This window comes from Hibiscus syriacus, unplaced genomic scaffold (assembly GCF_006381635.1).
Source record: "Hibiscus syriacus cultivar Baekdansim isolate YM2019G1 unplaced genomic scaffold, ASM638163v2 tig00014213_pilon, whole genome shotgun sequence".
NCBI lineage: Eukaryota > Viridiplantae > Streptophyta > Magnoliopsida > Malvales > Malvaceae > Hibiscus > Hibiscus syriacus.
The window spans coordinates 187,574-331,752 of record NW_024062320.1 but is presented as its reverse complement, the minus strand read 5'-3'; the positions used below and the strand labels follow the sequence as shown (position 1 = coordinate 331,752).

The following is a 144,179-nucleotide window of genomic DNA, read 5'->3' as shown; positions in this document are numbered from 1 at the left end:
AGGCGTAATGCTATCGGCGGATGTCTCCTGCTGCTGCAGTCTTGGGCATGGTATCGATTGCCCTTTTTATGTCCCGTTGTAAAGAACCCATTCGTATTTCCACTACTTCTGAGGTAATTATAAAACTGATTTTGTATATTAATAATTTTATACAGCGTATAACAAATTTTTGTCATTGAATAGGTGGTCTACTGATAGGAAAAATCATCAGGAGCTACCTGATGATTTAGAAAAGATTAGGGTGCTAATCGATCAGAAGGCTGGCACACAGGTATGAATTTTAATGTTTAAAAATCGATTTTAAATTATAGTTATATAATTAGATTATTATTTTGATAAAAATCATATATTATTTGTTTTAGTTTGAATGGGTGCAATATTCTACTGATGATGTGAGGGCGGTGATCCCACCTGAGTTGAGGGGTCCATTAGATGTTTGGATGGCGATGGTCCCTCTGATCTGTTATGCGACCGTCGAGTGGCACTCCACTGATCGCGTGCTCCGATAGTTTGGCTATTTTCAACCAATTCCGGAAGCACCTCGTAATATGAACAAGTTGCATAGCTTAGATAGACGCGGCAAGACAGATACAGATTGGCTAGTGAGGCATCATGGGTGGGTCGTGTTGTGGGAGGATCGACATCGGTGCCTTCCACGTAGAGAGCCCATTTTTACTGACTTCTTGATGTATGCTGAGGATTATTATGAGTGGTTCAACAGTAATGGGAAACTGTTTCTACTTCCCGAGGATGCACGAGGACAGACATTTCCACGACGTCGACAGAGACATTCACCGACACAGCACCATCGTCCCTCGACTCGTGGACGGAGAGCAGGTGCTTCCGGTTCATCCTCAGCTGCACAAGCAGGACCTTCCCAGCAGCCACCGCAGCCATATATGATGCCGCCATCGCCTTTCCATTACCATATGATGCCGCCGCTGCCTTCACCTGGTTTTATGACCCCGCTACCACCACCGTCACAGATGACCCCTCCTGGAGGCTATTATGGGTCTATGTTTGCAGATCTGACATAGGGTTTATATGTTGGATATTTGGCAGGTTCAGCCTCATCACTCATAGCCGCAGCACAGACACCGCCTCCTGTACAGTTTTCACACTCAGCGATGTCTGGGTTTTATGAGTTTTCACAGTTTTCGCAGGCCGGTGGGATAGTCAATCATACACCTCCAGGGTCCTTATTCTACGGAGGTGCTTCATCGTCATCAGCTCCTCATCAACCTAATGTACCTGCGTAAGACGACGACGACGACGATGGTGATGATGATGACAGCGATGAGTCAGAACCAGTGATACGAAGAAATCCTCCTCGAGACCGACAGCCACCGCCCTACAGAACACATTCGCGTCACAGGCATCGATAGATTTTGTTTTTTATTATATTTGTATTTACTCTATTTTATTAAATTGTAATTTTATTATTATTTCTCATTTAATACTTACTTTATTTTGTTAAATTTATTGGACTTTTTTAATGTATTTCAGTTCGTTTTGTTTATTACCATTTAATATCAATTATTGTAATTTGGTTATCATTTACCATTTAATACTTATTGTTATTAGTTCGTTAAAATTTAATGATTGTGTTTGTTTTTTTAATCTTCATCGGTGATTATCAAATGACATTAACTTGAAGTAAATGTAAATTAAAGTACAAGAAATTATTTGATAATAAAATACATCATTTCCTCATCAATTGTTACTTGATGACAACAGAAGTGGACATGTTTTTCTAGTGTGTCCTGGGTTTCTACAATGCCCACATCTTCTGTCTTGTCTAGATCTTTCTATAATATCCATATCACAATGAATTCGATTAGATTTTGGACGACCACGCCCCCTCAATAAACTCGGATTTGGTACAATCGGAAGCCAATCTTGAACCTCATCAGGGTCTTTGTCATTACCTATGGGGGAAACTCAAATTTGTATACCTTAAAAACTTCATATAGTAGGTATACGAGATCCACAAAATGGTTATAGTCTTGACGTGTATGCGAGCAAGTTGCTATCACATGAGAGCATGGATACTTCAGAGCTTGAAAAAACTCGCAGTCGCACATTATGTCCCTTAGATTTACTCTTAACGACACAGCTTCAATCCCTTGAAGAGGTCGCGGAAACTCTGTGACACGAAACATTTCATGCCTTCTAGAGAAGCTTGTTACAGACATTCCATTTGATGCAGCAATTTTTTTCTGTAGATCTGCAACTAATCTAGGGTGATAGACATGACCGCCTTGCATCCAGGTTTGAGCTTGTCCCCCGAGCTTCGCAAAAAGCGCCCTCAAACAAAAATATATAGTCTTTACCAAAGCCGCTACTGGTAAGTGACGTGCACCCTTTAAGGTTGAATTGATTGCCTCTGCCAAGTTGGTCGTCATGTGTCCATATCGATATCCACCATCATATGCGTTCGTCCATATTTCTTTATCAATGAGACTGATGTAATCATATCCTTCCTCGTTCTTCGCCTGTAACTCTTGAAACATTGATTCAAACGTTCGAGGAAGTAGTTCGTAACCTGATCAAAAAAATGTATAACTTACTAACTTGCTGTCTTTGCAAAATTAAAACGATCGAAAGAAAATAAACTTGCTAAGTTTCACTTACCCATGCGCACAATTAATTGACGCTCATCATTCTTATTGTACCTTCCATGGTAGTTCGCGGCAATGTGTCGAAGACAATACCTATGTTGTACAAAGGGTGGTTGCCACATTGGACCCAAAGACTCCATTGCTGCTTTGATCCCAGCTCCGCGATCTAAAATGACACATATGTTTTCCCTCGTGATAACATGTGCCCGTAAATTTCGGAGGAAAAAAGCCCAAGAAGTTGTATCTTCTCCTTCGACAAGAGCAAAAGCAACTGGAAGAATATTGCGATTATCATCTTGGACAACTGCCAATAATAAAACTTGCTTGTATTTTCCATACAAGAAAGTCCCGTCGATCTGGACCACAGGCTTGCAGTATTTGACAGCATTAACGCACTGTGGGTAACTCCAAAAAACCCGGTAGAATTGGCATCGATCGCGAAGAACTTGATCATTATGGTATGCATAGGAGGTTTCGAAGTCCACAATTGTCCCAGGATTCAACGTCTGTACCAGCCTAAACTAACCTGGAAGTTCGTTGTAAGATGCATCACATTCACCATGAAGTTTGACAATGGCATTTTGTTTTGCCAACCAAGCTTTTTTATAGGAGACAGTGTACCCATACTGCAATTGTATAGCTGAAATCAACACTGCAACAGCTATATGAGAGCTTGCTTTGACCATGGGTATGATGGCTTGGCATATCACTTCAAAGTCCAAGTTGGGACGATCTTGGTTGACCCCTCCAGCACAATATGTGTGAGGACCGTTGTATATTGTTAGTTCACATCTGTTGTTTTTCCTCTTCCTCTTCGATACGCGAACCATCCAATTGCATCTGTTTTCACGCTGGGCACAGTAGCATACATATTTTTCGGTCGTGGAGCGGTCTACTCTGGACTGAACAGAATTACGGATATTGTAATTTTTGATAGCCATAATCGCTTCTTCTTTGCTTGAAAACTCCATGCCTAAAGATAACTCACCATTATTTATTGATGAGTAATACCCATAGTCACTGAGATGAGGCATATCTGCAAATTCTGGCCCGTACATTGCACCATAATCAGCTTCATACATGTGTTCAGGAGGGTCAGTTTGTGCCACATTTCCTGGAACTTCATCATCATCGGAGTTGAATTGTGGTGATTCTGGATGAATAAATAGTCCAGTCTCAGCACCATCCGCACCAGGCTCACGAAGCGGTTCTTCTGGTGGAGATGATGATTCCTCCATGCTCTCCACATTTAGGTCGTAGAACCTACTACTTGCACGCCTTCCCCTTGAAATAGAAGGCATATCGACATTGAGATCAAAAAAGCTCGCAGTCGAATGCCTCCCCCTAGAGCTTGAAGTCATCGCGTCAAATGGAAACTACACATATGGTTGCGTCGATGGCATCTCCATATTAAGGTCAAAGGGATTTGCAGATGAATGCTTTCCCCTTGAACTAGATGCGATGTTGTCATACGGATTGTTCATCGACCTACCTCGGTACATATCGTAAGGAGTTGCGGATGAATGTCTCCCCATTATGGCATTAAAATCATTACACATTACTGTCGTTGGGCTGTCAACTTGATCAACTTGTTCAGTCAGCCCATAGTGGGAGCTTAATGATTGACACCGAACAACACGCACTTGAACAAAATGTGCATACATCTCAATAGCGGCGTCTGAATAATTACTTTGAGCTTCAACCATCATTTCAACATCATCATTGTTCGAAAGTTCGAACGCTGTATAAGTTAATGGCAACAATGATGTTGGAAATCTATATTGCAACGACGCCACTCTTCTACTACTTCCAACATGAATCTTCCTCGAAATCTTCGTTATCAGCTCCTCAAGAGTTATGTTTCTCTTGAATGATATTTTAACACGCTCATTTGATACGAAAGCAACGCCGGTTTCATCTTCTCGAATTTTACCATCATAATAAACAATAGCTGAAAGTCGCGCCATTATTTGAGTTTAAAAGTGCGGCACTATTATATCTGCAAAAAAAATAAATGAAACAAACCTGATTTAATAAATTATATATGAACGAACATATAACACAATAAAATTTTTACACATCAACGTAAATAAATTAAATAATATAATTTAATATTATTACCTGCACCGCAAAACTATTTCGACGTATGCTCCCGCTTTCCAATTTTGCATACACAAAAATTAATTGAAAATAATTAGTATAATATTTTTTCAAATAATCATAATAAACAATAAATATAATAAAAAATTATAACAAAAATACCTTATAACGAAAAATCGCACGAACTTCTAAATAAAATATGAGAAGATTGCCAGAATTATTGACTCGTTGACGGAATTGTTGTATTAATTTATAAGTTGAGAGGAGAGATGTGAGAAACTTAACCGGCGGAGAATGGTATTTATAGCGAGGAAAGTATACAAAACGCGGTACCTGCCCCGCGCTATATAAAATTATGTCAGGAGTAAAGGTATCTCGCAGTACCTGCCCCGCGCTATATAAAATTAAAGGTATGTCGCGGTACATGCCCCGCGCTATACCCCTATATGGCGTATAGCGTGCTGCAGGGGCCGCGCTATACCCACGTGTATGCCAGATCACCGTATAGTGCGGTTCACGGGGCACGCTATACCCCACGTGGCGTCAAATCATCGTATAGCGCGGTGCAGGGGGCGCGCTTTACTGCTAAGGGTGTTAGATCGGGAAATATAATATGACCGGTGTTAGATCGGGAAATATATTATTCACCAGTGATATATCGGGAAAATCGCCAATATATGTTCAAAGAATACTCTCAACCATTTGCATTGAACACTCGTACCTCTAGCATTCCTGGTGCTTAAACCCGAGTCTTCAAACAATAATAACAATTTATTTACCACTGAAGTCACTGGAATTCGTGCATTTTACAACCAATTTTAAAATCTTTCATTTACAACCAATTAGATAATGTCACGTTTTATAGTATGATTGGTTGTGGTTATCAATGTGAACATGTTTAGTCAACAAGATACGTTGACTGTAATTTTCTTCCACGTAAAAGTTATTTTGACCTAAAATGAAACTTTGAGTTTAAATTATTTTTAAAAATATAAGGATTACAAGTGTTACTAAATTAAATGTTAGGGGAATTTTTTAATATGATCTCGAATTTAAAATCTAAAATTTAATATTTAAAAAAATAAAAAAAATATTTTGAAATAATTTAAGGGTAAATTGCACATTTAGACCTAAACTATCAATTTTGTTATATTTTAGTACCTAAACTTTTAATTTTTTAAAAGCATACCTAAAGTTTAATTTTTGTTTTATTTTAGTACACTGTCGTTAAGTTTTAAAAGAAATGAAAGTTTAGGTTCAAAAACACATTTAGTACCTAAATCATACTTAAGTTTTGTTAAAAATTTAGGTACTAAAACGGATCAAAATTAATAGTTTAAGTACTAAATGCGTTAAGTTTTTAAAGAGGAGTATTAAAATGAAACAAAAAGTAAACTCTATATATGGTTTTAAAAAAAATTAAAAGTTAAATACTTAAACAGACTAAAATGGATAATTTATGTAATAAAATATAACAAAACTGATAATTTACTTACTACATACGTAGTTTACGCATAATTTAATGATGATATTTTTAAAACTTTACCCTTGATGAAATAGAGCTTTCAGAATCTGGCCCAAATACTAGTCTGATCCATGACCTTCACAGGCTCAAAATATAAAATAAAGATCGAGAGGGGAGGGGGGAAAGCATAAATATTTTTAGAAAATAGGAAACCACTTTCTACGTTAAAGCGAGTTAAAAAAGAAGAAAAAATGGGGAGAGAAGTATCAGAAAGCTGCATTGATAGCCTACTAATCGAAATGGTTTCCACATATTGCAACCGCTTTTATGCCAATAAGCCTGAGCTCGCTGCTCGTCGCATCGAAGCCATCGGATATCAGGTCGGCCACCAGCTCTCTGAACGGTGGACCCTTCTACATCTGATCAAATATCCAAATTGCTTACACTTTTAGTTGTTTGCTAGATTTATGAAGCTGAAAATTCCATTTGAATTATTTTTTGTTAAATTTGTTGTCCATAGCGTGAATTTTAGTTTAAGTAACTATGTTTTAATGTCTCAATTTTGGATCTGAGGTCGTGAAAAAAAAACCCATTGATTGAATTAATTTGAGTGGAATTTCTAAAGCCCAATACCGTTATAGATATTATGATGCTGGGAAATGAAGGGTATTGGTCTTCTTTGGTATAATATTGGTGATTGGAATAAGTTTATCTCATCAGCCATTGGTGGTTCACCCTTCTGGTTTGGGTAGAGAGTCGCTATCGGTGAGATAATGGCTACCGGTGTTTATATGTGAGAGAGATGAAGACATAATGAAGAATATGTGCTTGTAAGAGGAAATAGAGGAGGGCCCTTTCGGTTATAAACCATAATATCATTATGGTTATTTGTAGGTTCACGGGCTAAATAGATCTAGTAGCTAGATCTTGAATTTCATTATGGTAGATCACATTTCCATATTATAGGTCTTGTCTATTGTAGATAGCTCGGTGGTTATGTTACTCCTGTGTCCGGAGGATATGGGTCCTTCAGGTGCTCTTGTAAGCAGAAGGGCTCTTCTGGAGGTTTTGGTTAGCAGAGAGCTAGGATTCTTCGAAGGTGACCACCTAGAGTATAACAAATATAATAAAACTTTTATGATTGAGTAGTGCTCTATGCGTGTGAGGATTTGAAGTTTTGATTGTCGATCTGATGCTCTGATTTGGCTTTTATAGTTATCGATAGTGCTTGGAACCGTTGCTATGTTTATCTTAGTAATTTAGTTTCACCTTGATTATTATGTAATGCAAGGTAAATACTATGGCAAAAAGAAACTGAAATGATTTGATTTGTAATATTGATGAATCTTTTTAACATGCATGCATTTGCTTCTACTAGACTTAAAAGACATTAGCATGTAAGGGACCAAGAATTAGGGTATTGGTTAATGTTCTGTTCTGGATTTATTTTTCAACTTTTTATCTAATTTGCTTTTTATGTTCGTCACTATTCATTGCTCCTGACATTGACATTTGATATAGAATGAGGCCTTTAAGAATTGTGATAGTTTTAGAACTTAATATATTTGGTGAACTGCATTTTGATTTCTTAGGGATTGATTAATTACATAAGTTATTCATTAATTAGTGAAGTTAATATGCTAGTTGTTGTAATAACAAAGCTTAGTTATTTACAGGTACACGATGGAGAGGCCACGTTTTAGTGATCATTTAGAGGCAATCAAGTTCATCTGCAAGGATTTTTGGTCTGAGCTTTTTAAGAAGCAGATAGACAACTTGAAGACAAATCATAGAGTATGTTTAGTAAATGAAACTGACCGGAAACTGGTTTCGATGATGAAGTTTTATGAACTGGTTTAAATTTGTCTTGTAGGGTACCTTTGTATTGCAAGATAATCGTTTCCGTTGGCTTACACGAATGTCAATTGATCAATCACCTGAAAATGGAACATCCGGAGAGCCTTCCATCATAGCTGATGAAAAGGCTTTAGAAAGCATGCATCTATATTTTCCATGTGGAATCATCAGGGGAGCTCTTTCAAACCTGGGAATACCTTGTGCAGTTTCCGCCGACATATCCAACCTTCCTGCATGTGAGTAACCTGTTTGATGAATGCTATGTATTTTTTTATATTGTAAACATTTACTTTTTTTTAATAGTCTATAAGGTAGTATCTGTTCAGAATTTTTTTTAGCCATTGACAATGCACACACCCTGCAGACTTAGTTGCTCAACCTAAGACCTCTATTGAGAACAACATTGCCTTTACTTGTTTCTAGATACCCTTAGTCTGTTAAGGATAACATAACAAACCATTTTAGGATCTTAGCCCATATCTTTTAAGCTAAGTTACTCTGACACCCAAAACTCATTCAAATACATGAGAATAAAATTCAACGTACTTGTATCAGACACACACCCATATTTGACACTTTATCTAAATCTAAGTAAATAGATGTTATATTGTAGAAATTTGAAAAAGGGTTGATGTATGGTGTTAGATATAACGTTATGCACTTCATTTGATGGTGCTTTTTCGACTTTCCACCCTTGTCTGTTGATACTTAATCGATAATGATAACATGTTTCCAGAAGAAACTTAAACATAATGTCAGATATTTGAACAGATTTAACCGGTCCATTTTATTTTAGTTTCAATTCATGTGACATATAAGCTTGTTGAGACCTCTAATCTTCCTTCAGGTTCATTTGTGGTCCGGATAAAGGCTTGAAGAGTGCGTTAAATGAAATGTGATGCCGTTGTTCGTTTCTGCATGATAACTGAACTACTACGGTCCGGTTCAGAATATCAGAAGTTATTGATACTTTTGAAGAATATTATGTGTGAAAAAGACACTTGGAATGTTCGTATATGGATGTTGTTGATGACATTGCTTTATTGCATTCTTTTCTGTGTATTTAACTGGGACTATGATCAAATATTCTCATGTCCTGTCCAAAGTTGATTCTAAATGTCTCAAATGATTTTTTTTCTTATATTTAAGAAGTTTATTTGCATGAATCCATTAAGCGACGTTAAGGGTAAAAATGAGCGTTGTTCTCATGGTTAGGATCTACCGAAGAGCGATATGGAGACTCTCACCTTAAGAACATAATAACAAAAAGTGAGTCTAAAACCTTATAATTTACTTAACATAATTAAGAATTTTAGTAATAAATTGTGGAAAATATGGCTTTTGGGTCAGAATTTGACAAAATGGATTGTGGAAACGGACTCAGAACGTCGAAAAACATAAAAGTAGGGGTCTTTGTATAAAAAAGTCAATAGTTAACTGGTCCAGTCCTATCAACGGTTTGGTTTGATTAATGGGTCAGGTTAAACCGATTTAGGGTTAAACCAATTCAGTCAAATCAATTCAGTGTTTGAACCGCAAGGACGAAGCCCATGGTGGCACATGAGGCTCCTCCGGTGGCCAAAAAATTATGAAAAAAATGTAGAATATTATTTTAGACTACGGGGAATCATTTACATGTTTTAGTTTTTCGAACAGATCGACGAAGATTGGGTTTTAAAGAAATCCGAATATTCAAACCTTTACCTGTTGCAAAAGACGATGACGAATAACAATCTAAGAACACCAAATGAACGGGATCAACGAGACGAATGCAATGACGCCGGATATGAGAATCACGATGGTCTAGACAATGACGAATTGATAAAAGACCGAATTTGAAACCAAAATTGTGGGGGATAGAAAGAGAGTGACTGCGGCGGGAATGGGAAAAATGCGAAAAGGAAGGGGAATGGGTTTCAAGATATCCTAATAAAACTTCCGATTTAGTCCTAAAATCTAGATATGACATATCGTTTATTAAAGTCATCATACTCTTTTTTTTTAGTATTTCAACCTCTAAAGTTTTATTTTAGGATATAAAAACCCTAACGTTCAATCGAATAATCACTTCAACTCTAATTGTTGTTGCAAGCTCGTAAATCAATCCATTTGAAAATGGAAATATTGTAATTTATTCCCGCCCATGCATGTATCAATTCGACATTCATAAATCAATAAAGTTAGTCAGGATTGTAAACAAATATAAGTTAGACGAATTATTTTTTGTATATTTTTATTTAAATTTGTTAATAAAATTAAATAAATGAGTATATACAAAAAAAATTATTATTTATTAATTAAATAAATGAGTTTGACAAACAATCAGTTAGTCTAGTAGGATGAGACACTAGATCCCTTAAGTAAGGTCAGGGGTTCGAATCATGATGTTTGAAAATAGAGCAAATTAGGTTGGGAGGGTTGTCATTCTTTATGTAGTACATGATGTGGATTAGTCAATTAATAAATCGAAAACTAGTGATTATACCAAAAACAAATGGATTTGAATACTCGAATTATTTATATTCACAAACAAATTTATTTATAAATCTATTTATTTAATTGATGTTTTTCTTCCAAAAGATACCCAAAATAGGTTAAAATACCTTGAATCAAAGGAGAAGAAACTCGTGAAATGGTATAAATAATTTAAAGAGAAGAGTCTTGCTATTTTGATTAAAAATTAAAACGATAGGTCGAAATATTTTAAAAGGGAAAATAGAAGACAAAATGATATTTTTCACAAACGTTAAAGAAATTTTATTATTATATCTAAAATTTATTTGTCTCATGTTCATATCTCAATAATGATTTTCATTTTTTATATAAAATATAAATAATATTGTAATAATATTTAGAGTTAATTGCATCATATGTCCCTAAACCATAACTCTCACTTATATTGATCCTTAAACTTTTGAATATTCTAATGCCATCCCTAAATTGTGACTCTCATTTTAAATTAGTCCTTAAAATTTTGAACATTCTAATTTCATCCATAAACTATGACCCTCTTTCTAAATCAGTCCCCAAACTTTTGAATATTTCATTTTCATCCCCAGAGTCATCTTAATATGTAATTTGTTTCAACCATAGTTTAACCTAAGTTTTGTTTTCTTTCAAACATATAATCATATAATTTGGTCTATCGATTTTATTAACAAGAGATGTGATTAATTTATTCATATAGTTTGGGATGAAATTGAAATGTACAAAAAAACTTGCAGACCAATTTAGAATGAACGTTATAGTTTTGGATAAAACATTATAAGCCTTTTTTAGACTTTTTTACATTATATTCTTTTCATTGATAAATACAAAAGTTGTAGACAACTAATCACTTTTGTTTTTCTTTTTAAATCCAATACAAAGGTGTTCCTTTCAAAAAGGGACTAGATTTGAAGACCTAAAAACGCTAAGAAAATCGTCGCTAATTGCTTTAGGCATAATGTTAAAAATAACCCTCAATATTATTAGAATAGTTATTTTAACTTATATTCTTTCTTTTAGCATTTTTTTTCAACATTTTATTTTGAGGTAAAATGCTCATGCTATAGATAATAACTATTAGATAACACACGATTAAAACTTTAAATTAGGAGCTATTTTTAATCTAAAATTAATCGTTGATAGCTAAAATATTCTCAAAAAAATGATAAAATAATAATTTTATCGAGTCAGTATTTTTTTTTTACACTCTTTTACATTATATTTTTCATTGATAAATACAAAAGTTGTAGACAACCAGCCACTTTTGTTTTTCTTTCTAAATCCTGTACAAAAGTGTTCCTTTCAAAAAGTGACTAGATTTGAAGACCTAAACACACTAAGGAGATTGTCGTTAATTGCTTTAGGTATAATATCAAAAATAATCCCCAATATTTATTAAAATTATCATTTTGGTCCATATTCTTTTTTAAGAGCATTTTGGCCTCCAATATTTTATTTTGGGGTAAAAAGCTCACTCTATAGATAAAAACTATTAGATAACACATGATTAATGCTTTAAAATATGAGATTTTTTTAACCTAAAATGAAACTGTGATGACCAAAATGCCTTAGAAAAAAAGAATAAGGAAAAAAGTAATTGTTTTATCAAATGTTGAGGGCTTATTTCTTTAAAATGAAATGTTAGAAATTAAAATGCTTTAAAAAAATAAAATATGAGGTAAATTATCATTTTGATAAACCTTACGGATAAATTTGGCATTAGACCATTGATTTATTTCAGTAGCTTTCATGAATTGTGGGGTTGCATGACAGAAGCACTACATAGGGTACCCCTTTTTTCAACGCGTATATCTTCACTCGAGGCAGTTCTTTTTTCTTTTCTGAGAGCAATTTTCACTACCAAATCTCAAAACATTACCCACATAGGTGTTTCAGAGGGAAAAAGAGAATGGCATTAAGCAACAATGTCATCGGCGCAATCAACTTCATTGCTGTGCTGCTCTCGATTCCGAGCATCGGTGCTGGAATCTGGCTTGCAAATCAACCAGACAACTCATGTGTCAAGATTTTACAGTGGCCTGTCATAGTTTTGGGGGTCTTAATCTTGGCTGTAGCTCTTGCAGGCTTCATTGGAGGGTTCTGGCGCATTCCTTGGCTCCTTATTGCTTACCTTGTCGGCATGTTGATCCTCATCATCTTGCTTGCATGCTTGGTTGTTTTCGTCTACATGGTCACCGTGAGAGGCTCCGGCCACCTCGAGCCGAGTCGGGCGTACTTGGAATATCATCTGGAAGATTTCTCCGGTTGGCTTCAACGGAGAGTTAGAAGTTCTTACAAGTGGGAAAGGATTAAACTGTGTCTCAGCTCAACAGATATGTGTTCCCAGCTGAACCAAAGCTATGCTATGGCTATAGATTTCTTTAACTCTCATTTAACACCCATAGAGGTAAATCTCACTTCATCTGCTCAAGTTTCAGATTATTCCATTAATATGAATCTTACTGCTTTGTTAAAACAAATACTTACATATAGGGGTTTAATGAAGTATGTTAAAGCATAAATCCTAGTTCCCTAAGCATAAAAATTAGGTAAACTATACCCATCACCATTCGAGTTCTATTTTGAACGTATAATTATCATTTAATTATTTAATTATTATAAATCAAGTCACCAGTACCACCGTTAACTATTTAAGCATGTGATTCCCTTGTCAAGACTCAAGTTCGATTCCCCTAAATTACTTCTTTTTTCAGTTTGTTTTCCTTGAGTGGTGGAACACAGTGAGAAATAGTGGGGGCTACGGTCCCTCAAAAAATTTAAAAATTATAATTTAGACTTTTAAAAATTCAAAAATAAATTAATTTGTCCCACAATTTTAAAAAAAAAAATCAGATTAAGCTTTAAAACTTTTGAATGTTCTTAATTAAACCCTTCCCATAATTTTTAATAATTCTTATTAAGTCTCTAAAATTTTCAAAAATTTTAGTTAGACCCTAATTCTTTTTAAAAAAAATGTAAATTAAACCCTTCAATTTTTTTTTGAATATTTCAATTTAAACCTCTAAACTTTTTAAAGTATTAAATTGTCCTCCAAACTTTATCCTAAGGTTCCACTATTTTCCTACCATCGGATTGTGACACATGTCACCATCTAATTAAAAGAAAAATTATTAAATTAAAAATAATTAAAATTTAAGAAAATGTCTTTCAGTCATTTTGTGACACGTGTCATGAAAAATGTCACTATCTGAATGGAGAAAAAAATATAAAATTAAATATAATTAAAATTAAGAAAAAGTCTTCCAATCATGTCATAACATGTGTCACCATATGAATGGAAGATTAAATTTATTGAATTGATTTAAAATTATGACTGTATAAGTAATGAAGACTAAATATGTAATTATATCAATTTTGTTAATTGTTACGTCAGTTATTCTGTCTAACCTTAACGTAAGGTGACTTGATTAATAACACCTAAATAATTCAGTGCGTCTATTTGACAAAATTAAAAGATATGTAGTCAAAATAGAATCCGCTCATAGTTAATCATGAGTGTAGTTCACCCAAATGATTAGATTATCTAATTTTTTCTTTTTTGGGTTACACTAAATCTTTACAATTTATACTTTTTTTTCTTTATAGTCTGGATGCTGTAAGCCACCAACAGCATGTGGATACACATTTGTGAATCCAACAAACTGGATCAGCCCCATCAACAACATAGCAGACCCGGATTGCATACAGTGGAGCAATGACCAAACGCAGCTCTGCTACAGCTGCAACTCCTGCAAAGCAGGATTACTTGCGAATATAAAAGAGGAATGGAGAAAAGCCGACATAATACTGCTCATAACTCTTGTTGCTTTGATATGTGTGTATCTGGTAGGTTGCTGTGCGTTTAGGAATGCCACAACGGAGGACATATTTAGAAAGTACAAGCAAGGTTATACGTGAGAATTAGGTCCAGTTTAAGCTGGTAGTGGTGCGATTGGGGTTGGTTTCAATGGTTTTTGTGACTTTGTTAAACTAAGCAGATACTTTCCTTGGTTGAAAATTTGTGTTGGCATTGATTGTTTTCATTTTTGAACCTTTTAGAGTTTCTGTATAGACATCTTTACTTACTGGAGTCTCCGATAATCTTATATCCTCCGAACATAAACTCTTAAATGAATCACAATAGATAAACAAGATTTGTAGAAGACGATCCAAGATCTAATAATCAAATATATTTAGTATGCTTATCTACGAACAGTCATGATGACTTATATAAGACATAATCAAATATAGCCACTATAAATTTTCGGGGTTCTAGTCCTATTCTTCTTCAACTAAATCGAATTAAAAGGAATAATTTAATAACGGTCGACGAGACAAATTTATTCTTATGAACTGGATGTATCCAAACATATTTAGTGCATGGTAATATTGACTTTTAAGGGTAGGGTTCAGAAATATTGTCTGAGGGTGGTATCATATCTACTCTAAAATTCGAATTTTTTTCTATTAGTTATTTATTTTATTAATAATGTTAATCGTGAAATTTTATTTGTGTCCACCTGATTAAAAAAATTGTATTATTAAAATAATTATACCCACTCTCAAAAATATTTTTAGTTCTGTCACTTAATATTGTCAGATAATATGCAGAAAATGCATGCATATCATTGACAAAACTATGAAATGGATCATTGGACACGAATGTTCATAATGAACACTCAAATTATGTTAATTAGTAGCTGATTTTGAAAATTAACAAGATAGTTTTTTTTTTCAGGAAAATATAACTCCATGGTCGTCAACATTTTCTTCACTTTTCATCCCTACTCTAAGCTATTCCATTTCCTTTTTCGCCATTATCATTAGATTTATTGCGGTACCCCATAAAACAAGACAAACTAGTCCCAGAGATGGCAGCAAACAACGCCATTGTTGGTATAATCAACTTCATCACCTTGCTTCTCTCGATTCCGATCATCGGTGCAGGAATCTGGCTCGCAAATGAAATAAACAACGCTTGCGTGAAGATACTGCAATGACCATTACTTGGCTCCTTATCTTTTACCTCGTTGCAGTGTTCATCTTGATGGTAGTGTTAGCATGTTTGGTTGTTTTCGCTTCTTCAATCACCAACAAGGGTTCAGGCGGCCACCCTGCAGCAGGCCGCACGTGTATATACGGAACACGACCTCGATGATTATTCCGATTGGCTTCGTCTAAAGGTGACGGAATCTTATGAGTGGGACCGAGTTAGATCATGCCTTAACAGATATGTGTTCCGAGTTAAACCAGAGATATCGTATAGCTCAGGATTTCTTCACTGCTCGGTTAACCTCTATACAGGTAAACTTTATTCTAAACTTGCAATGCATAGTAAAAGCAGATGATGATTTTTTTTCTTCCAAATTATCCCCTCTCTCTCTCTTTGTTTAACATATTCCGGAGAGAAAGAGAAACCACTGTTAGGAGATAGGGTTCATTGTCGGGTGTGTTTGCGTGATTTGTGGATGCACCGAAAGCTGGCTGTTGGTCCTTTTTACTTTTCAGACCCACACTTTCCTTTTTGACAAACTTACTCAAATAATGTTTTAAAAAGAAATATATTATATATATATATATATATATATATATGTCTTATTAGAAAAATTATTTTTTATATAGGATGATTACTATAGTAACTCATGGAAGTCGTTCGAATGACTTGACGTTATCTGAAAGACGCATAGACTATTAGATATCATTGAGAATCTAATGGATCACCTGGTAACTTGTCAAAATTACATGTATGTCCGCAAGTTACCAAACGCTTAGGATGTTTTTGGTTGGAGAAATGTGAGATTTTTATGGGAATGAAATCTATATTCTCCCGTTTGGTTAGTCGGGAATATCATTCTCGGTAATCTTACATTATTAATAGTGGATTTTTTGGGGTATATTACCGGAAATGTCATTACCTCCATTTTCTTATGTATTGTTGGATTACCGACGTTTTGGACTAAAATGCCCTTAAAAAATTTTATTTCAAAAATATTCTTATTCTGTCATTGAATAATAAAAATTCTACGAATGTTAAATTACAAATTTATCCTTAAACTATTTTAGATTTACAAAAAAAATCCTATAATTAAAATTTTATATGAAGTTCAGGGGTTAAAATAAAATTTTACCCTTTCATTAAACCTTTTTATATTTTCAATTTTGTAAAAAAATTATATAAGTTTTAGGAATTAATTTTTTTTAAAGAAAATATATAAATATTTTCTAACTTGTTAAAAAAACAAATATATAATAAGGACAATTTGGTCAAATATACATTCCAATAATCTTTTATTCCTTTAACCAAACACGGTAATCTTAAATTCCTGCTAAACCAACCAAACACAAAATACAACATTCCCAGTAATCATATTCCCTGGTAATCTTTTATTCCCACTGGTAATTTTACATTCTGTGAACCAAACGCACCCTTAGGGGTGCTAATTGAGATAATCAACTCGTGAGCAACTTGAGTTCGACTAAACTCGATTAACGCTCAATTCGAGTATATTTGAATCAAACTTGAATTCGATTGAGATCTTAATGAGTTGAGTCGAGTGAGACTTAACTCAATTTAATAAGTTTGTGAGCAGCTCATTAATTTTTTATATTTTTTAAGATATTGTTTGTCTTATTTTTAGGAATGATTAGGTATTGTTAATTTGTTTTTCAGGGATGATTGTAATATGTTAGTTTGGTGTATTGTGGATTGTTATTTTTGTTGTAATATGTTAGTTTGATATATTTGTAAACCCCTAATCCTAAGGATTCGAGTGTCACACGAAATCACCTTAGTAACTAACCAATTTTTGTTTTTTACAAAATCATTTACTCGACATTTGAAATCATTTACACAAAGTATAAAAATATAACAAATTTAAAAAACAAGGCTCCATATAAAAAAGGTCAAATAATATATATATAAATAAATATTTACATCGTGACTCAAACAAAATCTCAACCACTACATATTCACTCAAGTCCTCATCTTTGTACTCAGATACTCTCATTAAGATTCTTACGATGATATTGGTATGTCATCGCGAATCCACGTAACCTGGATGTAATAATTTAAAAGAGTAAGCTAACAAACTCAACGAGTACATAACTACTCCTAAATTTCATAAAAATAAGCATGTAAATCAAATATAAGCATAAAAGCACTAAGTATATAGCTCCACTAGGTATTTATCGAAGTTCAACGTATTATCTCAAAGTCTAGGAAGTATTTTATGATATCAAATTATCAATCTACAAATACTCTTTCTTATCAACATTCGTCTACACGCTACTCAAGCATGTTATCATTCACATACACATTACTTAAGCATTTTATCATTTACCTACACACTATTCAAGCATGTTATCATTCACCTACACGCTGCTTAAGCATGTTATCATTCACCTACTCATCCATGACTATATGTCTTATTCTCATCATTTATAGTAGTATGTTATCTAATGCCACCTAGTGTCAAAATGTGATAAATTAAAGTATCTAGTCTCACCTAGTATCAAGTACTAAAGTCAATAGTAATATATATTCAGTATCACATAACATCAAGTACACTATAGATGAGACTTGAGGTCATATAATATCATGAACGTACACCCATCTTCAGATGAGGCCTTAAGTCACATAGCATCAGGAACGTATATCCGGCATCAAGTGAGGTTTGGGGTCACATAACATCAGGAATGTACACTCAGCAATCAGGTGAGGCATGGGGTCACATAGCATCAGGAATGTACACTCGACATCCATCCTCAGATGAGAATTGGGGTCACACAACATCAGGAACGTACACCCGACATCGAATGAGACATGGGGTCACATAGCATCAGGAATATACACTAGACATTAGATGAGGTCCAGAGTCACATAGCATCGGAAACATACATCCAATACCACGTCATCAATACTACAACACAATTATAGGGTATCCAAATCCCTCCACACCAACCACACAACAAGAAATGCCCACGATGACATACAACCACAATCACCGATCAAACCCATGCTTACTACACAACTTGTTCAATCTCTAATCATATTATTCTCGATTAAGAGTGTTCATATTTGAATCACCACTATAAACCCCAATATAATAATTAAGTAGGTTATGGAAGGTAATTAATCTAATCCTTAATGTCTTAGAACAGATACATCGTAATCCGGGCTTTTCTTAGCATTTACATTAACTAAGGACATTTTAGTCATTGTATGCTAATAGGTATTTCGATCTTTTGCTATGGCTTAACCCATAATCACTAGTGTCTAATGGCATTTTCTTAAAATTCTATAGTCTGGTATTCATTTTTGGCCACAAATTTCGCTATTTAAATTTAGGACTAATTCGGTAATTTTTCTTACTTTTTACTCCAATATTTTAATCGAGTGTCCATCCATTACATGCAACGCATTATACTTATGAAAATCATGAAACATTTTAGAGTACGAGGTGTACTCATATTAATCTCCTGAATTCTAGCTTACCAACATCAAATTCGGGCTTTCGGGCTTTTACACGAACCCGGGTGATCCAAAATCATGAACGTGTCTCCCAATAATTTCCTCGACATAAAAAAATAACTCATTAATATCTAGTTAATAGTTTAAGGGACTAAATCGATCGAATTCAAAGCTACCAGAGTTAGTTAATACCTATTTATTGAGATTAGGGGTTAAATCGAAATAATCAACATTATTGAGCCACAATCATTAACTAAACTACAAATCAGAGGACTAAATTCAAATCTTACCTAAACCTGGAGGACTAAAGCTGCGAAATGGGCCGTTTTCCATTTTTAGCTATCCAAAATGGTGTAGTTTTAAGGAAATATATAAATATCCCAAGGAAGCTGGTAACACGGATCGGGTTTTCAGTTTATAACGACTTAGGATTCTCGTGTTCTAAATACGGCCGTAAATCAGATGAAACAGATAATAAGTTATTCGAGATCAATTTGATTAAAGTTTAGTCAATGTTCAAATCGAATTAATTTGACTTGAATTCTTAACGTACTGAAACGAACTACATAATATTCGACTCGAAAAATTCACGAGCTACTTGAGAAAATAATATATTAAAATTTTTGATTTTTGAAATTTAATTAATAATAATATTACCATTTGTATGTTAATTTTAAGAAAAAAAATATTATATAACACTTTCATGTATTTAAGATTTATGTTCGAACTCTCTCGAGCTTTTGAACCGACACCAGCTTCAATTTTTTCATTTCAAATTCGATTTAAACTTGAAAATTTTAAACTCATAAATTATCGAATCTAATTAAATTTTATACTTTTTAAATCGAAAAAAAAAACTGATATGAGTCAATGTGCAGGCCAGGCAGCAGTAAACTAAGGGGGCAAGTAAGGTAAGTGGTACCATTCAAAGAAAATAAAAAAATAATTTCAATTAAAGTGTTAAAAAAAGGAGCAGTTATTGGAAATATAAAAAACTGGAGTAGAATAGTTGATTGATAGATTGATAAATATGTGGTTGAAGAAATTTAAAATTTTTGTATTAAATATGAGAGATTGTTGAAGTTAATTTAGAACAAAAATTGTAGTAGTAGTAGTGGAAGAAGAAGAAATAGTAAGTAGAAATTACGTAATATTATATTGTTAATTTTGTTTTTAATTTTTAAGTTATATATTGTAGTTAATTTGATTGTTGATGATGAATGTTATTAAATTTTAATTATGCATGTAATTTGAGAAGAAGGAAAAAATTGTAAAAGAATAAGAAGAAAAAGGAGAAGAAGGAAGAAGTAGAAATTTCTACTAGTAAGTAGATGTATATTTTATTTTTTAATTAAGTAAAATTATAACGTTAACTTTGTTTTTAATTTTTAAATGATATATTATATAGCTAGTTTGATTGTTGAGAAATGTTAATATAATATTAAAATTATGCATGTAGTTTGAGAAGAATGAAAAAATTGTAAAGGAAAAGAAGGAGAAAAAGAAAGAAGAAGGAGAAAATATTAATAAGTAGATGTATATTTTAATTTTTAATTAAGAATTTTTAATTTTGTTTTTAAATTTTTAAATTATTTATTATAGTTAATTTGATTGTTGATGAATATTAATATTTATGTAGAAAATTTTTACTATATTATATAGTTAGTTTGATTGTTGAGAAATATTAATATAATTGTAATATTATGCATGTAATTTGAGAATAATAAAAAATTGTAAAAGAAGAACAAGAAGAAGAAGGAATAAGAAGGAGAAAATATTTGTAAGTATGTGTATATTTTAATTTTTAATTAAGTAATATTATATCATTAATTTTGTTTTTAATTTTAAAATTATATATTATTGTTAATTTGATTGTTGATGAATATTAATATTTATGTAGAAAAATTTTGCATGTTATAGTTTATTTTTTTAGTTATATATATATGATGTAGTAGTGTATTTTTTAAAATTATTTTAAAGAAATTTGTTGTTTTTATTCTAATATAATACAAGTAATTTTGAGAAGATATAAAGAAAAAGAAGAAGTAAGATTAAAACAAATTTTAGATAATATAAAAATTTAATTTATATAATTTGAATTTAAATTTAAAATTAAAATTTCTTAAGAAGATAGAGCAACAAAATTAAATTTAAATGAAAAATTATATAATTGTTTTTAATTTCAACTTACTTATAATTAGATTATTAAAAATAAAAATTATATAAGATAATATAATATATAGATAATTTTTTGTATTTAAAATGCAATGGAGGAAGATTAATTTTTATTTTATTAAACCTTTAGGGATTAAGTGTGTAGTTTAATTCACTTTTTCCAAATATATATAATAAATTACATGATAAAAACTTTTAAAAATTTAGATTCAATTATTTTATTCTCATTTTTAATAAAAGAAGTTCTAGAATTTAAATTTAAATTGCATGTTATAGAACTGTTTAAAATTATTAGTGATTTATTAATTAATGATGATTAATTAATATAATTTGGAGTGAAAAAAGGTAGATTTAAATAAAATGTATAGCCTCAAATTGTCAACTAGTAAGTATAATTTTTAATATTTTAATTTAAGTAATATAAATATTTATATTTTGAATAAAATATGTTATAATTAATTTATTTTGATTATTATAAATATTTGTTAATTATTACTAATATTTTATAAAAATATTGATATTTGTAATGTAGAGTTGGAAGTTGTTAGAAGGATGACAAATCAACCTCCTCTGTTGAGATTACAAAATGAACACATCAATAGTCTTATATCAAATGAAATGATATACTTTTTTGCTTATTTATTCAATTTTTTATTAAGAAATAAATTGTGTAGTTATATCTCTCACACGATCTTATTTGAGGTTGTTTGTATTCATTATAGGATATTGTGGAAGTATTTCAACATCGAGGGATGGGAAATAATCACCCACACAAACCTATTACTCCATTTTTAGATATAGCAGGATTTTATCATGCCCCATTTATTCGTGGCTACAAACTAATCCCTGGATTGATTACTGCATTAATTGAAAGGTGGAGATCAGAAACTCATACTTTTCATTTGTCATGTGGAGAATGTACCATTACTCTAGAAGATGTGGTCATGTAAATCGGGATCCCGATAAATGGGAAGCCTTTGATTGTTCATATCGATCTTAATGCTCAGGAACTTTGCTTAAAATATTTGGGGAATGTACCATATGAGAGAGATATAAAAGGTTCTCATATAAAAATGACTTGGTTGGAGAACAAATTTAAAGTCACCGATTATAGTACTGGAGATGAGCTTAAGCGTGGAGCTCGAGCATATCTTATGCAACTCATTGGAGAGATATTGATGCCAGATAGTTCTAGTAATCTAGTTTACACACAATATCTCCAATTTATGAATGAGTTTTGGAAAACTGCCAATTATAGTTGGGGATCGACAATATTAGTGTTCTTGTATCGTGAGTTGTGCAAGGCCTTTGTTAGAAAATGGTCAAAAGAGAACGAACGCTAATGAATGCCTACTATTATTATAAGTATGGACTTGGCAGCGACTGCCATTTTTTACACCAATTACCTGAAGTTTGATTCGTTTTCCTCTTATTGGAAAGTAATGTTTTGATTATAATTTAAAATTTATTTACTTTATTTTAAAATATCCTTCATCTTAAAGAAAAAAATGATCAAATAAATATTTGTTTCACATATTATTTGTTTGCAGATGGTGTGAGAAAAAAAAGGGTACAAAGTTAGTGCACAACAATGTCAGAGTATTTAGATTGATGATTGATTTCTATTGCAAAAATCATGTATATGAATGAAAAGTTAATTTCACATATTATTTATTTATAATTTATTTTGATGTGTACTCATTTATATATAATTTTTATAGTTTATTTTAAAAGACATACGACAATGATGACATGTTATAACAACCCGAAAAAATATATATTTATGATTAAACAATTTGGTGAAATTTGGGATTAAATTAAAAGTTTTCAAAATTTGTAGGCCATTTTAGAAGTGAAGAAAATTTAGGGACCAAACCCTAAATTTTACCCTTGGAGTGTTGACAAAATATTGGTTATATATGTGTGCAATTGGTTCTGTGAAACAGAAACCAATTGCTCAAATTACTTCCTCCAGCATCCTACTTCCAAACCCGATCCCGACGTCGTCCGGCCACCGATCGTCAATTTAAAACTACCATCGTGTTTGTCTTTGGCCGATGAACAAAACCCGTAAACTAATTGAAGTGAAACGCTGCCAAACGTTGTGAATTTCGGTTCAAAATTTCAACGTTTTTTAGCACCACCGCCGGGAAAATCTTAAATTCATCGCCAAACGTTACTCCGTTTTCAACACCTCCTGCACCATCGTGTTCCTTGTGTCATTTCAAGTCTGTCGGTGTCCTCCTTGTCTCCGTCGTCGCCAACGCGTGAGGGAGGTGAAGCAGTCGAAGTTTCTAACGTGTTGAAATCGAGCTCTCTGTCGTTCAAAATTTTGAACCGAGCTTGGTAAGTGTCTCAAAATCCCTTAAAAAATTTTAGGAAAATTTTTCGTAATTTTTAAGATACCAGAGGTCGCTGTACGCACCCCCATGCGTCGCCCCTACGCGTGGGGGAGTTTCAAAATGGGTTAAGGGCAGTTTGACCAGTCTGAACCAGTTTGATCGGTCCGAATCGGTTCGACCCATTGACCATTGACCGTTGACTTTGACCAAAAAGTCAATTTTTTGAAAAGTCATATTTTATGATTTTCGACGTTCCGAGTCCGAATTCGAAGTCTGTTTTTCGAAATTCAAACCCGAAAGCCTCAAAATGTCAGTCAAACCCGTTGACTTTGACTTTGATCGAACAGTCAAACTTTTCGAAAAGTCATATTTTATGTGTTTTCGACGTTCTGAATCTGATTCTGAAGTCTGTTTTGCCAAATTTTAACCCGAAATCACCGAATCGAGCTCATCAGATATGGTTATGGAATTGATTCAAAAAGATATTTTATGAAGGTAATCGTGTTTCACCTAAGCGATGATCAGTTAGGTCTGGTGTTGTCCGTTCGTCAGATCCGCCCGAATCGCGTACTATGAGAATTACCCTCATGTTTTCGTAAATTATTTAAATAAAGGTTAAGATTATTCATATTAGGATTCCAATATGGTTTCCCAAACTAATTACCCTCAGTAGTAGGCTTCCATATCTGATTTCTCAAACTGTTATAGGTATGTTTCCTAACAATGTTACATTATTGTTTTAATATATATATATATGAACACTGTGTATTTGATATCTGATTTACCTCATATTTCTGATATAATTTCTAGTTACGGTATTTTATACCGATTTCTAAATATTGATTATCCGACATCTGAATTATTGTATATCACTGATTTAATTTCTGATTTCTGTATTTCTGCTTATGGTTTCCAAGCATGAAACATTCTTATGTTTTTAAAGGATTATTCATGGTTTTCACTCGAATACATTCATGTTCATTACTGTCATTGGGGGTATTGTTTGAGGAAGATTATCTGTAGGCTTCTCGGCTTTGTGCTCAGGGCCTTACTGGTTGTGCGGGGTGTATGGTTATGGGGAACCTATACAAACAGATTGTGAAAGGATGGGGGGTAATGTTCATGTTTTAAAACATGTTGCATAAACCAATTTTACCGAAATATTTTATCAGTATGTTATTTTTACATTGTATGGAACACACTGAGCTTTTTAGCTCATTCTGTAAATTTTAACCTTTTCAAATAACAACAGACTGTAATCTAGCTGATTTGGCATCATGGGAGATCAACTACTTTTACTTTATACGAACGTATATCTCTATATATATTTTCAGTTGTATTTGGTGACATGTATTTTGTTATCGTATTGAATATATTCATATTACTGATATTTTGTTCCGTAAATGTTTTATAAGGTTTTCTATGATATTTTGATATGTATGTGTTTTATATGGTTTTCTAAAATATGTATTAATATATGTTTATCGTATGAATCTTTATTATGGAAAAATTTCAACTGGGACATGGATTTCAATGTTGTTTTAAATATAAAAAGAATTTCTGAAAATGATAAGTAATCACCTAGGCATGAGCATAACGCCCAGGCCAGGTGTAGGGGGTTACATTTGGTGGTATCAAAGCTTTCAGTTTTAAACACTTAGACTGTGGATGAGTCCTAAACTCTGAATTTTTAAGAATTTTGATATTTTAAAAAACGTTTGACCTTATTTTATGAATTATTTTTATTCGAGATCTCTGATGCTAGTCTGACTTATGTTTCAAATTCTTTCTGTAAAACCTTATAGATCCAACGATGAGTGCTGCTAGAAGTCGTAAGACATGCCGTTGCTGTGGTTGAGAGGAAGTTTCCTAACCTTCTGTTACAATAGATGATTTGATGTCACCACATGATCCCCTTATTCCGCATGTAGATCCAACCATTTCTCATGATGATCTGATTACTCCTGTGAGAGACCCTCCTATAATTGAAGATGAAGATATTGACACGAATGAAGATGCCATTAATAGAGTTATCTTTCGCATATTTCAGAGAGCTGCTAGAGTCCCTAGTAATATGACTACAGTAGAGATTTCGAATTCCTTGGTAGCTGTTGGAGTAGTTCCAATTGAGGGTATTATTGGTGGACCTCCGACAGATGCTAAATATTGGCTGGAGGATACAGAGAATTATGGATGAGATGGATCTGAGGTCTGAGTAGAAGTTAAAGGGAGCCCTGACTATGCTGAAGAAATAGAGTTTCAGATGGTGGCAATCGATTTATGGTAGTATTCCGAGGAACCAGATAACATGAGATATTTTTAAGACACGTTTCTGGAGTTGCTACATCAGAGAGAGATATCTGCAGGAGCGACGCCAAGAGTTTCAGAATCTGGAGCAGGGTAATATGTTTGTTATGGACTATGAGGTTGGTTTCATCTGATTGAGCCACTATGCTCCTGGACTTGTTGACACTGAGATAGATCGATGCTTGAGGTTTGAGAATGAACTCATATATGAGATCAGGAGTTGAGTTGCTACCCACCGGGAGAGGAATTTTGATGCCTTGGTTGAGATAACCAAGACTGCAGAGGAAATAGAGCTATTGGGTATGAACCGTAAGAGAGATAGAGACTAGCTTAAGAACGATTCAGGAGGCCTTCTGGCTCTGTTGATTCTTCTGCACACCCCAACAAAAGAGGCATGGTGAGTCTTTTCAGAGAGGCGGTGCGAGTGCCATGCCTGTGACATTCGGTTCTTCAGTTGTTCATCATTCTAGACATGGTGGATCTTTTGGGTCGCAACCTTTGCAGACATATAATTATTGTGGGAGACCTCATTTTAGGGAATATAGAAGGAAATTGAGTACCTGTTTTAGATGTGGTTTAGGTGACCATATTGTAAAGGATTGTCCAGAGTTAACTCATTCAGTTCAGACACCAACTCGTACTCCCGCTCGTACTCAGAGTATTATTCAGACTCCTGCAGGTATTCGTACTCAATAGAGATCATCAGGATCGGCTAGTAGAGGTCGAGCATCTCAGAGTAGGGTTTCAGTTAGATCTGAGGCCAGACAGCCTGCATTGGTTTACACTGCTAGACTTCGACAGGATTGCGATAGGCCTAATATGATTGCAGGTATTGTTACTATTCATTTAGTTCCCTACTTTGCATTGTTTGATAGTGGTTCTACAAATTCCTATGTATCACATTTTATTTATGAGGGTCTGAATATTCATGTTGAGAATATTGAGAATTTAGTGACAGTTCAAAGTCCCTTAGGCAAGTCCATAGTATTGGATCATATTTTTAGAGAGTGTCCTATAGAGATCAATAGGGAGATTTTTCTAGCCGACTTGATGGAGTTACCTTTGGAAGATTTTTATTTGATTCTCGACATAGATTGGTTGGACAAACATCGAGTTAATCTTGATTGTGAGACCAAGAGAGCTGTTCTGAAGACCCCAGATAACTGAAAGATTGTAATGATCGGGGAACATCGTGGATTTTTACGAATGTTGTGTCTGCTTTGGTAGTTGAGAAGATGATCAGGAAGGGTTCTGAGGCGTTTCTTGCTTATATTTTAGACACTAGGAGTTCTCAATATAATATTGAAGGCATCCGGATTGTCAAGGAATTTTCTGATATTTTTACTGAAAAGTTGCATGGCTTACCACTGGATAGAGAAGTTGAATTTGATATTGAAGTCTATTCTGGTTCCACCCCAGTTTCAATGGCTCTTTATCGTATGGCCCCAAAGGAGCTTAAGGAACTGAAAGTCCAACTCCAGGAGTTGTTGGATAGGGGATTTATTCGACCAGTGTATCACCGTGGGGAGCCCCAGTTCTCTTTGTCAAGAAAAAAGATGGGACACTGAGACTGCATTGATTATAGAAAACTGAACAAGCTCACGGCTAAAAACAAATATCCTCTACCCATGATCGATGATCTATTTGACCAATTTCGAGGGGCTTCTATCTTTTCAAAAATAGACTTGAGGTCTGGTTATTACCAACTAAAAGTGAAAGATTCTGATATTTTGAAGACTATTTTTCATACTCGATATGGACATTATGAGGTTTTAGTGATGTCATTCGGGTTAACTAATGCCCCTACTGCTTTTATAGATCTGATGCATCGAGTATTTCGACCTTATTTGGACTAGTTTGTAGTTGTGTTCATCGATGAAATACTGGTGTATTTTTGAACTGAAGCAGAACATGATGAGCATTTAAGGATTGTTCTACAGACTCTAAGGCAAAATACGTTATACACTAAGTTGAGCAAGTGTGAGTTCTAGCTCAGCGAAGTGATATTTCTTGGACATATCGTTTCTGCTGATGGTATTCGGGTGGATCCGAGTAAAGTTGAGACTATTCTAAATTGGAAGCAAACTAAGAACGTCTCTGAGATCCGTAGTTTCTTGGGATTAGCTAGTTACTACTGTCGTTTTGTTGAGGGGTTCTCCTTTATTGCAGCTCCTTTGACGAAATTATTGAGGAAAAATGTTCCATTTTTCTGGTCTGAGAACCAACAAGCTAGCTTTGAGAAACTGAAGACTGTTCTAACTCAATCCCTAGTGCTGATTCAGCCTGAATCTGGGAAAGATTTTTCTATCTACAGTAATGCTTCTCACTCTGGATTAGGATGTGTTTTGATTCAAAATGGGAAGGTTGTCGCTTATGCGTCATGTCAGTTAAAGCTGTATGAGCGTAACTATCCTATTCACGATCTAGAGTTAGCTGCCGTGGTTTTTGCTTTAAAGATCTGGAGACACTGCCTCTACGGGGAAAATTGTTATATCTATACCGATCATAAGAGTATAAAGTATTTGCTTACTCAGAAGGAATTTAATTTAAGACAACGTCACTGGTTGGAGCTTCTAAAGGACTATGATTTTGAGATAGAGTATCATCCAGGGAAGACTAATGTAGTGGTCGACGCCTTGAGCTGTAAGGCGATATCAAATCTTAGAGCCTTATTCACTAACTTGAGTTTATTTGATGATAATAGTCTGTTAGCAGAGTTGCAGGTTAAACTCACTTTGACCGAGGAGATTAAGGCCAAACAGCTCCTTGATAGCTCATTTCTTCCCATTATTGAACAAGTTAAGCAGGGATCGAGTTCAGAATATACTTTGGATCTGGATGATATTTTGTGCTTTCACGGTCGTTACTGCATCCCTAAAGATGATGAGTTAAGACGGGTTATTCTTCAGGAGGCTCATAGTAGTCCTTATACTATGCATCCTGGCAGGGACAAAATGTACAATAATCTCAAAGAGCGATACTTTTGGACTGGTATGAAAAAGAATATTTCAGATTTTGTGGTGAAGTGTTTGACTTGTCAGCAGGTTAAAGTAAAGCACCAACATCCATCTGGATTGTTACAGTCAATTAAGATTTTTGAGTGGAAATGAGAGCGCATTACGATGGACGTCGTTACTGGTATTCCTTTGACTCCTTCAAAAAAGGATTCTATTTGGGTAATTATTGATCGACTCACCAAGTCAACACACTTTATCCTTGTTTGGGTTAATTATTCTCTAGACAAACTGGCTAGATTGTACATTTCTGAGATCGTTAGACTTCATGGTGTTCCGTGGTCTATCATATCTGACCGAGATCCGAGATTCACTTCTAGGTTCTGGAAGGCCTTGCACGAGGCTCTGGATACTCATTTGAATTTCAGTACAGCTTTTCATCCACATACTGATGGTCAGTCTGAGCGAGTTATTCAGGTGTTGGAGGATATATTACGGGGTTGTGTGATTGATTTACGTGGTAGTTGGGAAGATTTCTTGCCATTAGCTGAGTTTGCTTACAATAATAGTTACCAGGCAAGTATTTGCTTAGCACCGTATGAGGCTCTGTATGGATGTAGATGTAGTACTCCTCTATGTTGGACAGAGTTACATGATAGAAAAACTTTGGGTTTAGACTTGGTTCGAGAGACTGAAGATACTGTCAGATTGATCTGTGATCGCTTAAAAGAGGCATTTGATAGGCAGAAATCATACACAGATAAGCGACGGAAGGATATGGAGTTTGAGGTTGGGAATCAAGTTTTTCTCAAAGTATCTCCATGGAAGAAAGTTTTGAGATTTGGACGTAAAAGTAAGCTGAGTCCGAGATTTATTGGGTCGTATCGTATTCTAAAGAAAGTCGAACCCATTGCTTATCAGCTGGAGTTGCCTCCCCATATTATTCATATTCATGATGTTTTTCATGTATATATGTTAAGGCGATATCGTCCAGATCCATATCACATCATTCAGGTTGATGAGGTAGAGTTGAGATCTGATTTGTCATACGAAGAGGAGCCCATTCATATTTTAGAAAGGGATGAGCGAGTTCTTCGGAATAAGTGTATTCCAATGGTCAAAGTTCAGTGGAGTAACCGTGGCCCCTCATAAGCTACTTGGGAGACATTAGAGTCAATGGAGGCTCAGTTTCCTCATTTATTTTCATAAGGTAAATTTTGAGGACGAAATTTCTTGTAGAGGGGGTGAATTGTAACAACACAGAAAAATATAAATATATATTTATGATTAAGCAATTTGGTGAAATTTGGAAATTAAATTAAAAGTTTTCAAAAATTATAGGCCATTTTAGAAGTGAAGGAAATTCAGGGACCAAGCCCTGAATTTACCCTTGGAGTGTCGGAAGAATATTGGTTATATATGTGTGCAATTGGTTCTGCAAAATAGAAACCAATTGCTCAAATTACCTCCTCCAGTACCCTACTTCCAAACTCGATCCCGACGCCTTCTGGCCACCGATCGTCAATTTAAAACCACCATCGTGTTCGTCTTCGACCAATGAACAAAACCCATAAACTAATTGAAGTGAAACGTTGTCAAACGCCGTGAATTTCGGTTCAAAGTTTCAACGTTTTTTTAGCACCACCGCCGGGAAAATCTTAAATTCATCGCCGATCATTGCTCCATTTTCGACACCTCCTGCACCATTGTGTTCCTTGTGTCGTTTTGAGTCCATCGGTGTCCTCCTTGTCTACGTCTTTGCCGGCGCGTGAGGGAGGTAAAGCAATCGAAGTTTCCAACGTGTTGAAATCGAGCTCTCCGTCGTTCAAAATTTTGAACCGAGCTTGGTAAGTGTCTCAAAATCCCTTAAATAAAATTTAGTAAATTTTATCGTAATTTTTAGGATACCAGAGGCCGCCGCACGAGCCCCCACGCGCCGTCTTTGCGCATGGGGGAGCTTCAAAATGGGTTAAGGGCAGTTTGACCAGTCTGAACCGGTTCGACCCGTTGACCTAACCCATTGATCGTTGACTTTAATCAAAAAGTCAAATTTTTTGAAAAATCATTTTTATATTTTTCGACGTCCTAAGTCCAAATCCGAAGTCTGTTCTTCAAAATTCGAACCCGAAAGCCTCGAAATGGTCAGTCAAACATGTTGACTTTAACTTTGATCAAAAAGTCATATTTTATGTTTTTCGACGTCCTAAATATGATTTCGGAGTCCCTTTTGCCAAATTCTAACATGAAATCACCGAATCGAGCTCGTTAACCCAAAAATGCTTAGTATTTTTAGCATTTTTGATTATTTATTTGAGATATGATTATGGAATTGATCCAATAAGATATTTTATCAGTATGTTTTTAAAACATTCTGTAAATTTTAACCTTTTCAGATAACAACAGATCGTAGTGTTCATGTTTTTAAAACATGTTGCATAAACCAATTTTACTGAAATATTTTATCAGTATGTTTTTTTACATTGTATGGAACACACTGGGCTTTTTAGCTCATTCTGTAAATTTTAACCTTTTCAGATAACAGCAGATCATAATCTAGCATATTTGGCATCAGGGTACATCAACTACTTTTACTTTGTACGAACATATATCTCTATATATTTTCAGTTGTATTTGGTGACATGGATTTTGCTATCGTATTGGATATATTTGTATTACTGATATTTTGTTTCGTAAATGTTTTATAAGGTTTTCTGTGATATTTTGATATGTATGTGTTTTATATGGTTTTCTATAATATGTATTAATATATGTTTATCGTATGAATCCTTATTATGAAAATATTTCACATATTAATGGGACATGGATTTCAACGTTGTTTTAAATATAAAAAGAATTTCTGAGTATGATAAGTAATCACCTAGACATGGGCATAACGTCCAGGCCGGGTATAGGGGGTTACACATATTGGAAGATGTACCAGATTATTTGACAGTGGATTATAATATTTGAAGTATTGTTACACCGATGATTCACTTTTGTGTTGTCGAGTTCCATATTGGAGATATGGTTCTGAGGTAATTTGGCTTCCACCAGCCCATTAAACAAATTCCATACAATCATGATTATCTCCATGATATAGAAGGACGGGGTAGGTCCAATGATAATTAGGAAGTCATACATGCTGACTATATTGATATGTGGAACGACATAGCTTTATCGTTTCCATATCGCACTCCCACTGAACATCACGATTTTGATTGGGCAAATTCAGAGTACATGATTTATTATCTTGTCAATGGAAGACCATACTTGACAACAACCGAAGAACGAGAAGAATGTCACAGTTATAAAAATAAATATGGTGGTTGCAGTGAATCATTTACGAGTGGAGCAAGCACATATCAGAGTGAATCGATATCATCTCGGAATGAAGCCGTAGCAAGACAATATCCTTCAAGCGCTTGGTCGCGTACGTGGGGAGAGGATCCAGTAGTGCATGTGGTCATATGGGAAAAGGATCCAGTTATTAGCGGAAGCTCATCATACAATCAAAATTTTGATGATCCTGAAGCATACAGACCCGAGTTTTATCCACCATAGTCACTTATTTACCAGAAAATGATCCAGTAGTGAGTGGAAGTTCAATTACAAACAGTTTAAATACCAAAATATTAAAATGTTCATTCAAATACAAATAAAAATCATTCTCAAACAAGAATTTAATGAAATCACTAAGGCATGTATCTTGGTTGATTAGGACATTTGTTTTTTGAATGTATTTCACCCTTACAAACACTACATATATTTGGTTGTCTTGTCTCTCTATAATTAAGATCCATACTAGTTTGGATACGAGTTGATTGAGGTCGACCCGTTGGCTCTCTATGAATTTTGTTGATTGAGTAGCCATTCCTCATGCTCTGCTGGCTGTCAATATTGTGAATTTTCAACCTTTGGAAACTCACATCTATATAAATATTTAATATTGTCTGTAAATTAAAGCATTCATCCGTAAAGGTGTATGTGTCAACCCCTACAAACATACATGCAACAACTGTATGGGCACATGGATATTGCCATGCCTGGAACTGGCCACAGTCACACCATCGAATTTGAAAATCAACACGAAATATTTCTCGGTGTCCTCCTTCAATGTTGTGTATGGATTCAATAACATCAAAAGTCTAATTCAGACTGTCGAACTCGTGAACAGTTATCGAGGTTACCTTATCCACATTGTCTTGAATTTTCCTCACAAGATCAGGAGACCAACATTGTCCTCTATTTAATATGGACTCGATTTCCTTCCTTTTATCACTCCAAAATTTAGCCAACCTGTAATATGTCTCTCTCACCAAGCTTGCAATTGGGAGATAGCATGTTCCTTTTAGTACTCCATTTATAGCCTCCACAAGTTTGGTTGTCATTTGTCCATATCTTCGGCATTCATCATATGATTAAGCCCATTTTCCCTCCCAATATTGTTTGCCCACGTCCAAACATGTTTTCTGTACACCTTCAAATGCTCCAAATTCCTCTCAAATTTCGGTCGCAATAGTTTATATCATGTTTCATCATATATGATGTTAGCATCGAGAATAACAAGAACGCATAAATGTATACACATATATAATCTATAATGACATAATGAAATTTACACATGCTTAAAACTTCACGGCGAATGTGTTGGTTTTTCTACATTTCCCAACTATTCTTACCAATATGGCATACACAGTACATGGGATATGTGTGCAAAAGTGTCCAACGACTTTCTGTCCGTTCAATTGCAGCTAAAATACCTTTTTCTCTATCGAATATCAAGCAAACACCGTCTTATCGAATGACATATTCACATAAATTACTCAAAAAGAAGTTCTAAGACTCTGCTGACTCCTTATCAATAATTGTGAATATAATTGGGAAGATATTTCAGTCACCATCTTGTGCAACTGCTATCAACAATACATGTTTGTATATTCTGTACAAAAACATACCATCAACTTAGACCATACGTTTGCAAAATAGAAACCTATTTATGCATGGCTTGAATGCCCAAAATAGTTGATGAAAAATTTTCTTCCCGTTAATAACTCGACATTCTCGGTTGCATGCATCCACAGTCTGATACTTTACAATAGTCCAATGGATGAAATATTGTATTGCTTGTAATAAAGTCGACAGCTCGTTATATGACTTATCGTAATCACCAAACACTAACTTCATTATTTTTTTCCTTTTCATGCCAACCCTTGGTGTATTTATTTGATATCCAAATTGGTTCTTAATAGATTCATGTAACACTGAAACCGGAACCCTTGGATTTACTTTAACCAACATCTTCACGTGTTGACATATTACATTCGAGTCCAATTGTTGGTGCTCTTAGTTGATGGAATTTCATAAACAAGTATGATTGCCATTGTACTTTGTGATCACCCAAGCATTTTTCCTCTGAAGTTTAGACACTCGGATCTTCCAATTACACTCCTCTCCATTAACACATTTTACGAACAAAGTTCTAGGACTGGATTCTACAACGACTAAGTCCACATGGTTTTTGATGCAATATTCTTTAATTGCCAATGCATCTTCCTCTTTTTCATTAAATTGAATCCCAACTGATAAGTCATGAGAGTAACCCAAAGTTAATTTTTTTATGTCCAGAAATTCAGACGCCTTCATCGCATCGTAATCTATTAATTTCATGTGGGTGGGAGGTTGATAGAATGTAATGGCAACACCAACTGAAATAAATTCACTGTCACCAAAAATAGGGTCATCACAGGTCAAATCAGGATCCTCTTCTTCATCATCGCTAGAATCAGCAAGTGTTTCCCCCCATCGACCTCGAAGATTTTCAACGTCAACATCAACATTCGAATCAACAATTGCATATGTCAAAGACCAACTAGATGGAAGAAATTCTCTTGATGTCCCACTTTCTAGCACCGCGACAAAATTGTTTCTACATTGATATGTCTGCTCCTCAATCTCACTACCAAAACCCATTTGAGATGAATTTCCAAATACGTTTCTGGATGAGCCAGGAACATCATATATGCCACATACCTCAACATATAACTCAATAATTCGAGTATTTTTGATTCATGTATTGCAATCATACTTCCAACATCACTATCATCTCGAAGAGATATTGCAGAATATCTAATTGGATTGTGACATGTTTTCCACCTGTACCGCAAACCACCAATCTCAGCTCCAATTTTCATTTTTATCCTTTCCCTCATTTCTTAAAGCGTGATATCTCTTTTAAACATCATGTTCATAGGGTTTTCAGATTCAAATAAAACCCTAACATCAATTTTCACAATTTGTCCATTGTAATGGACAATCGTCATAAATTTATTGATCATTTTCTCTGCATGTTTAAAAATAACTATATTTAAAACAAAATAATATACTACTATCACACTTAATTTCAACTAATAAATAACAATATATTTAGAACATACTACTTGAAAACTACTAAAATTCTAAATTAAAATAAGACAAAATTTAAATTCAAGATTTGAAGCAACTTAAAATAATAATGGATGAATGTATACATATAATAAAAAAATATTTAATTAAAAACAAAATCAGCTTACTTGTTTGGTCCAAAATATTCTACCAAAGCTCCAAATATTCTTCTCTTTTTCTTTTTTGCTCCAAATCTACTAAAGTTATATGTGTAAAATTAAAATTACATCAATAATATATAATCTAAAAATTTAAAACAAAACTAGAAATATAATATTACTTCAGTAAAAAAATATCAAACTCAACTTACTACTAAATTTTCTTCCCTTTTCTTCTTTTTCTCTACTCCAGATATTTTAACACTTTATCTTCAACCTCACATATTTAACACAAAAACAACTCTCTCAACAAAACAATTTGTTTTCCGTTATCTACCCCTAAAAAATAAAATTTAATTTTTAATAAATAATTAATACCCCTACCCTATATATTAATACTATCCTATTACCCTTTATTCCCAAACCCCATGCACTTAGCCTGAGCGCGTACACCTGCACCCGTTGACTCCTGCTCCATTTGAATGAATTTTTTTTGAATGAATAGTGAAGATGGGTTGTATTCCAACCATCTACACTGTAGTTTTTTAATTATTTTTTAGTGATTAATGAAGACGGGTTGTAATCGCAACGTCTTCATTGTAGCTCATTTTTTGTGAATAGTTAAGACGGTTTGTAATCACACCTTTTTCATTGTAGCAATTTTTTTGGGTGAATAGTGAATACGGGATGCATACCAACCGTGTCTCATTTTTTATTCAAAAAATTATATAAACAATGAAGATGGATTGCAATCCTACCGTCTTTTAGTTTACTGTTCAAATTGAAATAGATTAAAAAAAATATGAGTTACTATATTTTGAAAAATAAAAAATACAAATACAATATTGGAGTAATTTCCCCGAGCAATAATAGTAAACTAAAACGTGCAGCTTTCAAACTGAGAAAGACCTTCGATCGATCGAAAGAATTTTAATAATAATATCAAAATATAAAATAAAATCACTTGATATGAAATATTTTACATCAATATTCAATACTATATTCGAATAATCAAATTTCACAAAAAAATCATTCAAATGCTCTCCAACATCCAAAATGATAATTTAATATGAATTAAAATAAAAATTTTATCAAGAAAATTACACTCGATCAACCAAATTTAGGCCTGTAAACGAACCGAACGCACACGAACGAAGGTATGTTCATGTTCGTTCATTTAAAAAATAAACGAACATAAACGAACACGAACATAAACGAACAAAATTTTTTTTGTTCATGTTTGTTTATTAAGGAATATAACTTGTTCATGTTCGTTCATTTAATAAATAAACGAACATAAACGAACACGAACATAAACGAACACGAACATAAATGAACACGAACATAAACGAACATAAACGTTGGAGACCCTACCTTCCATTGTTCTTTCATGAAAAATAGTCGACAATGCAAATCAACCAAATCTACAGTGATAAATAGCGTAAGAGCTTATTAGCAGTGATGAAATGTTTGAAGATATCAAATATTTCGATCTATCTTTTAAAGATATTAAATGATTCACACGACTTTAATTTAATGCTATAACATTTATCTTAGTGTTCCATGATTACATATGAACAATCATTTTCCGCTATTACACTCTTTTTCAGAAATTGCATAGAAACCTTTGTTTTGTTTTCTGGCAAATTCTATATATTTTTCTTTTTACTGATGCTCATATACTTCCGATTTTTACCTTTATCTTCCCATCTATTTCTAGAAAGAAGTATTATGTTTTCTTGAGTTTTAGATGTGAAGATACCCACAATAACTTTACATATCAACTATTAAGTCAAATAAAACAGAGAAAGAGATGAAAACAGACATGTAAAACTTCATATTGCACTATAATATAACTTTTTTTGAATCTTTCAGAGATCGTCTCCACTCTCCAGTGAACAATAAGGTTTGGGAAAAAAAGGGGAAAATGAATATAAGTGCGAGGTGCCTCACAGGTTAACATATTGGATTTAATCTCCAAATAAAATTGGGTTAATTATGGAGTTGGTCATCAAAATATCATATTAATATTTTTAAGATACTTACAAATTGGTCACCAAAATTGATTTAAGAAGATTGTGTTAAACATAAATGAATGAACATAAACGAACATAATCGAACGAACATAAACGAACATAACCAAACGAACATAACCGAACGTTCACGAACGTAAATGAACGAACGAGACCTATGTTCATGTTTGTTCATTTAATTAAACGAACAAAAAATCTTGTTCATGTTCGTTCATTTAATAAATAAACGCACATAAACGAACTTCCCGCCGCACGGTTCATGAACGGTTCGTTGAACGTTCAGTTCATTTACAGGCCTAACCAAATTCAAATTTTCTGAGATTTTGAATGTTTCAATATTTGTAGGTTATTATTTTAGAGTTTAAACTTTAAAATAATATATTATATTGATTATATATATATATATATATATATATTTGTTAAATTTATTAATTTATGTTTATATTAAACTTTATATAGTGTTACTAAATTTTATATATATTAAAAAATAAGGTAAAAATTCTGGTTGAGATTAACGAGTAATGAGTAGAGTCGAGTCAAGCAACAACTTTTTAAACGAGGACAATTTGAGTAAAATTTTATTGAGCTTGACGAGCAATAAGTTGAGCACGAGTCAGATAATTTTCGAGTTGAGTCGAGCACTACTCAACTCGTGATCGACTCGTTTGATAGGCACACCTAACAATGTTATTGTCCAGACAACATCTTCTAAAAGATATTGTATAATCTATGCGTGTTCTAGATGTCGTCAAATAATTCAGACATCTTATATAAGGTATTGTCACACGGATCCTAAATGAGAAAAATGTTTTTTTATCACTTTATATGGATAATGTTTATTTTTTTCCAAAATATTATTTGGGCAAGATTACTTTGCCCTTTCTTTTTAGATAAAATATTACAAAGACAAGGAAACGCCATTTTCTTTTGTTATCCCCGCAACTCTTTTTTATCTCCTCATTCCATTCATGATTAATGTTTTTTAATAATTTTTAATTTAATTTGAATTATTTCAAATTTTAATCGTTTTATAAGATTTTCTTGGTGCAAATGTTTACCAAAGAAAGATTTCTTGTTTCCGAACCTTCAAATCAATATTACAAATTAAAGATTTACTTGTGTATCAAATATGAGTAAATTTATGAATCTAAAATATAGTGCATAACGATGGTAAAATATGGGTTAGGATGACTACGAGCAATTTATCTCCTTTTACTTTGGGCGGGAAATCACAGTCAGTGATTTTATAAAAAGTGGTGAGCTGAAGACGATGAATAATGTGAGGCTGGGGAGAGTTTATGATTCTATTCTCATTCTTACACAAGAGTACTTTATATATTGACCTTTAATATTGGTGTCAATTCTAAGATTATGAGGGTATTCATAGGTTGACTGAGCAGATAGATATGATTGTTTAACAATAGATTTAGTTGTTCAAGATCTCCTGGTATGAAAGTGGTCTTATCAAATTACTGTGATCGATCGAAGGATATGAAACTTTGGAGGCTTAGATCAACTGAAGAGTTCCTTCCGAGCCTTCAATAGGTAGAGTGGTTAAAAAAGTTATTGCTTATGGAAGAGATTCGGAGGATGTACAACCCTTGTCCCCTCTTGGTTAAAGCAATGTCACACCTAAACTTACGGCCTAAAAATTTTCTTAAAATTCTTCCGATGACTAAATTAAAATTTTAACTAAATTTGGGAGGGGCCAAAATGAAATTTTGAATAAATTCAGATCTAAATTCAAAAAGTATAAAAAATTAGAGGACCTAGAGTGTAATTTTACCATTTCTCTTTTTAAGGACTATATAACCCCAAATCTAGAAAACCTCTTTATTTGAAAACCTTATTTTCTCTCTCTTTAAGCTTTCTTGTTTTAGTAAAGAAACTTCAATTATTGTTTCGTCGCCAACCATTGCTCCGATTTCGACACCTCCTGTACCATCGTGTTCCTTATGTCATCCCGAGTCCACCGATGTCTACTTTCTCTCAATTACCGCCGACGTATGAGGGGGTGAGAAAGGACAAGTTTTCGATGTTTCAAAATCAAGCTCTCCGTCGTTTACCCTTGTGAACCGAGCTTGATAAGTATCTCAAAACCCCTTAAAAATACATAGGATTTTTTCGTAATTTTTCCAACCCCCTAAGGCTCTGCACGCACCCGTACTAAATCGGTCAACCGTTGACCATTGACTATTGATGTTGACTGACCATTGACCATTGACCGACGTTGACTTTTTCGAAAACCTCCATCTTGACAATTTTTGACATCCTAAGTCCATTTCCGCAATCTGTTTTGCCAAATTCTAACACAAAATCCTCGAATTTAGCACATTAATCCGAAAATACTTAGTATTTTTAGCATTTTTGCTTATTTATTTGAGATTTGATTATAGAATTGATTCAATAATATATTTTTATGAAGATACTCATGTTTCACCCAATCAAGGGTCGGTTAGATCTGGTGCTTCCCGTCTGTCAGATCCGCACGATACGCATTCCTCGAGAGTTACTCGTATGTATCTGAAAATTGTTTAAATAGGGATTATTATTATTATTATTAGGATTCTGATATGGATTTTTCGATTCGTATGAACTAGCGCTGCCGCTGATCGTGATCAGAAGACTCGGTAATAGGATTTCTTATCAGACTACTCAGACTAGTACAAGTGAGTTTCATGATGGTGTTACATTATTGTTTTAAACTGTTCATCTGAATTGTTTTAGATTTATGATAATACTGAATATTTTTATGACATGATACATGATTTTTTGAATATTGTTTATTTAATATCTGATTTACTGTACATTTCTGATATGATCTCTGATTTCTGTATTTTGTATCTAATTTTTGAGTTTGGAATATGTTCATGTTTTACTGAATTAAACTACCATTTTCACTCGAATACATAAATCTTTATTACTATCATTGGGGTATTATTGGAGGAAGTATCTCAGGCCTAGTCTATGACTTGTAAGTCTTTACCGCAGACTCCTCGGCTTTGTGCTCAGGGTAAGTCTTTACCGCATGCTCCTTAATTTTGTGCTCAGGGTAAGTCCTTACCACAGGTCCTTATGCTATGTGTATAAGGCCCTTACAGGGTGTATAGGTGGGTGTATGGTTATGGGGGAACCTACACATTCTGATGATAGAATGGGGTAGTGTTCATATTTTTTAAAACATGTTTGATAAACGGATTTTACGGAAGTATTTTATCTGTATGTTTTTATACACCGTAAGGAGTACACTGGACGTTTTAGTTCATTATGTAAATTTTAACCTTTTCAGATAGTAGTAGACCGTAGACTAATAGACTTGCCATCAAGAGGACCGTCTACTCATATTTTTGTACCACTGTATATCTACATGTACCTTTTTGTTATACTTTGGTGACACTTATTTTCGTTTTCGTCTCGATATATCTGTACTACTAGTATTTTGCTATGTATATGTTTTATACGATTTTTCTGATACATGTATATATTGATATATGGACATTTATCGTATGAACTTTTCTTATGACTAATTTCATATTATATTGTATATGGATTTGAACGTTATTTTAAACATGAAAGAAAATTTCTGAATAAGATGTGTAACCGCCTAGATTTAAGCATAACGTCCAGGTCGGGTCTACAGGGTTACTCTTGGTGGTATCAGAGTTAGGTTTTAAACATTCGGACTGTGAATGAGTCTTAAATTTTGAATTTTCAAGATATTTTTGATAGTTTCAAAAATTTAACCTTATTTTATGAGTTTAAATATATTTGATATTCCTAATGTTAATCTAACTTATGTTCAAATTCTTTCTGTAGAGCCTTGTATATTTATTCGATGAGTGTTGCTAGAGGTCGTAGGCCAGGTTGTGGCCGTGGTCGAGAGAGAACGACTCAACCTTCTGTTACTATAGATAATTCGATATCACCGCGAGATCCTCTTGTTCCGCATGTAGATCCACCTATTCCTAGATATGATAAAATTACACATACGAGAGACCCTCCCGTCACTGAGGACAAATACACTGATATGGATAAGGATTCCATTAATAGAGTTGCTTTTCGTATGTTCATGAGAGTTGCTAGAGTCCCTGGTAATACGTCTGCGGTCGAGATTTCGAAGTCTTTGGTAGCTGCTGAAGTAGTTCTGTTCGAGGGGGTTACAAGTGGACCTCCGACAGATGTTGAGTATTGGTTTAAGGATACAAAGAGGATTATGGATGAGATGAACTTGAGGCCTGAGCAAAAGTTAAAAGGGGCCCTAACTATGCTAAAAAATGAGAGTTTTCAATGGTGGCAATCAATTTCTGGTAGTATTCAGGGAAATCAGTTGACTTGGGATCTTTTCCAAGCACATTTTCAGAGTCGTTACATCAGAGAGAGATACTTCAGGAGCAATGTCATGAGTTTTAGAATTTAGAGCAGGGTGATATGTCTGTTATGGATTCTGAGATTGAGTTTATCAGGTTGAGCGGCTATGCTATTAGACTTGTTGACACTGAATCGAATTGGTGCTTGAGTTTTGAGAACTGACTCAAGTATGAGATCAGGAGTCGAGTTGCTACCTACCGGGAGAGAAACTTTGATGTCTTAGTTGAGATAGCCAAGACCGCTGAGGAGATAGAACGAGTAGGTATGTATCGAAGAAGATATAAAGACCAAGATCGAGACCGATTTAGGAGGCCTTTTGGTTCTGTTGACTCTTCTGCACGCCCCAATAAGAGAGGTAGGGGTGAGTCTTTTCAGAGAGTCGGAGTGAGTGATATGCATGTGGCATTAAGGTCTTCAACTGTGGCACATTTTATTCAGGGTGGTCATTCTGGATCGCAGCCTTTGTCGTCATGTGAGCACTGTGGGATACGTCATTTTGGTGAATGTAGGAAGAAGTTGGGTACCTATTTTTAGATGTGGTTCTATTGACCATCTTCTAAGGGATTGTCCAGAGCAAACTCCTACAGTTCAAACATCAGCTCGTACCCCCGCTTGTACTCAGTGTATAGTTTAGACTCCAGTAAAGGGTCACACTCATGAGAGAGCATCGGGTTCGGCTAGTAGAGGTTGAGCTTTTCTAAGTAAGGGTCTAACCAGATCTGAGGCCAGACAACCTGCACTGGTTTACGCTGCTAGATGTTGACAGGACCGCGATGAGCCTTATGTGATTGCAGATATTATAATTATTCATTCAGTTCCCTACTTTGCATTATTTGATAATGATTCTACCAATTCCTATGTGTCACATTCTAATTATGAGGATCTTAATATCTCAGTTGAGAATACTGAGAGTTTGTTGATGGTTCAAAGTCTCATAGGTCAGTCCCTAGAGTTAAATCGTATTTTTAGAGGGTGTCCTATAGAGATCAAGGGGGAGATCTTTCTAGCCGACCTGATGGAGTTACCTTTAAAGGAGTTTGACTTGATTTTTAGCATAGATTGGTTGAGCAAGCATCGAGTTAATCTCGATTATGAAACCAAAAGAGATGTTCTGAAGACTCCGGATAACCGAAAGATTGTGATGATCGGGGAACATCGTGGATTCCTGACGAATTTTTCGTCTACTTTGGCATCTGAGAGAATGATCAGGAAGGGTTCTGAGACGTTTCTTGGTTATATTATGGATACTAGGAGTTCTCAATCTGACATTGAAGGCATCCATATTGTTAAGGAATTTCCTGATGTTTTTCCTGAAAAGTTATTTAGATTGCTGCCAGATAGAGAAGTTGAGTTTGAGATTGAAGTCTATTATGGTTCCACCATGGTTTCGATGGCTCCTTACCGTATGACCCCAAAGAAGCTCAAGGAACTGAAAATCCAACTCTAGGAGTTATTCGATAGGGGATTCATTTGACCCAGTGTTTCACCGTGGGGAGCCCCAGTTCTTTTTGTCAAGAGAAAAAAAATGGGACATTGAGACTCTGTATTGATTATAGGAAATTGAACAAACTCACGGTTAAAAACAAATATCCTCTGCCCAAGATCGATGATCTATTTGACCAATTTCGAGGGGCTTTTAACTTTTCAAATATAGACTTGAGTTCTGGTTATTATCAACTCAAGGTGAAGGATTCTGATGTCCCAAAAATTACTTTTCGTACTCGATATGGGCATTACAAGTTTCTAGTAATGCATTCGGTTAACAAATTCCCCTGCTTCTTTTATGGATCTGATGAATCGGGTGTTTCGACCTTAATTGGACCAAATTGTAATTATGTTCATCGATGACATATTGGTGTATTCTCGAACTGAAATAGAACATGATGAGAATTTAAGGATTATTCTGCAAACTCTGAGGGAAAATAAGGTATACGCCAAGTTCTGTAAGTGTGACTTCTGGCTTAGTGAAGTGGCTTTTCTTGGGCATCATTTCTACTGAGGGTATTCGGGTGGATCCGAGTAAAGTGTAGGCTATTCTGAACTGGAAGTAACCCAATAACGTCTTAAAAATCCATAGTTTATTGGATTTAGCTTGTTATTACCGTCATTTCTTTAAGGGGTTCTCCATTACTACAACTCCTCTAAGGAAACTGTTAAGGAAAGATGTTTCATTTGTCTTGTCTGAGAACCAACAAGCTAGCTTTGAGAAACTGAAGACTGTTTTGACTCAAGCTCTAGTGTTGATTCAACCTAAGTTTGGGAAAGATTTTTCTGTCTACAGTGATGCTTCTCACTCTAGATTAGGATACGTCACATCAGTTAAATTCACATGAACGCAACTATAACACTCATGATCTGGAGTTAGCTGCAGTGGTTTTTGCTTTGAAGATCTGAAGACACTATCTCTACGGAGAAAATTATTATATCTATACCGATCATAAGAGTCTGAAGTATATTCTTACATAGAAAGAGTTGAATTTGAGACGTCGTCGATGGTTGAAGCATTTAAAGGATTATGATTGTGAGATAGAGTATCACCCAGAAAACTCTAATTTGTTAACCGACTCCTTGAGCCATAAGACGATATCCGATCTGAGATCCTTGTTTGCAGGTTTGAGTTTGTTTGATGATGGAAGTCTGTTAGCAGAGTTACAAGTTAAACCCACTTTGGTCGGGGAGATTACGGCTAAACAACTCTTTGATAGCTCCTTACTTCCCATGATTGGGCAGGTTGATCGGGGAACGAGTTCAGAGTATACTTTTGATCAGGATGGCATTATGTGCTTTCATGTCCGTTACTGCGTCCCTAAAGATGATGGGTTAAGACATGCTATTCTTTAGGAGGCTCATAGTAGTCTTTATGCCATGCATCCTGGTGGTGAAAAAATGTAAAAGAATATCAAGGAGTGATACTTTTGGAGTGGCATGAAGAATGATATTTCAGATTTTGTGGTGAGGTGTCTTACTTATCAATAGGTTAAGGCAGAGCACCAATATATTTTATGATTATTGCAGTCTATTAAGATTCCTGAGTGGAAGTGGGAGCATATTACGATGAACTTCGTTACCGGTCTTCCTATGACTCTTTTCAAAAAGGATTATGTTTGGGTGATTGTGGATCGACTCACCAGGTCATCTCATTTTATATATGTTCGGGTTAATTATTCTTTAGACAAGTTGGCTAAATTGTATATATCTAAGATCATTAGACTCCACGGTGTTCCATTGTCCATCATCTCTCACCGAGATCAAAAGTTTACTTTTAGGTTCTGGAAGCTTTGCTAGAGGTTGGGTACTCGTTTGAATTTCAGTCTAGCTTTTCACCCGCAGACTGATGGTTAGTCTGAGCGAGTGATTCAAGTGCTAGAGGATATACTACGAGGTTGTGTGATTAACTTTTGTGGTAGTTGCGAAAATTTCTTGCCTTTAGCCGAGTTCGCTTACAATAACAATTACCAGGAAAATATTCGCATGACACCGTATGAGGCTCTATATAGACGTCGATGTCGTACTCCAATCTATTTTGACGAAGACATTGGGTCCAGAGCTAGTTTGAGAAACTGAAGATACTGTCAGATTAATCTGTGATCTCCTGAGAGAGACATTTGATAGGCATAATTCTTATACAGATCAGCGACATAAGGATATCAAGTTTGAGGTTGGGGATCAGGTCTTTCTGAAAGTATATCCACAGAAGAAAGTGTTGAGATTTGAACGTATGGGTAAATTGAGCCCAAGATTTATTGGGACGTAACGTATTTTGAAAAAAGTTGGACTTGTTGCTTATCAGCTTGAGTTGCCTCCTCAGCTCAGTCGTATTCATGATGTTTTTCATGTATCCATGTTGAGGCGATATCGTCCAGATCCAGATTTTAGATCGGGATGAGAGAGTTCTTCGGAATAGGTATATTTCGATGGTCAAAGTTCAATGGAGTAACCATGGCCTCTCAGAAGCTGTTTGGGAGACATTGAAGTCGATGAAAGCTCATTTTTTCACATCTATTTCCATTAGGTAAATTTCGAGGACGAAATTTCTTTTAAGGGGAAGAGTTGTCACACCCCAACTTAGGGCCTAACAATTTTCTTAAAATTCTTCTAAGGACTAAATTAAAATTTTAACTAAATTTGGGGATGAAAATTTGATTAAATTTAGATCCAAATTCATAAAGTATTAAAATTAGAGGACCTATAGTGTAATTTTACCTTCTTTTTTAAGGACTATATATCCCCTAAATCTGAAAAACTTCCTCATTTGGAAACTCTATTTTCTCTCTCTTCAAGCTTTTCTCTTTTAGCAAAGAAACTTCAATCGTCGTTTCGTCACTGATTGTTGCTCCGTTTTCGACACCTCCTTCACCATCGTGTTCTTTGCGTCATCCTGAGTCCACCTGTGTCCACTTTTTCTCAGTTACTACTGTCGTGTGAGAAGTGAGAAAGGGCAAGTTTTCGACGTTTCGAAATTAAGCTCTCCGTCGTTCACCGTTGTGAACCGAGCTTGGTAAGTGTCTCAAACCCCCTTAACAAGTATATAGGATCTTTTACGTAATTTTTTCGAACCCCGAAGGCTCTGCACAAGCCCCTACGCATGGAGAAGTTCCACCGCCTAGTGGACTGCTTAATAAAGGGCTGACTTGATCCGACCCGAACTGAACCATTGACCTTTGATCAACCGTTGACTGTTGACCGTTGGCCAACCGTTGACTGGCGTTGATTTTTTTCCAAAAATCTCTATCTTGATGTTTTTCAACATTCTGAGTTCGATTCATCGATTCGTTTTGCCAAATTCTGACCCGAAGGCCCCTAATCGAGCCTATTACTCTGAAAATGCTTAGTATTTTTAGCATTTATGCTTATTTATTTGAGATTTGATTATGAAATTGATTCGATAATATATTTTTATGAAGGTATCGTGTTTCACCCGACCAAGGGTCGGTTAGATCCGACGTTTCCCGTCCGTCAGATCCACGTTCCTCGAGAGTTACTCGTAGGTATCTGTAAATTGTTTACATAGGGATTATTATTATTATTATTATTATTATTATTAGGATTCCGATATGGATTTTTCGATTCGTAGGATCTAACGCTGCCACTGATCATGATCAAAAGACTCAGTAATAGGATTTCTTATCATACTACTCAGACCTGTACAAGTGTGTTTCTTGATGGTGTTACATTACTTTTTAATATGTTCATCTGAATTGTTTTAGATTTCTTATAATACTGAATATTTTTATGACACGATACTTGATTTTATGAATATTGTTTATCTGATATTTGATTTACTGTACATTTCAGACATGATCTCAGATCTCTGTATTTTGTATCTTATTTCTGAGTCTGGAATATTTTCATGTTTTACTGAATTAAACTACCGTTTTCACTCGAATATATACATGTTTATTACTGTCATTGGGGGTATTATTAGAGAAAGTATCTCGGACCTAGTCTATGACTTGTAATATGTTCATTCATATTCGCTCATTAATGTTCGTTTATGTTCGTTCGTTTGTATTCAACTGAATTTCGAGACCCATTTAAATATTAAGACCTAATAAATTTTAACCTTAAACTCATTAATGTTGTAAAACTCAATTAATATATTCAACACAAATAAAAAATACTCAAATCAATTAAAGAATATATAAGCCCTAAAATTATTTGGAAAAAACACTTCTCAAATATAAATCTATTTAATTTTAAGTTCGTTCGTGTTCATTTACGTTTGATTATTTGTGTTCGTTTATCATTTTAACGAAAGAAGACAAATAAACTACATTCCTTAACGAATGAATACGGACAAGAAATTATGTTCATTTAATTGTTTGTATTCTTCCGTTTGTTTGGTTAAAGTTAAACGAACAAACATGAACATACTCTTATTTGTGTTCGTTCAATTCGTTTACTGGCCTAGACCTGACTGAGGTCGCAAGATGGGGCGTGAGTGCCTTTATTGGATGAGAAAGTAATGCAGAAGTTGTTTTAGGTGAAGGCAACGAAGTATGCATTGTGTTTCCATACGACCGCGCCAGGACCCTCTACTACTCTTCGATGTAAATGCATGGTAAGGCCACTGTCAACTTTAACGTTTACTCTTTGATTTAAATGTCTTCATCGAAGGAGAAGGAGGAAGCTGAGGATCTGTTGAGGCCTTTAGACGTTAGCCATTTGTATGTTATTCTACCAGGCGACGACTATCTTTTGAGTGGGTTGTTAGATGAATTGAGGATGGGAGGAGGTAACATATACAAACTTTAGGAATGAGACTTTTCTTTGGTGCCTTTCACCTCTGACTATACTCATCTAGTGAATTTTCCTCTAATGATATATGTTTTTGTGTTAGATCTCAATTGTATATTTTTACTCATACAATGATGTTAAAAATGTATAAAACTAAAAAATTTACACGATGTAAACGGATTATACCTTTTATATAAATGAAACAAACCTCTATAAAGCAGATAACATGTTGTATATATAAACAAACAAATTGTTACGAGTATAACAATTAGAGACGATAAAAATAAAAAGAAAATCTTATTAAATAATCTAAAAGAACACTATGCAAATAATTGATATCTGTCATATCAAACGATTGAAAACGAGTTGAGGCCTGTACCTACACAATTACCTTAAGACAGGTTTTCAGTCACTCCTTGGTGCTTGAGATTGTCAGTCGTCTGTCTCTCAGGATACAACAACTAGATTATCAGCTTACAGTAACATAATTGTAGAGATCACGAACTATACTCTTGATTGTGTCTATCACCGAAATCCAGAGGAGAATTAAAATAATTTTTTAAGATGTATTCCAAAATTAAGATATAACAGTCACACCGAAATTTCAATTGAGTATAAATTCGTGAATTGCACGTCATCATCCTATTAGTATTCAAATTTTAAATTACCTTTTTTATTCAAAATATTCAAGAAGATTTACTATATTTAAGAAAAGAATTTAATTCAAAGTGGTAAAATATTCATATTGCGTAAATCGTTCAAAAGCACCCCTAACCCGTTCAAATTGGCAAGCATCAATTTAAATCCTAATGCAAGTGAGTTTGTGTATATAAACACTTTCTATGTTTGTTATCTTACTAATGTGGGATATGAGTTTTTTCATTTTTCTTGTACAATTCACAAGTATCCTACTTTGAGCATCAATAGCTCATTATTTACAACCTTTTAAAGCATATAAAATCGTTATAAAGATCTTATGGAATAAAATATAAATTAATAAATTCATCATTCGAATCTCTACTTTTACTCATATAAAATATAATTTTTAATTTATGGGACGTTTCCAACACAAATTTATGTAAGGAGGATAACTTGTCTTTCATTAAAAGAATTATAAAAAAAACAAAAAAACAAAAGAAACCTACGTGAAGATAACATGTATGTATATAAACGAAACAAACCTCATCTGTAAAGAAGTTTACATTTATTTCATTAAAAGAAAGATAATGAATCAAAACTTTAACACATGGCCAGAGAGAAACAGTCAAACAGAGGCTTTTACAGGAGTATTTGCTTAGACCTCACGAGTTGTCATGTCAAGTGTTAAAAAATATTCGACCTATTAATTCGAATTCTTAAAAATCGACTAATTTTTTAAAATAAATTACTAAATTGGATTGATTATTCAACCGTGGTTTTTTTTTTATATAATTAAACCAGGTGTGAATCAATTATTTTTATTAATCAAGTACTCAACCCCTGTGGTTAATACTTTCATCTTAAAACTAATTATAAATTCCTAAATTCTTTTTAAATTTTTATTATGTTTTAGTATGTGATTAATAGATTATTGATATATGTGAGTAATGTGCATATTTACATACATGGTTGTAAGAAATGGGGTATAAAAGTGACGTTTCAAGAGCTAAATTTATTAGGTTTTTATGAGTGTTGGGTTACAACTTGGTATAAGAGCCATGTTAGCTTTTATATTTTTAAGGGTAAAGTATAGTAATGGTCACTGAACATTTCTGAAGCTTGCATTTAGGTCCTTCAACTTTTAAAACTTGCAATACAGTCCCCCAACATTTATTCCGTTTGCAATATGGTCCCCCAACTTAAATCACTGTTAGAAAATTAGGGTAAATTATATAAACGATCATTGAACTTTTCAGGCACTTGAATTTAGGTCTCCAACTTTTAAAACTTGCAAAACAGTCCCCCCAATAATTTTATTTTCTTATTAAATATAGATGTATAGAAAATATAAATGATTCAATTTATATTTAAATGTATGAATCATTTATATTTTTGATATATTTTATTTTTCTTGTATAAACTAGTATTTAAAATATGTTTATATTTTAATCAAAATATTTCAATATACGAATAAAAATATATTTATATAAATGTATATTTATATTTAGATGTATAAATAAAAAAATATATTCATATATTAATGTATGAATCATTTATATTTTTTGAATATTTTATTTTTAATAAGAAATTAAAATTATTAATTATATTAGAAATACTCAACTTAAGATTATATATATAATCATGAATTATAAATATGAAAAATATAATTATTAAATTTAGTTTAAAAATATATAAATCTTAAATTTATTCTTTTAAAATATTTGTATCAACTAATATTTAAAAAATATATTAAATCTATCAAACAATTTATCAAATATAATATTTTTCCATCATTTATTACTTTCAAATTTTTTGCCGAAGTTCAAATCTCATTATTTCCATTTTCCATTATATTCTTTTTTCTCTGGCATTGGTCATACTATTAGTATATGTATTATTGTATATCTCTTAACACAAACGATGGTGTTAGCTTAGTGGCTCCACCTTGTATCTTTCATTTGCGTGACTCAGGTTTGAGTTTGCCCAAGACCCAAATTTTACTTCTTTGTAACTTAATTTTCTTCTAATTAGGTGGTGACATGTGTCACCAATAAAACATATCATGATCATGTGTTAACACATGTCAGATCCTGGTTAAATGATTAATTTATTAAATTTTATTTAATTTAGGACCAAATTGATAGCATATATAAATAATTAGGAGGTGACATGTGTCACCAATGACACGTGTCATGATCATGTGCTAACACATGTCAGATCCTAATTAAATGATTAATTTATTAAATTCTATTTAATTTAGGACCAAATTGATTATATAAATAATAAAGATTAAATGTATAATAATGTCAATTCCTTTTAACTGTCACATCATCATTTTTATCAATTGGTAACGACTAGTGGCTTACTTGAAACAGTTAAATAATTATGTTGTATGATTGATAAATTTAAAAGATCGATTACAAAAGTAAAAAGGGATAGATAGTTAAGTTGTCAACCTAGTAGTTTACACTTTTATTTATACGTCAAAATAACATTTTATAAATTTAAAATTCGAATTATTTTCAACATCTTCTATATCCTAACTACTTTTTTTAATTAAAAAATTTCTTCAACAGATAAGAATTATACTATTATATTTATATAAAAAAATACGTATCACATGAAATAAGATGAAATTAAATAATAATAAATCTGACATAATTGAATTTAATTGAATTATTTTGGAATTTAAGGTTTAGAATGAAATTGAATTACTTTGAAAATTGGGATTTAGAATGAAATTAAGGATTGTTTTGCAAGTTTTAAAAGTTGATAGACCTAAATTCAAGTGTCTGAAAAGTTCAATAACCTTTTATATAATTTACCCTAATTTCTAACGGTGGTTTAAGTTGGGGGACCATATTACAAATGGAATAAATGTTGGGGGACTATATTGTAAGTTTTAAAAGTTGAGAGACCTAAATGCAAGCTTTAAAAATATTCAGTAACCATTACTATACTTTACCCTATTTTTAAATGCAACTTCTTTATTAATAAAAAGTATTGTAATCATTAAAGTTACAAAGGTAATTATATATACACATTAGCCATCACTCAACTAACGCCAGTTGTAAGCCAGCATTTATAACAATTTATTCAATTCAGTTATTGCAAACGTCAATTTTATACAATCACATGTTAAAATTATGTATTCTTGATATATATTTTTCATTTCTCCTTTCACTCTCCTTTCAGTTCTTGATATATGTGAGTTGGGATTTTTTTTTTAAAAAAAATTTAAATGTAAGGAGACACCATCACCATTTTAAGTTAAATAGGTCCAATACATAAAAAAATTAAAAAAATTCTAAAAAAATAATTTTAAAAGATAAATCAATGTAAGTGTAACCAGAAATTTATTCTTTTTGAAATAAAAAACAGATTCGATGATCGGTTACGTATGTAAAAAAATAAACACCACACAACGCCCAAAATTAATACCCTATCGATTATAAATTGTCTTTAATAGTGAAATTTAAGAAATCGAATAAAAATTTAAATTACAATTCTATTATTCCAAATTCAACAATACAATTTTATTGAACAAAAAATTCTAATAATAAATAAAAAATATTCGAATATTTTCAATAAAAAAGAAAATAATATCTAAAATACTTTAAAACGAATATTTCTCTTTGCAACTGAAATAAAATAAATATAATATTTTTTCTTAAAAATTCAAAATTAAAATAATTTGATACAACCAAAATGAATATAACTAAAATTTGAATATTCAAATTTTTTAGATTTTTCTAAATATGGTATTTATTTATTTTAAAATATCAAAATAAGACATTTAGTTACTTTAAGATGGTCCTTTCTTAATATTTTTAAAATAAATAAATATTTTCTATAATCCAATTTTAAAATCAGAAGAATTATGCTTTTGACATTTGTTCCTAAATATTATCTTTAATGTCCATTTATTTGTTCCTAATTAGTTACTTTAAGTCGGTCCTTTCTTAATACTAATTAGGATTAAATAAATGGACATTAAAGCAAAGATAAAAATTAAATGTTATTCAATGGTGGAAATAAAATTTGACTAAATTAACAAGTTCATACTTTAAAGTATAAATATCAAGTTAAATAAACAAACAAAGAAAAAATAGTTACTAAAATGATCATGACAAAAATTAAAATGTGAAAATAATAAAGCTTAAATAATAAAGGGCTATAAGTAAATTGCAATAAATGAAAAGTATTCAAATGTAAATAAAAGAAATTAAAGTGCTAAAATAACAAAATGGAAGAAAATAAAAGTCAACAATTAATTTAAAAATATAAATATAAAATAAAGACCAAATTAAAAATAAACGAAACAAGATGTCAAAATCGAAATAAATAAACAAAATAGGGACTTAATGGCTAAAATATAAAAATAAGGCAAACTTATGAGGACTTGTGGGTGATTAACCCACAAACTAATGACCATTATGTAAATAGACGCCTAAACTATGAGGACCTAAGAATAATTAACCCTTAAACAAGTGACTAAAACTAAAAGAGGGCTTAAGTTACGGGGACCATTAAACGATTAACCCCTAAGATAAGTGAACAAAGAAGAAAGTTCTCATAATGCATGGATCTGATACGTGATTTTCTCAAAAATTTAAAATGAAACCCCTCATTATCAACTCCCAGAAAGCACGGTGAACCAAAATGAAAAAAAAAAAATCAAATTTTCGTCAAATATGCGGCAAAAACTTCCCCAACTCTCACGAACGGCGCCTCCCTAAAGATCAAGGGGCCTCCAACGCCGGCCATCATGAAACGGTGGCCACCCGACTCCAACCGACTCCAAACATGATCGGAAAAGGCGACCCAAGGCTCCGAAATAGACCAAACCAGCCCCCCTTTTACTCATAACATCTAAAACTAAACCCCCAAAACCAACATGCAACCAAAATCTAGCCTAAAGAGGACTCGGCCTATCATTTACCCGACACCGACGACAAGCGAGTACTCCGACAGGGAGCTCTTTTTGGCTAAGGTAAATGCTCTCTTCCCTTTCCTCTTTTTATTTCGAAAAAAAGAACCACAAGACAAAGGGAAAGTTACTGGAAAATGGAGAACTCAAAAAAAACTTCTGTGTTTTTTTACTCAAAGTAATCTTTTTTTTATTGATTGGTTGTCCAGTAAAAGAGTCCCTTACATTGTTCTCTCTCGGGTTATATACCCGTTACAGAAAATGTCAAAAATAAAATAAAAGATTTGGTCCATCTCATTGCATTCGGTGGTGCCATGCTCTGGAGGAGAGGCCGACCTTGCTGCTGGCGTGGAGGCATGCGCATGGGATGGGGCTGCTGTTTGGTGGCAGGGTATGGGGCTGCTGCAGCAGGTATGGTTGTGATGATTTCTTTATTTTTTACTAGATAAAAAATTGGTGTTTACTACTCTTTGTCAGTATCACCTACATAGATAAGCCCGTTGTTGCATGAAAAATTTTGTAATGCTCAAATGGTTGAGCACTGATCAGTAGTCTAATTATGTTTTCATTTCCTTCTCTTTTAAAAAATAATTTTATTAATTTATCAATATAAGATTCCAAAGAAAAAAATTATGATTGATATTGATATTAATATTTTTTTTAGAAATAATCTTTAATATATATTCAAATATTTATCCATAAAACTAACTTAAAATTACTAATTTTTGTGTATGGATTATGTATTATGAACTATTTAATTTTATCTATTTTCTATGTGATTTTTCATTTTTCTAGAAAAATTATATTCAAAAATAAAAAATGTTAACCGGATACTTGATACCCAATTTTACAGGTACCCAAATTTTACGAGTATTCGATTAAATATATATGTATATTGTATATGGTTATAAAAATCGTTTAAACTGAAATCAAATATTATCCTAATATTATAAATGTTTACAATTAAATTTAAATAAAAACTCAAATGACTCTACTTGACTTTAAAAAATTTACAAATAAAACAGGACTCGTCAAGTTAAATATTATTCTAAGCACATAGATGCTGCATCAACAGGCCAAAAACTCACATTAAACATCTGCAGACGAAGGGTTTAGGTTCAAATTTAAAGAGTTTAGGGACGGGAGATGGTGAAATTTGAAGCTAATAGATTGAATATTTTTAATAGATTTATTATCATCTAATTTTAATATATTTAATTATTATATTGTAATTAATTTTAAAAATCATGAAAATATTGTTTTTTATAAAAATAATATTTATCTGAAATGATTAAACAGATTATTGTTCTCTCTTAAAGTCAATTTGATAAAATTGTCAATATTACGAGTCAATTTGTATGTTTAACCTAAATTTTAAAATGAAATCTCAGATAAACAAACATATAAAAGAAAATCAATATTGTTTTGGTAAACTACACGTTAAGTACCTCAACTATTACTTTTATTCTATTTTGGTCACTCAGCTATTTTTTCAAAATCATACTTAATATTACGTTTTGGTTTCATTTTGGTCACTCACCATTAATTTTTTTAACGGTGATGTTGATGTGTCCCCTATAAAGTAATTTCACGTCAATATTTTTTTTTTAAATGATATGTCAGTAGTTTTGTTAATTTTTTAACGGTGGGTGATCAAAATGACACCAAAACATAAAATTATATATGATTTTGAGAAAGATAGTTGATGAGCAAAAAAGAACAAAAGTTATAGTTTGAATATTAATGTGTAGTTTACCCTTCATTTTTTAAAACACACTACGAACAAAAAGCCCAACCCACCATACTGCCTTGTAATTTTGTTTTTGCAAAAAGGTAATTGAGCTCCTTCTATTTTTCGGGCGGAAAAATATTGTGACTCGAACTATTTTTGTACTTAATGTAATTTTTAAATTTAGGAAAAGAATTTAATATGACCCTTAGACTAACGATTTTCATTATTGCCGTTATGATTTTGACTTGACATTTCACGATGTTGAGTGGTGGTCTATGATGCTGACGTGATGATCCACAATGGTTGGTGATTTGGTTGATGACTTAAATTGATTTTTTATTGAATTTTAGGGCTAAATTATTTTTTAAAAGTTTAGGAGCCTATTCGATTTTTAAAAAATTTAAAAATAAATATAAAAATATAAAAATATTCAATAAATAAATAAAATAAAATACCAAAAAATTAAATTGCTAAAAAATTATAATATATTATTATTTTTTTACCCCAAATTAAATCTAGATTTTTATTTATATAAATCTAATTTAACATCTTACACTAATTTTATTTTAAATATTTACCTCTAATTATCTTAAACACCAAATATCTTTTCATTTTTTTACTAATTTTTTATAAAATTGAATTAAATAAATATTATAAAATCTTATAAAAAATAAAATTTAAAGGTTATGGAATTAAAATTTATTTAAAAATTATCACGAAATTATATAATTTAAACATATATAAAAATAATTATAGAATTAAGAGGAACATTTTAGTAAATATAATATGATAGAGAGAAATAAACTTAAAAATAATATGATAGAGAGAAATAAACTTCGCCTAAATTTGATCTAAAAATATATATAATAGGAAAACCAATCTCACCATCAATTTTTGTTAGATACAACTCTATAAAGTCAATGTGTGTATGAACTTTATGTATTTGAGGGGTTTTTTTTGTCACGAATCATCTCCAATATTTATTTTTTTAAAATTTTCAAAGAATAATAAATTCGTCTCTACAAAATAAAAATAAAATAAAATTTACATTAGAATCGACATATGCGAACATAACAATATAATTATACTACTAAATAAAATAAAACTCAAATTAGAATTCGTCTCTAAATTCGATGAATCATTTAGCAATAACATTTTCATAATTGCCGGAGGTTATCCACGGAAGTTCCTCTCAACCTAGCGTTGGGGGCAGCCTACTACCCTACCTCACCTTACCCCATTACATATGGGAATAAGGTAAGCTATTTTTTTTTTATTTTCAATCACTAATTAATAGATATATATTTTTAATTTTTTAGTAATTTACTTTTTTTTAAATATTTTATATTTATTTTTCTGTATATTTGTATATTTTAATTTTAAAATATTTTTTAAAAAATAAATAAGTCATTGAACCTTAAAAAATCAATTTAGCCCTCAAACTCAATAAAAAACTAATTTAATTAATCTGTCACGTAATCAATCATCGTAGACCATCATGTCAGCACCATAGACTATCAAATCAACATCCTAAAATATTACATCAGTATCGTAACAGTTAATGACGAAAATCATTTGTCAAATGACCACGTTAAGTTCTTTTTTTAAGTTTGAAAGTCACATTGAATGAAAAAAATAGTTCAAAGATTATATTAAATTTTTTAAAAGTATAAGGGCCTCAGTTAACTCTTTACCTTTTGTTTTTTTGATAATTAAAAGTACTACTCTATAAACGTTCTTTTTGGGGATTTCTTCATCCCCAATTTTCGAATTTCCCCTAATTCTTTTCCCTCTTTCCTCTAAATTTCTCTCGTCTCTGTCTTCCTCAACAAACAAAGAGATTCTATTTTTGCTTTTGCTTTTAATTTGCAAGTTTAGGTTCCTGCATGAATTGAGTTCTGAAGATTAGTGGGTGTTTTGTTTCGAGTTACTTGATGGAGAAGTTAACCGATTTAGAACGCATTGAGTTGAGCAAAACCAATTTACGAAGAACTATGAATGAGATTCAAGATCGCGTTTCTTCCCTTCTTGTACTTAACCTTCGATGGAAAGATATGGAACACGTTTTGGAGTCCGCTCAGAGTTCGGTTGAAGAACGACTCAGAGAAGTGAGTTCAAAAGAAGATGAGATCAGAAGAAAGGAGAAATCGGTTAAAGACCAGTTTGAAGACCTTAAGGTTAAAGAGGAGGAGCTAGGAAGGCAATTTAGGGATTTGGAGTTGGGGAAGAAGTGTTATGAAGAAAGGAATAAACTAAACGAGGATGAGTTTGTGTTTAAAGAGAAGGCGTTTGAGAAGAGTCGTCGGGATTTTGAGTTAGAGAAGAAGGATTTTGAGCGGCAGCGTGCAGAGCTTGAATTTGGTGTAAAACAATGTGAGCAGCAACTGAAAGATGTTAAATCGATGGAGAAATCGGTAAAAGATAGGTTGGAGGAAGTTGGGCTGAAAGAGAAGAGTTTCGGGAAGCGTTGCAAGGAGTTTGAGTTGGAAGAAAAAGCTTTGAGAGAACGTCGTGAGTATCTTGAGTTTAATGTAAAACAATGTGAGCAGCAATGGGAAGAGGCTAAGTCGATGGAGAAAATCGTAAAAGACAAGTTGGAGACAGTTTGGTTGCAAGAGAAAGACTTGGAGAAACGCTGGAGAGAGTATGAGTTGAAAGAAAAGCAATTTGGGTTGAAAGAGAGGTTTTGAGAAGTGCTTGAGATTATGAGTTAAAAGAACAGCAATTCAGTTTGAAAGAGAAAAGTTTTCAGAGGCGTGTGTAGAGTTGAGATGGAAGAAAAGGCTTTCGGAGAACGTCGTAGAGATCTTGAATTTAGTGTAAAACAATGTGAGAAGCAATGTGAAGAGGCTAAGTTGAAGGAGAAATCGACAAAGGAAAGGTTGGAGGAAGTTGGGTTGAAAGAGAGAGATTTGGAGAAGTGTTTGAGAGATTTTAAGTTCAGAAAAGAGCAATTTGGGTTGAAAGAGAAGCGTTTTTTGGAGCGTGCCATTGAGTTTGATTTGGAAGAAAAGGCTTTCAAAGAACGTTGTAGGGATCATGGGATGATAGAGAAAGGGGTGCAAAAGCGGTTGGAAGAGATTAAGAAGAAAGAGGAAGAATTCGGGCAGAAAGAGAGCGATCTTGGGCGGCGTTGCAGGGATGTTGAGTTGTCAGAGAATTGCCTTCAAAAAGGTCTTAAAGATCTAAAATTGAAATCTGCACAATGTGAGGAGAGATTCAGAGAGCTTAAGTTGATGGAAGAATCAATAACAACCCAGTCTGAGGAGCTTAAAGGGAAAGAAGAGCAAATTAGATCGAAAATGAATCATTTTGAGCAGCGTTCTAGGGATTTTACAATGAAGGAGACATCTATTGAAAAGGGTCATCAAGAACTTGAAGCAAAACAGAAACATAATGAAGAGTGCTGGAGAGAAATCAAATTGAAAGAGAAGCAAATAGAAGAATCATCTGTGGAACTGGCGAGAAAATAAATTACAATTTGAAGAACTTGAATAAAGTTAAGCAATATGATCAGAGATTCATGGAGCTGAAGCTTAAGGAGAAAATGGTTAAAGATCAGTTTGAACAGGTTGAGGCCAAAGAGCAACAGCTTGGATTGAAGAGAGGCATTTTGAGCAGTGTTCAAAAGATTTTGAGTTAAAAGAAAAATGTCGTTCTCTAGATTTTGAGTTGAAAGAAAAATGTCTTGAGCAACGTAATCGAGAGCTTGAAGCCAAAGAGAAGCATTATGATGAATGTAAGAGAAAAGTTGAACTAAGAGAGAAGGAGATTGAAGAATTATCTGCAGAACATAGGAGAAAGTATGAGCAACAGTCCAACGAGCTTGAGTTCAATGTTAAGAAGTGTGAGCAGCGATTCAGAGATCTTGATTTAAAGGAGAAGAAACTCGTGGAATGGTCTAAAGAACTTGAAAGAAAGAATCTTGCTTTAGCCCTGCATCCTCAAGTGAAAAATGAATCAGCAGGTAGTTTGTCGGTTAAATGTTCCATAGATCATTCTTCACCAGCACATCTTTGGTTTTGTGTATATATGGATGGAAAGGATTTGCAGATGTTCCTAAATGAGCGCTGGAAAGATCATGGTTGATTGGCACTGAAGTTGCTATGGCTCTTCAACTTGCAGCAGAGCCTGCAAAGCTTGTCTTGGATGCAATGGAGGGGTTTTACCCTCCACATTTGAGTAAGGGAGACGGGGAGTTTGAAGGGAATGTTGCCAGAAGAAGTTGCATTCTCTTGTTAGAGCAATTGATGAAAATCTCACCTGCAGTTAAGCCTCGTGTTAGAAAAGAAGCTATGAAGCTTGCCTTTGATTGGATAACAAAAATGAGAGTTGAATCTGGCCATGAATTGGAGGTCTTGGGATTTCTGCGTCTTTTAGCCCCTTTCCAATTGGCTGGTGCTTTTGATGCTGATGAGCTTGTCAACTTTTTGGTGTTTGTTGCTCAACATATTCAAACTCCTGAATTATTCAGGGCTCTTGGTTTGGGAGATAAGATCACTGGTAAAGTTTATAGAACCCTTTACCTTCTCTTATTTACATGCATATCTAAAATATTATAAGTTTTCTTGTACTGATAACAAGAAACTTCTCTATCTCCTTTCACGTATGAACAATTTTTGTTTCATTCTCAATAAATCCAAGGCCTTGTTCCATAGGAGTTATAATTTGGATTACCTGCTTGACAGGTTTCATAAGAAAACTTGTTGAAAGAAGCAGCATATGGAGGCAATTAGATTTATTTATGCTTTTGAACAGGTTAATGAGTTCCCTCCAGTACCTGTGTTGAAAGATTTCTTGAATCATTCTAAGGCTGAAGCTAGATCAATTTTGAAAAAGGGAAAAATGGAGCCTAAAGCACAGGTTTATCTACCTTTCTATTTAAATGCCTGCTTCGTTCGTCGTTAAATATTAAGCCACCTGAACATGTAAAATTAATTGACAGAATGAGGCAAACACCAAAAGAATTGCTGATCTGAGGGCTGTTGTCAAATGCATTGAAGATCATAAACTCGAATCTGAGTACCTACCTCAAGATCTTAAGATGCTTAAGAATTTAATTCTCTCTCTTGAAAATATAAACGAAAGCAGAAGTATTACCTCCCCAGAAGCTAACCATGCCCTTAACACTGCTCCTATGAGTGAGACCTCATCACAGAAACAAGGTGGTATTAAGCGACCACGAGAGTTGGTAGCTGCTGAAGTTGCTGGAAATGTCCCTCTTGGTGCCAAGACCACTGTTTCCTCAAATAATGTCTCCTAAGAATCTAAAAGGGTCAAAACAAGGTAAACATTCTCTACAATAGTTGATTTTTTTTATATAGTTTATGTATATAATTTGAGTCTGGGAATCTATTACCAATTAGCTTTGGTTGGATACTTAACATATGAGTTTTACTAGCGACAGTTACTTATCCGAAATCTAGGTGATATATAACATCCTCTTTTTCGAACAAATACAATTTAATCTTCTATATCCATTACTACTCCACTTAATATAACCCGAGTTAATTGCATATTATGTCCCCCAAACTATAACCTTCATTTTAAATTAGTCTTTAAACTTTTGAATATTCTAATTTCATCCCCCAAACTATGATTCTTATTCTAAATGTGTCCTTAAACTTTTAAGCATTCTAATTTCATCCCTAAAATATGACCCTCTTTCTAAATTAGTCCCCAAACTTTTCTTCCAATTTCATCCCCAAATTCATCTAAATATGTAATTAGTTTCGATCATAGTTTAACCTAAATTTTGTTTTTTAAGCATATAATAATATAATTCATCCAATTGGCCTAACGATTTTATTAACAAGGGATGTGATTTGTATATACGTATAGTTTGAGATGAAATTAGAATGTTCAAAAAGTTTAGGGACCAATTTAGAATGAAGATCATAGTTTGGGGATGAAATTGAATTGTTAAAAATTTGAGGACTAATTTAAAATGATAGTCATAGTTTAGGGATGGAATTGAAACATTTAAAAGTTTAGGGACCAATTTAAAATGAGGATCATACTTGAGGACATGTGATGTAGTTAACTCATAAAACCCTAAAAAACTTCCATTTCTTTTATTTGGATTGAAGAAATGTATGGAGATTGACTTGTAAAACCCAAGTCCCAAGATGATTATTGGAATGCATATCTATCTGTTCTCTGAATTGTTGTTGTATGGTGCCATTAAGGGCACCTTTCCAATGCTCTTCATTTCCCACTCATTTAGTCTTGCTTTGTTCAACATTGAAGTGATTGTCCTTGAGAGAACATCTTCATACTTGGACAATTTTCCACACTCACAGTATGTAAGGGTGGGAATCTAATGCCGTAATCTCTAATGAGCAGAGCCTTTCTAGCTTCGGTAGCCATGCAACTTCCAAATGGTTGAGTTGGGGGAAACTGATTTTATCATGATCATCATCCCCACCTTGTACTATTTCTTCAATATTTTCGCAACGATATGTACTCGTTTCAACTTGGGGCAGTTCTCCACATTCAAAATCTTTAGATTTTAGAATCCTTTTCTTCCATAAATGCATCCATTCCCAAAGTTGTCACCTTAATTCAGTTATCTAAGAGAGTAGCAGGCCTGCACCACCTTGACCAACTCGTTCACTTTTTATTTCAAGTGTTTGAAGATTAGGTTAGGATAATAAAGGGAACAAGTTAGATGTCAATGTCGGTATTCGCTCAACTTTTAAGTTGGGAAAGTAGTGAGATACAAGTTGATGATGATGCTAATCCTTTCTTTTTCTTCTTCTTCTTCTGTTGCTAATACTCCTATTATGGCTTGCATTTCATCACAAGCAGAAACAAGTGTTTTGAGTTGAACAAAGCTTTTAACCATAGATGAAGTAAATACATACTTCAACTTATGGAAGCTGTTCACTTCCCACCTTGTTAAACTTTGAACACCAAAAGACTTTATACGTTCACTGTATTTTCGAAAGGAAGCATCGATTCTTCTTGGGATAAAATTTCGACTCTGAAACTCCTCTCGGCATCCATGAAGATAGGAAACTTTGTGGGATTTCCATAGATTAAATACTGCACTATCGAGAATAACAAATCGAACGATTTCGTTCTGATCGATATATCTAAAATATACATTGTTCTCAAGGTTACTACAATGCTTCTAAATTCATACACTTTAATGAAAAAAGGGGAAAGGCAAACATAGTGATAATACTGCAAAGGTAGAGGAGGATGTGAAGAGTGGAGGAGAATGTGTAAGCAGAGGAAAGCTGAATGCTTTTTGAGATGTGCTTTTGCTAATGAAGTATTTCTTTGATCATTTTAGGTGCTTAAAAGTATTTTCGTTCAATGTTCACGTTTAACTTTTTCAACGTTGCTATTTTAAGTGCTTAGTATATCACGACTATTAAAAAAAATTATCTAAAACTTGTTACGTTTATTTTTTTAAGTTATTTTTTAAAAATAAAACATAAAATGTTATTATTATTTAAAAAATCATAAAATTTTCTAAAATCATAAAAAATATAAATCCTTAATTTGAATCCCTTTTGTTGCTGCAGTAGGCCATCTTCGAACGTCAACCCATTCGTCGTAATCCACCTATTGATCGGTCATCATTCTTGTTGTTATCTTAAACCCTTAAATTCTCATATCCTTAAAGTTAAATCCTTAAAATCTCAAATACCCAATCCTTAAACCCTAATAATAATAATGGTCGATTGTGTTCTTTCGCTTTAGCTTGTAACTTAGAGAATATATCATGTTGGTTTACCAAAGAATGCAGCTAAGGGATTATTGTTTCGGTCGGTAGATATCGTTGGGGTTTAGAATTTTGATTGATCAATAATGTTGGTGGTGGTCAATCGACGGTGTTGGTAACGGTCGGTGGTAGTGAGAAAGATTAGAATTATGGATTTTAGAAATTTAATTGTATGATATTTAGAGACTTAATGTGAACAAATGGTATAATTTGAACACTTATTTTATTTATTAAACCTAAAAATAGATAGAAACATTACATATTGAAAAGACGAATACAAAATTTTTTGAACAGTTATTATCTAGTGGCAGGAGAAATGAAATTTTGCTCTTAATGAATATTGAACTCATAACTTAGAGAGAGAATATGTATTAACTTAGAGCTTTTAACATATATTGTTAACAAAAGATGAATCTATGTTAACAAAAGATGAATACAAACTAATGATTACTTTGTATGCTTTTTGACTCTTTTCGTACTTTTAGTGTATACAAACTCATCCATTTCTCTATTTCAGAAAGAAAATTGAATATTGAACATTCTCTTATTTTTTTAGGGCAAATACCATTTTATCACACGAGACAACGACCGTTCGACTTCCCTCCATCATTGACCATAACAAAGGGCCATATGATCCAATGTAGTTCTATTTTGTATGTTCGTATTTAATACACCAGACTAAGGGTGCGTTTGGTTTACGGAATGTAATTATCAGTGGGAATAAAAGATTACCAGAGAATAAGATTACTGAATGTTGTATTTTATGTTTGGTTGGTTTAGCAGGAATGTAAGATTACTGTGTTTGGTTAAAGGAATAAAAGTTTATTAAAATGTATATTTGACCACATTGTCCTTATTATATATTTGTTTTTTTAACAAGTTGAATTCTACTATAATATTACTATAAGATATTTATATATTTTCTTTAAAAAAATTAAATACACAAAATTTATATAATTTTTTTACAAAATTAAAAATATAAAAAGATTTAATAAAATGGTAAAATTTATTTTAACCCCTGAACTTCATAAAAAATTTAATTATAGATTTTTTTTTGTAAATCTAAAATAGTTTATGGATAAATTTGTAATTTAACCTTCGTAGAATTTTTATTATTCAATGACAGAAGAATTATATTTTTGAAAGAAAAAAAATTAAGGGCATTTTAGTCCAAAATGTCGGTAATCTAACAATACCTAAGGGAAAGGGTAATGACATTCCCGATAATATACCTAAAAAAATCCACTGTTGATAATAAAACATTACAATGAATGAGATTATCAGCCAACCAAACAGAGAAAATGTAGATTCCATTCCCGGGGAAATCTCACATTTTCTGAACCAAACAGCCCCTAAGAGAGGTTTTTTCCTTCATGGTGTTGTAGGTGTGCAACGAGTTGAAAGTAGGCAAGCATAAGGAATTGGTCCCTATCAAGGGAACTATGGATGTTAAGGCCTTGGTTGGGGCTTTGAAGAACAAACTCAAGAAGAACGTTGAGATTGTAGCACCTAAAATGGAGGAAAACGACAACAAAAAGGGCGGTGAGAGTGGTGGTGGGCCAGTGTCGAACGGAAGAAGAAGAAGAAAGGTTGTTCCAGTGAAGGATTGTCTCACATGATAAAATAGTGTTAGGTCAACTGGATTAACGAGTCACAAAAGCATTTTATCACCTTAAATAATGGTTGCTAATGAAAAATCATCGTTTTATTATAAATTGATAACATAAATGATCAAATTGTTATTTTTAAAAGATCAATGAAAAAAATAAATTTAAAATTTACAAGTATATTTTAAAATAAAAGATTATTTTAAAATATATTTTTTATTTAAAGAACCTCTGAGTATTGATTATTAAGATGAATCAGTTATGTTTTATTTTTTTTTATAAATCTGGATAAATAAAAGTTGTATAAGTTCAAATATTCTCGATCATTTAACAATGAATGCTCATATCTCTAGTAATTTGTAGTGCTCCATCCTGAGATTTAAAGTGATGAATCACGTCTAAAATTCAAATTGTAGAGAATTTTGTTTTTTAAAAAGGGTAAACTACACAAATTTCCACTAATGTTTGAGTAAATTTTTGTTTTTCCACTAAAGTTTTAAAAGTAACATATTAGTCACTAACATTACCGATTTGTAACAAAATGATTACTCTACTCTCATCTTCGTTAGATTGATAAGGTGGCAACATTTAAAAAAAGTTAATATTTGAAAGGTGGTCAAGTGGGAATTTGCAAATGAATGATTTCCTAAAGGCTAAAAGCAATTGTTGAAAAATGTTACGAGGAGAAAGCATGAAAAATTCGATACATAAAATTGAAAGTTGAGGATTTTGACGAAGATAACGGCATCACCAAGCAAATAGCAAGACCGGCAGAGAATTAAAAGACGTTGGAAGAAGAGCTGTAATGGATGAGCAGAGGATTAAAGACGATAGAGAGACGACCATACAAAATGGTTCACAGGCAATGGCCAATGGTGGTAATGAAAGTTTGAAATTAGAGACTTTAAGATTTCAGGGTATTTTTGATATTTTAAAAATGGGTTTTCTTTAAATGATAATTTTAGAAAATATAAATACGTTAAGCGTTAGATAATGATTTTTTTAACGATCGTGATAGATCATATATAAAAATAATAATATCAAAAATGTTAAACACTTACATTAAACAGAGCAACTACTAACTAATATCCCAATTAACTTTGAAGTTCTAAGTTTATAAAACAAAACAAAACGAGTAACATTTCCCCAATACATTTTGGAATGATAATATCCCAATAAAAATGCCCTGAAATTTAGACCAGATATCATATTTAGTTTTCTTGGTAGCCTTCGTCTTCAACCTCCTATCTCATTCATTTTAAATTCTCAACATCTTTTCAAGTAGCTCTCAACCTCAAAATAAAAAAACACATAGAGATTAAATAAATAATAAATAGTTTGGTTTGGTTTGTTTGCACAGGAATCTTGTAGTTCTAGCAGGTGGGTGGAAGGAATGACGACTCTACCAGCAACTCGTACTCTCTCCCTAATTTCACGCTTAAATGTCTATAAAACCCCTCCATCTTCTCCCATCTTTCGATTTCACCGCTCTCGTTTCTTTCTCATTCCTCCTCCTGGACTCCTCTCTATCATGGCCTCTGCAACTCGACCTTCTTCTTCTTCTTCCTCCTCTCAGGTAATTTACACACTCAACTTTCTTTTTATTTCTATATATTAAAAAGGAAAAGGAAACCTGGGTTTCCTTTTTGTATCGATTTTTATCTGAAAAGGAGTAAATTGATTGGAAAAGATTCTTTTTTGTATAGAAAAAATAATGGGTTTTATGTTTATTTTGCCAGGCAATCTCTCCTGAGGATATTAATAATGAAACCAATGTGTTTCAGTTAATTCAAGCTCATCAGGTTTGTTAAATTTTATGTATGTAAATGTTTGAATTCGTTTCCGTATGAGTTTGCCTCTTTGTTTTGTGTGTATATATATATACTGTAGTCAATTTGGGTTTGGTGTTTACTGAAACTTGGTCATTCCATTTGCAGGAGAAGGCTGCTAGGCTTTCTCCGGTGGAGGAAATCCGTACTGTGCTTGATCAGAGCACGCGCGGTATGCTTTCAACTTTTCACAGGTATGTCATCATATTAGTAGTTGATTTGATCATTTAAAATTTGGGATAATTTAGTATGAAGACTGATGTAAAGACACTTTGATTCTTGTTTGAGGACAGCTATTGTTTTTTGCTTTCTATTCGTTTTGTTATGATTACTGTGATTCGCTCAACCTTTCCACGGTGATGATTTGGGATGAAGAAGTTAGAAGGATTCTCGCTTTGCAGATCATAATCATCATCTAGACAATTCTAAAATTGAATAAAAGAATCTTGTAATCACTACACTTCATAGTGAATAAAAACATAATCAACTAGCTCCACAAGATGTTGCTGAATATTGCAAAGTTTCCCTTCTCTGTCCTTCCTAGTTGCAGTTTCGGCATCTTAGGCCATGCTGTTTCTCAAACAACCGATATTTCCTATACAGAACTGTGACGGAAACAAGATCTTCCAAAATCATGGGTCATTTGGCACTCTTGTGAAAGTCTTTGGATGGAATTAAAATAATGACTTATGTTTTCCTTAACAACTCATATATGGAAAAAATTCTTGTTATCCTACTCATTTCTGTATGCAGAAGCATGAGGCTATCCATCGGGGTCAATGGTTGACTTTGCATGTGATGCCAGTGGATCTCCAATTTAGCAGTCAGCAGCCTGGCTGTTCATGCTAAGGTTCTCTCTTAGATTTTGAATTTAAATTGTATGAGTACTTTGAATTGGAATCTATTCATTGATTGTCCTAGCTCAGAAGAATTAGGAGGGAAATTGAAACATCAAAACGATATCGAATATCGTTCAGATTAGTATTTAATCATGCTTTTTTTCTTCTTTTTTAATTATGTTAAATCATGTAAATTGTTAAGGTTATAAATCGATATTGTCATGTTACCATTTTTTGACAAAGTCATTGATGAGTGATGACAGCCAGGAAAACTCTAAGATATGCCTGTGTTCTTGTAATTAGAATTAATTTCTTATGTTATAGTCACCGATCTTTTTTCATTCTACCATTGGGAGTTAAATCTGTTGTTAATCCTACTTTCTCTTTTGATCCGGTCAACAAGTTTTGTTCTTTTCACCTGATAACTATTACAAAAATTGCTGTTGCAGGACTTATTGGCCAATTGCAAATGTTCATTGCTTGTTGCTAGAGATCCTGAGGACAGGACTGATTTAACAATCACTCTGCACGGTGATGCTATTGCTGTAAGTTATTTGTAATTTCCATTCTCCTATTACTCATCCTAATTGTTTGGTGTTCTGAAGTATATGAGATGATGTATTGATCAATTATATAGGTTTCCGAAAAAGATCAAGCAGCCGTTCGAACTGCTTATCTGGCTAAACATCCCAACGCATTCTGGGTATGTTTGTATCGCATCCCCCTGCATGCCATATGTCCCTTTAGATAAATCTTGTCACTAATCTGTATAGATAGAGAACTCAGCATATACTTTCCATTCTAAAGGTTGACTTTGGTGACTTCCAATTTATGCGCATCGAACCAAAAGTTGTGAGATACGTATCAGGTGTTGCGACAGCTTTGCTGGGATCAGGAGGTCTGCACTTTGATTACTTTTCTGCCTTGCATCCTATTTCATTTCTAAGCGAGTAATATTCCATTTAATACAAGGGACTACTGGTTCTTTTTCTGTTGCCTTTCACCCATTTGATTATTGTTTTCGGCAACTCTTATGGATTTTTTGTGGTGTTATCCTTTTCTCCTAACCATCTCTTTTTTTTTTTTGACCTTTATGTCATTTAGAGTTCAACAAAGAGGAGTACCAGAGTTCAAAAGTTGACCCCATAGCTCAATTCTCTAAGCCTGTTGCGGTATCTTTTGGCTGTTCATTTTCCCTTATTCAACATTTCTTTTTTCTCGAGAACTTCCTTTTTTGGTTCTTATTAATGCCGGTGTTCCATTTCAGTCTCACATGAATAAGGATCACGCCGAAGACACAAAAGTCATCGTGCAATTCGCAACATCAATCCCGGTAATTTGGAATATTACCTGTTTAACACTATCTTATATGAAGTGCAAGATTTTAAGGCATTTAATTGCAGAGACAAGTCAGTTATAGCTCTTGCTGTTTAAGTTGGAAAATTGTAGGACACGTCTCAATAGCTAATTCTGGGCCCTCTATTATCGTCTGAGTAAGAGAAACGATAAGTTTCTTAGTTTACGCTTATAGTTTAATAATAATCCGGCTAAATTTATTGAATTTATTACTCTCTTAGTTCAGGTAAGCATGTTTCTTCAATCAAATCTGTCGAATGTTTCTTCAACCAAAGTGCATGAGTGTTCTACTAATCTTGAAAATCCAGAAAAATGAATCTTCATTCTAGAAGATCCACCGTTACGACTCAGCTTGTGTCATTATTCCTTTTCCTACCTGATATTCGTCTTTCTCCAGGTGGATTCTGCTTACATGCTGGATTTGGATAGTCTTGGATTCAATGTCAAGGTGATAAATTTTAAACCTTTTATACTGAATCTTGGTATTAGCTACCTAATAGAAAGTAACTTTTTTCCATTACTTTTGAAGTTAACTAATATCGAAAATTCCAATCACTCTTTCCTTGTGAGTTGCAAATCGGTCCTTACTGTATTCAAATTCTTGGTATATGAAGCCTTTTCCCCCGTTTTATGGCAGGCTAGTTATCAAGGAAATACTTCCAAGCTTCGAGTTCCTTTTCCTAGACGTGCAGAAGATAGAAAGTGAGCTACCTTTATATTACTTATCATCTGTTGTTAGCTATTGCTTGTACTTTTTGTTCGAGGCATCTGTTCTGAGATTCTCAACGAAAAACGAAATTTATTCCATCCCGGCAAAAGCCACTGATATAAACGAGGAGGACAGAGCACATTGTTTTCCTTAATCCAGTTATTTAAATAGGAATGCCATGATTGTATACTGATCTCGGTTCTTCTCTGACTGGCTAAGACGTCAAGTAAAAGAACAATAGCTTGGGTGGAACACTTTGCGGGTTTTACCGTGTTACATGCATGTTTTATCGTTGTTCAATCAGGTTTTTATGTATGTATCAGGGATGTGAAAACACTCATAGTTGACATGCTCCAAGCTGCTCGATCTCAAGCGAACTGACGTGCTGGTAGAAGGTGACCTAAGATGTGAGGTTTTCTAATTTCTCTCGTCTCTGCCTCATCTAAGCAACAAATGTAGAAATTAGTTTGATGCAAATCTTATGATTGTCAAATGCTCAGCCTCAGCATTATAAGTTACCATCGTATACCGGCAATGGTATCCGAAATCAAAGATCCTTACTCTTGCTTGTCGAATTTGTTTTGCAGGATCTCGTGTTACGGTAGCATTGAACATCTCCGGGATATAAACCAACATATCGTTCCGAAATTCGTCGCGATAAAGATAAAAATACCGAAAACAACCGTCTGGGATAATTGGCTTTTTGCATATTATATATACCTCAGAAACTTTCATTTCAAGTAATTGCCATTACAGTCAGTGTTAGCATTTGAAAATTGAAACTGGTTTGTGAATTATGCGTACTTTTGCACTGGTATACTATTTTCTTCTTTACCTTGCAAAGTGGAGTTGCATAAAAGATGAACTATTAGAGCCCAAATATAGGGGTGTTCAATTGGCCGGTTCAGTTAACCGATCAGTCCAAAAAAATTTCAACATTTTTTAATCGAACTGAACAAATTCGGTTAATTCGGTTGGTTTTTGAATTAACCGAATAGTTTTCTATTTAATATATAATATATGAAATATTCAATATTTTTGGTTTTTATATATATTGGGTTAGATTATGCTTACACAATGTAAAATTCTTTAGTTTTACACAAATTTAGGACCGTTGGATGAGTGAAAACAAATGATTGAGATCGACTTTTTTTTCATTTTACGGTGCATATCTTTTCATTTCTTATTGTTAATCTCAGTCATCTATTTTCACTTATCAAACTATCTTAAATCTGTGTAAAATTAAAAAAAATTTTACATTGTGTAGCATGATCTTATTCCATATATAATATGTTAAATATTTAATATTTAGTTGAATTAATTTAACCGAATAAACTAGATTAAAGTCAAGTAGAATATAAATAATATATTAAGTATTTAATATTTTTAGTTAATCGTTTAATTTGATTAATTAGTCGATTTTAAATCGAATTAAGTGATAATTAAAGTTTGAAAAAATTATTAATTATTAATTTCGAGCCTAAAATTAATCGATTGGTCAATAAAAAATTTCTATTTTAATCAATTAATTCGATTAAAACCGAGTTGAAACATCTTTACCGAAATATACTTTTCAAAATTATATGCAATAAATTCGCTGTCAAAAATTGAGACTGACGAACCAGTTTGATCATATTAAAATATTTTAATAGTAATTAAATAATTGTATATATTTATATGTTTAGTTTAATAATAGTGTTTTTTAAAATAATATACATAAATAAATCTTAACTAATAAATACGTATATAAATTCGGTTTAGTCGATATTTTAGTTTGATTACAAAGTTTAATTCAAGGTTAAAAAAGTTTAATTGAATTATTTTAGTAATAAAATTAATTTAACTTATTCAATTAACACGTTGAAAAATTGGAACCGATGGAATTAGAAGCAAGTAAAAATTTACTTGATTTGAAAAAATTAAAATAAAACTCAAATAATTCAAATAACTAAAAAAATTTAATAATTAGTGGGTTTGTTTTCAAGTTTGAGTCAAGTCTCTTAACTCTGTATGATATAAGTATATCACATATGAAAAAATATATATGTATACAGTCACATATTAGAGTAAGCACGCATATGTTAATAACACAAAATTTTTAAATAAAGTGAGTATGAATAAAATTTTAGGATGTATACCATCAGTAAAATAAGTAATTATTCAAATAAAATTTGGATTTCAAGATAGGCATGTGCCCACCCTCAACAAGTTGTGACTTGCCAATGTATGCATATCATATATGATTATTAGGGATGGGCATGGTTCGGATTTCGGCCAACTTGACCCGACCCGAAAATTGTATATCTTTCACCTGACCCTAAAATATATGCTCTCCACCCGACCCAAAAATATATACTCTCTACTCGACTTACCCGAAATAATAAAAAATATTATTTTTATTCAATAAAAACAATGATTTAATTGAAAAAATAATATATAGAGGGATACTATTATATTTATTCTTACATATATAAGGTAAAATTATATTTTTCCGGTCGGTTTGAGTAGGATATTTTTCACCAAAAACTCGAATTCAACCCGACTCGAGCCCGAATTTAAAAAAAAAACAACCCGATCGGATCAGGTCGGAACCTGTCAGGTTCGAGTCTCATGCCCATCCCTAATGATTATAGAGAGTTGTTTAAATTATAATCGGTTAGTACCATAATAATATAAATATTTATAATTAAAATTAAACAAAAACTGAAACAAATTGACTTGACTCGAATTTCATAAACTAGACTCGACTACAAAATATTTAAAATAAAATTTGATTTACAAAACACGACTAGTTAATTCAACTAATTTAAAAAAAAATTGACTCGATTCAACTCAATCAAATACTTACTCTAGTTGGAAGAGAGAAAGAGCATACTTTTGAGATGTTATAATGGAGAATCCAAGCAGATCGGTCCTTAACAAATAGTCCTCTCATGAATCATACTATTACACTTTTACCATCTTAATTACCAAATTTATATTTTAGCCTTTGATATGAGTTTTAAATTTTAATTTAGTAAAAGTTTTTTAAGTAATTTAATTAGGTATTTAAATTTAATTTTAGTAAATTACTTTGTGACTTAATTTAGTGTTTATAAGTTTAATTTAAAGAAATATTTAAATTCTTTCTCGTTAGATAAATTTAAATAACTTTTAAATAATATAAAATATAAATAAATCATTAGTTTAAATCAAAGAAATAATATCATATATTTATTTAAAATTAATATATTTAATCATACAATTTAGATTTAAGATAAGACTTGTGCATTTTGCAGTGAGAAGAATTATTTTCATTCATAAAAGTAGAAATTTAAGCTTCTATACACCAAACCTCGTAGCTAGCAGAAGACTATTTAAATCTCTCTTAACAACACCATCAACATTAGCTGCAAAAATCCTCCCAAAAAACCAGAGAAAAAAATGCTCCTGCTGCAGCTGCCATGGATGAATGCTTTATAATAATCTTCAATCTGAATCACTCTCCATGCTCCCCATGGCCTTCAATCCCCTTGGTCTCTGCAAACAACAGGGATGAAGAAAACTACATGCACAATATTTGAAAAACCAAAGTTAGTTGCATCATATCCTCAAAATATGACCCTCATTTTAAATTGGTCCCTAAACTTTTAAACGCTCCAATTTTATCCCTAAACTCTGACCACCATTCTAAATTAATCCTCAAACTTTTAAACATTTCAATTTCATCCCTAAACTATGACCTTCGTTCTCCATTAGTTTCCGAGCTTTTTGAACATTCCAATTTCATCTCAAACTATATATATATACTAATCACATTCATTGTTAATAAAATCGTTAGGTCAAGTTATATTATTATTATATGTTTGAAAAAACAAAATTTATGTTAAACAATGGTTGAAACCAATTAAATACTTGGATGAATTTAGGGATAAAATCATAATATTCAAAAGTTTAGGGACTAATAGAAAGAGGTCATTGTTTAGAGATGAATTAGAATATTCAAAAGTTTAAAGATTAATTTAAATAAGAGTCATAATTTGACGATGAAATTAGAATATTAAAAGTTTGAGAATAAATTTAAAACGAGGGTTGTAATTTAGGAACATACATGCAATTAACTCAAAAACACTACAGAAATAGGCAGATAAACCATATGTTTACCTTCTTAGAACTCTTCTTTTCCCTAACTTCATATCTTTCTTGGCACATATCAGTCAACCATGCCCAGGGCTCACCAGCTGCACAAATCGAACCCGAAAATTCTAGGAAATCCTTTTCCACAAGATAACATCTTCATATTCGGTTTTTGACACACAATTACGTCATATACATGAATGGATGGACGAAAATATATTACCAATAGAAAATACAAAATTACGACAGTGATTACTTACAAGTAAAGTCCTTTGGATGATTTTGGCTCTCTTTTAGGCCTTTGAGGGGGTTTACATCCTTTCATTGCCATAAATCCTCCTCTTTTTCTTGCTTGACAAAGTGATAAACAGCTTTGGCCACACAACCCTTTCTTATCCTCTACATTGTTGCTGCTATCCAATGCAGTCTTCCCATTCTCATCCATGCTGATGACCCCTTGTCGTGTACCTATCTTCCTTCTCCGGCGATGACGCTTTCCGGTGATCCGACGGAGTGTAGCTGCTTCGGATTCCTACAAAACCAACATACAAAATGAGTAAATTTCACCTTTTTTTTACGAGTTTGCTGTTTTCATTGTAAAAGTTTTACATGGAAATTTCTTACACCATGTTTGGCTGCTGAGAGAACAAAACAGCACTCGTGAAACTAAATCGGTATAAACAAGACAAATTGAACCTTCCCTTTTCCCAGCAACCAAACAGGGGATAACGAGTATTTAGTCATTTTCTGGGAAATCCTAATCACTGGAAGATGGCTTCTGGGAAAAACATAGCCATCTCCAAAAACAAAATTCAATCTTCTTCCCCTTCGTTCAACCCCAAGCTTCTCAGAAATGCTTGTAAACAAAGAAAATCTCATGTTTTTTCCCAAACCATTAAAAGCAGTCAAGAAAAACCATGGTTTATATTCATACCTGGTTAGACCATGATTGTAATTGGCAGAAGTGATTCTTCTGCGAATTACAGCACTGTATTTATGAGAGATCTTTTGAGGGTCTTTAACTCTCACACATCTTAGCCTCTTTCTATTCCCCCACTGTAAAAACAGCTCTGGCTCTAAGTTTGCATGCTCTTTGGCTCCTCTGTTCATTCTCCATCTCTTCCATTAAACAACATAACAATGAAAAAATCAATTTCTTAAGAAAATCAAAACCCAAAAACGAATTTTTGATGAAGAAAGCAAAACCAACAGAACTTTCTTTTTGGAGAAAATCAATTTGGGTGGCTTATCTGTGAATCAAGAGATGATGAAAACAAGTCTGGGTGTTTGCAGTTTTTTTTTTTTTTTGTTTAAGAGAAAGTAGGAGAAGAATTGCGTAATATTAAAGATTTCTTTTGAAAATTTTGAAACTTTGAGAGAATCGGTTTCCCAACCTTAAGATCTAAGAAATAAAACTACATCTTCCCCTCAGAAAAACCTGAAATCCAAAAAGAAAACCATTACCATAAGAACAAACAAAAGCTCAGAAAACAATAACACAGCAGAAGAAGAAATCTTACAGTGAAATACCATCATCCCAGAGAAAAACAAAAACTTGGGTTTTCTCTTCCGATTGTTTGCCTAAACAATTACTGCAATTTCTCTGTTATTGCTTTCTCAATTGAATTTGAAAAGGGTCACCTTCCGTTGTTGGTGTTTCTCTTTCAATCTGCTGCGTTTGATCTCTCTTAGTGAACTCTGATTTCTTCACCTTTTGTTTCTCCGTCTGGTTTGTGATGAGACGAGCAAAAGCGGCCAAGGAGAAAGGATATGATGGTGGTGGTGTATATATTGATGATTGAGTGCGTTGGTTAACCAAGTAGCGAGGTGGGTGCCGTTTGTTGATTTGAATGGAGCTTGGGCTAAATTTGTTTACCTTAAAAGCATTTAAGTTGGGCTTTGTATACTTAATAATATTACAAATAGGGCTTCAATACCAATCAAACTATATTTCCATACAAAAAAGAATGATTTTTTGTATAACCATCTGTATATATGATTATTAATCGAATAATCCGGATCGAATAATGTAGAAACGAGGGTCACCCTCCCAACGCATTTTTCTCTATATACAAATGCCAATATTCGAATCTTGACATTGCTTAAGGACTCTAATGTCTCATCCCACTATACCAACTGATTGTCGATAAAATAATGTAGAAGGAAAATGATCGAGAAATGCATGTGTTAAAATTTTAATTTGAGATCTAGTTATTGTTTATGTTTGAAACTCGTTCGGTGGATATATAAGTTTCATAAAATAATAAATAATTGGAACTCGTCATGTCGATATAACGAGTTACATATAATTTTTGTCTGGCCCACACTACAAGTTCTAATTTTTTAATATATTTTGTGGAACTCATTGTGTGGATAAAACGAGTTTCATAAAATATAATATATAACTTAAATTCATTGAGTCGACATAACGAATTTCATACAATTTTTGTCCAATTCACGCGAGTTTCAATTTTTCAATATAGTTTATGAGATTCATCGTGTGTGCATGAAGAGTTCCATGTGTACCATAACAATTTCATAGATGATACATGCACCACAAGGCTCACATCAAGGAAAATTGACTAAATCTTCCAATTGATCCACATGTCCAAGCCTTGAAAAAGAATACCAAAATAGCATCTAACTCTATCTTCACCGCCCTTATCATCATCATTGAATCAACATTCTCACACATCACCACTAAAACCTTAATTTGGCTAAGTTATTATTATTTATTATTATTATTATTATATATTATTATTGTCTTTAGTTTATCTTTATTGTCTTAATCTTATTCTCTTATCCAATTTCCAGCAAAATCTAATCCCACAAAACCCTAATTGTCATTGCCCCTCCATCACTCTCTCATTCTTTCTTTAATCGAGTCTAGATCATTTTAGGTTTGATTCTTCAATAAAGAGCAATGTTAAATATGTTGTTATCCCTATAATTAGTATCAGATTTAGGCTGATTGCTTAAAAAAATCAAGCAATATTGCTTGTTCTTACACAAAATCATCAAGGTATCCAACAAAACTAATTCGTAAAGATTCATTATTTTCATATTCTTTTTTGTTATTTAATTTAGATTTAAATCTTTCTATTATCGGAGTTATGAACATTCCTCTATGATTGAATTTACTCAAATGTTCACGGATAAGTTATTTTAGAATAAGGCCCCTAATAGAGATTGTTTGTTCTTACACAAATTCATGTTGATGGATTGATGTAGTGATACAATTATTTTCGACGATGTTGTATCAGATTATTGTCTTATGAAAAGAGGCTATAACATGATTAGTTGAATTAATTGAACCAAATTATATTGATTCGATTAGATTAATTTAACAAAAATAAGTTAATTCTATCTTTTTTTATTATTAAAAATTAACGATATGAGAGAACCAATTTATTTATCATTTCTAAACTTTAAATTAGAGTCCTTCCCCTTTCATTTATCGTTAATAATTTAACTTGTAAAATTTGAGAATAATTAAATTTAAAAGCATCGGGATTGACCAATGGATGATCAAGTTGTAAGTAGTTTGATATCACTAAAGTATGTTTTGAGTTCGAATCCTTGTTTATGCAAAAAAAATCCAGTTAGAAGATTCACCACGAAATCATATATGACACAAGTAAATTTAAATAATTAAGATAAACCCTAGGAACCGGAATGGAGAAAATGTCATCTGGATCTGGAAAATGGGAGTTGAAATTCAAGCTTATATAGTTTGTAACTTCGTATACTATGAGTTAGGTATTAATTATTGGGAAGCCGCTTGATCTTAGAAATTTGACATCTTAAGTCAACTAAAGGTGTAAAAAAAAGGCCGATTATATTGACTTGTCCATGGTTTCGTGGGATTCTACTGCTTTTCTAACATGGATTATTGTCTTAAAATCACTGGATTAAGGTGAGATGAGAAATTAAATATAGGCTTATCGATTATTTTTGTCATGTAAGACCCATTTTATCATTTTTCACATTTTGGTATTTTCGTATCAAGTTGTTTAATTATATTATTCTATATCTTAACTCTAACATAAACTCTATACCCTAACTCCTATCCCAAAAACCTCAAACCGAAAATTTTAATTTAAAAACCCTAAATATAAATATTTTTAAATATTGATGCATTGAACAATTTTAAGGACTAAATTGATGCGAAAATATCATAGAATCGAAAATTATAAGTTGAGTTTACTTGGATAAAATAGCTCTTAAACCTTAATATATTAATTTTCAGAAGTGACACAAGTAAATTTAAATTAATTAAGATAAAACCCTAGGAACCGGAATGGAGAAAATGTCATCTGTATCTGGAAAATGGGAGTTGAAATTCAAGCTTAGATAGTTTGTAACTTCGTATAATATGAGTTAGGTATTAATTATTGGGAAGCCGCTTTGATCTTAGAAATTTGACATCTTAAGTCAACTAAAGGTTGTAAAAAAAAAGGCCGATTATATTGTGTCCATGGTTTCGTGGGATTCTACTGCTTTTCTAACATGGATTATTGTCTTAAAATCACTGGATTAAGGTGAGATGAGAAATTAAATATAGGCTTATCGATTATTTTTGTCATGTCAGACCCATTTTATCATTTTTCACATTTATGATATTTTCGTATCAAAGTTGTTTAATTATATTATTCTATATCTTAAATCCTAACATAAAACTCTATACCCTAACTCTTATCCCAAAAACCTCAAACCTGAAATTTTAATTTAAAACCCTAAATAATAGTAAATATTTTTAAATATTGATGTAATTGAATAATTTTAATGACTAAATTAATGCGAAAATATCATAAAATTGAAAATTATAAGTTGAGTTTATTAGTGGGATAAAAATAGCTCTTAAACCTTAAATATATTAATTTTCAGAATAAATTAATAATAAAAAAGTTTTTAGTCATAATATTAGGGTTAACTTAGTTTAAAACAGTTAGTATTTATTTATATTATATTATATTTAAGAGTTAATTGACTTAGTATCAATCGGTTAATTAGTACCAATCCAGGTGAAAAAATAAATTATTAAAGATATTATTGTAATAATATTTTTTTATTCCATTATTAAATAAAATAATTAAAATCCACTCATATAAGGATCAAATCTATATCTGATAAAATTTATATTAATTTTTGACCCTCAGCATAGAATTATTGTCAATTAAGTACTTTTTAAAATATGGATACAATATTTTTTTTCACTCACAACTTAAAATGTGATAAATCTAATATTATTTTAAATTGATTAATTTGTGATAATTGAAGACATTCAATTTATTTTATGTTATGGGGATTCTAAATATGTATTTACTTTTTAATTTGGATGAGAGGAAGACATTCAATTTAAAAGATTCAGAATCAACTTACTCGAAACTTGAAATTGACACTACCAATGGAAAACTTATACTATGAGGATTCTAAATACGTATTTAATTTTCAATTTGGTAAAATTACAACTCTAATTATTATTTTTTCAACTTTTAAATACGTTTTTAAAAATAATATATATATATATATATATATATATATATATATATATATAATAATTGTTTCTCATAAATCAATCATTGATCATATATTATGTTAATGTCTATTAAATAGTGGTCACAAATAGAAATTCTAAATCTCAAAATTAATAAAAGATAATTATTCTTAAATATCTTTTTAAAAGTTATAAAATTTTTATTCTAAAAGAAATACACAAGATACGCGTTGTAAAATATTAATATATTTGTTTTTTTATTTACAGTCGTGAATTGGTCAGACAATGATTAGAGGTATTTATCGAGCGAGTCGATCGTGAGTTGAATAGTGCTTGACTAGTGCTCGTTAAGAAAATTGTTGCTCATTAAGCTCGTTGCTTATAAAGCTTGTTACTCGTTAAACTCGATGTTCATTGCTCACCTTGTTGTTCATTAAGTTCAACAAAATTTTTACCTTAATTTTTATGAATACCTTATTTTCTTAATTATAAGTAAAATCTACTAATACTATATAAGTAATAATCTACAAATGCATTAAAATAATAGTCAAGGTTTGATTTTTGAGTGTATGAATTATGTTTTTAAGATAACTATTAAAAATTATATAAAAAATTAACGATCTACTTGTGAACTTATCGAGTCGAGTTGAACTTTGTTCGACTTTACTCGTTAAGGTCTCGAGTCGAGCTCGAGTCAATCCGAGAAGAGTTTTTATCAAACTTTGACCGAGTTAAGTTCGAGTTGCTCAACTCATTAAGCATCCCTAAAAATGATAATAACACATATATTTAAGAGAAAATAACCTCAGTGACTAAAAAGGTCTTTTAATATACGTTTTTAACCAACTTTTTTTGGATTTGTCAAAATGACCAACTAAATCGCAATGCGATCGATAATTCGCAACGCGATCTCCGGTATCGCAAATCAGTTTCCAGATTCGCAACGCGAACTTCAACTATCGCATTGCGATTTACAAATTCGTTGCGATAGTCCAAGTTCGTTGCGATAGTCGAAGTTCGCGTTGCGATTTATTCCAAATTCGTTGCGATAGTCCAAAATCGCAACGACTGGTGATATTGTATTTGTTTCTTAAGAATTTTCTCTAAAAAGATAGTATTCGCGCGGACGTGTCGAAGACACGTATTACCACGACCACGACCCAACCCGAGATGGACGACGGCGGCGGCGGCGCGCGAGAGTCCCCCTTATTCTCTATCACTCAACAAGGAAGTGGGAAAGCCAAGCCTTAAATACCATTCCCAATAGTGTTTCCAATACTATGTGGGATTAAGCATTACCAACACTTATTTCCAATACTATGTGATTATTTAGAAAACAATTAACAATCATGCACCTTAAAACAACTGAATCAGCAACCAATTGCATTAGTATTTTACGATTAAATATGTCATAATTAAAAGTCAATCTACAATCAATCGCGATTATTGCAATTTTAAGCAAAAAATTCAAAAGAAATTGCATCACTCGCGAGAATAAAAAAAATTGTTATCGTGCAATTACAATTAATTAAAAATAAATTAGAATTGCATGAAAACTAAACATACTTTTCATATAAATACTAAAGTCATTAACTATAATTCACAAATAATATCACTATTTAAGGCTCAATCCCACATAGTATTGAGAACAAGTGTTGGTAATGCTCAATTTCACATAGTATTGATAATATCTGAGACTCATAAATTAATAGTGCATAAAATAATATTGTAAGTTAAGATAAAATATACTTAAACTATCAGTTTTAATTCGTTTTAGAACCTAAACTTTTAATTTTTTTAAAATCATATATAGCGTTTAATTTTTCTTTCATTTTTGTACCTCGATGTTAAAAAATTAATGTGTTTAGTACCTAAATTATCAGTTTTGGTCTATTTTAGTACTTAAAATTTTATTTTTTCAAAACTTAACGTTAAGTTTTTAACGGTGGTACTAAAATGAAATAAAAATTAAATGTTAGGTATATTTTTAAAAAATTGACAGTTTAAGTACTTAAACAGATTAAAACTAATAATTTAGGTTCTAAACACAAATTTACCCTATAAGTTGATAGTGATCTCTAGAGCCATCCTTTCAAGGGGGCATAGCATAAGATTGTAGGGGCAAATGGCATGATAATTTGTGGATGCCAGTGAGTCAAAGAGCCCCCAACAGCTCACGCCATCTTATACTTTTCCAATAAAAATTGGGTAAACTATTTAGTCACTTAACTATTCATATGATTCCTTTTTTGTCATATAGTTATTTTATTTTTTAAAATCATACTTAAACTTATGTTATTATTCCGTTTTGGTTATCTATCGTTAAAAAAATTAATGGTGATATTGATATTTCACTATAAGATAATGTAATTTTATCATTGAAAAAATAAAAAATAAAAAATCTATAGTTCTGTTTATTTTCAATGGTAGATGATTAAAACGGAACAAAAACATACGTTTACATATAATTAAAAAATAGTTGAATGATACAAACATAACTGTAAAATAATTTGATGACCTAATACATTATTTACCCTAAAAATTCAATAATTAATTAAAAACTACGCACTAAAAATATCCGCTACAATACCCAAACTCTAAAAAAGAAAAATCCCTTAAAATAATAATTAAAAATATTAACTAATCACATCAAATACCAAGATTGACCTAATAAAAGTTATACTCAAACCGGGAACATAGTTTCACGTAGGATTGAAATCAGCGATAAATCGAGGGTAGGTGGTGTAGTTTTTTTTATTTAAATTTTATTATATTTTAGATATTTTATGTATTTTTTATTAATATTTTTTTATCTTTAAAATTTTAAAATTTTATAAATTCATCATCCGACGTAAAATCTTACATTCATGTTGAAAATAGTCTTTATGTAATGTAGTCCATTTTTTTGAAAAAAATAGATATTTATTTAAATTTTTATTATATTTTAGATATTTTATGTATTTTATTAATAATTTATTTTTATCTTTAAAATTTTAAAATTTTTATAATTCATCATCCGACGTAAAATCTTACATTCATGTTGAAATAGTCTTTATGTAATGTGTCCATTTTTTTGAATAAAAAAGTTAGATAAATAATGTTTAATATCTAAACTATTAATTTTAATATATTTTAGTATCTAAACTTTTTTTTTCAAAATTATTCTAACTTTTAATTTTTGTTTCATTTTAGTACCTGCCGTTAAAAATTTATGTGTTTTTCAATTTTTTCTAAAAACTTAACGTTAAGTTTTAAACGGGGTACTAAATGAAATAAAAATTAAATATTAGATATGATTTTGAAAAAAATAAAAATTTAGACTAAAAGAATGAAAACTAATAGTTAAATACTAAACGTTAGTTTACCCAAAGGTTTTATATGAAATTGAGCTGTCCACATTACCCGAGAAACCGTGGTAGTTAAGGCAACTGGACAAAAGCAAAGGTCCCTTCCACAGAAACGTGGAAACAGCTGTATGACACCTACGCTTAACTTAAAACCACCCTGTCCCAACTAACGCGCAGCCCAAATAATAAAGTAGTGACCCTATTTCCATTGTAATGGGATAAGGGGGGGTATGATAGTATTTCTAAAAAAAATATATATAGAATTAAATTGATTCTATACCTAAATTTTAGGTTAAAATAATTAAATTTATAAAATATATTTAACTAAAATGAAATAGACTAAATTAAATAAAACAGAACAATCATCTCTTAAATAAGATAGAAATTTGAAAATTAATATTTACGAATAAAAAATTAAATTAATGATCGTTCTTGTCTTTATAGTATTTAATTTAATTAATTAATTAATAAAAATACCGATATATAAAAAAGCATAACAAACTAAAGTGAATTAATGATGACACTCTCAACTTTTTGTTTAATTATTTTCATCACTACATGAAAGCTGGCCATAAATTTTTCTCATGCCCCATCACATGTTGTCTATAAATCCACCTTTCTGTCACCCCCATTACTTGTGGTCTCAATTTCCTTTGTCTCCAAATATTTCTATCTTCTCTTTTGCAACAACATTTTGCCAAGAAGAGACTTCAACAAATGGAGGCATTGAGGATGAGGCTACCTTTCCCCCTGGCGGTCGTGTTGATGGCCGCCGCGTCAACGATCCAGAACGTTGCCGCAGCCGATGCCCGGCCCCTAGCCCTACTCCGACACCACCGTGTTCGTGCCGGCGGTGTTTGCTTCCCTTGTGCTCTATTTGGTCTCTTTTAAAATGGGTGGCGTTTGATGAAATAGTGGCATTTCTTTTATGTTGTTGACGTTTCATGTGGGGTTGCTTTCTTTTATTCTTTCTCTACAAAGGGCATACAACTCTTATTATTGGTTGGGATTTTTGTTGTGTATTGGTGGATGTATTCTCACATTTTGTTTTCTATTTTAATGTATAATTTGACTCTATCTAATGAAATTATTTGTTTGCTTATATTTCTAGTGCACCTCAATTTTTTTGGGCTAAATACATGTTCATATCTCAACTATCATTTTTGTTTCGTTTTGTTCACACAATTATTTTTCAATATCATATTTAATATTTATTTTTGATTTATTTTTGATCAATTGTTATTAAAAAATTAATGATAATATTGATGTGTAAATATAAAGTAATATCACGTTATCATTGAAAAAAAAAAAAATACTACGTCATCAGTTCTGTTAATATTTTAACGGTCAAAACGTAAAGTTAAGCATGCTTTTAAAATACATAGTTGGATGACTAAAATAAAATAAAAGTGTAGTTGAGGTACTAGACGTGCAGTTTACCCTGAAATTTTTTGCTTTTATGGGTGAGTTGTCAATTTGTTCCTCGTTGTATTTTGGCTGGTTAAGTAGTCCTTCGCTTCCTTATCCTTTAACAATTTAGTACAAATTATGTCGTAATAGCAAGTATTGAAATTTAAGCTTTGTAATATTTTTTTAATTCATTTCATTTAAATAAAAATCATTAAAAAAAGATACAATTTAAAATATAATTTAAATTAATTAATCAATAATCAAATTTAATAATTATAAAAATATAATAGTAAATAATAATAATAATTATACTAATAGGTGACATGTGGTAACATTATTGTCTCTTGTTTGTGGAATTTTATTAATTAATATAGTAATCTTTAAAAAATATTTTGAATAGTTTTGAGGTGATTATAATATAGTATATTGTAGTTTATCAAGCAAGTTGATCTCGAGTTGGACAGTGTTCGATTTGTGCTCGTTAAAAATTTTGTTGCTCGACTTGACTTGTTGCTAGTTAAGCTAGTTAAAATTTTGCTCGACTAGTGCCTGTTAAAAAACTCGTTGCTCGTTAAAATAATTGTTGCTCAACTCGACTCGTTGCTAGTTAAGCTCGTTAAGTTATCAAAAGAGTATATGAAACAATTTCAAAGTCTAAACTTTAAAGTAACAATCTACAAATGCATCAAACTACCATATTAAAACCAAAGCAACAATTCACAAATACATCATACTGAGATATTAAAAATATTCTTGAAAAGAAGTCGATAATACATAATCAATCCTAAAAATAAGAAAATCAACGTCTCTTCTCTCCATTCATTATTATTTGTAATCACCAAACAATAAAATTGAGAAAATATATTTTTTACTTGATCAATATAATAATTATTAGTTAATAATTTAACATATTACTTATTATCTATTAGCAAATTCATAATTATTATTTTGATTTTCTTTCCTATTTTGGAATGAAATAGTTTTTAAGGTAATTACTACAAATTTATGTAAAAAATTAACGAATAGTTTGTAAACTTAGAGTCAAGTTAGAATTTGCTCAACTCAACTTGTTAAAGTCTTGAGTCTAACTCAAGTTTGATTTGAATCAACCCGGATCGAACGTTGAACGAGTTTTAATTGAGTCGAGTTTGAGTTTGATTCGAATCAACTCGGATAACGTTAAATAAATTTTAACTGAGCCTAGCTTGACAATACGCACATCTTATTTACGTAACTCTTTAAACCCCTCAAACCTAAATCTTTCTAAAAAAAATATTATTTCCTTTTTACTGCTAATCCACGTAATAGGTTGTAACAATCCTTAAATCTTGAAATCCATCCAAACAAAATATAAATATTTCACGTAATAAACATGTATTGTGGCTTTTTAAACCCACTGGCAGAGCCCACTGGACCGACTGCCTAAGTTTTCTTAAATCATTAAAGTAGAGAAAATTCAAAACAAAATGAAAGGGTATATATGTAATTCCACAAACCAATACTATATAGGGTAATTCCACTGGTACCAAAACTTTGTTTTATTTCAAAATCCTTCCTAATGTTTAGTTTAGATTTCAGTTTGATACTCCGCCTTTAAAAATGACGATGTCGATGTGTCACCATAAAATATTTTAATCTTATCATTGAAAGAAATTAAAAAAATTCACATAAGCAGTTCTTAATTTCTTAACGTTAAGTTTGATTAAAAAAATAAAATTTAAGTATTAAAAAAATAAAATAATATTTAATACTAAACGTGTAATTTACCCTACAATATAGTAAGCCTCAATAAAAAAAACCCTAATCGATCGGCTCCCAGTCCCAACCTATTAAAACCAACGCCGCTCCTCTCCAATCAATTCTCAAAACCCTACAAATCGTCGTCTATCCGATCACTTTGCCTAAATTTTTAATCAGTTTCTTATAACTCCGGTGGTTCATCAGTTTGCCTCTTTGAGTAGCCATGTGAATGAGATCTCAGTTTCGCATTTGGCTTAGTTAGGAGGCAGAAATCGATTCTAAAAACCAGCGATATCGGGTTCCCGATGTTTCTGGTGAGTTTAACTCGGGCCTCTTGACGGGGACTATGGGTTTTCTTTCTTCTTCCATTGTCCCACAAGAAGCCATGGACATTTCATCTTCTTTTTTCCCCCCAGATTTGAAAATACGAATGCGAAAGCCTCTCGAATAACCAGAAGGCTAGAATGTAATCCGACGCCGATTGGTTCAGACAGAGGCTGAGATCAAAGCTCGAAACGGTTAGAGGGTAAGGGACGATTCTCTTCCGTTCCTTTCCTAGATTGTTTTCGTATATTTCTTGAAAGAGTTGTTATACTCATTTATTCAATCAAAATGTTGAGGAATTTAATATAAAATTAATATCACAAAATCATACATGAAATTTATTCCTTGTGTAAAATAATCAAGAAATCGTTGAAAGAAAAAGGATGAATGTTGAAACAATATAAAATAATCAGATATCAAAAATATTTTAATATTCATGGGAGAGAAATAGTTAGTTAATTGATAGTTAATATTTTAAAATAAAGAATTTTTCACCTTAAAATAAAATATTTTAAAAAATAAGGACCAAGATAACTATTTGATTAAATATTAAAAATTATTTATTTTTAAATAAAATATTATGAGATAAAATTGTTCCCAAAATTTAAAATAATCATTTTATTATGAGATAAAATTGTTCCCAAAATTTAAAATTTAAATGATTATATAAAATAAATATTATGAATTAATTTTGATATTATTTTAAAAATATAAATAGTTTGATGATTAAAACAGAATGAAAGAAATAATTGAGATATTAAATGAGTAATTTACCCTATAATGTTTTCCTAGTAGAGGTCATTAATTTTATTCAAAATATCAAATATATCAAATCAAAATGAAGATTTAATATTATAATTGTAGACAACTCATTTTCACTTACTGCTCCACTAAGTAACAACTCATTTCCACTTATTGCTCCACTAAAATGTGTGGACAAGCTCACCACCATCATGTTTCCACCTAGAACCATTTTTAATTATACAACCCACCACTATCCATTGTTTTATGGGATAAATATATCCCACTAATTTGTATTTTATATTAAACCTATGAAAATTTAGGCTATAAAAGCCGAAATCAATGTAAAATCAAGGGGGTTCGAATCCTTGGATTTTTCAGAACAACAGTAAAGCAATAAAACACACCTATTCGAAAGGTATATTACGTATTTATTTTTTTAGTATTATTTGTTTATATTAGAAGTAAAACCGAACATGAAATAAAAAAAAAAGTGAGATTTGCACGTAAAATAAAGAGAAAATCTAGAGTATAAAAGAGAAGGAAACTTACCATAGTCGGGAAAATCTTCACGGTCGTCGGAGTGCATGAGGAGTCGAATGTTCGGGCACCTTTGAGTCTCATTTTTAGAGGTGTTTAGGGTCGTTTTTGCCTAAGATAACTACCTAAGAGGTTAGATTTAGACGAGAGAGTGATTTTGGGTGGTTTTGGGAATTCCGACCACCGTGTGCGGTGATCGGATTGGAGTTTGGCGGTGGTTCGTGGTTGCCGGTGATCGACCGGCCGAGCCACGTTGGGAGAGTTTCTCCCTAATTCTTTTTCCTTTTTTTTGAAATCTTTATGAAAATGAAAAAAATAAAATGAATGGTATATATATAGAGGTAATTTAGGGTAAAATTACATCATAAAGCCCCTATGTTTAAGTGTGTTTTATAAAATGATCACTGGGGATCGTTTTTGTTATTTTTCCATTTTTATATTTATGCTTTATAACATTTAGTAAAATAACAGTTTAGTCCTCCACAATTTATGCGTGTTTTACATGTTATTTCCTTAAGGATGTGTTTGGTTGGGGGAATGTGAGATTTCCATGGGAATGGAATCCACATTCCCCCGTTTGGTTGACCGGGAATATCATTCCCGGTAATCTTATATTAACAATAGTAGATTTTTTGGGATATATTACCGGGAAGGTCATTACCTCTCTTTCCTTAAGCATTGTTTGATTACCGGTGTTTTGGACTAAAATGCCCTTAATTTTTTTAAATATCATTATTCTGTCATTGAATAATAAAAATTATACGAAGGTTAAATTACAAATTTATCCTTAAACTATTTTAGATTTATAAAAAAAATCTATAATTAAAATTTTATATGAAGTTCAAGGGTTAAAATAAAATTTTACCCTTTCATTAAACCTTTTTATATTTTCAATTTTGTAAAAAAAATATATATTTTATTAATTTAATTTTTTTAAAGAAAATATATAAATATTTTCTAACTTGTTAAAAAAACAAATATATAATAAGGACAATTTGGTCAAATATACATTACAATAATCTTTTATTCATTTAACCAAACACGGTAATCTTACATTCCTCCTAAACCAACAAAACACAAAATACAGCATTCCCAGTAATCCTATTCCCTGGTAATCTTTTATTCCTACTGGTAATCTTTTATTCCTACTGGTAATCTTCCATTCAGTAAACCAAACGCACCCTAAGGGAATGTTTCTGTAATTTTCATTTTTTAGGTCTGATTATTATTTTTTAGGAATATTTTATTTACAACCCTCTGTATTTTGAGCACCAATATATGTTTTCAGTTTTTTTAAATTCGACCATAGAGTTTTAATTAATTTAAATTTAGTCAAATGTTTTATTTATTTTCATTATTTGCAATTTTAGCCTTTAATATTGAAATTGTTTATTTTTAATCACTTGATTATTTGGTTTTATTTTAACCTTGGCATGAAATTTGATTATTTGTGATTTAGTCCTATTTGTTTAAGTTTATTTATAAATTTTTGCATGTTGCTTGCATTTTAGTTCATTTTAGTCCTAATTAATTTCGCATGATACCCTCATCAACATCACTTGACTTGATTCAAAATAAATTGATTAAGGGTAATATTCGAGCATTTTAATATTGTTGTAAAGTGACTGTCTTAACGGATAAGAAAATTACTTTCGATAATTTTAAAATGAAAGTTTATCCCGCCAAGTGACACCAATTAAATCGAATCCATTTTATAAAATTTGGGGATTGAGGAAAAGATCGTATTCTTTTAATTAAATTCATCGAGAAAAGACAGTTAGATCGAATCTATGGTATCGTCTCTTGATATTTAATTAATTGAATATCTTTATTCTCATTAAATATTGGTAAAATAAATAATTAATCAATTGTTTGATAGGTTTTTTTTAACTTTTGTATGTGTTTTAAAGGGTTTTCAAAATAATAATGTTCGATCATAAATAATTAAATATTATTATTTTATCTCTAAAAATTATTTTGGGTGTTATTATTTTGAAATTTAGAATGAAATTTTAATATTTCTTTATTTCGATTGAAGTAAGAATTGATTGCTTCAATATATGATAGATTATTTCTTCTCGATAGGAAATAATTAAATATTATTATCTTTCATCCAAAATTTCGAAAAATGTTATTTTAGGGGATCTTAAATTAAATTAGACTCGAACTTGTACATTTTATTGCAAAGACAATTAATTAATCGACTAGGTACTGATTTAGGACGTTGTGGGGGTGCTAATCCTTCCCCACACGTAACCGACTCCTGAACTCAAATTTTGGTAACGCAGACCCAAAGTTTATCTTTTGAATTAAAATTAACATTTTATTAAAATGACAAATTTATTTTTGGGTGACCAATTACACCCTAATCAAATATTGGTGGCGACTCTTCGAACTGTACGTTTTTGTTTTCGTAAAGGAATTTCCAAATTTTTGAAATGAGAGGTTTTTCTATATCGCATTGTTTTTAATTAAAAAATCAATCACGAAGAAATAAATTAAAAATGGTGTGGTTTTTAAAATCTCATCCGAAAAAAATCGTTTCGACAGCTTGACGACTCTGCTGGGGAAACTTTTTTTTAGAGAGTCAGACCATTAGTTGATTAATTAATTGTATTTGCAAATAAAATTACAAGTTTGTTCTAATTTGGTTTTTGATCCTGTCAGAGTAAATAATTGTTCAGGGTCTTGAGTTTTCTATTCAGTGTTGTTTGCTTTGTTTAGCTTTTCCTCACACACTACACAACTGCATTTGCATAACATGAGCTAAAACCCCGCTCTGTCCTATTTAAGTATGAGTAAGTAGCTACTCCCTCGTGTGGTTTTCACCTCTGTGCGGGATAATGAAATGCTCCTTGGGCTCACGCCTTATGATCCTCTTGAGGATTTCACCTCCGCAATGACATAAAGAAGCGTGTCCCCTCGAATTGAACTCGATCCAAAAGTCTGTGATGGGCTAGGATTGAGGGTTCGGAGCCCAAAAGGGCACCGGCAAAGGATAATTCGATGACCCCTTACTTTAGAATCGAACCCAACATGTAGTAAACTTAAAACCCATATACAACATTATCCAGACCATATGATCCAGTGAGGAGAGTGCACAAGGAAAAGCTTATTTGAGCATTCTTTAGTGTAATTTTAATTTCTCGAATGACTGTATGTGAACTAGAGATCATGCGGTTTAGGTTTATTTTTTTTCAAATAAGCATGCGAATTAGATAGCATGACGTTAGGATGTTTTATAAACAGAGCATATGGGTAGAAATCATGTTTGGGTAGGATATACTAAAGCATGATTGGGTAGCTAACATGTGGGGTAGGTTTTCTCGATAAACTGAATTATGATTAATCAATTCATTTGTGATTACTGAACAATTTTCTTTCATTTTGTTTACTTTGTCCTCATCTGCATTGCACTATTCATTTCATTGGTGTTAATCCATGACTGATGTCCATATATAAGACTAGTATTATGGAACGAATGATTCAAAAAGAAGTAGAGGACAATGCAGACGTCTTGATATGGTCTGAACAGTCTTAACTAACAAATGGAGACAGTTTATCGCTAGGGCATATATCAGAGCTGAGAGGGTATACTCACATTAACATTTGTCAGAATGATCTGAATAGGTTGAAAGAGTTTTGGGGAAGATTGGAAGCGTCCGATAAGCAGTTGTTTTATCAACTCCATTGTGACATTTCATATCTCCTTGATGTCCCGATTGATCGGAATCTATTTAGAGCTCTGGCTCAGTTTTGGAATCCCACGTATAGTTGTTTTACATTTGGCCGAGTAGACATGATGCCTACTATAGAGGAGTATCGTGCCTTGATTCGCTGTCCAAGGTTCCAGGTAGACAAAGTATACACCAAACCACCAAATACTCATTCATTTAAGAAGAAACTTATTCTGATGACTAACATGAGCGAAGAATAGGTAATGAGAGGCATAAAAAAGAAAGGAGACCACAAATACATTACTTGGACCCTTCTAAGATAATTGATTGACCGTCATCTTGACAGAAAAAAGAAGATTGACTTCTTTGCGCTAGGTATCTATGGATTGGTCATTTTCCCAAGAGTTCTCGGGTATATTGATGTATCAGTATTTGACCTGTTCGAAAGACTGGATAAACATGTGGATCTTGTTTCAGCTATCCTGGCAGAAACATTCTGTTCCCTAAGCTCTTACCGACGAGAAGGGGAAGAATGCTTCATAGGTTGTGCACCATTGTTGCTAAATTGGATCATTAGTCATTTCAAACACATCGAAAGAGCACATGGTCGGGTATTCTTAGATGGTTTTTCACCTTTAAAGGATTTCATTTCTCGGGAGTGACCTAGGGGTTTCATTGAGGAGAAATGGATGGTCATCTTCAAAGGCATCCGAGACAGTGATATTTTGTGGCGTACCTCATGAAACGTCTTTTCAGACATATTGTATCGATGTGGAGACAGAGATTGGGTTCTATTGCCAGATATTTGGGGATCTATAGGGTATGCCCCGTTACTAGTTTCCCGATAATTTGGGTCGAGATAGTTTATTCCGGCAACAGGGGAGTTATCAAACTCTGAGTTTGCATTCAAGGGAGAACAATATAAGAATAAAGTTAAAGAGGTCACCGATGCTTGGAGACACACATAACGGGTAAATCTTTTTACTTTTGATTTAAGGCTATCTTAAGGGTATGAGGAGTTGAGAAACAATCGAGTCAATGATAATATTCTGATAGGTAATCACGAGAATACCCAGCCTATGGAAGAATACCTCAGGGTGATCTCGTCTCCGCTCGAGCAAGCCAGACTTTATTTTGAGGCAGAAATGAAATAATGAAGAGCAACTTTGCAAAATTTAGAAGATAAAGTGTATCAGAAAGGACTGGAGATCAACATCCAAAAGAGTCGGGCTGACCGGATCGAAAAAGTGGAGAAGCAACTCAGATTGGATTTCAATGACCTCCTGTTATCACACCAGCGAATGATCAAGGATCAGACATATGCTAGCTCGAGTAAGTCTTTTGCTGAATGGAGGCAAGAAGTGGCATGACTGAAAAGAGAAATTGGGGAAAGCAGTGAAGAACTCAAACAGAGCAGACATCAGGAAAAACTACTATTGAGAGACAAAAATGCCCTTGAATAACAACTACAAGAGAATCAGACCTAGAATGAGAAATTAAATAATAAAGTCTTGAGCTTAGAGACTACTTTGCGATGATATCGAAGTCGAGAAAGTAGTTCAAACCGTGCTGAAGTGGAAAGATTGACGAAGCATGCGAATGAACTCGAGGACTTAGTTTAAGATTTGCAAAGAAGAGCAAATGAACTTCCATTGGTCCCTTATGAAGGAGTTATGCAATGGTGCTATCGTTGGGAGCATGCTCAGTGGAGAGTTAAGCAAAGGAGGATCTCATCGCAAGATACCTACAACAACTCAAGGAGTGGCTCAGTACTTGGTTGACTTGTCATAGAAGCTGATAATATGATCGAAGAACTGGATCTAGAGGCAGAAGAAAACCAGAAGATTGTGGAATTACTAGCACATATCCAACAATTAGGAGAGATAGCTCTTTTGTATATGTGATATGTGTAATCCTTTTAATTGAGCTTCGTTTCCTATATAAAAAGTTGTTCTAAGGAATCGTCCCAGAATCAACACCTTGCATTGCATTCACCTTGCATATACATCGCATTTACTTTTATGAATAACATTTTAATCACATTTTTCACACCTCAATAATAAAACACCATGATTAAGAAAAATATTATGTGGCAGAATACTGGACACTTATAAGCATCCGTACAACACGTGAAAAAAGGCAATGGATGATATAATTATCAATATAGAGAAGGTTCAACCTGAAATGCAAGAGAATTTAAAGAAAGCGCAAGAGGATATGCGCGAACAGATAATGAAGGCTCAAGACGATATGATGGCAAAGTTGGTTAGTTTGCATCAGGGAAATAGTGTGGTCCAAGGAGAGGCTCCAGTTATCGGTCATGCTGTTGAGGAACCGTTATATCCCCCTAGCTTCACACCACCACATGTCCACTCACAACAAGCCACGACTATCTAACTGAAAAAAAATACAAGTGAACCTATTTGGCTCTTCTACAAACCCGCAACCAATTGAAGATGTCCCTGATTTGGATGAGGAAGAAAAAAAGAACATGATAAGAAGATTAAGAAAGAATGGGAACAAATGAAGCATGAATTCCAACCTATGAAAGAAGATGCTAGTCTGGGATTAACGCCAGAGAGCTAAGTCTGGTCCTTGATTTAGTGCTGCCACCGAAGTTCAAAGTTCCACACTTCAAGAAATTTGATGGCACCAGTTATTCGTCTGTACACATTACCATGTTTTGCAGAAAAATGACAGGCTATGTGGGAAACATCAGCTATTAATTCATTGTTTTCAAGAAAGCCCGGCAGGCTCAGCAATCTGTTGGTACAATCAGCTAAGTCGGGCTCAAATCAAATCTTGGAAGGATTTGGATAAGGATTTTCAAGAGCAATATAAGCACGTAAAAGATGTGAGGCCGAACCGAATTCTGTTACAGAGTATGGAAAAAAGATCCAACAAGAGCTTCAGGTAATATGCCCAAAGATGGAGAGATGTGGCTGTGCAAGTTCATCCACCATTAGAGGAAGAAACTAATATATTTTTTTATAAATACTCTGAGGTCCCCGTTCTTTGGACATCTAATTGGAAATTCGTCCAAGAATTTTGTTGATATAGTCAATGCAGGAAAAATGATCGAGATGACAATTAAAAGTGGGAAGCTAGACGAGGGAGAATCTAGCCGAAAGCCTCCGGCGAGAAGAAAGGATAATGAGGTCAGTAATGTGAGGAAATATGATTCTAATAACATTACAGTATCTCGACCACAGGCCACTGTGTCATCAGCACTAAATCATGTCCAACAAGGGGTGAAATAACCAAGACAGGAAAGGGAAATGGTTCAATTTAACCCTATCCCCATGACCTATAAAGAACTATTCCAGATCATGTATGACAAACATGTGGTGTCACCTTACCACACTTCTCCAATACAACCTCCTTACCCAAAATGGTTTGACATCAATGCTCAATGTGAGTATCATGCGGGGGCATCAGGGCATTCAATTGAAAATTATTTGGCCTTTAAAAAGTTGGTGCAGAGATTAAGATAAAGAAATGTCATCAACTTCGGTGACAGTGAGCAACCCAATATGGCTCAAAACCCACTGCCGAACCATGCATGGACAAGGGTTAATGTTGTTATTGAAGAAAAAGGGAACGAAGTTATAACCAAAGTCAATGAAGTGAAGTCACCCACGCATTGGGTATGGAGGCAAATGGTCAAAGTAGGCTGGTTGAACTTTAATACTAACGAAAATAAGCATGCTTGCCCCTACCATCATTGTGAGGGTCATGTCATTCAAAACTGTGATGAGTTCAAGGCTTTGGTTCAAAAGCTGATGGATAGTAAAGACATGGAATTTTACCATGAAGCTATGAAAGAGAAAGAGGTAGAGATTTACGCTTCTGAAGACACATCCAAAGGAGTTTACAATACTAACTGCCCTTTAGTCATTACACTGAAAGCCCGAACTATGGAAAGGTTAATTCCTAAAGTGGTAATCACGCCTCCGTCGTCTTTTCCTTATAAGGATAACAAACAGGTTCCTTGGAGGTATGGATGCCAATTAGAGAATGTAGAGAGTTCAGAGGTTGTTAAGGAAGATGTGGATGAGGTAGTTAAGAAAGATATGGATGAGGTAGGCCACTTCACCAGAAGTGGGAGATGTTATTCTCCCAACCAGACCAGTGAACCCGAGAAAAAGAGCGTCTGCTGATAAAGGAAAAAGGGTTGAGATATTATTGAAAGATGATGATCCGACAATTAATGAGCCTGTAACTGAGAACAAGGCTGTAGAGTTTTTAAAATTTTTGAAGCATAGCGAGTACAGTATCGTCGAACAACTACACAAGTTACCAGATCACATCTCAATCCTAGCTTTACTATTAAGCTCTGAGGCACATCGAAACGCCTTGTTGAAAGTATTGAATCAAACTTTCGTACCGAAATATGTTCCAGTGGAAAAGATAGACCGATTGCAAATATTCAGGCGAATAACTTAATCTCTTTCTTTGATGACGAGATCCCGTCCGGAATAATGAGCAATCCCAAAGCCCTGCACATTACCATCAGTTGCAAGGGAATTGTGTTATCACGAGTACTAATCGACAACGGATCTATCCTGAATGTGATGTCATTAGTGACCTTGAAGAAACTGTCGGTCGATAGTACACACATGAGAAATTGCCAAAGCATCGTTTGAGCTTTCGACGGAACAAAGAAGGAGGTGCTGGGGAAGATCGATATTCCTTTAACCATAGGCCCATCAACTTACAAGGTTGAATTCCTTGTAATGGATATAATTCCCTCCTATAACTGCTTGTTAGGAAGGCCTTGGATCAACCAGGCAGGAGCCGTGCCATCCACTCTGCATCAGAAAATCAAATTTGTAATTGAGAGGAAACTGGTATGCCTTAATGCCGAGGAAGACATCAATGCTTCCATATCTACTATCGCTCCATATGTCGAAGAAGATGAAGATGCGGTCGAGTGTTCTTTCAGATCCTTGGAATTCGTTAATGCTACATTTGTTATCGAAAGAAAGAAAATTCCGAAGCCTATGCTGTCCAACTGTACCAAAATGGAACTGAAAATGACTTTGGGAAGAGGAGCCAAGATTGGAAGAGGGTTGGGGAGTCGTTTACAGAGGAATATTAGTCCAGTTTTTCCCAGTATTAAGCGAGATCGTTTTGGTATGGGATATCGCCCGACCTTAAAGGAAAAGTTGAAAATGTTCAAAAGAGCCAGGAAATGAGGAAAGTCAGGTTAGACGGGGAGGATATTAAGTGGAAACCCATGAATTTCCCATTGTTGTGTGACACCTTCATATATGGGGGCCATATGTTTCAGGGGCCCGATCATCAAAAGAGCCTGTTATTGAAAATACCTTGAAGGATTTGGGCATAAATGTAATATCAGAGGAAGGAATCGAAGACGGAAGGGCTATGGGTATCTACCCCGCACCACTAGGCTTTGTGCTAAACAATTGGACTGCAGAAGAATTACCTGTACTTTACAAAATTGTTTCAGAGTAATATACAAAAACTTTCCCTATTGTCTAAACCCGAGGCAATAGGTGATCTTTTGTAAGGGGTTAATCTATCTGCTTTTTATTTTAATAAATGATGCATTCATGTTAATTGACGAAATGGCAAACATCGTCCATTGCATTTTTTATTTATTTATTTATTTATTATATATTATTATTTCATTCTATTTTGATATAAGATAAATTCTCCTATATTTGTATATATATATATATATATATATATATCATCTCGTTTGTTATTCTTTCAGGACCTCCGATATCAATAGTATGAATGTTGATGACTCTGACCCGAAGATAGATTTCGAGCTGCCCATATGTCAAGGGAATGCTGAAGGTTATGATAATGACGAGTGAAGTGACTTACCTTCTGAACTATTAAAAATGGTAGAAAGAGAAGATAAACAAATTCTGCCTCATAAAGAGCCCATTGAGATCTTGAATCTAGGATCAGAGGAAGATAAAAAGGAGATAAAAATTGGCACCATCATATCTGTTGAGGGACGACAAAGTCTAATTGAGCTGCTTCAAGAGTACAGAGATGTGTTTGCTTGGTCGTATGAGGATACCAGGGTTAGATACTGAGTTAGTGGCACATAAATTGCCAATAAAGCCCGAATATAAACCGGTACAACAAAAGCTCAGAAGAATGCGACCCGAAATACTGCTTAAAATTAAAGAAGAAGTAAAGAAACAATTCGATGCTGGATTCCTGAAAGTAGCCAAGTATCCGGAATGGGTAGCAAACGTTGTTCCAGTACCAAAGAAATATGGGAAAGTCCGCATGTGCATCGACTATAGAGATCTTAATCGGGCTAGTCCAAAAGATAATTTCCCTCTGCCATACATAGACACCTTGGTGGACAATACGGCATAAAACTTTCTATTTTCATTTATGGACAGGTTTTCCGGTTACAATCAAGTAAAGATGCATCCAGATGATATGGAAAAGACTAAGTTTGCCACCATATAAGGTACGTTCTGTTATAAGGTGATGCCGTTTGGGCTAAAGAATGTAGGGGCAACCTATCAAAGGGCCATGATAACACTATTCCACGACATGATGCACAAGGAAATAGAGGTCTATATCGATGATATGATTGTTAAAGCTAAAATAGAGGAAGAACACATCGAGAATCTGAGGAAACTTTTCCAAAGATTAAGGAAATGCCAGTTAAAACTCAATCCAAGCAAGTGTACCTTTGGAGTAACATCGGGAAAACTCTTAGGGTTTGTAGTAAGCAAAAAAGGGATTGAAGTGGATCCTGACAAGGTCAAAGCTATTCAGGATTTACCACCCCCACGAACACAGAAAGAAGTTCGAGGATTTATGGGAAGATTAAACTATATAGCCCTATTTATTTCGCATTTAACTGAGAAATGCGATCCCATTTTTCTCCTTCTCCGTAAAAATAACCCAGGGGTATGGAACGATGATTGCAAAGGAATTTTAAAGCAATAAAAGGATATTTGTCGAATGCTCCAGTCTTAATGCCACCAATATCAGACAAACCATTAATCCTCTACTTGTTAATCTTTGAGAATTCAATGGGGTGCGTATTAGTGCAGTATGACCAAACTGAGAAAAGAGAAAGAGCAATTTACTACCTCAGCAAAAAGTTCACTGATTGTGAGACAAGGTACTCACCAATAGAAAAGTTGTGTTGTGCTTTAGTTTGGACTACCCGAAGGCTTAGGCAGTATATGTTGTATCACTCTACTTGGTTGATATCTAAACTTGATCCTCTGAAATATCTAATGGGTGTATTGCTTTATCTAGAAGATTGGCTCGTTGGCAAATCTTATTGTCTAAATTTGATATCTAATATGTAAGCCAAAAAGTAGTTAAAGGAAGTGTTGTGGCCAATTTCATTACAAGTAGGGCTTCTGAAGAGTATGAATCACTGAACTTTGATTTTTCATATGAAGATTTAATGGTTATTTCAATTGATGAGGCAGTTCCCTTTACTAATGAATAGTGGAAGATGAATTTCGATGGTGCCTCGAATGCCTTGGGGCATGGGATTGGGGTATTTCTCATCTCACCTACTGGAAAACACTATCCTTTCACTAGCCGATTGAATTTTGATTGCACAAATAATATGGCTGAATATGAAGCATGTATTCTAGGTCTTAGAGCTGCCATTGAGCGTAAAGTGAAAACACTAAAAATATACGGGGATTCAGCACTGGTAATTTATCAACTCAGAGGTGAATGGGAAACAAAAGATACGAAGTTGGTGGAATACCGTAAGTTGGTCCTAGAGCTCATTAAAGAATTCGAGAGAGTGACATTTCATTACCTCCCCAAAGAAGAAAATCAAATGGCGGATGCTCTGGCCACTTTGGCAGCAGCTTATAAAGTCATTGAATATTCAAGTATGATGCCTATTACGATGCAAGCTTATGGGTATCCAGCCCATTGCTATAGAATAGAAGAGGAAGAGGATGGAAATCCATGGTATTACGACATCCTGTAATACATTAAATATCAAAGCTACTCTAAGCATGCCACTGAGAATGGAAAAAGAACTATTTGAAGAATGGAGGCATGATATGTGCTTGATGTGTGGATGCCAAAGAAGCCAGAATGATCAATGAAGAGGTGCATGAAGGAGTATGTGGTACCCATGCTAATGAACATGCAATGGCTAAACAAATAATGAGATTCGAATATTATTGGTCAACTCTAGAAACTGATTGTATCAATTTCTCCAGAAAATGTCACAAATGCCAGATTTATGGAGATAAACTCCATACCCCTCCTCATTCATTACATGTAATGACTGCTCCATAGCCATTCTCTATGTGGGGCATGGATGTCATTGGGAAAATTTCACCCAAAGCTTCTAATGGCCATCGTTTTATATTCGTGGCAATAAACTATTTCACTAAGTGGGTAGAAGTGGCCTCCTATGCAAATATCACTCAGTCAATAGTTTGCAAGTTCTTGAAGAGAGAAATTATTTGTCGGTATGGGCTACCAGAAATGATCGTCACTGACAATGCCTTGAATTTAAATAATAAGATGATGGAGTCAGTATGTAAACAGTTCCAGATTAAACATCATAATTCCACCACTTATCGCCCAAAGATGAATGAAGCAGTAGAGGCAGCCAATAAAAACATCAATAAGCTCATACAGAAAATAACTGAGACTTATAGAGACTAGCATGAGAAGCTACCATTCGCTCTGTTTTCCTATCGAACTTCAGTGAGGACGTCCACTAGGGAAACTCCGTTTTCTTTAGTTTATGGGATGGAGGTTGTGTTACCCATCGAGGTTGAGATTCCGTCACTACGAGTGCTGTCAGAGGTTAAGCTAGATGAAGCAGAATGGGTGCAAGCTAGGTATGATCAGTTGAATCTGATTGAGGAAAAAAGATTAAAAGCTATTTACCATGGGCAAATGTATTAGAAACGTATGATAAGGGCACATAACAAAAAGGTTCGCCCACGAGAGTTTCAAGAAGGAGACCTGGTGCTAAGAAAGATTTTGTCAATTCAGAAAGACTTTCGAGGTAAATAGATACCAAATTGGGAAGGACCTTATGTAGTAAAAAGACCTTTTCTAGAAGAGCTTTGATCCCCACCGAGATGGATGGACTAGAGTTACCTAACCCTGTGAATGCTGATGCAGACAAAAAGTATTTCGCCTGAAAAAAAAAAGAAAATGAAAAAAATAAAAAAAGTAAAAAAATGAAAAAAATGAAATGAAAAAAATGAAATGAAAAAAATAAAAAAATGAAAAAATGAAAGAAAAATGAAAAAAATGAAAGAAAATAAAATAAAATAAGGGTTCAATATGAAAACCCGTAAAGGGCGTCTTGAAACCAAAAAAGGTCTCAGGTTGAAAACCCGTAAAAGTTGGCTTGAGAATTATGTAAATTCAGAATTCGTGAATGGTGGAGGTTCTGAATTAGTTTTGAAGGCTTGGTATGATAGTTATGGGTTAGGGTTGGAAATTAAAAAGCTTGGGTAACAAGAAAGTAAACGAGACTCAAACGCTGGCTTATGATATCCAACAGTCGGGAATTTGACAGTACAGGGGGAACTTCACAATCTTATGCATTACCATAATCCTCAAGATCCCCTTGACAGAAGCTATACTTGGGTCATCTTACGGCGTGCCAGTTCAAAAGCATTCATACTATTGATATCTGATGACATTTACTGTGTTTTATTATTATTCCAGTTAAAAGTTTGCCATGTATTTACAAAAAAATAATTCTTTATTTATAAATAAAAAGATGTTTTAACCGTGTTGCAAGCATCTTGATTAAAAATAAAAACATGTAGACCAGTTCAGGAAACATGAGATAATTATGCATTATTGTACAAAAAGTTTTGAAAAATGCAGATATTCCGAAGCCGAAAATGGTTTTAGCATAAGGCTTACTCAATTTTAGGCCAGAAGAAGTTAAAGCCTTGGGAAACACACAAATGCTCAACAATGTAGGATAGCCCAAGAGGTTTTGTCACTGATTAAATAGTGGGCCATGAGAAGCACATGGATTCAAAGAATAAAGATAATCAAAGTCAGGTTCAACCAAAGAGTGTCCAACTAGGGTTATCGATTGAGATGAACTACTGTTGATTTTTCGTGCCCAAATCAGACTGAAGTACAAGGCCATTAACAAAAGAAAATTCTCGTTTGAAAAAAAAATACTCTCAAAATAACTGCATCATTGCACACATTTTAGGCATAAACAAGATCATGACATAAAATGCATAATAATGAGTGCTTTCAGGTTCTCTTAAAAGAAAGGACAGAGATGTAAAGACCTAACATAGAAATCACCAATTCGAATTTCCATGTTTTGTAGTGGCGAGACAAGCTTCCACAAAAGAAATCTTTTCCAAAACTTATTATCCCAAGACTTTCAGGAAAGATGTTTTCGAATCCTCAAACACATACTAATAAAGGTTAATGTTTAATTTTCAGGTTTGATCCCAATTCAATGGATCAACTTCCCCAAATATGATATTCCCTTCAGAGTAAGCGGAACATGTCTCTCTTCTCAAAGATTTGATATTCCCTTCAGAGTAAGCGGAATAGGTCTCTTTCCTCCAAAGATTTGATATTCCCTTCAGGGTAAGCGGAACAAGTCTCTCTTCTCCAAGATTTGATATTCCCTTCAGAGTAAGTGGAACAAGTCTGCTTTGATTCAATGGATCAACTTCCCCGTATATGATATTCCCTTCAGAGTAAGTGGAATAAGTCTGCTTCGATTCAATGGATCAACTTCCCCATATATGATATTCTCTTCAGAGTAAGTGGAATAAGTCTACTTCGATTCAATGGATCAACTTTCCCAGATCTGATATTCCCTTCAGAGTAAGCGGAACATGTCTCTTTTCTTCAAGATTTGATATTCCCTTCAGAGTAAGTGGAACAAGTCTCTTCTCCAAGATTTGATATTCCCTTCAGAGTAAGTGGAACAAATCTGCTTCGATTCAATGTATCAATTCCCCCAGATCTGATATTCCCTTCAGAGTAAGCGGAACATATCTCTCTTCTCCAAGGATTTGATATTCCCTTCAGAGTAAGCGGAACAAGTCTCTCTTCTTCAAGATTTAATATTCCCTTCAGCAAAAGTGGAACAAATCCCTCTCATTCAAGATTTGATATTCCTTGAGTGATAGCGGAACAAGTCTGCCTTGATTCAATTTTCCCTGAAGAACAGTGGAATGAATCAACATACTCAGATCTGATATTCCCTGAGTGATAGCGGAATAGATCCCTTATCATATTTCAAACCATGAAGTTAAACGGATGGAAAATGCATTGTCTCTTCGTCTTTACCCTATTCTTGTTGAAACAAAAATGGGCAAAGAGGGGCAGCTATAGACAACTCATTTCCACTTACTGCTCCACTAAGTAGACAACTCATTTTCACTTACTGCTCCACTAAAATGTGTGGACAAACTCACCACCACCATATCATGTTTCCACCTAGAACCATTTTTATTATACAACCCACCACTATCCCTTATTTTCTGGGATAAATGTAACCCACTAGTTTGTATTTTATATTAAACCCATGAGAATTTAGGCTATAAAAGCCAAAATCAATGTAAAACCAAGGGGGTTCGAATCCTTGGATTTTCCAGAACATCAGTAAAGCAATAAAACACACCTATTCGAAAAGTATATTACGTATTTATTTTTTTAGTATTATTTGATTATATTCGATGTAAAACCGAACATGAAATAAAAAAAGTGAGATTTGCACATAAAATAAAGAGAAAACCGAGAGTATAAAAGAGAAGGAGACTTACCATAGTCGGGAAAATCTTCAGGGTCGCCGGAGTGCGTGAGAAGTCAAACGTTCGGGTACCTTTGACTCTCGTTTTTAGAGGTGTTTAGGGTCGTTTTTGCCTAAGATAACTACCTAAGAGGTTAGATTTAGATGAGAGAGTGATTTTGGGTGGTTTTGGGAATTCCGAACACCATGTACGATGGTTGGATCGGAGTCTGGCGGTGGTTCGTGGTTGTCGGCGATTGGCCGACCAAGCCACGTTAGGAGAGTTTCTCCCTAACTCTCTCTCCTTTTTTTGAAATCTTTATGAAAATGAAAAAAAATAAAATGAATGGTATATATATAGAGGTAATTTAGGGTAAAATTACATCATAAAGCCTCTATGTTTAAGCGTGTTTTACAAAATGATCATTGGGGATCGTTTTTGTTATTTTTCTATTTTTCTATTTATGCTTTATAACATTTAGTAAAATAACAGTTTAATCCTCCACAGTTTACGCGTGTTTTACATGTTATTCCCTTAAGGGAATGTTTCTGTAATTTTCATTTTTTAGGTATGGTTATTATTTTTAGGAATATTTTATTTACAGCCCTTTGTATTTTGATATATTTATATTTTGTGCACCAATATATGTTTTTCAATTTTTTTAAATTTGACCATAGAGTTTTAATTAATTTAAATTTAGTCAAATGTTTTATTTATTTTCATTATTTACAATTTTAGCCTTTAATATTGAAATTGTTTATTTTTAGTCACTTGTTTATTTGGTTTTATTTTAACCTTGGCATGAAATTTGATTATTTGTGATTTAGTCCTATTTTTAAGTTTATTTATAAATATTTGCATGTTGCTTGCATTTTAGTTCATTTTAGTCCTAATTAATTTCGCATGATACCCTCATCAGCATCACTGGACTCGATTCAAAATAAATTGATTAAGGGTAATATTCGAGTATTTTAATATTGTTGTAAAGTGACTGTCTTAACGGATAAGAAAGTTACTTTCGATAATTTTAAAATGAAAGTATATCCCGCCAAGTGACACCAATTAAATCAAATCCATTTTATAAAATTTGGGGATTGAGGAAAAGATCGTATTCTTTTAATTAAATTCATCGAGAAAAGATAATTAGATCGAATCTATGGTCTCTTCTCTTGATACTATCAAGCGATTGATTAATTATTTATTTTACCTTATTATTTTGAAATTTAGAATGAAATTTTAATATTTCTTTATTTCGATTGGAGTAAGAATTGATTGCTTCAAGATATGATAAATTATTTCTTCTCGATAGGAAATAATTAAATATTATTATCTTTTATCCAAAATTTTGAAAAATGTTATTTTAGGGGATCTTAAATTAAATTAGACTCAAACTTGTACATTTTATTGCAAGGACAATTAATTAATTGACTAGGTACCGATTTAGGGCGTTGTGGGGGTGTTAATCATTCCCCACACGTAACCGACTCCCGAACTTAAATTTTGGTAACGCAGACCCCAAGTTTATCTTTTTTAATTAAAATTATTATTTTATTAAAATGACAAATTTATTTTTGGGTGCCCAATTACACCCTAATCAAATATTGGCGTCGACTCTTCGAACTGTACGTTTTTGTTTTCATAAAAGAATTTCCAAATTTTTGAAATGAGTGGTTTTTCTATATCGCATTGTTTTTAATTAAAAATCAATCACGAATAAATAAATTAAAAATGTTGTGGTTTTTAAAATCTCATCCCAAAAAAAACCGTTTCGACAATAATCTTAAAAACAAGCATATAATTAGAATAATTTCCTATAATCATTGAAACAAAATTTGATAATGTAAAATCACATAAGGACCATAAAAGAAAATATTAAAAACCTAACTAAGAAACGCGAACAACGATTGATACAAATAAATTTGATGTTATCAACAAACGAACCACAAAAGACAATTAAACTACTAAAAACCACACGAAAAACCACAAATCAAAATTAAGTAACGTGAAAAGCTATCTACGAACTTAAATTGAGTATCCAAATCTAATCTAATGGTCTAAAGCAGGGAAAATTAACAAGATATCATATAAGCGTCATCTTGATCAGTCGAAGCATATATAAGTTAAAAACCATAAAATCAAGTGAAACAAAATGATTCAAATTAACTACAACATAATATTTAAGGTAAAACCGAACATGAAATAAAAAAAAGTGAGATTTGCACTAAAATAAAGAGAAAACCGAGAGTATAAAAGAGAAGGAGACTTATCATAGTCGGGAAAATCTTCACGGTCGCCGGAGTGCGTGAGAAGTCAAACGTTCGGGTACCTTTGACTCTCGTTTTTAGAGGTGTTTAGGGTCGTTTTTGCCTAAGATAACTACCTAAGAGGTTAGATTTAGATGAGAGAAGTATTTTGGGTGGTTTTGGGAATTTCGACCACCGTGTGCGATGGTTGGATCGGAGTCTGGCGGTGGTTCGTGGTTGTCAGCGATTGGCCGACCGAGCCACGTTAGGAGAGTTTCTCCCTAACTCTCTCTCCTTTTTTTGAAATCTTTATGAAAATGAAAAAAATAAAATGAATGGTATATATATAGAGGTAATTTAGGGTAAAATTACATCATAAAGCCCCTATGTTTAAGCGTGTTTTACAAAATGATCATTGGGGATCGTTTTTGTTATTTTTCTATTTTTCTATTTATGCTTTATAACATTTAGTAAAATAACAATTTAGTCCTCCACAGTTTACGCGTGTTTTACATGTTATTCCCTTAAGGGAATGTTTCTGTAATTTTCATTTTTTAGGTATGGTTATTATTTTTAGGAATATTTTATTTACAGCCCTTTGTATTTTGATATATTTATATTTTGTGCACCAATATATGTTTTCAATTTTTTTAAATTTGACCATAGAGTTTTAATTAATTTAAATTTAGTCAAATGTTTTATTTATTTTCATTATTTACAATTTTAGCCTTTAATATTGAAATTGTTTATTTTTAGTCACTTGTTTATTTGGTTTTATTTTAACCTTGGCATGAAATTTGATTATTTGTGATTTAGTCCTATTTTTAAGTTTATTTATAAATATTTGCATGTTGCTTGCATTTTAGTTCATTTTAGTCCTAATTAATTTCGCATGATACCCTCATCAGCATCACTGGACTCGATTCAAAATAAATTGATTAAGGGTAATATTCGAGTATTTTAATATTGTTGTAAAGTGACTGTCTTAACGGATAAGAAAGTTACTTTCGATAATTTTAAAATGAAAGTATATCCCGCCAAGTGACACCAATTAAATCAAATCCATTTTATAAAATTTGGGGATTGAGGAAAAGATCGTATTCTTTTAATTAAATTCATCGAGAAAAGATAATTAGATCGAATCTATGGTCTCTTCTCTTGATACTATCAAGCGATTGATTAATTATTTATTTTACCTTATTATTTTGAAATTTAGAATGAAATTTTAATATTTCTTTATTTCGATTGGAGTAAGAATTGATTGCTTCAAGATATGATAAATTATTTCTTCTCGATAGGAAATAATTAAATATTATTATCTTTTATCCAAAATTTTGAAAAATGTTATTTTAGGGGATCTTAAATTAAATTAGACTCAAACTTGTACATTTTATTGCAAGGACAATTAATTAATTGACTAGGTACCGATTTAGGGCGTTGTGGGGGTGCTAATCATTCCTCACACGTAACCGACTCCCTAACTTAAATTTTGGTAACGCAGACCCCAAGTTTGTCTTTTTAATTAAAATTAATATTTTATTAAAATGAAAAATTTATTTTTGGGTACCCAATTACACCCTAATCAAATATTGGTGTCGACTCTTCGAACTGTACGTTTTTGTTTTCATAAAAGAATTTCCAAATTTTTGAAATGAGTGGTTTTTCTATATCGCATTGTTTTTAATTAAAAATCAATCACGAAGAAATAAATTAAAAATGTTGTGGTTTTTAAAATCTCATCCAAAAAAAAATCGTTTCGACAATAATCTTAAAAACAAGCATATAATTAGAATAATTTCCTATAATCATTGAAACAAAATTTGATAATGCAAAATCACATAAGGACCATAAAAGAAAATATTAAAAACCTAACTAAGAAACACGAACAACGATTGATACAAATAAATTTGATGTTATCAACAAACGAACCACAAAAGGCAATTAAACTACTAAAAAACCACACGAAAAACCACAAATCAAAATTGAGTGACGTGAAAAGCTATCTACGAACTTAAATTGAGTATCCAAATCTAATCTAATGGTCTAAAGCAGGGAAAATTAACAAGATATCATATAAGCGTCATCTTGATCAGTCGTGACGATATCAAATCAACCCTTAGAAAAAGATAAATGAAAAAAGACCAATCCAAAAGGCATATAAAAAACATGTCATAAATACAGATAAAAACGTGTCATATAGGCAAACTTATTGAAAATTAAAAAAATAAATATATGATATAAGAAAAGAAAATGACAATAAAAATAAAAATATAAGCGGTTAAATCAATGTTAAAGTTGATGTCGTCATCGATCAACAAAGATGAAAAAGAAAAGATATGAGCTGCTCACTAATGAGGGAAAACTAAAGGAAATCAAACCCTAGAATTATTTAAAGAAAACTTCCCCTTATAAATTATATTTAGGGTAAATTAATTGAATGGCCACCTAACTATAGTGTTGGTGTTAATATGGCCATTATTTTCAAAATTTAGTCAATATGACCACTTAACTATTTAATTGGTTCCAATATAGACATCTGTCATTAATATTTAACGGAACTGCTTACGTGACAATTAACAAAATTAGTATAATTATATATTTCATCCTCAATACTTGTACATTTAATCAACTTAGTCCTAATATTAATTTTATTTAATAATTTAACCATACAATCAAGAGGTGACATATGTTAATATATGATCATGACACATGTTACATCTGACTTGTGTCAACTCCAACGTAACAATTAATAAAATTAGTTTAATTACATATTTGATCCTCAATACTTATACATTTAATCAACTTAGTCCTAATATTAATTTTATTTAATAAATTAACTATACAATCAATAGGTGACACATGTTAATATATGATCATGACACATGTTACATTGGCATGTCCTAATTGGAGTTTTTTTTTTAAAATTCATTTTATTTAATTAAATTTTATTTTTTATCCAATCAAATGGTGACACATGTCACCTCTTGATTAGATAGACAATAGATCAAAGATAACTTGCATATGAGAAGGTTTGAACTTGGGTCACTTGGTTGGAAGAACACCAAAGCCACTAGACCAAATGCTTCATTTGATTAAGTATTGCTACAGATTCTATTTGACTTACAATATTTCAATGATAGAAAACCAAAGAAATAAAATCATTTAAATTAGATTTCGAAACCTAAACCAATTATAAAATATAAAAGCACCTAAATTAGTTAAACAAATATAATATTTTTATAATTAAATAGATTATATGTATTATAAAACGTATTTAATGCAAGATTTAAAATTTAAAATAAATTTATTATTTTTACATTTTAAAACTAAATTCAATATTTTTTACCCTTATACTCCATTTATTTGTTTCGACTTAGATTTATTAACAAATTATTTTTGGGTTGTATTTTATAATTAATTATATTTATAATGATTTAATTGTATTATTTTTTAATTGTCAAATTTTATGAGTTTACTTACTCTAAATAATTATAGATTTGAGCATTTAAAGGTTTTGAATGCCTTTTCAGATTTCTTTTATTAATTTAAATACAATTTTTTGGATATTTATTATATGATATTTATTTTTTGCTTAAATTTAAAATAAACTCTCAAATTACATTTTATAAATGCCTAAAGATTTTTTTTATATTTATTTTTATTCGGAAGCTATACTACTTTAATTTAAATTTAAAACATCTGAATCCTTCAAAAAAAAATTCATTTGGATGTCTGCAACTATTAGAATGTATGGCAGTCATTGATTTAGTTCTCTATTCTGTTTAATAATACTAGTTATTATAAGATAAAATTTGTTCAAAATTTTTTGTTATGTTTATTAATAATGTTATACACATATCCTGTATATGTAATTGTTTGAACTCGAATCTACTAAAGAGGATAACATTCTGTTTTACCTCTAAAGAGAAAGAAAGAATGAAAGGCAGTGCCTCTTTGAATTTTCTAGAAGTTTAAGGTACTGTTTGTTTTTGCAGAGGTAAAAGGTTTGCAGTCTGTTGACCACATCTGCAGGCATCTGCAGCAGAGGAGGTGGACCAAAAGTCTACAGTCTGCAAGAAGAAGACTGTTTGTTTTTTAACGTCTGCAGACTGCTAAATTGAACTGAAATATAAATAAACTGATTTTTTAAACTTAAAAGGGTTTTGCAATACTGAGATTTAAATAATTTTAGTTTTACAATACTGAAATTTAAATAATCCATACAACTACAATAATAAATTATTTAAAATAAATCAATCCATATTTTAAAATAAATCAATCCATACTAATAAATTATTTAAAATAAATCAATCCATACAACTATAATAATAAATCAATCTATATTTTAAAATAAATTAATGCATACAAATAAATTATTTAAAATAAATCAATTCATACTAATAAATTATTTAAAATAAATCAATCCATATTTTAAAATAAATCAATCCATATTTTAAAATAAATCAATCCATACAACTACAATAATAAATCAATCCATACTAATAAATTATTTGAAATAAATCAATCTATACAACTACAATAATAAATCAATCCATATTTTAAAATAAATCAATCTATACTAATAAATTATTTAAAATAAATCAATCCATATTTTAAAATAAATCAATCCATACTAATAAATTATTTAAAATAAATCAATCCATATTTTATAATAATTTATTTTAAAATAAATTATTTTATAATAATTTATTTTAAAATAATTTATTTTAAAATAAATAACCTTATTAAATTATTTAAAATTATTTTAATAAATAACTATATTTTATAATTGTTCTTGAAGAGGTTTGAAGACCTTTGAAGACAATAAACCATGTCTGCACCAAGAAGAGCTCGCACATACGTTTGAAGAGCTTCTGCCTTCTAAAAAACAAACAGTTTGCGAAGCCTAATGTCTGCGCGTGGTCTGCGTGGCGCAGACATAAGTGGTTTAAAGAACTTGCACAGTGAAAACAAACTAAGCCTAAGCAAGTGTCCGGCGTTACTAGTGGAACTTTGGGCGATACACGGTGCTTTGAAACATGCTTGGAGTCTTGGTTATCGTAAAGTAGAATTGGAGATGGATTTCTTAAAGGCTTTGCATGTCTCGAGTTTAAGTCTTTGTGTATGTAGAAAATTCTTGCTATGAGACTCTCCCACCAAAGTTAAGTGTACGACCCGGATCAACTTGGATTAATTAAGGTGAAGTCTTAGGAACCGAGAGGGAAAAAAATAAAAATAAAAGAGTCTTGATCACTGCTCTAAAGAAGTATTAGCAAATAAATGTAGAATTAAACGTTTTGAAATTTATGAATACATTTGTCTCCTCAATTCCACTTAACCAAACTATGGTTTCTTTGAAAGTAGTGAGGGGAGAAGGATCCACGGATATTTAGATACAAAATATTAATAATATTGTTATATTTTTGGAGATGATTTTCAGAAATTACCAATTCTCTGCTAGTCGAGATATCTAGATATGCTTCTTCATTTACTGGAACTTTCAAGGAATTCATATATCCTTCTGACATAAAAATATCTTAACCTTCGAACCAACAATAATATTTAGACAAGATCTCTAATAGATTTACGTGATTTACCAAAGCGAAATATAAGATCATACTATTAGATTTAGACCTGTTGACCTACAATTAGTCAAGATCAGACTACTAAATTAATTTGACCTGATGACCTACAATTAGTCATAATCATCCCCGACTAAGAGGAGATCCTCTCCATCATCTTCTCTTTCCATACTCATATTCTCTTTATGCTTTCGTCTCTTTTAGAGAAAAATATCATCTAACAATCGTCAACTCACCGATTACAATTTTCCATTCAAATAATAATAATAATAATAAAGAAAACTAACAACCAATGAGATAAATTCGTTTTTATCAACAAATACAAATCAAAGTCTGAGCAACATTATTTGACCAAACCAAAAATAAGTAAATTGAGAGGGCAAACTCATAAATTGAAGATTCATTCAATGGCCAAAACCAAACTTGCATCAATATTCAGCAGCGTGCAAGGATTCTTGGTATCCAACACATACTTCCAAGAAACCCAATCACATCATTAGATTTCTATTCAAACCTAAATCACTCATATTTGATTATTATGCAGAAAATATACTATTCAAAGTCATTGGAGTGAGAGGATCGTCTTCGTTTCTACAGTATTCGATTTGGATTAATTAATCAATAGATTATATATTAATAATTAATTAAAAAATTGTTGGAGGTGGGATTTTTTTGATGGTTTTAAGTGTGCATTCTGTCATTTTCTTTTCCTTTTCATTGTTTGTTAAATATCTCCCTTTGCTTTTAATAAGGAGATAAGATTAATGTCTATCATTTGACAACTAATTTGGTGTATTTTAAGCTGGTCCATTTTATGGCCTGTATTTTATTAAAATTTAATCAAATGATTAATTATTATTTTGTAATATCGTAGATAAAAAAATCTTAATAAAAATGCAATATACCTTTATCTTTATACCATATATTGATCATTGAAACAAATTTTAATTTGAAGGAAGATAAAGAACTTGTCTATGCACTTAATGGCAATTAGTTTGATTTTGTGTAGGATCCATCCCAATAAATAAAGAGATACATGGCTCAGTTTAATTAATTAAATTATCTTTCAAATGTGTCACCGGATCTAATTTTCAATAGGGATAAGATAACATTTAATTATTGAATTTAACTTTTTTTAATAATTTTAATATGGATAAGATAACATTTAATTATTGAATTTAACTTTTTTTTATTAATTTTAATAGGGATAAGATAACATTTAATTATTGAATTTGACTTTTTAAATAATTTTAATAGGGATAAGATAACATTTAATTATTGATTTGACTTTTTTAATAATTTTAATAGGGATAAGATAACATTTAATTATTGAATTTGACTTTTTTAGTTTTTAAGATTTTTTATTCAATTAGTCTAAAATTGTCTAATTCAAAGATTCAATGTTATTTTTATCACATTTTAATATTTACAATATTTTAATCTATTTTCAAACTATTAAAGAGAAGAAATCACTAAATATATATAATAAAAATATTACTACATTTACTTCCCTCAAATATTCCTGAATTTGATCATATACATACTTTAGTAAGTGTTGAACTTGTAGACATTTCACTAACATCAACTCCCACTGTATGAAAACTATACTTAAATATCACCAAATTAACACACCAAAATTATAGAATTTCCAGGTACAAACAGAGACCCTATTTAGATTAATTATATATATTTAGAACCGTTGATCGAGCAGATGGACGGTCCAAATTCTCCGGGAGACAATAGCTTCAAATACCATCATAGTAACCACCAAATGTTATGTGAGCTCTGGTGACGGGAACCCCTCTAACTGCTGAGATTGCTTCATTGAGTTTTGTCGTATGATGAACCACTTGTTTCATCCTCTACAATTAGGGAGGTACATAAGATTTTAAGTTACCGGGATAAATTTATAATACGAAAACATATTTTTAATAAAAATATATAAAAAAAATATCTAAAATATAGGGATATGATCTTGTTAAACAATATAAAAAGTTGTTAGTTTTACAAAAATTTAAGAATATTGGATGAGTAAAAATATGTTATCTATTTTCACTCATCTAACTATCTTAAAACGGTAAAACTAAAGAGTTTTACATTGAGTTAAGTAGTTTATAAACCCTAAAATATATAGAAATTTGAGATTTGCAGATACAACTATATCCCTCTCGATCCATCCCGGTCTGCAATCTCAACAAATTTAAGTTACTTAAACCACAAGATTTACTTAAAAGTGGGGAACCCCATTTGCTGTAATTTGTAAGAAATGGTGTTGCTTTTGGATTTGGACTCCTAAAATGATGATAAAATGGGTATCCTTTTCAATAATTATTTTGCATTGTACAGGTAGTAATAACGGAGACAAAGATGTTCACATCAACATGCTTTATATCCTTATCAGACCAGTTAAAAACATGAAATTTACAGACATTCCGTCATGTAATTTGATTACCTTGTCATCGGTGTAACGCTGGAACAGCAGTTTCTGGTTCTGCTGGTGTTGTTTTTGCCTCTGTTGAGTTCCGAAGATGATGATACAAAAGGTAGCAGCAGCGACACCGAACGAACAGATTGCTCCGATCCCGGTCAGGCTCCATTTCCAGAGATCACCGGGACCGGAGTTTTCTTCCCAGTTGGCTCCGGCTTTCTTTTCGAACGAATCCCTCAATCTAGGAGAACTTATGTTCTGCAAAAATTCATCATCTTCTTCATCAAAATTAAACGTACCTGCTGCATCGAGTTGAGGGATGGCTCCTTTAGTAGTGGACCTCGGTGAGTCCATTTTGTTGGTCATGTCGACGGATTCGTTGTTGTAACTCGGTTTCCTGAACGAAACCTGTGTCTTCACTTCTCGATCGCCTTCGACCGATTCGGCACCGGCATCATTGATCTTCTCGACGATCTTCCCCTGATCATTTTCTGGAACCTTGAGGATTCTCGGTTCTAATGGAAATGGAACCGGGACAAGTTGTTTATGTGGGGGAGGCTCTTCTTTGTTGAAATAATCCGCGAGGAAAACAAGATTCGTATCAGAAACTCGTTTTTCTCCCTGGATTTGTTTCTCGGAATCTTGCTTGATGTCGAGGAATCTGTCATCAGGCAAGAAAACCCACTCGTCAATATCCATTTCCTGGTGAATCATTTTGTATAGCAGCACAAATGGTGTCCTCTAGCTCTTTGGGTGTAAAAGATTAAGCCTTTATTAAAATAATAACATTACAGTTTGAGTACTTAATAAGCTTATCCTTTTAAGACCGACAAATTAAGTGGTCCAATGGGATCCACCAAGAGGATACCGTCTTTTACAGGGCTGTTCTAATGCCAGTTCTTGGATATTTTTTATATATATATATATATATATATATATATATATATATATTTCAACAGTTGAAAGTTTTGAACACTATACCAATTCTTTGGTTAAGGGTGAAGCCAGCAGTCTGCAAAAATCAATACATGTGTTGCACTTTATTAAATACATTTTTTTTCATTTTTAGGGTAAAGTACACCAATGGCCCCTTGACTATATGATATTATTTTTTTGAATCCCCTAAATATTAAAAGCTACAGAATAGTCCCTCGATTATAGAAAATTACTTTGTTGAGTCCATCGACTATTAAAAGGTACAAAATGATTACCCGACTATTCATTATGTTCCAAACTCATCATTTTCCATTAAAAAATCAACGGTAGTCTGAGCTGGACGTTAACCTGTTGACTGAGATATGATAAAATATGATATCATAATCTCAAATGATTATCAAATCTCAGTCATCATGTTAACGTCCAACTCAGATGACTATTAACTTTTTTATGAAAAGGAAGAGTTTGGAGTATAATGAATAGTCGGTTGACCATTTTATAACTTTTAATAGTCGAGTGACTCAACAAAGCAACTCCCTATAGTTAGAGGACCATTTTGTAACTTTTAATAGTCGGGGAACTCAACAAAATAGAATCTTATAATCGGAGGACCATTTGTATACTTTTACTCTTTTTTTAAACTATGCAATTATTCTTCAACTTAGTCTCACTTTGAAAGAAGATTAAAAAGGGTTAAATTCTATTATTAATTTCTTAAATAGTTTATATGTTTGATTTTGATTCAAGTAATATATAATTAATCAAATAAAAATATAAATTAATAATAAAACTTAATTTAATAAGTTTTCTTATTTTTTTTGTTTAAATCTCAAAATTTAAAAATATATAAATTAATTTCTATGAATAATAATAATAATAATAATAATAAAAGGTAAAGGGAAAAGAGTTTGGGTTGCTTGTAAGGGTTTGCTTGGAACGATAGCGAGCGGTAGGTTTTTTACGAGAAAAAAGATACAAAAGATGAAAGTGAAAGACTCATACGTATCGTATCTTCCTTTATGCATTATTTTTCCATGGATTAATATAAAAATAAGTGTTTAAATTATATCGTATATTTTAAATAAATATCTAAATATTTTTTGATTAATTTATGTGTCTAACGTTACAAACGTTATCACTTTAACTGTCTTAGTCATAACGGTCGTTAAAAATCCCCTTAAGTAACACGTGTATGGTAATTTTGAAATTAAAAAAAAACTTTAAAAATATTATATTTAAAAACCCTATATTTCTCTAAAATTATAAAAAATAAAAATCCCTAACCCTAACCTTACCCACTCCATTATCGGCCATTGTTGCCGCCGTCGCTGTCACCCTTTGCATCTCCCTCATCTGTCGTCTTCACCTTTTCTATCAGATCGTTTCGGTGTCATGAATCTTGAAAGTTTGGTTTGTCAGGGTTGTTTTGTTTGTTAGTTTGGGTCATCGTGTTCGACTTCTGTCAGGTGGAGGTTTTGTTGGAGATCCAGTCGATAACAACGACAACCAATGGTGGCGGCAGGCTTAGATATATGATTAGAATGAGAATTTTCAAAGTTTTGAGTGTTTTTAAGATTTAGAAACTTTTGGGCTTTCTTTTAAAGAATATATATAGTTTTAAGTTTTTAAATATATATATATATATATTAAATTTTGTAAAAGTGACACATGTCATTTAATGACAGAAATTATAATTTTCCAAACATCTAAAGTGATAACGTTCGTAACGTTAGACACTTAGATTGACCGAAAAAAGTTTAAGTGTCTATTTGGGGAGAAAATGTATAGTTTGGGTACTTATTTTTATTGTTGAACAATGTTTTGTAATATTTTGATATAACAAATTAAAGGTAAAATGTTTTTGGACTTGATTGAATTTATTCAAAGTTTTTAAAAATAATTCAAAGCCCATTAAATAATTCCAAGGCTAATAAGCTTGTTATAAAGCCTCCTTCGATTGACCTAGACACTTGTTACTCGTCTGATCTCGATCAAGGGGGCCTGTCGCTCGACGAGAGCTTGCCTTTCAACATATCGAAAAGTAACACGGTCATGTTGTTTAATTGCTCCGATAACATTCTCTTGTCTCCGTTGAATTGTTCTTCGAGTAACATATTTACAAGACATGTCGGAGCATATACGCTTTAAACATTTATGGTACATGCCTACTGCACTTTACAATAGGTGAATTTTGTTAGTTAAAAATTTCATTAATAAATTAAATATAAAGATATATAACAAATACTATCTTGGTTACGCATTGATTTGAAATGACAATGTTTCCATATTTTGAACATCTTGTAGATGACTGCGCGTAGGGCCTTCCAGTTTTGCAAGCAGTATAAACGGACAACAGAGTTCCGAAGGTTGTGTGAGATTATACGAAATCATTTAGCTAATCTAAATAAATATAAAGACCAGAGGGACAGGCCTGACCTGTCAGCACCAGAGAGTTTGCAACTTTATCTTGACACAAGATTTGAGCAGCTAAAGATGGCTACCGAACTTGGACTGACGTTACCGGACGCAATTTAACCGTAGTTCGTAAATGAAAATGAATGATGAAAGGAAGATTTGTTGATGGTGAGAAAATTGGATCTGGATTCTGGAGAACGAAGAGAGCAGCCGCAGATACGAGAGTGAAGTGAGGATCGGGAGAGAACTAAGAAGAACTAGGTTAAATCACTTAAATATTAAAAATATAAAATAATAAAATATTATATATATATATATAATCGGGTCGGGATACCCCGCCCCGATACCAAACCCGAACCCGAAAAAATCCCCGAAAAAAACTCGATACCCGACCCGACCCGAAATTTTTTAAACCCGACCCGACCCGAACTTAGTCGGGTTTGGGTCGTTCTGCCATTCCTACTTATTTTTATTGTTGAACAATATTTTGTAATATTTTGATATAACAAATTAAAGGTAAAATGTTTTTGGACTTGATTGAATTTATTCAAAGTTTTTAAAAATAATTCAAAGCCCATTAAATAAAAATTTAAACACAAAACATTTTTTTGGGTAAATAACATCAATATTGTTCTTATAATATCAATATTACATAAACAATACCAATACTTAGGGCATCTTCAAAACTCTAACTTTAAAGTACATAATTAGGGTTGTACATAATACTTGGGATGCAACAATCAAAATAGGGATTGATGCAAAATTTTATGTTAAAAAGTGAGCTTCTAAAATTTTACGAGGATATGAACTTATAAAATTTTAGTGGGATAAAAATAAATTTTCTATTAAAATTACATTAAAATATCTGAAATATATAATAATTTTAAATTTTCAGAGGAAATAATTGTCTTTATTACCCTTCTGTTTGTGAAGCATTGCAGAAGGCAAAGCTTGGAAAACAAACTGAAATCAGAAATCACTTTTTATTCACACAAAAACGTGAATTATACATCACCTAGACTTCACCTTTTATAGCAGATTGAAAACAAATTTAACAACCTACAGCTTCTAGAATATAGTCCTAACAACCTTGACACGTAAGTAAATTAGTTATAATCCAGCTTCTTTATGTATGCCATGCATCAATTGCTAAACCACGTAAACAAAATCTTCAGCTACATCATGTACCTCAAGTTCATCCTTGAACCAAACTAAAATTCTAATTTCTAAAGCAAAAATAGGTTAACGAGGATGGAATCTAGTTTGAGTGTGAATTAGAGATGTGTTTTTTTCCTCCGGTTCTTAAGGTTTATTTTGATTAATTTGGATTAACTTATATTACATATTTAATTTTAATGGGTGAATTTTAAGACGAAAATTTTCTACATACACAAAAATTTTAACTCGAGATTTACTTAAATTATATCAAATTACTTACTACTTAAATCTTGTGCTTTTGTAAGTCGATTTCCATGTAAAACCCAACACGTTGCAGATTACAAGCCAAGAATTTATTACCAATTAATTTAGGAGCCGAAAATTCATACCAAACCTAAACCCTAGCTTAGGTTGAAACGTGGGGGTGATGATGGAAATAACAAATAAAAAAGAAAATAAACATATAAATAAATATTAAATTATACTTCCTAATTTTAGTTAATTATGCTTGCACAATATTTGATATTGTAAATTAAATAATTAAAGATAAAAATATAATTTTAGAAATTTTAACTTTTGAGTTTAGATGGAAAAATATTTTTCCAACCATGAGTTTAGGACTAACTTTGAGGTGTCTGACATTGCTTATGGGCTGGAAAAACATTCCCATACGGGGCTGTACATGGGTCTCAAGACTCGCCTTATCTTCATTATATCCGTCCTACAACCTATTTCATATAATATATCTATAAGTATCAATTAAATAAATATAAATTAATCTTATATGAAAAAAAAATATAAAATACTTATCCTTCGAATTTTTACACACGTGATATTTTTTTCAACTGTCATTATTTTAAATAATTATAATAATAAATCATGACAACTTTTTAATTAATACATTAAAATATAATTTCAATACAAATTCAAAAAATAAAATCATTAAACAATATCCAAATACAAATAATGATGCAGAACAGGTGATGAAATGGCAAGTACATGTTCATACGTAACTCATGCATGTCTCGCCATCCATTGTAAGTTTAATTTAAACTATTTAAATTCTATCTCATCTACAAATAAAAAGTTATTACATATTTGAACATGTTTAAATTTATATTCTCTTAAATACTATAATAAAAACATATTAATTAAATTAAGCTTAATGGACAAATCTCTACAAGTTAAGAATTTGAAAATTTAAACATGATAGGTTATTACATGTTTTATATTATATACATGTTTGAAGGCCAATTTATTAAATAATTTATGTTATATTAAAAGATTGATATATATTTATTAAAATATAATTTCAATACAAGTTTAAAAAGTTTTAAAAATAAAATACTTGCATAATATTTAATTAGTGATTATTGTGCTAGAATGTAGGATGAAAAGGGAGAGTAGGGTTTTTATTGAGAAAATGAGATTATATGCAACACAATAGTTAAGTAGAGATAATCATCTAATCTGAGTCAAAATATTATAAATTATTCATATTGATGAATCTTATTTTATAACTCAAACTTTTTTTTAAAAAATGTCGAGTTAAGTTTATGAAATTCAAATCGATTCAAATTGAGTTATTTGAATTCTATTTTATAACTTGACTCGAATTTAATTTTTTTTCTGGTCGATTCGAATTTATGAAATTAGAAGTTTTTTCAAATAAAAAAATTCAATTTTTTGGTTTGAGTCGAATTTTGATCATCCATCCATACAACTAAGAGAAAAAGAAAGCTTACATTCCAGGGATATAAGAGATGTTCCAACAAACAAAGAGTATACACACCACAAGAAAAGGCTGTTCTCAAATATACATGCTACTTGATTTCCTCCCCCCAAGAACCTACAACTCAAACAAGGTCAACAGATTTCGGTGTCGATCCGATTTTAATATCAGAGACAGAGCGAAAGCGGGGATTACGATGTCCCAAAACATATTCGCAGTTTGTAATACACTACCTCATCGTTACACTCCTTCGTACATTTTAGCGTAGCTCCAGAAAAGCTCCAACTTAGGATGACAATGAGGATCTACCGGAGGAAGATTCGCCCAAAGAGACTGATGCCAGTGAAGAAGCCCAAACACGAGCGCTCTTCGCACCTTGATGGAAATTCCTTGTTTTGCATAGCCTTAGTTTCGTCCAAACTGTCCTCACGTCGACCACGTGAAGGGCTCGTGCAAACAATTGGCTCGTCTCACTGAACATTTCCAAGTTCAAGTGCAGGGCGTATGAAACCCAGAAATCCTTGAGACGGGACATTACTTCGGGGAATATGGATAGAAGTACTCTAAAACACAGAAACAGCAAGGCAAATGCTAAGTAGGGCTCCCGTTCTACTATCTCCATTGGGGTTTCATTCCACAACTGTACCATGTATCTATTGTCGTCTCCTGATACAACTGGTTCACTTTCGGCAATATATTGAACTGGTTGAAATCCTGAAATGCAGACACTCGTGTTAATAAACTCGGAATTATGTTCGACTCACAAACTAGGCTTACATATAAGGAACAACAGTTCTATCACGCTTCACAGTGTACATAATATCAGTTTTCATGATATAATATTTTCTGCAGCTAGAGGAGAGAAAATACCTGTTGTTTTCTCGTAAAATTGTACGATTGATGAGAGATCTTTTGAACCACGATATCGTACCATCGATGTCTGGTTCACAATCAAAATTGACGGCAAGCTATGAATTCCATACTTCGAAAATATGCTGTGATAGACACATATCAAAGGTGTTAAGTGTGAAATTTAGTATTAGATTTCAACGGTAAGAAAAACAAAAGTTTATTTGCTTGATAATTCCGGATTATGTACTAATAATCACAGAGTTTATGTCAAGTTAAAGGAGGTTCTTTATAAAAGAACTTATTCAGGTATCAGTTATGGATTCGTTATTAAGATGTACAAAAGAAGCATCACACGATAAAATTATATATATTCGGTATTTTACTTAAGTAGCACACATGAGCATCTCATCTTCCATCAAAGGCGGGATGAACAACCCCAGAAATATATAATTGATAGAAAACTACTCCAAAAGCCATAAGTACTTTGTAAGAACACAGGAAACAGCAATTCGATAATTAGTTCACAAATACCATCACTTAAAGCAGGATAAGTAGCTGCATACCTCGGTGAAGCTGAAGACTGTTCAACTTCCAGATGCTCTACCTGAGGAAACATGGAACTGAGAATGTCGAACTTTGGGTACAAACTGCGTGAAAATGGGCACCAAGAAGCATAAAAGAGCACAGAAGTGTAACCATTTCTCTGTTCGGAAGTCAATGCTCGATCCAGGAAGCTCCCATTCACCTGCAAGGAAATTTATAAACATGCGAAAAAGATATAATGTTTGCCTCCATGAAACAGAAAGTTGTGCAATATATTAATCCTTGAGATACAATTAAATGACACACTGATATAAGAAAATTTACCGGAAAGCTGGCAAATCTACAAACCATAAATATGATGATTAGAGGATCCTCAGCAAGGAAATTACGAGTCCTAGTTATTCACTTAATATTTAAAAATACATGTTGATGCTTAAGACAATGGTATTCTTTAACAAAATCATCTAGAATTAAAAGTAAACATTTTCCTTGAAGGTAACAGAAAAGGGTAGTGAATGCAGACAGTTGTATCCTATTCCTGGTTTGCTTTTTGTATTACTGGCAACATCAACTTCTTTCATTGTCTATTTCTGTAAGGTTAACGGTAAAGTTATCAATAGTTCAGTTGGAAAGAGAATTTAGCTGACTAAAACATCAGAAGCCACATAAGCATGCAACCAAGCAATTTATGTCCAACATAATGCATTGGCTGGGTGCATAACACTCAAATAATTGAACACTGGTTGCATCGTATAAGAGGGTTAACTTAAGACACTTGGGTGGAACTGCATGGACACTCATTTTCATGGATATTTTTTTATCCTTGATCAGGTAAGGGACACCCTGTATCTCATGTAGAGTCATTTCGGGGTAAAATTTATAACTTTTTTGGGGCATCATATATATCATATAAATTGACTAGTAAACAAGACATTATTTGCTAGCTCTCCTACTTTTATGTCCGAAAGGGCGAGAAAGAGGATAAACAGATTATGATTTGAGCTATGGATATGTGTCTATGCGTGGGCACCCGCGCACGTGAGTCCCTGTATCTTCTAAAACCAGCAATTCAAGTATAAAGAGTCTATCCTATGGATTCTTACCATCCTTAGATCTACTTGTACGGTAGATCTATACATTAACCTAAAGCACAAAGACAACAGTATCTGATGAGAGATCGGGATGTTTAACTGTGTTGTATATTTGGAGTAGCAGAAAGCTGGAGATCAAAACATCAAAAGATAAAAAAGTTTACATTCTTGGTCATCTAGCGATATAGATTCTTTTCCAGCCACAATCTAATTAACATAATCCTGCCACCATAGAGCTATAAGTATGTGACTAAAGCAAAAACTATTAATGTCCCATATCTTCAATTAAAGCTATAGAACACACTGACACATATTTCGCCGATCCAGCTTATTTCCAGCTAATTTGCATAAGGATTAAATCCTAAAATAGAAGATCTTAAGCTCTTGTAGCCTTAAAAGACTAGGTTCTCTTGCTTTCAAATACATAATAATGCCATTCGAGTCAAATGTTCCAGAAGAGAATAAAATAATTCAAAGGCCTTAACCAGGACTGACTAACATTAAAAAAATGATTGGCTAGTAAATTTTGCAACTTCATTTCTATCTTAATTATTTTATTTTTTTTCAAACTTCAACTTGAATTATACTGCAAGAATCCAGTACTCCCATAATGTAAATAAACCTTTATTCTGATTCTTCAAAATTTTATAGCCATGAAAATTCCATAGATATGCCCTAATCATTCAGGCTAAAAACCCAAAATTTCCAGGAAATTTACCTAATTTTAAGAAAATTAGAAAAAATCATAAATACCAAGAACCCAAAATAAAAATAAAAGCGTGCCAATAAAAGAAATTAAATCTCAAGAATCCATTTTCCTAAACCAATTAACAAATCAATCTACAATACAAAAGTAAGCTAATAAAACGTACCTTGAGAGGGGGGATTGGAGAAATCGAAGGAGAGCATTGAAAATGAAGATTATTAATGAACACATCAGCTTCATGCGAGCAAATAGAAGAACCCCAAACGCAGCTTATTAAACAAAGAGATACAATATAGGAGAACAAAATACCAGATGGAGAAGAACCCATTTCTGGATTTGATAGATAAAACAAAAACAATAAATTTCACAACAACAACAACAACAACAACCAGAAGACAAAGGGGGCAAAAATTGAAACCCGGAAATACAAATAAAAAATAAAGAAAGATATATAAATTAATTTTGGGATAAAGGGAGGGGAAGCAGGTGGGATGGGCTATTTTTTATTTTATTTTTTTTGGAAATGGGGTAATCTAATCTATTCACTGGCTGCCTCGGGTTGCTTGGCTGTTAATTCTCTTCTTTCTTTCTTTTTCTTTGAAGGGTCTAAAGATTGCTCTTGGTTTTCAGCAAGTACACAGGGCTTTAGGAATTTAAAGATTTCCACAGTTGAATTCAAAGCTTATATATATATATATATTGATGAGAGTGTTGTTGTTGATGATGAGCTGAGATGCGTGCCTCGTGTTTTGTGGGTGTAAAGAGGATTTGCTTAGGTAAACAAAACCATAGAAAATACGCGTTTTGCTTTCTTTTCTTGGCCTTTTATTTGTTGGTATATAGATTTTTATAATTTATATAAAATATTTTTATTTGATACATTATTATAGAAAAAAGTATTTTAATAATGACTGTTCAAATGATACCATATATTTTTAAAATATATTTTTAAAAATAAAATTATAAAAAAGAGATGATAATATCGTAATATTATTTGTAAAATTATTATTTATTTAATTATGGATCTACTTAAATAATGTAAAACTTATTTAATTTTATATAGATTTAAAATTGTTAGATGAGTAAAAATAAGTGTTTGAGATTAATTTCTTACTTTTTTGCTGATTGTGTATTTTCCTTGCAAATAATTTTAATATCTTTAATTTGTTGTCATCCCTATGTATGCATAAGTATGAGTTAAAAGGTTGAAAGTCTTTGAATAAATGCTACTTTGTATTTATCTTAAAATTATATATCTATATATATATATATATTTGTAGCAACCGTCTTTCGGTTGGGCCCCAGAATTGGGCTTCGACTTGAAAAATATGGATTGGAGTCGCCACCGATTATTTATTTAAAAATAAATAGGTTAATCGGGTACCTTATTTCTTACATGATCTGCGTCTTACCAAAGATATGTTGGATTCGGGAGTCGATTACAGTCAAGGAAGGGTTAGCACCCTTGAACTGCCCTTTCGGTACTCTATAATTGCCAGTTGTCTTAATTAAGAAAGATATAAGTTTAAATTAGAAGGTAAAATATCGTTCCGAATTACTTACCGTAGATTGATTCGAAAGTTGTACCCTTTAAAAGTGAATGTGTCAGAGTGAATAAAACGAATAACATAAAGAAAATAAAATAAAGAGGAAAAAGAATAAAACAAGATAAAAAGAGCAAAGACAATATATACATAAATAAATAAATAAACATAAGCAAATAGATCAAAGATAAAGGAAATAAAAAAGGGAAAAGTGAATAAATAAATAGATAAGATAAAGAAGAAAAGCAAAGAAATAATAATAATATATTTTATATACATAAGTAGTTTAGAAAAAAAAATGATATTAGTTATAAATATACAAATATATAATGACTTATAAAAATAATAAAAATAATAAAAATAATCAAGTGACAAATAACTAAAGTATATAGTAATAAAATATTAAAAGTACATATAGATAATAATAAAATATAGTAGTAATATAGAATATAAACATGTATATATATTAAAATACCGAATGGTATAGATCAAGAAAAAAAATAAATAAGAAAATAAATAATAAAACTATATAATTAAATATAAATGCTAATAAACAACATTTAAATTAAGAAATAAAAAAAACATGGGGATCGAATTGAATGAATACAGAGTTGGGGATCAATTTTAAGAGAGGTTAGGGCGATAATGGAAGAATTAAAACAATAGGGGTCCAAAAAGGGATTTACCCTTAAATACGTAAAAACATACGGGTCAGAAGATTGGGTCGGGTCAACACGCGGGTTAACTGGTCGGGTATGGGTTGTGTATAAAAGCCAAAAATTTGTTTAAAAATTCATTTTCTCTTCTTCCCTAGCCGAGTCACTCCCTCTCTCTCAACATTTCTCTCGTTTGTTCTTTAAAAATAAGAACATGGCTGGGTTCTCGCATGAACCCAGATTCTGGCCACCTTAGCACCGCCTCGCCGCCGCCGTTCAACGGCGACAAAACCTTTTTTTTGGCCATTCGAAAGATCGTTTTACCCTCGTTTCAAAAATCAAAGTCTTTTCTAAATCGGGCCTCGGGGAACCGTGGATCTAAGGGAGAAGATCTTCGGTTTACCCCTTATGTTCATCGGCCAAAATGTTTCCTTTGGTGGTTTTCCGAATCAAGAATAACAAAACGAACGCCTGCAAGTATCAAAACGAAAAAAAGGTACAAGCTTTACCTTTTGTTCTTCTCAAAAACGTTCCGGTCTTGCTCTAATTTTGCTTGGAATTTCTGCTTTTATTTCATGTAATCCGAATGTCCCCCAATGGTGTTGCTTTACACTTATTTATAATAAAAGAAAAGCATGTTTTTAGATTACATTTTGAATCCTAATAGAAGTCTAATGTTGGGTTGTTGGTGATGAACATGAGTCTCGGTTGCCGGACGTTTCTAGGATTGTTGGAGAGGCGTGCACGGCAGGGAGTCCTCGGCTGGGATGGGTGATGCGACGCGGCTGAATGAGATAGGAGATTAGGGTTTCAAACAACCCTACGTGGAACCGGTTCTGTATGGGATTTGGGCTTGGCTTGTTAATCCATTGTTGGGCCAACATGTAGGCCTTGTAATATGAAATTCATGTGTCTACAGCTGCCCCTCTTTGCTCATTAGCGTGTAACGAAAATAGAGCAAAGATTAAAAGACACAAATTTCAGTCACATCGAATATCCTCTATTGTAGAATTGAAATCCGGTGTTAAGACTGATTTGTGGATTTGGATTGAATCCTGAAATAACTCCCTCGTCGTGAGGTTGAGTCGAACTGGAAGATTCTGAGCGCGGTATCCTTCGGTGCGAAGCTGAAACCTAGCTCAAAGTTAAGTCGTCTTCTGGCTCAAGATGTTTCGTCGTGAAGATGGAACTTGACCTGAGGACTTTGGTGTCGCTGTGTTACAGATGACTCCTTCGTCGTGAAGTCGGGTCAATCTGTTTGTGAAGTTGGAATTTATATATGGTCCCTTCGCCATGAAGTTGAACCTGAGAATTGGATATCCTTCGTAGTGAAGTTTAAATCCAAGTAAGTAGTATTGTTCTGAGTCCAATATCCTCTGCTGTGAAGTTGAGATTGGTTCTGGAACCGGGAAATTGTTTATTGACAGTCAGCCGCCCCTTCGCTGCGAAGTTGAGCTTGTGCTGTCTTGGGTCCAATATCCTTCGCTGTGAAGTTGAAACTGGCCCTGGAACTGGGAAATTGTTGTTGACAACCAACCGTCCCTTCATTGTGAAGTTGAACTTGTGTTGTCTCGAGTCCAATATCCTTCGTTGTGAAGTTGAGATTGGCTCCGAAATTGTTTGTTGACAGTCAGCCGCCCCTTCGCTGTGAAGTTGAGCTTGTGCTGTCTTGGGTCCAATATCCTTCGCTGTGAAGTTGAAATTGGCCCTGAAACTAGGAAATTGTTGTTGACAACCAGCCGTCCCTTCGTTGTGAAGTTGAACTTGTGTTGTCTTGAGTGGCACGATATCCTCCATCGTGGAGTTGAAATCGTGGATGTTTGGCTTCGAGCTAGATATCCTTCGTTGCGAAGTTGATTTTGACTCTAGCTAAGGCCTGTCTAGAAATCTTGATTATGGAGTCATGAGGTTTCAATCCATGATCTTGGATTCTTCAAATGTTCCAATCTGATATTCGTTTTTTTATCTTTGATCTGGGAAATGCTTCTCGACCATCTCAATTAAATGCATGAGCCTTGATCGGCTTCCGAGTACCTGTACTTTTCAATGAACCTTTGTACAGTAATATACGAATATCTTTTGCACAAATAAATAAATCACTAAGTTTAAGCTCAATCCAAGATGCTAAAAAGGAATTGGTGTAGAGAAAAGAATTGTCTTTTATTCACAAGGGAAAAAGAACAAATAATACATGACAAACATTTTGGAGGGTGAAGACATAATGAGGTATAAACGAGTGTCTTAGATTTCAATAATGTGGTCACTTCTGAGCTGAAAAGCCGTTGGGTGACCTTGAATACAGCCTTTGCCAAAGGATCTGTAAAAATGTGACGACCTTCAGGAGAGTGCAACCCTTCTCCGACTCGTTGAGTCTGCAGAAAATTCAGATGCCGGGAAGTTTCAACTGTCTGGATTTCTTTGAATTATCCAAATTACCCTTTCGGGTTTTCAATTCGGACCCATCCTTGGTTGCAAGACACCCTTTGCGGGTTTTCATCTTGAACCCACCTTTTTGTTCTTTTTCTTTTTCTCTTGTTTTTTTTTCTTTTTTCGATTTTTTTCAATTTAGGGCGCCCTTTCGGGTTTTCACCCTAAACGTTTTTTATTTTTTTACTTAGGACGCCCCTTCGGGTTTTCATCCTAAGAGAAGTATTTCTTGATTGCATCCGAATTGATGGGATGTGGTAGGTCAGGTCCGTCCATTTCGGCCAGGACAAGGGCTCCTCCAGAAAAGGCCTTTTTCACAACATAGGGTCCTTCCCAATTTGGCGTCCATTTTCCTCGGAAATCTTTCTGAACTGGCAAAATTCTCTTTAGCACCAGATCTCCTTCTCGGAATGTTCTCGGGCGTACCTTCTTGTCATGTGCTCGAATCATTCGTTTTTGATAGATTTGGCCATGACGAATGGCCTTCAGTCTCTTCTCATCTATTAAATTTAGCTGATCATATCTGGATTGAGCCCATTCCGCGTCATCCAGTTTGACTTCTGTCAAGACCCGTAATGATGGGATTTTCACTTCAATGGGCAGCATTGCTTCCATTCCATATGCCAGTGAAAATGGAGTTGCCCCAGTCGAGGTTCGTACCGAGGTTCGGTAAGCAAACAAAGTGAATGACAGCTTCTCGTGCCAGTCTTTGTAGGTCTCGGTCATTTTTTCCACTATCTTTTTAATGTTCTTGTTTGCTGCTTCTACTGCACAATTCATCTTTGGTCTGTAGGTAGTAGAATTGTGATGCTTTATGTTGAATTGCTCACAAGCAGCCTTTATCATGTTGTTGTTCAAGTTTGTAGAATTATCGGTAATGATTCTTTCAGGTAAACCATACCGACATATGATCTCTTTCTTCAAAAACTTACAAATAACAGATTGAGTGACACTGACATAGGAAGCAGCTTCTACCCACTTGGTGAAATAATCGATGGCTACAAGGATGAAACGATGACCATTCGAAGCCTTCGGATGGATTTGCCCAATAACATCCATGCCCCACATGGAGAAAGGCCATGGTGATGTCATGACATGAAGCGGATGAGGTGGAACATTTATTTTATCTCCGTAAATCTGACATTTATGACATTTTTTAGCATAGTTGATGCAATCACCTTCCAGTGTGGACCAGAAATATCCGCATCTCATTACTTGTCTCGACATCATATGTCCATTTGCATGTGCTCCACAAACTCCGTCATGTACTTCTTCCATTATTATTTTCGCCTCTTCAGCATCGACGCATCTTAACAGAACTTGACTATGGCTTTTCTTGTACAAGACCTCCCCATCAAGAACGTACCCAACTGCCATCCTTCTAATGGTTCTTTTATCAATTTCAGTGGCTTCCTCCGGATAACTTCGATGTTTGATATACTGCAAAATGTCGTAGTACCAAGGCTTAGTGTCTTTTGTATCTTCAATCTGGTAGCAATGAGCCGGGTACTCATATGACTGCATGTCGATTGGCATCATTTCAGATTCCCCGTCGAGTTTGAATGCGGCTGCCAAGGTAGCCAGAGCATCAGCCATTTGATTTTCTTCTCTTGGCACATAGTGGAAAGTTACTTCATCGAATTCTTCGAGCAAATCCAACATTAACTTTCGGTATTCTATCAATTTTGTATCTTTGGTTTCCCATTCTCCACGGAGCTGATAGATTACTAATGCTGAATCACCGTATACCCGCAAGGTCCTTATACTTTGCCCCAGCGCAGCTCGAATTCCTAAGACACAAGCTTCGTATTCTGCCATGTTGTTAGTACAATCGAAATTCAGTCTGCTGGTAAATGGGTAGTGACTCCCTTCCGGAGAGATCAATATTACCCCAATACCATGTCCTAATGCATTGGATGCCCCCATCGAAATACATTCTCCAGGAACTGTCTGTTGAAGTAACTGCTTCCTCTAAAGATAAAGCCATCAAGTCCTCATCTGGGAAATCAAAATCTAGTGGCTCATAATTCTCGTCGGTTCTGCTTGCTAAGAAATCTGATATGGCACTTCCTTTTATGGCTTTCTGGCTCACGTACTCAATGTCGAATTCAGACAATAATATCTGCCATCGGGCTAACCTTCCGGACAGAGCAGGTACACCCATCATGTATTTTAAAGGATCTAACTTGGAAATCAACCAAGTGGTGTGATACAACATGTATTGTCTGAGTCTTTTTTGTAGTCTAAACTAAAGCACAACAAACTTTCTCGATAGGCGGATATCTGACCTCGCAATCCGTGAACTTCTTGCTCAGATAGTAGATGGCTCTTTCTTTTCTTCTAGACTCATCATGTTGACCCAAGACACAACCCATTGAGTTCTCGAATATGGAAAGGTACAGGAATAAAGGTTTGCCTGGGATGGGGGACATTAAAATAGGAGTATGAGATAAGTATTCTTTCACCTTCTCGAATGCGATCTGACAGTTTTCATTCCATGCCCCAGGGCTGTTCTTTCGGAGAAGTCGGAAGATTGGATCACACTTATCGGTTAACTGAGATATGAACCGTGCTATGTAATTCAATCTGCCCAGAAAACCTCGGACCTCCTTTTGTGTTCGAGGTGGAGGTAGATTTTGTATAGCCTTAACTTTGTCAGGATCAACCTCAATGCCTTCTCTACTGACCACAAAACCTAACAGTTTCCCGGATGTTACCCCAAAAGTACACTTGTTAGGGTTCAGTCGAAGCTGGAACTTCCTTAGTCTCTAGAAGAGCTTTCTCAAATGCTCGACATGTTCGTTTTCGGTTTGTGCCTTGATAATCATGTCGTCGACATAATACCTCGATTTCTTTGTGCATCATGTCGTGGAACATGGTTACCATGGCTCTCTGATATGTTGCCCCAACATTCTTTAATCTGAAAGGCATCACTTTGTAACAGAAAGTTCCCCACATTGTGACAAAAGTGGTCTTCTCCATGTCCTCAGGGTGCATCTTGATCTGATTGTATCCCGAAAATCCATCCATGAATGAAAAGTAGTTGTTCCCGGCCGTATTGTCCACAAGAGTGTCTATATGTGGCAGAGGAAAGTTGTCTTTGGGACTTGCCTTGTTAAGGTCCCGGTAATCGACACACATGCGTACTTTCCCGTCCTTCTTCGGCACAGGCACTATGTTGGCCACCCACTCCGGATATTTGGCCACTTGAAGAAATCCGGCATCGAATTGTTTCTTGACTTCTTCCTTGATCTTGAAGAGCATTTCTGGCCGCATCCTTCTCATTTTCTGCTGCACTGGTTTGCATTCTGGTTTAATTGGAAGTTTGTGGACTACCATATCTATGTCTAGTCCAGGCATGTCTTGATATGACCAGGCGAACACCTCTTTGTACTCCTGAAGTAAATTTATCAGGTTTTGTCTTGCTTAAGTCGAAAGAGTTATACCGATTTTAACCTCCTTTCGATCGTCCTCAGTGCCCAGATTCAAGATTTCGATTGTCTCTTTATGGGGCAGTATCTGTTTATCTTCTCTTTCTACCATTCTCAACAATTCAGTAGGCAAGTTGCACTCCTCTTTAGTGTTGTGTTCATCAAATTCCCCGAGACAAATGGCCGATTCAAAATCCACCTCCGGATCAAGATCATTAGTGCCTACATTATCGTTATCTGGGGATCTGAAAGATGGGAAAATATGCATGTGAGAGGAAAATATCCACACGAAATAATCAAGAATTAAGTTTTTAGGGAAAGTGGAAACGAAGTATTGAAATAAAGAGGATATATAATGAATTCAAAATGAAATAAAGGAAAATTTGTTTGCCATGAAAAGAAAAAAAAATGCATCTTTTATTGAACTTAAACCTAATATTATTCACCCTCACAAAAGATCACCTATTGCCCCGGGTATAGGCAAATAGGGATAGTTCGAATATTACTCTGAAAAATTCTTGTAAAACACAAGTAGTTCTTCGACCGTCCAACTGCTAGGCACGAATCCAGGTGGCAAAGGGCATATCCCAGATCTAACGATGTCGTCAGCATTTCCAGTGGTTACGACATTGATGCTCAGTTCTTCCAAATCCGCCTCTAAATCTGCCGGGGTGGTTTCAAACACATATCCACCTGTCTTGAATGTGTGGCAAAGAGGCGGGAATATCATGGGCTCCCATTGAAGTTCACTTCCAATCAACCTGGCTAGTCTTCTTTCTCGGTTCTTCTGAACTTCTTTCCTCCTTTCATGGTAACTGGGCTGAAAGCCGAGCCCAAACCGGTCTGGCTTTGAAATGGGAAGAACTTGATCAATCATCCCTTGCAGAAATTTCCCAAAACCTCTTCCAGTCTTGGCACCTTGTCCCAATGTTTGCATGATCTCCATTCTGGTACACTTGGAAAGTCGGGGTTTAGGAATCGTTCTTCCTTCTGCCACAAAGGTGGCATTCACAAATTCCAAGGAGCGGAATGAACACTCCACCGCTTCCTCATCCACCTCGATGTATGGGGCCTCCGTGGTTACACTTGCCACAATATCTTCCTCAGCATTAATAATTACTAAGGCCCCGTCAATAACAAATTTAACCTTCTGGTGCAGTGTAGATGGTACTGCACCAGCTTGATGAATCCATGGCCTTCCCAAAAGACAGTTGTAAGAAGGCATAATATCCATCACCAGAAACTCAATGTTGTAGGTGGCTGGTCCGATAGTCAGCGATACCTCGATCTTGCCAATTACCTCTCTCTTGGTTCCGTCAAATACTCAGACCACGTTCTGGCATGCCCTCATATGAGAGGTATCTATTGGCAGCCTTTTCAAAGTGGCTAAAGGCATTACGTTCAGAGCTGAGCCATTGTCAATCAACACACTTGGCAGAGCATGCCCCTTGCAGTAGGTAGTGATGTGCAATGCCTTTGTTCGGCCTCTTCCTCCGGATGAAATCTCATCATCTGAAAACGAGATGAGATTATCAGCTTGAATATTACTCACCAGTCGATCCATCTTACTGACTGGTATGTCCTGTGGCACGAATGTTTGATTCAGGACTTTCAACAGTGCCTCCCGATGTGCTTCCGAGCTTAATAACAGTACCAACATTGAAGTGCGTGTCGGCAAGTTGTGGAGCTATTCTACAACACTGTACTCACTATGCTTTAGAAATTTGAGGAACTCTTTAGTTTCTTCCTCCTTGATAGGTTCATTGATAGTCAATACATCTTCCTTGAAGGGCTCTAGTTGTCTTTGCCCTACATTGTTGTCACATCCTTCGGAAGTACTCACCTGGCATCCGTACTTCCATGGCACTTGCCGATTGTCTTTGTACTGAAAAGGTCGAGGGGCCGTAATCACCACCTTTGCTTGTGGAACTACTGTTGACATCTTTGCCTTAGGGGTAATGATCAAAGGACTACCCCTACCTAATCTCTTGTCTGATGCTCCTTCAGTAGCACAAATGTCTGCTTCCGGGGAATCCTGAACTTCTTCGTAGAACTCCAGCTCCTTATGGTCCATCATGAGCTGGACTAATGTCCGGAACTCGGAACATCCTTGCACTTTATGCCCCTCTTCGTCGTGGTAGCAACAATAATTACCACCTTCATTCCTTGTTGGATATGACTGCGGTATAAGAAGCCCTGCCTTTACCATTTGGTTCCATACCCAGGCCAAAGAAGTTTTGACTTCTGAAACATTGGTTTTGACTCTCTTGCCGTCCCTGGTGGTGATTGCATTAATTCCAGTCTCTGGGTGATTAGGCAAGGGATTCTGGGTAACGTTCGGTGTTTCAGAGTTAAAAGTGATCCAATTTTTGTTCCGCATTCGTTGTACAAGCCTCTTGAATGCGAGACAACCTTCGATCGAATGCCCTTGCACACCTCCATGGTATTCACAGTTCGCATTCTCGTCATACCATCTCGGATATGGGGGTTTCATTGGATCCATTGGGTAAGGCGACACTGCATGAGTATCAAAGAGTTGTTGATATAACTCTTTATATGACATGGGAATGGGATCGAACTTCTCTCTTTCCCTTTCTTTCCTTGGTTCTCTCTGAGCTTGATTAGAAGTACCAGATGGTGTAGCTGCAGTGGTCTTTGAGCTTGAGACCGTAACGCCCTTGTTGACGTTATAGGTGTTGACATTGTTGACCTCTCGGTCTTTGTTCTTCGTGGGAGGCTTTTTACTAGAGTCTCCTCCCTCGATTTTCCCTTGTTTAATGGCCAAATCAATCATTTCGCCAGCCATAACTAGATCTGAAAAACCCCCTGATGTAATTACCACCAGGTGCCCGAAGTAAGGTGTCTTCAGAGTTTGTACAAATAACTTTCTAGTCTCTTTTTCATCCAAGGGTGGATAAACCTGCACAGACAAATCCTTCCACCGCTGTGCATATTGTCGGAAACTCTCGTTGTGCTTCTTCTCCAGTCATTGTAGCATAACCCGGTCTGGTCTCATATCATTGATGTACTTGTACTGCTCCAGGAAAGACTTAGCTAAGTCTCTCCATGTCTTAATATGAGTTTGGCTGAGCTGGTTGTACCACCGGACAGCCGAACCGGACAAGCTCTCCTGAAAACAGTGAATCAGGAGTTGGTCATTCCCTCCATACCCTGTCATCTTCCGACAGAACATAGTGATATGGGCCGATGGGCAACTGTTCCCATCGAACTTCTCAAACTCAGGAATTTTAAATTTTGGCGGAATCACCAAATCTGGAACTAGGCTCAGCTCTCTTGCGTCCACTCCATAAAAGTCATAGTCCCCCTGGACCAACTTCACTCGATCTTCTAACATCCTGATCTTTTCTTCTATCTTTTTCGCTTTGTCATCTTCATCGAAATCCGGGATACCGTAATCATCTGGACGATTATCAGGATTAGTTGTGGAAGTTTGCACCTTTACAGCAAATGGTGCTTTTCTTTTGACAGCAGAAGAGTTCTCTTGTGGTGTTGGTATGATCTCGGGTGAGATAACCACCTGTGGGGCTGGTGATATGATTACCCCTCCGGATGAACCTCCCTCTACTGCACTAGATTGCTGTAATCCAGATAACTTGGCCACAATTTGATCGACCAATGACTCCTGGTTCTTCTTGATGGACTCCAGGGTGCTTTGACTATTTTGAGCCATCCTGTCTTCCAATTCTTTTTGCAGTCTCGTAATGTTCTCCTCGAGTTTTTCCATTCTGGCCTCCATTTGTCTCTTCTTTGCTCGGGTATTATGTGGATGATGCGTATTTAATGTCTGTAGTGGTAGACTTGGTGTTTTCTCTTTCGCTTTCTGAGACATGTTCTGTTTGTTAATACGAATGTAAAAACATGGAAAATATAGAAATAAACATGAAATATAGAATGCAAAATATACAATGCATGATGTATGCAACTTAGAGGCACTGATCCAGAAAAAAGTGTTCATTATTATAAATAATCTTTATTCAGACAAAAATATCTTATCTTGTAAGAGACATAAAAACAATCAAAGGTACACTCGGACTAAATCCTCTAAACCCCGAATAGCTTCTAGTAGATTGACAAGTCTTCTGCCTTCACCCGTTACTGGTTGAATACCTTGTCGAACCACTCCGGCTTCCCTTGCCAGGCCATGAAGATGACGAGCTGCCTTCTTTACTTGATATAGGAAGTCTCGGATGATTGCGTCTCTAGCCTTCACCCTTTGTTGTGCTTGCTCCCAACGGAAACGCCACTGCAGACTTCCATCAAAGGGCACTATCTGAAGCTCGACTACTTGCTTTTTGAATCCATCTACGATAGCTTCTAACTCACCTATTGTTTTGCCATCTCTCTCATGCTGTTTCTCCATATCAGCCATCTGGATTCTCAAGCGTTGGTTTTGATGTTGACTGTCTGCTAAGCGCCTCTGAGCAATCTTCATCTTTTCCTTCCAGGTTCTCTCATCAGGCCCCTCAAACTTTCTTTTCAAGCTGTGAGCTTCGTCTTTCCAGTACTCAGAGGACACTTTCAACTTGGAGTTATCCTTGACAACATCTTGATACCCCTTTCTTAAGTCTTCGAGCTCGAAATGGACTATTTTCTGTTCATTTTCCAGTTTGTCTGCTTTATCTTTCTGAGAGTCGGCATCCATCTTCCACTGATAGCGCTCAGCCTCAAGTTCTTTTATCCTCTGCCTCAGCTCATTATTCACAGCTTCAAACTCTGTCTTGGCTATCTCAAGTTCAGAAGGGACAGGCCTGAGATGTTCTTCCATAGTTCGGGTGTCCTCACAGTCTGGCACCGGAATATTGTCATTTTTCCTCAATCTTCGCCATTCCACATAATCTGGGGTAAGCATGTTCTTGGCAGCTACGATGTTCATCCGGAATATTTTCTTCCAAGAATCGGCTGCTTCTTTGATCATCTTCTTATAGCTGTTACCGTGATACCCAAACTCTGATCCAGATAGTCCGCATGTTGCTGGGACAAACTGACGTGCCCCATACTGTCTCAGTGCTAACAATGGAGCATACCCAACTGCACCCCAAAGTCCTAGTAAGGTCATCGTGTCAGAGCCCTCACACCGGAAAAGAACATCACTGAGGAACAACCAAGGGGCTCTCCAGGCAATATCCCGGTCCTGAAGATGAATGAAGATTTTCATCCACTTCTCTTTTGAAGCACCCTTATGCCATTTCATAGTGATGAACTCTCCCAAAGGTGAATAGGTAGTGCTAAATCGACGGTAGGCAACCCCGTTGGTCTTCCAGAAGTGGCTGTGAATCCATACTTGAAGGAGCTGAACACACCCAATGAATCTTCCTCCACCAACTCTTCTGCAATGATTAAGAGATCGGAAAGTCTCGGCTAAGATGGTTGGTGCTGGGTTGACTCGTTTTGGGAGTTGCTCAAATAGTTCCACCACAGCAGTATCAATGTATCCCAAAGTCTTCGGGAATATAATCAGACCATACATACCCAGTGCAAACAGGTCTATTGCCTTCCACTCATCGGGATGGTCCTTCATCAGTTGCTTGATATGAAGCCAGGCAATTCCTTCCCCCATTGCCTTTACATCGAGCTCGGTCTGTTACCCATCTTTCGTCAACCCCGGCAACCTTGGCTAGTGCAATCTTGAAAGGCTGGTTCTTGATGTATTTAATATAAGCTCACTCCAGTCTGATATTTTCACAGTGCAACAATGTAGTGTACTCCTCAATAGTGGGCACCATGTCCTCCTGGTTAAAAGTGAAGCAACTGTATCCCGGGTTCCAGAACTAAACCAAGGCTCTGATCAAAGGCTCATCAATCTTGATATGAAGCAATAATGCAATGTCACCGTATCGTTGGCTGAACTTCTGTTTCTGATCATTCTTCCAACTGTCCCAGATGTCCCGAAGCTCTTGCACGTCGTTCTGCTTCAGGCTAATAGAGGCGTAGCTAACCAATTCTGACACATAGCTTTCTTGAAGACTGTCTCCCTTTTCTTTCTGAGTCTTCTCAGACCATAGTCATACCTCAGGGTTTTTAATCTCTTGTATTACAACACCTTTATCCATTAATTCAGATTATTTTGTGTAACAAACACCTTTTAGGGATCAATGACCTCTTGTTATGATGCAAATGCTTTGAAAAAAAAACACAAAGGTAGAAAATTAGTAAAATAGGAAAATAAATAAACAATAAATGACGAAAGGAGAAAAGTAAAAAGATAAAAAAAAATAAAAAAAAACATAGTTAGGGTAAAAAATCTTCTAGGTTTTGGAATGTGGTTTAGGGGTAGGCTCTAATTCTTCAAAGTCTCCCGGTTTAGGTTCTAAAATCGGTACCCGAGTTCTCCTTGCCGGTGCCCCCTTGGACTTACCAGACCCTTAGTCCTAAACCCATCACAGGCTTGTATGGACTAAGTTAAACTCGAGAGGACACATTCCCTTATGTCTATGCGGAGAATAAATTCACACGAAGACATAAGGTATATGAATCCCGAAGGCTACTTGCTAGGCATATGCGGTGAATAAATTCACACGAATGCGTCACTTTCACCCCCACTTAAACGGGTTCGGAGCTCGGGTTTAGAGCCTTGAATGAAAAAGTTTGGAAAGCTGAAATCACTAGAAAACGGTCAGTTCACTATTTACTCAAAAAATATAATCAAATGTAAGTAATAAGGATCGAAATGTTACCTTAAAATTTAAACTTACCCTTTTCGTTAAAAACAACTGGAAATTACCTTAGCCTGACTTACTTACCTGTCCCCAGCGGAGTCGCCAAGCTGTCGCAACTGTCTTTCGGTTGGGCCCCAAATTGGGCTTCGACTTGAAAAATATGGATTGGAGTCGCCACCGATTATTTATTTAAAAATAATAGGTTAATCGGGTACCTTATTTCTTACCTGATCTGCGTCTTACCAAAGATATGTCAGATTCGGGAGTCGGTTACAGTCAAGGAAGGGTTAGCACCCTTGAACTGCCCTTTCGGTACTCTATAATTGCCAGTTGTCTTAATTAAGAAATATAAGTTTAAATTAGAAGGTAAAATATCGTTCCGAATTACTTATCGTAGATTGATTCTAAAGTTGTACCCTTTAAAAGTGAATGTGTTAGAGTGAATAACGAATAACATAAAGAAAAAATAAAGAGGAAAAGAATAAAACAAGATAAAAAGAGCAAAGACAATATACATAAATAAATAAATAAGCATAAGCAAATAGATCAAAGATAAGGAAATAAAAAAGGGAAAAGTGAATAAATAAATAGATAAGATAAAGAAGAAAGCAAAGAAATAATAATATATTTTATACATAAGTATTTAGAAAAAAAATGATATTAGTTATAAATATACAATATATAATGACTTATAAATAATAAAATAATCAGTGACAAATAACTAAAGTATATAGTAATAAAATATTAAAAGTACATATAGATAATAAAATATAGTAGTAATATAGAATATACATGTATATATATTAAAATACCGAATGGTATAGATCAAGAAAACATAAATAAGAAAAATAAATAATAAAACTATATAATTAATATAAATGCTAATAAACAACATTTAAATTAGAAATAAAAAAAAACATGGGGATCGAATTGAATGAATACAGAGTTGGGGATTAATTTTAAGAGAGGTTAGGCGATAATGGAAGATTAAAACAATAGGGGTCCAAAAAGGGATTTACCCTTAAATACGTAAAAACATACGGGTCAGAAGACTGGTCGGGTCAACACGCGGGTTAACTGGTCGGGTATGGGTTGTGTATAAAAGCCAAAAATTTGTTTAAAATTCATTTTCTCTTCTTCCCTAGCCGAGTCACTCCCTCTCTCTCAACATTTCTCTCGTTTGTTCTTTAAAATAAGAACAGGCTGGGTTCTCGCATGAACCCAGATTCTGGCCACCTTAGCACCGCCTCGCCGCCGCCGTTCACGGCGGCAAAACCTTTTTTTTTTGGCCATTCGAAAGATCGTTTTACCCTCGTTTCAAAATCAAGTCTTTTCTAAATCGGGCCTCGGGGAACCGTGGATCTAAGGGAGAAGATCTTCGGTTTACCCCTTATGTTCATCGGCCCAAAACGTTTCTTTGGTGGTTTTCCGAATCAAGAATAACAAAACGAACGCCTGCAAGTATCAAACGAAAAAAAGGTACAAGCTTTACCTTTGTTCTTCTCAAAAACGTTCCGGTCTTGCTCTAATTTTGCTTGGAATTTCTGCTTTTATTTCATGTAATCCGAATGTCCCCCAATGGTGTTGCTTTACACTTATTTATAATAAAAGAAAGCATGTTTTAGATTACATTTTGAATCCTAATAGAAGTCTAATTTGGGTGTTGGTGATGAACATGAGTCTCGGTTGCCGGACGTTTCTAGGATTGTTGGAGGCGTGCACAACAGGAGTCCTCGGCTGGGTGGGTGATGCGACGCGGTGAATGAGATAGGAGATTAGGGTTTCAAAAACCCTACGTGGAACCGGTTCTGTATGGGATTTGGGCTTGGCTTGTTAATCCATTGTTGGCCAACATGTAGGCCTTGTAATATGAAATTCATGTGTCTACAATATTGAAAGTCTTTGAACAAATATTCTTTAGTTTTACACCATTTAGGTCCGTATGATAGTTAAAATAGATGAATGAAACTGACTCTTTGTTTTTTTAAGTGATATCTTCTCATTTCCTACTGTTAATCTCAACTATCTATTTTACTCATTCAACGGTCATAAATCTGTATAAACTAAAAAAATTTTACATTATGTAACATAATTATATCTCTATAATAATATAATATAATATAATAATATAATATAAATATAATATAATATATATAATATAATATAATATAATATAATATAATATAATATAATAATATAATATAATAATATAATATAATATATATAATATAATATAATAGAATATAATATAATATAATATAATATAATATAATATAATATAATACAGTATTACAAAGTTATTTTAAATACCAAAATAAAAGTCAACCACAAAACGTACGATAGATTAGAACAATGTCATTGAAATACAACAAACACCGTGAATATTAGTTTCAAGTTCCAATTTGAACTTAAATTATTTATAGTATAAAATCATTTGTCTTATTCTAAATAAAAAAAATATTTATTCGAGATAGTATGAATATAACCTAGGAATGACAAATGGGTATAATTTCGTGGATTTCACACTGTATTCGTTTCATTGGAGCGGGATGAGTATAACTTTAGTTGGTAGTAGGTGGTGTGGATTTAGAAAGTGGTACCCGTCGCGGGTAGTGGGCGGGTGATGGGTTTGAGACATTACCCGCCCTGCATCCGCCCACCCATTAAATACCTATTAAATTTTGGACCATTATAAATTTAAGTATAATTTTAGGGTTTGTCATTTATGTGTGCCAAAAAACAAAAATATTATGCGTTTTTCATTTATGTTTGTAGCCTTTAATTATGTCTTTTATTATGGTGTTTTATGTACTTTAAGATCTATGTTAACACTTAACTCAGATAATTCTTGGTTTATTTATTATGTTTCTTAATGGATGTGTTTGTTTTATGTTTGTTGTTTATGTATAACTTAAGGTTGTTGTCAGGGTCTAGCAGGGTACGTCTCTAGTTGGTAGTGGGATGTATTTGAGAATGTACTCGTGGGCGAGTGTGAATTTGAAAAATTTTACCCATCATGGGTGGTGGGCGGTGGTAGATTTGAAAATATTAGTGGGGATGGAGATAGGAGAGAGGTATCCGCACCCGGCACGCCCATTTGTCATCCCTAATATACCTATTACAAAGAATATCTTATAACAATAAATGTTGTTTAATGATAAAAATGGCCCAGATAAAAAAAATTAAAAGATCAATTAATTTCCATGAACAGTTCGTACCTGATTGAGTTGTTATAGGTTAAAATTTAATCAATCAAATTCTTTTGTTTATGTTAATCACATTTATTGTTGTTTTTTATCGACATGGATAAAGAATCTTTATAACTGTAACATGTGTCATCCACAAGGACTTGATTGATTATTTTCTTGATGTTAAGGACTTAATTGCGTTCAAATTATAAACTATAAAAATATTTATAAATAACATTTTAAAAAGTATAAAATCATTAAAATTATAAGGGAAATTATTTAAAGGAATTATAGAAATTAGAAAATATATGATAATTAATTTCCTTGATAATTCTTTCGTCAGTGTCTTAATATTGTGTATATCAACTTGAGATTCTTATCAAGTAAGCTTAACAACCCAATTCATGTCACTGCTACCTTGTAACACCCTTAACTTGACTTAGACAAGATGAAACTAAAATGAGCATTTGATCAAGCAATCATACATGAAATTCTCAATTGAAGGATTAAATTGCAAAACATAATGAATATAAGGACTACAATTCAACGCTACTTATAAAAATGGCTCTAAAAACACAATTTCACAAATTAGAACAATAGGTTTAAAACTCTTTGCTTGGTCCGATACCAAGCATTGGGTTGGAAACTCCTTTGAAGTTGATAGAATAATGAATAATTATGAATGTGAGATTAGATACTACTTAAATTCTAATGCCATGATGTTTGAAACATCTAAGTTTAATGTAAAATAGGTGTTTAAAGTATTCTCAAATTTGATTTTAGGTGCCTAAAATATTTTTCGTTAAAATAGGTGTAGACTTATTTTCGTCCGACCCTTTTGCTATATATATATATATATATATATATATATATATATATATATATATATATATATATATATATATATAGTACATATTATTATTTATATATTATATAATATGTATATATATTTAATATGTATTATTATTACTATATATTATATTTATATAATATATATATAATATATATTATTTATATATTCAATATATATTATTACTATATAATATATTTATATATTCAATATATATATATATAATATGTAGACACTTATTTTCGTCCGACCCTTTTGCTATATATATATATATATATATTATCATAATACATTATATATATAGTACATATTATTATTATATATTATATAATATGTATATATATTTAATATGTATTATTATTACTATATATTATATTTATACAATATATATATAATATATATTATTTATATATTCAATATATATTTTCAATATATATTTAATATCGCCTCAGTGACCAAAAAAAAGTTATAATATACGATTTTAACCAAATTTTTTTGGATTTGCCAAATGCCAACAAATCGCAACGCGAAATAAAAATCGCAACGCGATCCCCAGAATCGCAAATCATTTTCCAAAATCGCAACGCGCTTGAAATCGCAATGCGATAGTACAATTCGCATTGCGATTTTCCAAAATCGCAACGCGAATATGAAAATCGCAACGCGAACACATAATCGCAACGCGTATCCGTAATCGCAACGTGTATCCGTAAATCGCAACGCGTATGGGTAAATCGCAATGCGTATCCGTATATCGCAACGCGTATCCGTAAATCGCAACGATAATACATAAAATGCAACGCGTATCCGTAAATCGCAACGCGATTTTAAGCGCCATTATAATCGCTACGCGTATTTTATTTTCAAATTACAAAAACGAATATTAAGACAAAATCCCGTAATCGCAACTCATAACCTAAAACCTAAAATCAACTCAGTCCCTCCATCTCTCACTCTCTACGCGAAGAAATCCGTCCCATCTCCGAAGATTTCCGTCCCCATCTCCGGCGAAATCCCTCACAACCATTCACGGTCAGAAATCCCTCACATTGCGATTCTCTCGTTGCGATTTTCATTTCGCATTGCGATTTTCATTTCGCATTGCGATTTTCATTTCGCATTGCGATTCTCTCGTTGCGATTTTCATTTCCGCATTGCGATTTTCATGTTGGGATTTTCATTTCGCATTGCGATTCTCTCGTTGCGATTGTAATTTCCGTGTTGCGATAGTCAAATGCATGCCTAATAAGTGATACAACTGAATAACAAGAGTTGGTTAAGTCAAAACAGTTGGCCTGAGTCATTAATTCAACTGAAAATGTTAAAAGTTCACACATAAAATCCCATAATACAACGTTTGCATTTAAAAATCACCTAAGTTAACAGTCCCAAAAGGTGAAGCCAATTGTGATTGGGATTTTAAAGATGATTGCCTTTTGCTTGACACCATATGAGCTTTGGATTTTGATGAGGATCCATATTTGGTAGAGGAAAGATGATTTTGATGGCACTGGTGATCCACATGTCAACCTTGTATGACCACTTTCCTTGCACCGACTACAGTCGATCTCTCTTCTCTTCACCCTTAGACGGTATACGATCGTGACTTTTTGGTCGGCCAGGTAGCCTTCTGTCCATGGCTGGTGGCAAACTGTTTGTAAGTCATCTGGTATGTCCCACTCAGAAGGATGTGGAATAGGGTAGACAACTCGGCATAAGTCTGTCGATACTTCTGTAGTATAGCAATCCATAGCGTATGCGCTTGAATCATCTTGGTTTAAATGAAGAGCAACTTTTATAACATGGCCACACGGATAACCAGATGTTTGCCATTTCATACAACTACACGTCTTTGCATTTAGATCGACTAGCCCATTTAAGTTATTATCCGTACTTGAAACAAGTGTTTGAACATGGTTCAACTCTCCATGACGTTGACTTCACAACATGTTTCGTTATCTTTTTTTCAGTCCATGGTGTAACACGATGTTCCAATGTTCCTGTAAATTAAATAACAATACTTAGTAAAATATATAATATGATAAGTTACGAATTCAAAGAAATAATACCTGCATGGTTTCTTTTCTTGTATACCACTGTTGAATAGAGCTCGAAAAAACTCCATTAACATAGTAATGGGTAATTTCCGGGAATGACGACTTAGAGCGTTGATTGATTCTGCACTATTAGACGTCATGAAACCATATCTTGCTCCAAGTTGATGTACTCTTGACCATCTTTCAAACCCGACATCTTCTAGTGTTTGAGCACACTGAGGAAAAACACGTCTTAAACAATTTATATGCTTATTGAAATCCACTTCCCGATAAGCTTTTACAGCCTTCCAGTATGTCCATTTGTGCTTTTTTATACCAGCAGACCTTGATTTTAGATTTCTATACAAATGAACACCACAAAGTCCATGAAAAGCATCTGGGAAACACCTTCTAACAGCGTTGTCAATTGAGTTTGCCCTATCGATATGATTGTCAGATTGCTAATAGGACCTATGCAATCCCTAAGATGCCCCATAAACCATGTCCATGAATCAGAGGTTTCAGATTTGCCAACCCCGTAAGCTATTGGCAATATCCCATTGTTAGCATCCATGGCTACTGCTAATAAGTTTACTCCAAGGTATCGACCTTTCAAATGTGCTCCGTCAACTATAATAACTGGGCGCATGCAAGTAATAAACGAACGAATCTACAAAATATATACACAAGAAATATAATCATTTAAATGTGAAATGCATGTAACTAACAAAAATGAGTCAACAAAATTATATTGATTTACTAACCGTAGCACCAATGGCGATAAACAGCAACTCAAAGCGTCCATCTCTATCTGTTTTGATATGTTACCGACCCAGGATTTTTCAGCTTTAAATTGTGACAATAAGCCGGCAGTTGGGCAAACGATGCTTCTGGCGACCCCCTCAACAATTCCAAGGCTAACATTTGGCTCTCCAAGCTTGAGAATGATATACTAATCTTGAACCGAGCATTCATGTCAGTCATAATTTCATGTCCCCGATATACCCTGCCATTCAAAAACATTAACTCAGCCAGAAAACCACCCAACACCTTTTTTGTTTGCCTGTCTATGGTGAGGAAAAACTTGGGTTCTTGAACATGTATGTTTATCAATAAAAGTCCTAACTTGAAATTTTGCAATCTTTTATTCTCTTTGCAATCATACGCCACGTACAGTTTTGTCAATCATACACCTTGTTTCGAAACGATCTTTGCTTGATTTG

The 144,179-nt window shown here is 33.3% G+C and overlaps 7 protein-coding genes, 2 non-coding genes and 1 pseudogene across 12 annotated transcripts; 7 read left to right on the top strand and 3 right to left on the bottom strand.

Moving 5' to 3' along the window:
• The first annotated feature begins 5,610 nt into the window (after window positions 1–5,610).
• Window positions 5,611–9,069, top strand: LOC120206976 (trafficking protein particle complex subunit 6B-like). The gene is made up of 5 exons (XM_039206517.1): window positions 5,611–5,622; window positions 6,395–6,589; window positions 7,863–7,980; window positions 8,060–8,279; window positions 8,891–9,069. The coding sequence occupies exons 2-5, from the start codon at window positions 6,438–6,440 to the stop codon at window positions 8,917–8,919; spliced, it is 519 nt and encodes a 172-aa protein (XP_039062448.1). The 5' UTR covers window positions 5,611–5,622; window positions 6,395–6,437; the 3' UTR covers window positions 8,920–9,069.
• Window positions 9,070–12,398: 3,329 nt separating this feature from the next.
• On the top strand, window positions 12,399–14,499 carry LOC120206940 (protein TORNADO 2-like). Its single transcript, XM_039206498.1, has 2 exons — window positions 12,399–12,937; window positions 14,137–14,499. Exons 1-2 carry the CDS (start codon window positions 12,440–12,442, stop codon window positions 14,446–14,448), a joined length of 810 nt encoding a protein of 269 aa, XP_039062429.1. The 5' UTR covers window positions 12,399–12,439; the 3' UTR covers window positions 14,449–14,499.
• A 42,535-nt stretch (window positions 14,500–57,034) lies between these two features.
• Window positions 57,035–59,095, top strand: LOC120206975 (rho-associated protein kinase 1-like). Its single transcript, XM_039206516.1, has 2 exons — window positions 57,035–57,751; window positions 58,040–59,095. Exons 1-2 carry the CDS (start codon window positions 57,191–57,193, stop codon window positions 58,727–58,729), a joined length of 1,251 nt encoding a protein of 416 aa, XP_039062447.1. The 5' UTR covers window positions 57,035–57,190; the 3' UTR covers window positions 58,730–59,095.
• On the top strand, window positions 58,780–63,697 carry LOC120206947 (FRIGIDA-like protein 3). The gene is made up of 6 exons (XM_039206500.1): window positions 58,780–58,864; window positions 58,921–59,223; window positions 59,325–59,764; window positions 59,970–60,119; window positions 60,202–60,542; window positions 63,548–63,697. The coding sequence occupies exons 1-5, from the start codon at window positions 58,780–58,782 to the stop codon at window positions 60,517–60,519; spliced, it is 1,296 nt and encodes a 431-aa protein (XP_039062431.1). The 3' UTR covers window positions 60,520–60,542; window positions 63,548–63,697.
• Window positions 63,698–65,969: 2,272 nt separating this feature from the next.
• LOC120206974 lies at window positions 65,970–70,168 on the top strand (annotated as a pseudogene).
• A 2,440-nt stretch (window positions 70,169–72,608) lies between these two features.
• On the bottom strand, window positions 72,609–73,908 carry LOC120206939. 2 transcript variants are annotated; one of them, XR_005524153.1, is made up of 3 exons: window positions 73,708–73,737; window positions 73,475–73,551; window positions 72,609–72,850 (listed from the first exon to the last, which is right to left on the bottom strand). XR_005524153.1 is itself a non-coding variant. In XM_039206496.1 (3 exons), exons 1-3 carry the CDS (start codon window positions 73,890–73,892, stop codon window positions 72,800–72,802), a joined length of 366 nt encoding a protein of 121 aa, XP_039062427.1. In that variant the 5' UTR covers window positions 73,893–73,908; the 3' UTR covers window positions 72,609–72,799. The 2 variants fall into 2 exon arrangements, 1 of the variants encoding a protein (XP_039062427.1); XM_039206496.1 differs by having other exon boundaries at window positions 73,475–73,604; window positions 73,708–73,908.
• An 11,780-nt stretch (window positions 73,909–85,688) lies between these two features.
• Window positions 85,689–85,836, top strand: LOC120206999. Its single transcript, XR_005524166.1, has one exon. It is a non-coding gene; the product is annotated as a small nucleolar RNA U19 (small nucleolar RNA).
• Window positions 85,837–85,876: 40 nt separating this feature from the next.
• LOC120207000 lies at window positions 85,877–86,017 on the top strand. Its single transcript, XR_005524167.1, has one exon. It is a non-coding gene; the product is annotated as a small nucleolar RNA snoR138 (small nucleolar RNA).
• A 25,748-nt stretch (window positions 86,018–111,765) lies between these two features.
• On the bottom strand, window positions 111,766–113,480 carry LOC120206973. Of its 2 annotated transcripts, XM_039206514.1 has the most exons (3): window positions 112,739–113,466; window positions 112,005–112,148; window positions 111,766–111,871 (listed from the first exon to the last, which is right to left on the bottom strand). In XM_039206514.1, the coding sequence occupies exons 1-2, from the start codon at window positions 113,426–113,428 to the stop codon at window positions 112,032–112,034; spliced, it is 807 nt and encodes a 268-aa protein (XP_039062445.1). In that variant the 5' UTR covers window positions 113,429–113,466; the 3' UTR covers window positions 111,766–111,871; window positions 112,005–112,031. The 2 variants fall into 2 exon arrangements, with proteins under 2 accessions (XP_039062445.1, XP_039062446.1); XM_039206515.1 differs by lacking the exons at window positions 111,766–111,871; window positions 112,005–112,148 and adding an exon at window positions 112,588–112,668 and having other exon boundaries at window positions 112,705–113,480.
• A 5,467-nt stretch (window positions 113,481–118,947) lies between these two features.
• Window positions 118,948–122,967, bottom strand: LOC120206972 (5'-adenylylsulfate reductase-like 5). Of its 2 annotated transcripts, XR_005524163.1 has the most exons (5): window positions 122,314–122,967; window positions 120,371–120,552; window positions 119,826–119,950; window positions 119,189–119,669; window positions 118,948–119,072 (listed from the first exon to the last, which is right to left on the bottom strand). XR_005524163.1 is itself a non-coding variant. In XM_039206513.1 (4 exons), the coding sequence occupies exons 1-4, from the start codon at window positions 122,473–122,475 to the stop codon at window positions 119,242–119,244; spliced, it is 897 nt and encodes a 298-aa protein (XP_039062444.1). In that variant the 5' UTR covers window positions 122,476–122,967; the 3' UTR covers window positions 118,948–119,241. The 2 variants fall into 2 exon arrangements, 1 of the variants encoding a protein (XP_039062444.1); XM_039206513.1 differs by having other exon boundaries at window positions 118,948–119,669.
• Window positions 122,968–144,179: the final 21,212 nt, after the last annotated feature.

Excerpts from the sequence above, each read along its gene's own strand:
- LOC120206976 (XM_039206517.1), top strand. The coding sequence starts at position 6,438 with ATGGGGAGAGAAGTATCAGAAAGCTGCATTGATAGCCTACTAATCGAA. Across the intron at positions 6,590-7,862 it reads GGCCACCAGCTCTCTGAACG|GTACACGATGGAGAGGCCAC; the intron begins GTGGACCCTTCT and ends AGTTATTTACAG. Across the intron at positions 7,981-8,059 it reads ACTTGAAGACAAATCATAGA|GGTACCTTTGTATTGCAAGA; the intron begins GTATGTTTAGTA and ends TTTGTCTTGTAG.
- LOC120206940 (XM_039206498.1), top strand. The coding sequence starts at position 12,440 with ATGGCATTAAGCAACAATGTCATCGGCGCAATCAACTTCATTGCTGTG. Across the intron at positions 12,938-14,136 it reads CTCATTTAACACCCATAGAG|TCTGGATGCTGTAAGCCACC; the intron begins GTAAATCTCACT and ends TTTTCTTTATAG.
- LOC120206975 (XM_039206516.1), top strand. The coding sequence starts at position 57,191 with ATGGAGAAGTTAACCGATTTAGAACGCATTGAGTTGAGCAAAACCAAT. Across the intron at positions 57,752-58,039 it reads AGTTTGAGTTGGAAGAAAAA|GCTTTCGGAGAACGTCGTAG; the intron begins GCTTTGAGAGAA and ends ATGGAAGAAAAG.
- LOC120206947 (XM_039206500.1), top strand. The coding sequence starts at position 58,780 with ATGGAGCTGAAGCTTAAGGAGAAAATGGTTAAAGATCAGTTTGAACAG. Across the intron at positions 59,224-59,324 it reads AGTGAAAAATGAATCAGCAG|CGCTGGAAAGATCATGGTTG; the intron begins GTAGTTTGTCGG and ends TTCCTAAATGAG. Across the intron at positions 59,765-59,969 it reads GAGATAAGATCACTGGTAAA|AAGCAGCATATGGAGGCAAT; the intron begins GTTTATAGAACC and ends ACTTGTTGAAAG.
- LOC120206939 (XM_039206496.1), bottom strand. The coding sequence starts at position 73,892 with ATGGATGAGAATGGGAAGACTGCATTGGATAGCAGCAACAATGTAGAG. Across the intron at positions 73,605-73,707 it reads TCATCCAAAGGACTTTACTT|ATGTTATCTTGTGGAAAAGG; the intron begins GTAAGTAATCAC and ends CCGAATATGAAG. Across the intron at positions 72,851-73,474 it reads AAAAGAAGAGTTCTAAGAAG|AGACCAAGGGGATTGAAGGC; the intron begins GTAAACATATGG and ends TGTTGTTTGCAG.
- LOC120206973 (XM_039206514.1), bottom strand. The coding sequence starts at position 113,428 with ATGATTCACCAGGAAATGGATATTGACGAGTGGGTTTTCTTGCCTGAT. Across the intron at positions 112,149-112,738 it reads AGCGTTACACCGATGACAAG|AGGATGAAACAAGTGGTTCA; the intron begins GTAATCAAATTA and ends CCCTAATTGTAG.
- LOC120206972 (XM_039206513.1), bottom strand. The coding sequence starts at position 122,475 with ATGGGTTCTTCTCCATCTGGTATTTTGTTCTCCTATATTGTATCTCTT. Across the intron at positions 120,553-122,313 it reads CTCCAATCCCCCCTCTCAAG|GTGAATGGGAGCTTCCTGGA; the intron begins GTACGTTTTATT and ends ATTTCCTTGCAG. Across the intron at positions 119,951-120,370 it reads CAGTCTTCAGCTTCACCGAG|CATATTTTCGAAGTATGGAA; the intron begins GTATGCAGCTAC and ends TGTCTATCACAG.